Source organism: Notolepis coatsorum (assembly GCF_963971535.1).
Source record: "Notolepis coatsorum genome assembly, chromosome: 4".
In the NCBI taxonomy this organism is placed as follows: domain Eukaryota; kingdom Metazoa; phylum Chordata; class Actinopteri; order Aulopiformes; family Paralepididae; genus Notolepis; species Notolepis coatsorum.
Window position 1 is genome coordinate 71,131,623 of NC_140168.1, and position 140,425 is coordinate 71,272,047.

At 45.1% G+C, this 140,425-nt stretch overlaps 2 protein-coding genes across 3 annotated transcripts in view; one reads left to right on the forward strand and one right to left on the reverse strand.

The window, feature by feature from the left end:
* Positions 1-44,376: 44,376 nt before the first annotated feature.
* On the forward strand, positions 44,377-118,686 carry lrp12 (low density lipoprotein receptor-related protein 12). 2 transcript variants are annotated; one of them, XM_084312891.1, is made up of 11 exons: positions 44,377-45,489; positions 80,887-80,943; positions 81,648-81,786; positions 86,211-86,413; positions 100,410-100,669; positions 101,356-101,505; positions 101,960-102,181; positions 113,547-113,813; positions 113,967-114,169; positions 114,277-114,409; positions 116,566-118,686. In XM_084312891.1, the coding sequence occupies exons 1-11, from the start codon at positions 45,414-45,416 to the stop codon at positions 117,628-117,630; spliced, it is 2,775 nt and encodes a 924-aa protein (XP_084169017.1). In that variant the 5' UTR covers positions 44,377-45,413; the 3' UTR covers positions 117,631-118,686. The 2 variants fall into 2 exon arrangements, with proteins under 2 accessions (XP_084169017.1, XP_084169018.1); XM_084312892.1 differs by having other exon boundaries at positions 81,651-81,786.
* Positions 118,687-134,023: 15,337 nt separating this feature from the next.
* rims2b (regulating synaptic membrane exocytosis 2b) overlaps positions 134,024-140,425 on the reverse strand; it is a gene marked incomplete at both ends in the record, with an annotated part of 270,766 nt that continues 264,364 nt past the window's right edge. Inside the window, 3 exon segments of the mRNA XM_084311974.1 lie at positions 134,024-134,215; positions 138,659-138,798; positions 140,007-140,108. Coding sequence (XP_084168100.1) covers positions 134,024-134,215; positions 138,659-138,798; positions 140,007-140,108 — 434 coding nt within the window.

A 140,425-nucleotide genomic window follows, 5' to 3' on the forward strand; every position in this document is an offset into this window, starting at 1 on the left:
GACCAAGCGTTACTGCAGCCCAAACCTGCTGTGCTCCCTGACCTAGGTGGCCTTCCTTGGAGCTATTTTTACAGGGGATGGAATGACTTTGATTCCTTCTGTAATCCAACTTACCAAGTATTTTCGTCCTGCACCTGTACATTTCCATTGATATTTTACATGTTTTATCTAGATAATATACGACAATATCATTTATAGTATTGCTATCTGTCCATTCTCATTGTCACTTGAGTGCATAAACCGTGCCTTCATAATGGCTTAAAGAAAATAAAAATCCATCGGTTGGTTGTCATTTTATAGCGTCGTGAATATAAGGTATATTGCGCTTTTCGTCTAGGCTTTTCTGCAGGAGGCTGCAAAAAAGGCTAAACGTTGGCGCCGTTATATCAAACGCCATTTCTGCTGTATATATATGAATGAAATAAATCAAACTGCGTAGCATCCGGACTATTACAGAGCATCTATGGATGAAATGGGGGCGGCGGGGAACGCCGATCAGTATTATTGATTAGCAATAGAGTGTGCGTTCCGGTAGCCAATGTCCGTAGTCTATCACGTTAGGTTATAAAACAATGTCCAATCCAGCTGTAATTTGGGGTAATATTATCCTACCGTCAGGCCATGTGATCGTCGGCAGCATTTCCTCACCAGTCATCGGATTCTGGTAGATCGATATGCACATTGGCTAATCATAAATCCCATTATTCCACGCTGAAAAAAACTTTCGGCAAGCTGATCTAAGATGGCAGGGCTTCGTTTGGAATCAACGCTCTATGATCCGCCCACAGGACTGTAAAAGCATTTTTTTTTTAAATCCCATCAATGATACCGCAGTGGAGCGATGGCGCCCCTAAGCAGATTTGGCCGGTACTGCATGTTTCGAAAATCAATTATGTGGAAAGATCCTGCTAGTGGATCGGGTACCTAATAAGCGTTATAAATATGGAATAAAACAATAACAACTCGTCACGAGTATACTCGTGGCTCTGGACCACAACTCATGGAATCGAAACACGTATTTACTCGTGAACGGACGCCATAGTGTTAAAATTATCCGTTTAAAAGCCAGTGCTACAATATTATTTACAATCTTTGCTTGAGCAGTGTCCATTTTTACACCCAATATACAAGTTATAGGTCAAGGATTAATGTCAATTTGGAGAGTAACTGACAGGTCCTCAGCTATGTCCAACCAAAATGTCCTAACAAGCGGGCAGTGCCACAGCAAGTGCATGAGCGTACTCTCTACTCCACACCCATGCCAGCACAATTTGGGTAGGGTGTGATTCATTTTATTCAATGTACAGGGTGTTATATAGTCCCTGTTTAGTATCTTTAATTGTATAATTTTATATCTAACACATTTTGATATTTTAGTACTATTCCTAAGTGCTGCTTCCCATTGTGTTTCAGATATGGGTATACCCATGTCTCGCTCCCATTGGACTTTAGTTTGGGTATTGGTATCAGGGGTGGTTGAACATGATAGTTTATACATTGCAGAGACAATGCCTTTCCTGCCTGTAATTCATTCGGGACGGGCCACGTGGCAAGGTTGTTTTGGCTTTTATTCCATTTTAATAACCTATTCAAGATCGCCGAGCTGCACTGCAGATGTACCCTACTCTTTGAATTCGAAAAAGTGCATTACCGGCCAGATCCTCTTAGGGGCGCTGTATCGATAATGCAGTGTTCCCTGTGGCAGAAGTTGTATTTTTTTTTCTGGATTTCCAATGTAGTTTTCTACTCACCTGAAGCGATCGCTATTGCCTGTTGCACGGAATACGTTTTGGATAGCGGATTTCACGATGCAGTAAAGGAATTTATCATCAGCCAATGGACATATCGATCTACCAGATGGCGATCGATAACTGGGAAATGGTGTGGGGGATCCAACCGGCTCATGGTAAGCTCTTTTTCACATAAATTACATGCTGATCAGAGCTTGTTATGATACTCAACCAGCCGATCAGCGTATGTAGCTACTGAGACGAACACGGTTATTGGTAATCAATAATCAGAAACGACGTCCCCCGCCCCCCCCCCTCCATGCATTCATGCTTGAGGATCGTACCGATCATATGGAGTTTGAGTTTTAACTGTAGCTTCTGTATAACCGAAATGCCATTGGATATAACGTTAGTAGCTATTAGCCCTTTATCCAGCCTTCCAGGAAATATACTAGACCAAATCCCGTATAACGCTTATATTCACGGCGCTATAAAATGAGAACGTATTGATGAAAAAATTATTTCTTTAAGCCATTTTGAAGGGACGGTTTATGGACTCAATTGACAATATAGATTTAGCTCTACAAACAGCCCCACGGAGTCTGTATATGCTGGCCGTCTACAGTGATTTTAGACACATCCAAATGGCCGCCAATGTGTATTAATGTCTCTTCCAAGACTCTGTTTGTTCCTATAGCTATGCCTTTAGACAACAATGATTTAATAACTGATTGTATTTGTAAATAAGATACAAATTGTTATGGTTTGTAACCGACCTCAAACGCAACGGCACAGACAGGAAGTTCAGAGTTAGCCAAAAGCTAGGGCGTATTTATTTACAGAGTCACAAGATGGATGAGGTACAGTAATCAAACAAACGGGGATCTGGCATGTGACGATGTAGCGGCTCTGCAGATACTCCCAGTAGATAGTGGTGAGGAATTGGCATGTGACGTTGTAGCGGCTCTGCAGATACTCCCAGCTTTCACTCACGGTGGAAAACGGAGAGAGAGAGAAATCAGAAACAGCCCAACGAACACACAGAGGCAGAGAGGTGACTGAGTCCAGTATTAATCCCAAGTGACTTGATCTTCGGTGTACCACACACAAGTTAGCTGAGTCCAGTGAAAAACAACACAGTATTCTTCAGTGTTATTCTAACACACAAATTAGCTGAGTCCAGTGCGAAACAAAACGGAATTCTTCAGTGTTATCCTAACACACAAATTAGCTGAGTCCAGTACAAACAAAAACGGTATTTCTTCAGTGTTCACCAAACACACAAAAAACTGATAATCCAAAAAGACTGTTTCCAAAAACTCACCAGAGCGCAACACGTAAAGCGGGCAGATAACGAGGCGCAGCTCCAAACGGGGAACCAGGTTCTCCACAGCGGTTCTCCACAAAAAGGTCCTGGAGAGAAAGAAGACAGGAACAGCGACGGGGAAAGGCAGGTATATGCAGTTGTATTCCAGAACGACCCAACATCGATAGCAAGGAGGTCTGTGTATATAAAGCCTTCAGGGGCGCTAATTACAAACTGTGACAGCTGCGGGATGAGATTGATACTTGCTCCAAAAGCGTGTGGCGGGGAATGCACCAATCAACACGGCACCTTAAAGGAACGGAGCGCGTGGCGGGGAATGCATCAATCAACATAGTACCTTAAAGGAACAGAGCGTGTGGCGGGGAGCGGACCAAACCTCACAGTACCCCCCCCTCCACGGGAGCCACCCGGCAACCAGCCTGACCCGGCTCGCCCGGATGGGCACGATGGAAGTCGCTGATCAGGCCGGGATCCACGATGAGCTGGCGGGAGACCCAGCTCCGTTCTTCCGGACCGTACCCCTCCCAGTCCACCAGGTACTGGAACCCCCGACCCCGCTGTCGAACACCCATCAACCGGCGGACCTGCCACTGGGGGTGACCGTCCACCATCACGGGAGGAGGTGGTTCCGGAGCAGGAGGCATCAGGGGACTGAGAGAGACAGGCTTAACCCGGGACACATGGAAAACGGGGTGAATGTGCATGGACGCAGGAAGCTTAAGACTCACCGCCGCCGGACTGAGTACCTTCAGAACCTCAAAAGGACCGACGAACCGGGGGTTAAGCTTCTTGGCCGAGGACCGAAGTGGAAGGTCCCTTGTGGAAAGCCACACCCTCTGCCCAGGGTGGTACGTCGGCGCAGGAACCCGGCGCCGGTCAGCCCCACGACTGGCGCGCTCCGATGACCGGAGCAGCGCAGTCCTGGTGATCTCCCAGACCCGACGGCACCGGTCGAGGTGGTCCTGTACGGAGGGAACTGCCACCTCCGACTCCTGTGCAGGGAAAAGAGGGGGTTGGTAGCCCAGGGATACCTCAAAGGGTGAGAGGCCGGTGGCGGAACTGACCATGGAGTTGATGGAGTCCTCGACCCTGGGAAGGAAACGGCTCCAAGAAGCGGGTTTCTCGGCAGCCACACACCGAAGAGCAGACTCCACACTCTGGTTCAAAGCCCGCCATACCTGGGAAGTGAACTGGGGCCCCCGGTCCGAGACGACGTCCTGGGGAAAACCATGGAGGCGAAACACGTGGCGTGTCAGGAGGTCCGCCGTCTCGGCCGCCGAGGGAAGCTTGGGAAGGGCCACGAGGTGAACCCCCTTGCTGAACCGATCCACCACGGTCAGTAGGCACGTGTTCCCCTGGGAAGAAGGAAGACCCGTGACGAAGTCCAGCGCCACATGTGACCAAGGACGGCTCGGAATGGGAAGCGGCTGCAATAGCCCGGAGGGTGCCTGGTGGTAGGCCTTGCTGCGGGCGCAGACTGTGCAGGCCAGTACGAACTCCTTGACGTCGTTCCTCATGGTGGGCCACCAGAATCGACGATCCAGGAAGGAGAACGTGCGATGAACGCCCGGGTGGCAGGCGAACCGGCTGGTATGGCCCCACTGGAGGACCCGGGACCGGACTGAGTCGGGGACGAAGAGACGATGAACCGGTACATTGCCTGGAGCGCGATGGAAGCGTAGGGCACGCCTTACCACCCCCTCGATGCCCAAGGTGACTACTCCTACCACCCTGGCCTCTGGAAGGATGGGAGTCGGGTCCTCAGTGGTTGGAGCCCCCTTGGAGTGTAACTGGGACAGGGAGTCGGCCTTCGTGTTGCGGGAACCAGGGCGAAACGTCAGCGAGAAGTCAAACCGACTGAGGAAGCTGGCCCATCTTGCCTGCCGGCCATTGAGGTGCTTGGAAGCACGGATGTACGTCAGGTTCTTGTGGTCCGTCCAAATGGTAAATGGCTCCTCGGCCCCCTCTAGCCAATGACGCCACTCCTCCAAGGCAGCCACAACCGCCAGCAGCTCCCGATTGCCGATGTCATAGTTCCTCTCGGCAGGGAGGAAACGACGCGAGTAGAAGGCGCACGGATGTACCTTCTGGTCTGTTGCCGACCGCTGGGATAAGATAGCTCCCAGTCCAGTATCCGAGGCGTCCACCTCTACGATGAACTGTCTCTTGGGGTCTGGATGGAGCAAGATCGGGGCGGAAGTGAACCTCTTCTTGAGGGAGCGGAACGCAGCACACGCCGCTGGGGACCAGTCGAACGGCAGGGCGGGAGAGGTCAGCCTGGTAAGCGGTTCCGTCACTTGACTGTAGTTCCGGATGAATCTTCGGTAGAAGTTGGCGAACCCGAGGAAGCTCTGTAACTCCTTCCGAGAGGTGGGTTCCGGCCACTCCTCCACGGCCCGGATCTTGCTCGGGTCAGCTCGGGTCAAGCCTCTCTCCACGATGAAGCCCAGGTAATCGACGGAGTCGGAGTGGAATCGGCACTTCTCTGCCTTGACGAAGAGCCGATTGTGGAGGAGGCGCTCCAGCACACGGCGGACATGCTGGATGTGTTCCTCGAGGGTCTTGGAGAAGATGAGGATGTCGTCTAGGTATACTACCACAAACTCCTCCAGCATGTCACGAAGGACGTCGTTCATGAGCGCCTGGAATACCGCCGGAGCGTTGGTGAGGCCGAACGGCATTACCAGGTACTCGTAGTGGCCCGTGGGAGTCTTGAAGGCGGTCTTCCACTCATCGCCCTCTCGGATACGGACTAGATGGTAGGCACTCCGGAGGTCCAGCTTGGTAAAGACGGTAGCCTGGGTGAGAGGCTCGAAGGTGGAGTTCATGAGAGGAAGAGGGTACTTGTTCTTAATGGTGATCTCGTTGAGCTGGCGATAGTCGATGCAGGGTTGAAGGTCTCCGTCCTTCTTCCCAACAAAGAAGAAACCGGCCACCACAGGAGAGGAGGAAGGCCGAATGAGTCCTGCTTCCAAGGACTCAGAGATATATTGATCCATCGCTGCCTTCTCAGGGACGGTCAGACTGTAGAGGCGGCTGCCGGGAAGGGGAGGCCCTGAGCGGAGGTCAATGGCACAGTCGTAAGGCCGGTGAGGCGGAAGGGCCTGAGCCCTGGACTTACTGAAAACCTCCTTGAGGTTGTGGTACTCGGGGGGTATGGTCGAGAGGTCCGGAGGCGGCTCACAAACGGATCTCCGGGGCGAGGGACAGGACGCCGCCTGAAGACACTGGGCATGACAGGAGGAGCTCCACCCCCTGATGGTACCGGAGGACCAGGCGATGTGGGGCTCGTGCAGCGCGAGCCAGGGCCGGCCCAGGACTACTGGGACAAGAGGGGATCTGGTGATAAAAAACTGGAGTCTCTCAACGTGGTTACCAGCAATGGTGAGCAGGACAGGATAGGTGCGTTGAGTGATGTCAGCCAGGCGGTGTTGGTCCAATGCGAATACCTCCAATGGCCTCACGAGGTCCTCAAGTGGAATGTAGGCCCGGGTAGCAAACTCGAAGTCTAGGAAACTCTCGTCAGCCCCCGAGTCAATGAGTGCCTCCACCGTGGCCCGTTGGTCCGCCCAGGCCAGGGTGACGCTCATCAGACGGCTAGGTGGTGCATGGTTCTGGGAACGAGAAAAACGGCTCACCAGGATCTCCCGGGGTCCCGGCGAGCCTGGTCTTTTGGCCGGGTGGGGCAGTTGGCGATACGGTGTCCATCCCGACCACAGTAGAGGCAAAGGCCGGACCTGATTCTCGCCTCCCGTTCAGCTTGGCTAAGATGTGAATGTCCCAGCTGCATGGGTTCCTCCCCGGGCACCGAACGGGAGGGGAAGGGGCCACCAGTCGTGTTGGGAGCAGGGTGGACCGCAGTACCGTCACGAGTACGGGGGGTCTGGAGAACCTCTGGAGGTCCCTGTCGGGTTCTCTCACGTCTTCTCTCCTGGAGGCGTCCATCGATGCGAATGGCGAGGCTGAATAGGTCCTCGAGGGACTCAGGTTCCTCACGGGTCGCGAGCTGGTCCCTGACAGCGTCGTTGAGCCCCCTCATGAAGGTGAGACGAAGCGCTTGATCGTTCCAACCACTCTCCGTTGCCGCCAGTCTGAACTCCAGCACGTAGTCGGTGACCCCGCCACTGCCCTGCCGGAAGGTGCCCAACCGGGCTCCAGGGTCCTGGCCACGGGCTGGGTGGTGGGAAACCCTGCGGAGCTCAGCCACGAAGTCTGGGTAGGAAAAACAGAAATCAGCCCCCATTGCCCAGGAGGCAGTGACCCACTGGGCTGCCCGGCCTGAGAGCAAGTTAGTCATGTAAGCCACTCGGGCTCCCTTTGAAGTGAATCGGCTGGGTTGATGACGAAAAACCAACTCACATTGCATGATGAATGTGGCACAATCCTCGAAGTTACCATCGAACAACCGTGGTTCGGAGAGACGGGGCTGCGGGTGATGCTCCGGCCGAGGCTCCTGAAGTAAGTGGGGTTACAAGCAAGGTGTTAACGGTTTCACTGGAGAATATTAGACTGCTGGCTAGCCAGAGAGCCAAGGGACTCCTGAATAGGCAGGACCTGGTCTCGGAGCTCCTGTACAGCAACCGCAGCCGCACCTAGCTGTAGGCTGTGGTCGTTGGTTAACTCAATCTGGACCGCCAACGCTGTTCTGACCCTCTCTGTGTCGGCTGAGGTCGTCATGGTTGGGTCGTAATGTTATGGTTTGTAACCGACCTCAAACGCAACGGCACAGACAGGAAGTTCAGAGTTAGCCAAAAGCTAGGGCGTATTTATTTACAGAGTCACAAGATGGATGAGGTACAGTAATCAAACAAACGGGGATCTGGCATGTGACGATGTAGCGGCTCTGCAGATACTCCCAGTAGATAGTGGTGAGGAATTGGCATGTGACGTTGTAGCGGCTCTGCAGATACTCCCAGCTTTCACTCACGGTAAAAAACGGAGAGAGAGAAAAATCAGAAACAGCCCAACGAACACACAGAGGCAGAGAGGTGACTGAGTCCAGTATTAATCCCAAGTGACTTGATCTTCGGTGTACCACACACAAGTTAGCTGAGTCCAGTGAAAAACAACACGGTATTCTTCAGTGTTATTCTAACACACAAATTAGCTGAGTCCAGTGCGAAACAAAACGGAATTCTTCAGTGTTATCCTAACACACAAATTAGCTGAGTCCAGTACAAACAAAAACGGTATTTCTTCAGTGTTCACCAAACACACAAAAAACTGATAATCCAAAAAGACTGTTTCCAAAAACTCACCAGAGCGCAACGCGTAAAGCGGGCAGATAACGAGGCGCAGCTCCAAACGGGGAACCAGGTTCTCCACAGCGGTTCTCCACAAAAAGGTCCTGGAGAGAAAGAAGACAGGAACAGCGACGGGGAAAGGCAGGTATATGCAGTTGTATTCCAGAACGACCCAACATCGATAGCAAGGAGGTCTGTGTATATAAAGCCTTCAGGGGCGCTAATTACAAACTGTGACAGCTGCGGGATGAGATTGATACTTGCTCCAAAAGCGTGTGGCGGGGAATGCACCAATCAACACAGCACCTTAAAGGAACGGAGCGCGTGGCGGGGAATGCATCAATCAACATAGTACCTTAAAGGAACGGAGCGTGTGGCGGGGAGCGGACCAAACCTCACACAAATTCTGTGTCTTTCAGCCCAAACTGTGTTTTAAGTTCATTAAAAGGTATCATATTTCCACTTTCGATCACTTGCCCCACCTGTGTTATATTATGTTGTTGCCATACATTATTTTTAAGGGTTTTACCTCCTGCAGAGAGCAACAGGTTTTTCCATAATGGACATGATGGTAAGGAATATCCACTAAAGGTCAGGCGTTTATGTAAGATTTTCACTATTTCACATGAAAATTCTAAAAGCGGATTGTCCAGTCTGGGAGTGATTTTTGGGTTATACCACAACATTGAAAGAGATAGATCTTTGTTATGTTCTTCTATAATTTGTTCTTCAAGCCATTCCCAGCTGCCAATCTGTCTCACACTATTGTAAGCCACTGCAAGGGTCCCCCATTTTCAATTCATCATGACATTTATGACATACACGACATACAGTACTGTTACATTCAGACATTTACGACATACAAGATATACAAATATACAGTACTGTTTAAGATACAGAGATCCTAAAAGAAAATATATACATTCGAGGGGGAAGAAACTGTACATTGGGGCCAGTTTCTGGTGTGAACAGAGGCCAAGCTTAGCAGTCAACTCAATTCTGTCAAGATATGTCAAGAATAGAATAGAATAGAATATAACAGCACAGCACATCACAAAACAGAACATACCATGTAGAAGACACACCATGGCATCAACCAACCACTGTCCTGCTGCCTTGTGGGTAAGTCCGGTAAGACCAAAGGCTATGAGAACCTAGTCCTCAAGACCAGGGGCGGAGCTTCCTACAGGCGATATAGGCGGTTGCCTAGGGCGCCACCCAGAGGGGGGCGCCAAAATATTTTATTTTAATTTTTTTTTCATTAATTCTTTTTTTGCGCCCCCCTCTATATCTGCAACCATTATTTGTACATAAAAATGTAAAGTGTTCACAGTCAGAACATGCTAGAGCGCTGTGCATTGATGGGTATCGGTCAAGTGTTTATAGAATTGAGCGTTGAGGAAAGAAAGACTAACGTTAGAGAACTATGAAGAGGCAAAAGCCATCCGGCCATCCAGTATAAAAAGAGAAGAAAAGAAGAAGACAAAAAACGTGCCAAGGTGAAAGGTATGCAATTTTGTACAACTTCCAAGACCTGCCACACCAAGAGCTGATGAAGCAAGCAGAGGCACTTGTACACACCTTAAACCATGGAGGGCAATCTGATTTGGATGGGAAGGAGATGGCTCAGGAGTTGGAAAATGTTATGTGATTGATGACTTTGCAGCGAGGAAGGCCAGAAGGATTGCACTGTAAATGGAAACCAGTAGGAGCTACAGGCTAACCTTGAAGTGTGATGATAGGGAGTGGAATGTAAATAGTTCTTTAGACAAAGTGAATTTGTAATTTTTATTTATTTGTTTGTTTATTTAGCATATTATATTTTGATTATATATGTGTAACATATTTTACTATACATAATTTTCTTTTAAAGCAAATTTGCACGTTATTTTATTGTTTGTTATTGTTATTATTATTATTGATTGTTAGCTAGTTGTTTGTTTTAATTCTTTAGTGTGTAGTGCCGAGAGATGGGAGTCGGAGAAGGTAGCTCGAGGTAGAGCGAACAGTATTTATTAAGCACAGAAATACAACATGCTACTGCTACGTTGCTTGCAGTCGAATTACCTGTGGTGGCAGGTAGTGCCACCAGGTATAATGTTCGGGCGGAACTCTTGTTCCCAACAATAGTTCCGTGGGTGAATTATGTACAATTAACAATCACTACAGTGTGCACTTTACATTTCTTCTTAATTTTCTTTGAAAGCAAATTTGCACATTATTTTATTGTTTGTTATTGTTATTATTATTGTGTTTCAAGTTTCAAGTTTCTTTAAGTTTCATGTTTCAAGTTTCAAGTTTCTTTAATAGTTGTCATACAGAAGTACAGAATACTTTTATACAAAATGCTTCTTACTGTTACGCTCCAGAGACTGTGCTAGACAAGATAGTATGAAATAAAATAGTATAGCATGTAAAATAGAAGTACAAAAGGTCACAGTGTTCAGTATAGACATATGTACAATGTTCGATGCAGAATAGAAGTAACTGAGTTACCATACATATACAATATTCTATGCAATGTACTAATATACAATACTATATAGTGCAGAGCAGAAATGGGATGAGGTACAATTTAGGTAAAATTTACAGTAAGGTGTACGAGTTGTAGTGCAAATCCTTTACCAATAAATATAAAGTGTAAAGTGTGTTTAGGTGATCTAAAGTGTGTAGAGTGGGTGCTGCAGTGTGTTGTTTGTTTAAGTGAGTGTGTGCGTGTGGGTGTGTGTGCTGTGTGCATTTGATGGTTGTTGCATAGTGTTTATTGTTCGTTGAGCAGCCTGATGGCCTGGGGATAGAAGCTTCTTCTGAGTCTTTCTGTGCTCGCCTTAAGACTCCGGTATCGCTTGCCTGACCGCAGTAGTTCAAAGAGGCAGTTGTTCGGGTGGCTGGAGTCCTTGATGATTCTCTTAGCCTTGCCCCTGCACCGCTTGTTGTAAATGTTTTGGAGGGTGGGAAGCCCCCCTCCAATTGTGCGTTCGGCTGAACGTGTCACTCTTTGTAGTCTGCTACGGTCTTGTGCAGTGCTATTCCCAAACCAGGAGGTGATGTTGCCAGTCAGGATGCTCTCTATTGTACATGAGTAGAAGTTCTTAAGGATCTTCTGACTGACTTGGAACTTCCTTAGGCGCCTGAGGAAGTAGAGGCATTGTCGTGCCTTCTTCACAACACTGTCAATGTGTGTGGTCCATGTCAAGTCCTCGGATATGTGGGCTCCGAGGTACTTGAAACTGTTCACTCTCTCAACCGGTGCCCCGTCGATGCTGAGGGGGCTGTAGTCCTTGACCCCCGACCTCCTGAAGTCCACAATCATCTCTTTTGTTTTGCTGACGTTCAGGGAGAGGCAGTTCTCCTGACACGACTGTGACAGATTCTCTACCTCTTCCAGGTAGGCCCTCTCGTCGTTGGCAGAGATCAGGCCCACCACTACTGTGTCATCAGCAAATTTGATGATTGTGTTGTTGTTCCGCTGTGCCACGCAGTCATGTGTGTACAGGGAGTAGAGGAGGGGGCTCAGGACACAGCCCTGTGGGGCCCCTATGTTGAGCGTGATGGATGAGGAGGTGCAGTTGCCTGCTCTCACCACCTGGGGTCTGCCCGTCAGGAAGTCCAAGACCCACTGGCAGAGGTCATAGTTCAAGCCCAGGTCCCTGAGCTTGGCTATGAGTTTGGAGGGGACTATGGTATTGAATGCTGAGCTGTAGTCGATGAACAGCATTCTCACATAGTTCCCCTGCCTCTTGTCCAGGTGTGATGCTGCTGTGTGCAGCACATGGGCTATGGCGTCCTCCGTGGACCTGTTGGGGCGGTATGCAAATTGCAGGGGGTCCAGGTTGATGGGGAGGGAGGAACAGATGTAGCCCTTCACTAGCTTCTCAAAGCACTTCATGGCTATGGAGGTGAGAGCTACAGAGCGGTAGTCGTTGAGGCAAGCGGGCGTAGATTTTTTGGGTACAGGGATGATGGTTGACTTCTTCAGACAGGTGGGGATGACAGCCTGTTCTAGGGACAGGTTAAAGATGTCAGTGAATACCGGGGCCAGTTGGTCGGCACATACTTTTAGGACGCGGCCGGGGATGCCGTCCGGTCCTGCTGCCTTCCTGATATTCACTTTTTTAAAGGACCGCCTCACCTCATGCTCTGTTACCCTGAACACTGAGTCTCCATCAGCAGACCCCCCCCCCCATTGCCGTGGCTTGTAGGCTGGTGTTGTTATTCACAGCCTCAAACCTTGCATAGAAGGTGTTGAGATCATTTGCTAAGGAGATGTCACTGTTCAGTTTGAGGGGGGTGCCTTTGTAGTCTGTCATTGTTCTGAGGCCCTGCCACATACCTCTAGAGTCAGCCTGTTCAACTTTATCCCTGTAACGCCGTTTTGCCTCTATTACTGCTCTCCTGACGTTGTATCTTGCCGTCTTGTGTTCATCCATGTTGCCTGTCGCCAGCCCGGTGTTGTAGGCTGAGGTGCGCACTTTCAGAGCCTCACCGACGGATTTATCTACCCAGGGCTTTTGATTTGGGTAGATTCTAATTGTGGTAGAGGGGATTGTTTCTTCTACCAGAGTACAGACAAAGTCAAGCACCGTTTCAGTGTATTCGTTAATATTGGCTGTGTTATCACGGAATACATTCCAGTCTGTGCATTCCAGCGCAGCTTGGAGTGTCTCCTCTGACGTCACAGTCCAACGCTTAACCTCTCGTGATACTACCGGCGTTCGCTTGAGACTTTGTTTATACTTTGGCAAAAGAAAGATGGCGGCGTGGTCCGACTTGCCGAAAGGACTAAGAGCCTGTGACTTGTACCCATTCTTAAATTGCGAGTATACATGGTCTAATATGTTCTCGCCTCTGGTGGGACAGGTCACACTGGTTTCCGCTCAGCGTCATTCTGCACTAACCTCACTTCGTGCCCAGCACTGAATAAAAAACTCCACAATGTACCTTTACATACCGACATCCGTCTGGCCACACCCCTATCCGCTTACCTTCATAAGCAGGTGTGTGGTCACCTACTCGCCTCCTTCTTCACTTTCACCACAAGGAAGTGCCTTGGTATATACCCACACTTGACGAGGTTGTTTAGTCGAAGAAAGTTGATACGTGTTTACATTTTTCCTTGCTTTTTTCTTCTCTCATATATTTAAAAATAAAAAAGCTAAGTCATAATGTTTACCTCGGAGGGTCGCGCTCGCAACGTCACCCTTCACCAGCGGTTCTCCATTGCCTCCTCTGTCGTGCGTCTTGGAGCGGGGTTGAGGCCTCTTTCGTGGTCGGCAGCCATGCCCGGTAGGCGTCCGATGGATAGTTTGCCTCTCCAAGGAGCTGGTGCACCAGCGCCGTCTCCTGTGCGATGGCCTGGTTCTGGCTCTGGTTCCTCTGCCTCCGGGGAGTCGTCCGCTGTTGGGCGGCCGGCTCCTCTGGTTGCGGGGGATTTGAGACGCAAACTTTTTGCGTCAGCTCGCTCCCGTCGCAAGATGGTGGCTTGTAGACGCGAACGGCCTGGTTTTGGTGAGTTGCTGGAGCCGGATGAGGATGCGTCTGATTCTCCATGGCCGATGGAAACAGAGGACTACATGGTAGAAGCGGACGGGTTCTTGTTCGAAGCCCCGGTGGAGACATGTCCCCCGCCTGACCAGGTAACACTGGAGGGGGGTGAGATGTCTCCTTGGGATTCCTCGTACGCAGATGTTGCGTTAGAACCTCCGACTCAGCGGCGGGATGCCCTGCTATCAGCCACATCAGAATGTGTCTTGTTAACCAGTAGTCTGCTGCATGTGAGGGACGCGAGCTCGGTGGGGGAAAGTATGAAGGGGGAACTGCATGCTTTGTTCCCCGAGCTCATGGCGGTGGCGGCAGTCGCAAACGGCGTGCCGCTGCCGCAGCCACTGCCTGTTCCTATTCCTGACGATCTCATAGGTCATCTATGGCAACACCGTCCGGTGAGAGGGGTGGACGTTGTCTGTCCATTTTTCCCCTCAATGGAGGCCTACGTCCGTCAGGGACAGGTGGTCTCCCACATCATGGGCCTTACCCCCGCCTACGTGCAAGTCACGAGGGTGGTGGGTTTGGTAGAAGGCATGAAGGAGGGCGTGCCTCGGCTTAATAGGCCGATGGCGGCGCTCCTTTGTCCTGAGGTGGTGTGGGAGCCGTTACGGAAGCCGGTTCCCCAAGGGAAATCGGCGAGGCGGTTGGCTTTCTGGAGTGACCAGTCATTTATCTCCGCGACGCAATCTCTGGCTGCCACTTCTAACATCGCGCAGCTGGCGAGATTCATGTCCAGGATAATGACGGGCGGTACGGAGCTGACTGATTTGCAACATGATCAGCTCGCCCAGTCGGCAGGAGCCATCCTGCATCTGATCCAGCCGCAGGCCATAGCCGCTGGGAAAGTACGTGCCCTGGCCACTCTAGTCCAGCGCCACCTTTGGCTGGAGCAGGCACGTGTGCCGGAGAAGAAGAGGACTCCACTTCTGACGGCACCCCTCTCCGATGCTGGACTTTTCGGGTCGGCACTGCAGCTGATGATCTCAACCTGCAGGGAGATGCAGGAGGAGCGTTCCGTGCTCCAGCCTCATTTCCCCCCGCCCGATGTCGCCGGTGGAGTCAGACGGCAGGCGCGTCGTCGGGGTTCCGCCGCCGTAGCCGCCGCTGCTACCACCACCACTGCTGGACCTTCGGCGAAGAAGGCCAGGAGGAGAGAGGGCGCCTCCGCCACTGCAGCCGGCCCATCTACGCCCGGAGGTGACGGTAGGGATCGTCATGACCAGCCTCCGATCGTTTACCGTCCCTCCGGGGCTCCCCGGGGTGGCAAGTCCCGAGCGGCTCGTGGCAGGCGACGCTGAAAAGAGTTGACTTTTTCCCTCTGTGGTCCCCCCCCTGTTCCCTTCCCGGCCCAAATATGATTTGTTTAGAAAATAAAGAGTCCCTCCTTTCTTGTTACAAACTGTGTGTTTATTCACCAAACATATGATGGGGATACGACGTGTGAATCTTTTGCTAGTATGGGTTTGATAGGAGGGCTAGACGCTACATTCATGTTAGAGCTTAAGCAAGGCCTGCAGCTTACACTCGGTTGAAAAAGTTTTTTTTCTGCCTCGACCTGAATCTTCACATAAAGGTAGAGGTTAGTTGTGTGCTCTGTTGCTTAAACAGTGATATTGAGCCGCAACACTATTGTGTTGGTCTGCAGTAATGCTCGTATGAAAAAGTACCGTGGCTCATGCCGCTCTCTCTCTCTATCAGATTTTCTGTGTCTTACAACATGGATACGGGTGTCGGGTTCAACCACATATATAACTTGGCCTTGTTATAAACCCTGTTCACAGATGTGTCTGTGGCTAGCGTGCATTGAATTAGCTTTGCGCTGTTCATTAGCATATTGGCTACTTAAGGTATCATATGGGGGTACCGGATGCGAGGGGGTACCGGATAAACCCCTCCTTCCCTCTTCTGATTGGTCAGGGGGTTTATTGGACTCTCTTTTCATTCGGTCAGGGCCAAGCTGTTAGGCAGCTTGGCACGGGGGGGGGAGGGTTTCCCTGACTCCGCACCTATCACAGGCGGTTGAGTCCTGGGTTTCCCACCGTCATAGCAAACGTCACTAGGCACGTTTCTATTGGACGACGGCTTCCGTGAGTTTTTTCATACCCGTATGTAGGGTCTGTTATTGTCAAGTTGTCGGGGCAGACCGTAGGAACTTACTGTTCTACTACGCTTGATATACGTGTAACTTGAGTCTGTTGGTCACATGACTCAATGTTACCGTGATCTATGGCTCACGTAGGAAGTCTCTCGGAGGATTCCCGTCTCCTCTCTGTGGTGAGGGTGGCGGGATGTAAGAATGTAAAAAATGTTTACCCTCGGCCGCGTCACGTGGGATTCATGTCAGTCGGTGTTTCTTCCTTTTTGATAAAAAAAAGAGTGAAGAATATGAAGCACGACAAACTTCTTGTCGTTCTCCCAGGCGACTTGAAGGACCAATGTCTGGTGTCTGGTTAGACTATCCATTGATGTGTTTGGGTCTCGACACGTACATAGTGCTGGCTCTGGGTGTTTCTGATAAAAATCATGCAGGAGGCCTTGGTTGCTCGTTATTAAAACAGCGTTTTTATAGGGCAACTGGGATGGGGGATTTTTTCCTCTTCCGAGCGCCTGTTACTGGGTCTCGACGGATTCTCGTTCATATCTGGGGGATGTTAACGGAATAGATCAGAACATAGGTAGAGGTCTCACGCCCTTGGGGTGGGCCACTGAGCGCGGTACAAATGGGACCATCTGGGTGGCTCCCTATTTTCATGTTTTAGATCGACACGCATACCTACCCCCTCTCCTGGAGTGAGCATGTCGGCGTGGTTAGGGCACGGGACTGGTTCTGGTCGCGCTGGTCTAGGTCAGTTAACCCGTTGTCTGCCGGGGACGCAGATCTGCTGTTCTGGTACCCTGAGGGACTTGTGCTTTTTTCGGGGGGAAAAATGTCGGGTCGGCCCGGGTGTCACAGGGTTAGGCATTATGGAGACCCTTTGTTGGGTACATGTTGTACTCTGCACTATCATAAAGGGGTTGGTTCTCCATTCTTTCGCTCCTCTCTCACGCATGGCGAAGAGGGGGCTGTTGGGGTGGTCTTCTGGACCTCCTCTGGTAACCCTGTGTGCTTCCCGAGCTGCCGGGCCCGGTCCGAAGTAATGTTTCATTGAACCGTAGGCCTGGAATAACCCTTTTTGTAAACTGAAACACTTGTACTGCGGTATAGCTGGTGTATACCCGCAGGTGTGTTTTGGAGTTTTTTCTTGAGGGGTTATAGGAACAACCACCGTATGTGGTACCAAGAGGGTGGTTGATTCCCTGGTGTATTGGAGCAGAGTCGACTCCCGGGTTACCCGGTTGAGTGTGCCCCTGCACGTTCATGACGTCTGCCAATCGTGTCAGCCTTCTCTGCCTCGACCCCTCTGGGTGGGTTTTTTTTTATGGAGGCTTTGTCATGGTGCGCAACAATGCCAGCATACGCCCCTTCCGCCGGGGTGCTGTTTTCAGTTGACCCCTTTGGCGCCTGTCTCGTCCGCAGTGCTCCAGGCTCGGATCTACAGCCTGCTGCCTGGTTTCCCCGGTGCGCTGCCTGCTTCCGTTATGGTTAACCTTTTGAGTGCTTCAAAGTTACGGCCATGCTGACTGCCTGTGTTGCAGGGTCAGTGTGCCAGGTGGCGTACTAGTGGGGGGAAGGGCCCGCTCTTGGAGGGGCCCTGTCCGAATACGCTGGCGATGTGGGGGGCGGTGTCACTAAGTGACCGCCTGGTGAGGTCTTGATGCTTGGCGTCATTGGCCTCTCCGGGCCCCCTTTTTCCAGGTATGGTATATTGACTTGAACAAGACTGTTAGATCAACCCTGAAAACTGAAAATATCTGTGATAATAGTTCATTCAAAATAAGGCTTTAATAAGTGAACTGTAGCATGCATTACAGGGACTCTCAGAGTACATTCCGGAGGAACCTTCAGGCAAAACCTCTCTAATGATAAGGTTGTTTACACAGTTGTAGAGGCGCCATGGCCATTGAATCATTACACAAGCCCTATTAAGGGAAGGTTAAAAGGTCTGAAGTCATCAGACCTCCTCGTTGTTGAAACTGGAAGAAGACACCAACAAGGAAGTCAGGGGGGGCTGACCAGCCTCCCCCAGAAGGTCAGCTAAGGAGAAACACCATGTGTGGAAGCAAGGAAACTATGGGGGGAGAAGACGCCAACTCATCAACATACCACGGCCCCCCCCCGGTTGCTGTAGGCACCCACACGACAAGGACATGTTGGGGCAGAGAGCCCCAACAAGAAGACTGCCTGTTTTTAGATACTTGTGATTGGTTGAACTAGTTTAAGAATAGTGAGGTCATTTAATCTATAAGTATTGGATCCGTACAGTTAGTTGGGAGGCCAGCTCATGGGGGTCTGAGTCCTGCGCCTCCATCACCCACCGACCATGGTTCCACTTTGTCGCTACGTAAGTAAACTGTATATATAATCACTGTTGGTGATAACTTAGAGGAAGATGTCTATCTTAGACCAGGTTTACCATGTGGCGGCAAACAAGTACTATTGGTCTATTTCATACATAACATGAATACTATTAATGTGCAAGACTGTCTTGATGTGAGAGCCACCGTGTCTGGGCTATTGTGATTAACCTCATCAATCCTTTTGTACAATCATGTATTATGCTGAATACATTTCCTGTATGTAACTAATGCATTTATCCACTCTTGGCCGCTCTGCAAATAAATGAGTTTGGACCATAGCTCCTGTTGTCTGGCTATACACGGTTATTTCTCATCTGACTAAGTTAGATGAGGACCATGGTTCTATGTCGCTCTCCTTTTTCTTCATCCAGTTAGCAACCTCATTGTGCTGCAATTAACCGTAGATATTCATTTACGAATATACGACACAGGGGATCCAGTCCCTTCAGGGGGTCTGGGTCTTCCTTCGCGCTCCATTGCTACGGCCTTGCCACGGGGTTGAGTTTGCTCTTGACTCCGTGATTTTGGGGGCAGTAACGAGGTTTGTTCCTTCCGTTCGTTCCCTGGTGGCATGCGGGTTGTGCGTGTGCGTAGTCGTGGGGTCAAGCCACGGTCTGCTCACCCTGTGCGTTGAGTTGCTCGAGTTCCTCTTCGCACGGTCGGATCCGTCTCCCTCCCGTCCTCCAATAGGGAGGGTATCCCTCCATTAGGGAGGGTCGGGGGGCTCGGTCCTCTCCGCTCTGATGGTTGTGGGGGGCCTCAGCGGGGTACATTTGTCGAGCTTCTGGCTTCCGCTCAGCTCCTGTTGTGCAGAATGACGCTGAGCGGAAACCAGTATGAAATAGAACGTAAGGTTATGTATATAACCAAGTTCTATGAATACTGGTGACGCTCAGCTTCAGGACGCCACTGCGGCCCTTGACCTCGCCTTGTGGTGAAAGTTTGGGAAGGAGGCGAGTAGGTGACCACACACCTGCTTATGAAGGTAAGCGGATAGGGGTGTGGCCAGACGGATGTCGGTATGTAAAGGTACATTGTGGAGTTTTTTATTCAGTGCTGGGCACGAAGTGAGGTTAGTGTAGAATGACGCTGAGCGCCACCAGGGGGGGGGGCGGGCGCAGTGGTGAACCTTGCCTAGGGCGAGGTTGCCAAATGTGCTAGGTCCGCCCCTGCCTCAGACAGACTGGAGTTCTGGCAGCTTCCTGCAGCTGTGAGGAGACACTGCAAACACCTCAACCTCAGGTCTCCATCTCTGACCACAGTGTAAGCAAGAAAGAAGTGTATTTGTCTATTCATTAGTTATGGGCAATAATATGAAAATTACCTTTATTGTTTTGAGTGTTCCTTTAACATTGGGTCTCTGGTGATTTGTACAGATGTAAAAAGTGATGTTACATTTGTGTTATGTCCTCTTTTGTTTTAAGATGTTAATTTAAATAATTACATCCAATCATTTCAGTTTATTGAAGAAAACCTCATCATAATCATCATCATCATCATCATCATCATCATCATCACCAATATCATCATCATCACCACCAACAACATCATCATCAACATCCACGGATTAAAACCAATCTTCTAAAGGCAAAACACAGGGATCACAACTCACTTCCTTGTCATCTGCTATTGGCTCTCTGAGTTTTACCAGCGGCCTATGGGATTACAGGACAGCATGTAAACAAGCCCTTCCCCCACGCTGTTCAGTCAGATGTAGCTGCAGATGTTTTACTGAGGAATGTTTTTCTCTCTTTCAGTCTTTTTTTTCTTTCTTTTTTTTTTACTCAAAATCCTTATTTTGAAACATATATTCGTGAGAGATAAAAATAATAATAAATAATAATTTAGGACCTACTCAGAGGTCATTAATCGGCATGCATGCGATGCATGTATGTATGCGATTCGTCTCTGCGATTAACCCACCCCGTCGTCCTTCCCCCCCCTTCACTGACGTTTAAAACACCTCGGCGAGGCGCCTCGGTATTTTAAACTCAGTGTCTGTCAATTATTTTGCGACAATGACCTCGTAGCTATACATTATCCCTTACATATAAAAGATAGGTTAAAAGATAACATTAGTTAAAAAATGTATCTAAAATACACCAAAGTGATATATTTCAGTTCAAAATGTTGTGCCTTTATTTCCTGTTTTATTGTGAATCAGAGAGTAATGGGTCACATGCCCAGAGTTAAGTTAATTGCATTATGGGTTGATTGATTGATTGATTAAAAACGTTATTAACAGATTGCAGAATGGGTACAATACAGTACAGCTCAATAGAAACAACTGCTAAGAGGATGAAGACCAGAAAAATACTTTCGTCTTGTTTAGATAAGGGTCCTCCATTTTTAATTCATCATAACATATATGACATACACGACATACAGATAGACAGTACTGCTACATCTATACATTTATGACATACCAGATTTGCAAATACAGTACTGTTTGTGATACAAAAAGAGTCTAGAAAAGAGAGTATATACATTTGACATAGAAACATTGGAGGAGGTTGGGTAGGTGGGGTGGGGGGGGTTGGGTGGGTGGGGGGTTGTATGGGTGGGTGGGTGGGGGACACTGTACAACTGTACAAGCAAAACTGTACATTGGAATATTGACAAAACCATACTTGGTCATTTACTGTACATTGGAGGGGGTTGGGTTAGGACATTTACAGTTTAAGGCGAGACACCCCAGGTGAATAGGCAAATATACTTTTTTTGTTGATTTTGAGATTTTGTTATATTTTGCTTCCTAAACATGTCTTCTATGAAACTAGTGACAATAAAACGTCAATAACACACATTTAGTTGTTTATTTTACTTCATTTTGCCTTATTGCATCCATAAATGTGCACATATTTAATGGGGAAGTGCCTCATTTGCATATATAAACATAATTTCAGAAAACTTGCAATATATTTTTTCTTAGTTTATATGTACATAACAAACTGGGAAAGTTTCATAGTGATATCTATTCAAATATATTTGCCTATTAGGGGGTACTACACTGTACTACACTGTTTGTAGCCTGTGTGTAGTTCTGTTCAGTTCAATAACATCATTATTATTGTTGTGAAGGGCCAGATTAAACCGAATATATATATTTATTTATATATATATATTTAATTGTATTTGTATATTCTCTAATATTCCCTGATATCCCTTGTATATTCCTTGTACAATATGCATTGAATATCCATTCTAGCCTACTGAACATCCCATAATAGTCTCCATTCTACTATTGGTCGAGACCTTGGTGCCAGGCTGCCATACCCCCCAGACCCAGTTCAAACGTACCGCTCAACATGTACGAACAAGTCCTAGTTCCGCGTAGGAATCTGGCTACCGCACCACTAATGGGACTATTTGTTCATAGTGCGTATATATACTGCGCTACTAAAGTAGGACTTCCTTTTCAGTCCAGTTTCCTACCCTCCAATAGAGTGACAGACGTAAAGCCTCCCCGCGACGCCACGTGTGGGAGTAAGGCCAAGTTCGGCCTACCATCGGTATTGAGACATCGTGTATATTAATATTTGAATAGTCATATTTGGCACTATATCGTCAAGTTGGACGTAGTCTATTAAGCTAATAATAGTCTGTTAATATATAGTGCTTCGTACGGTGAGAATACTATCGTAGTCAGTACCCCATCGTTTCGGGCAGAGAACTGGCTGCTTATCCAGGATGATCGACCCCATGTGAGATTGCATCTGAGGAGCCCCAGAGCCGACGAGCGAGTGGACCTGTATACCGGATTATTCTACCGACGACAGCCCGCCTTCCCAGGCACGGATTATGCTTTGTGTACAGTGATTATTCCATGGATAAAGACCCCCGACACTGCCGTGTGTTGGAACCCCCCCCCCTGGAGAGGACGCAAGGTGAGGAGACGCTCTGCAAGACGAGGTCGCTTCACGTCTCTCCCCCGTGGACCGGAGAGAGCCGGCCCACAGAGAGTCCAACTGCTTTCATCTGTGGTCCAAGGATCGCTGGCGCATTGAACTGCACAACTGTGGGTTCACCCAGGATACCCTTGGCCGGACGAGGCAGCCAGATTCTACCCCCCCCCCCCTCCTACTCCTGTTGTCTTACAAGCGACCGGATTACCCCCCTTAGTGTATCCAGTCTTATAATCATTAAAGTATCATTGCTGTTATTCCTTAACTATTCCAGGTCGTATATTTACCGCCTGCGCCCCCAGAGATTGGACATTCTCTATTGATATACCAACGAATACTCTTGCCATAAAAGTGCATACTAATTCCCATTCATAAATGTGATTGATTTGATTAAGTGCTTGCTCTACACACCATCGCTGTGTAGAAATAAAGACCTATTTCTAATTTGTACATTTGTGTTGGATCCGTTTCATCTACGTGACAGTGTTCATCATAATATATTTATGCCGAGTACTGGGTGGCCGAATATTAAGTACAAAGGTAGTGGTAGTAAGTATCATATCTAGTAATACAGTCAGGGAATTGTACCCCTCAGTTAGAATTGGTCCTTCGAGCCGGAGGGTAATTAGTGTAATATTAATATAGTGTTATTAATATTGAAATGGCCTATGATGAACACTCCACGAAACGATCCTCCTAACCAACGCCCGCAGCGCGAACGACGGCTCCCTCAGTACTTAGAGGCTTACGCTGTCAGTCAACAACCTAGTCTTCTACTAACAGTAAACGCGGTAAAACTAGAAAGTAAAAGTATGTCTAACCCCAACGCCCAGACTACCCCGACCATAGAGGCCCCTACGGGTTCTAATGTAACTGACCAAGTTCACGGTGGGGACCAGTGGGAACCAGACATGACTTCACACCCCGCCAGTACTGAAGAAGTAGTCCCCGATGAGTCCCGGGAGGAATACAACGCTACCGAGAGAGAACTCGGCACGGAAGAAGACGGGGAGAGCACCGTGGAGATAGAGCTCCAAGGCTCCGCAAGGAGTACCCCGAGGGAAGGCTCCCCTATACAACCGCCTTCTCCCAGCGAGGCAGAGAGGACCCTACAGCAGGCCTTCCTCATCAGCCTGAACGCCGCTGCTGAACGCGACCGACTGCAGATCCAGCAGCGGAGCGAAGAAGAGCATATACGTCTAGAAATAAGACGCATTCAGAGGGAAGAGAATGTGGCCCGAGACCGAGCAGACAGCCAGCGAGCAGCTGCTGGTGCTCTACGGGACGCAGAGCGCGACAGACAGCAAGCGCAACTAATAGAACAGCTGATCAGACGGACAACATCCTCTCCCTCCGCCAGAGGCTCCAGGAACTCGTCTAGACACACCTCCAGGGCGGCATCCCCTAGCCGAGTAAACAACCCTGAACTTGACCAACAGACGAGGTCTATACCCCCCACAGACCACCTCCCCCCACCGGTCCAAGCGAGACCTAGCAACCGGGAAGGAGCAGCATATCCTGTGGAGAGGCTAAACCAGAGACTACAAGCACTGGATGACCTAACTGAAGACGAAGAGGAAGAGGAGGAGAACCACGCCCGACGACAGCACAGTACTCTACCGGACCAGGAGGTCCGGTACAGCCCAGGCTATACTCCCGCGGAGCTGCGCTACAGACCCCCGACTCTATACACGGGTGAGCACGACGCACGACCCGCACCGAGGAACAGCACCTGGACAAGCGGGCCATGGTACACTGCCGGTACCAGCCCATACCAAGGAGCGGGAGGAGACTCGCCTAGGAGGCCTCTCCCCCAACGCTCGCCGATGTATCCACAGTCAGCGTCATACATTGGCACGCCTATGGTACCCGACTTCACCCAAGAGAACCGGGCCCAGTATACAGAACTCCGCATGTGTCTGGAGACCATGTTGGTGGATGTATTGGATGAACGCCATAAATACGCCATCCTACTGAAGCACTTAAAGGTACCCCGCGCACATAATATAGCGCTCGCCTACGCGACTTCCACCACCCCATACACAGCAGCGCTGGTAGCATTGGACCAGAGGTATGGGCGCATATGGGATTACGTGATCCAGGAGATCCGACACATCGACCGCTTACCCCCAGCAATAGACAATCGAGCACTGGACGACCTGTCCATCAGAGTGCAGTCCCTGGTAGGGATGTTGGGAGCGCAGAGAGAGAAGGGGAGGCATGAACTTTACGCCAACTCAAATGTGGAAAGGATCTTGGAGAAGCTGCCGCCCGCTCGACAGGAGCGTTTTAGGCGGCAGAGAGACCACCGAGACCCGAATGGCCCCGAACCGAACCTCCTCGATCTAGCAGACTTCCTGGCGAGAGAAGTCAGCAGCCTACGGCTAGATACATTCGGACGGAGCACCCCTGGCTCCAGAGAAGGAACCAGACGACTAAATGATGGAAGAAGATCGGTGACTGTGATGCACCAATCGGAGTCAGTACCGAGCAGCAGGAGCCACAGTACCCCCTCCAGAACGGAGAAGTGGAAGATAGTGTGCCCCTACTGTGAGAAAGAACACTGGCTAGCGCAATGTGACTCCTTCCCCAAGCTGAACGCGGAGGAAGCAAGTCAATGGATAAAGTCCAACAAGCGCGGTTTTCGCTGTGCGCGCTCACACATGGCAGCCGAATGCCGCTTAAAGAAAAGGTGCACCAAGTGCGATGGAGCCCATCTGGACATACTTCACGACAGTAACAGACGGCGCCCTTCACCCGCACCATCCAGCAGCAAAGCGAGCGTCATGTACATCGATCCCGCCAGCAGCAGTGGAGCCCGAGTACTCCTAAAAGTAGTGTGTGTGACACTAAGCTACCAGAATAAAGTCCTGGACACTTACGCCGTCCTCGATGACGGGTCAGAGAAGACCCTTCTGCTCGCCTCCGCTGCGGCCCAGCTAGGGCTGCGGGGAAGCGAAACCCAAATGACAATTCGGACAATAAGACGAGATTTGAAGACGATAAAGGGCGAGAATGTCTCATTCTCTATCGCAGCAAGCGGCCAGCCTGAGCGACGGTACCAGATTACAGACGCTTTCACCAGCCAAGAAATAGGACTGTCGCGGTACACATACCCCGTCGCCAAGCTGATGGAGAAATATGCACATCTGCGCAAGTTACCGATCCCGCTCATAGACAATGCTATGCCGACCCTGTTGATAGGCTCCGACCATGCAGACCTCATTGTCCCGATAGACCGGGTTCATACCGGACCCCGAGGCTGTCCTGCAGCAGTCGAGACCCGTTTGGGATGGACTCTCCAAGGCCCGCTCGCCAAATCTCTCAACCGAAGTACAGCCACTAGATGTCTCCACTCCCGAGTCACAGAGGGAGAAACCGCACTCCTGCAACACGTAGAGCGGTTATGGACCTTGGAACAAATGCCCTTTAAGAACGGAAAGAAAGACATTCGCTCTAAAGATGACATTTACGCCATTCACCTCCTCGAGACAGGGACCAAGAGAGTCCCGGTCAACGGCGTGTTGAGATACGCCACGCCACTCCTGCGGCGAGAAGGAATGCCTACTTTCCACGCCAAGACAGACGCCACAGAACGGTACCTGCTGAACACGGAGCGGCGCTTAGCCAAGAACCCCGCCCAAGAGAGTGTATACCGCACTGAGATTGAGAAGCTCATCACAGCGGGACACGTCACAAAGATGGACATTAAAGAGGCTGACCTGACCACTGAATCGTGGTACGTGCCTCACCACAAGGTCCATCACAACGGTAAAGACCGCATAGTATTTAACTGCAGCTACCAGATCGGATCCCAAAATCTGAATAAAGAGTTACTGCCCGGTCCCACACTCGGCCCCTCCCTACTCGGCGTTCTACTCCGCTTCCGCCAGGAAAAGGTGGCCATCAGCGGGGACATTAAAGGAATGTTCCTGCAGGTGAGATTAGTAGAGGAGGACAAGCCCCTGTTACGGTTCCTATGGAGAGAGAAGCCAGGAGATGAGCACCCAGCCATCTACCAATGGGAAGTCCTCCCCTTCGGAACGACGTGCAGCCCCTGCTGTGCTACATTTGCACTACAGAAACATGTAGCAGAGGACCCAGCAGCGGACGAAGAGGTCCGACACAGCGTAAAGAACAGCTTCTACGTAGACAACTGTCTACAAAGCCTTTCAACCCAGGAAGAAGCCGAGGCTCTCCTGATTAAACTCCGCGCCTCATTGATCAAAGGCGGCTTTGATCTCAGGCAGTGGGCCAGCAGCGATCCGCAAGTACTGCGCAGCCTCTCCTCCGAGGACAAGGCAGCCAGCAGCGAGACCTGGATGGCTACAATCCCGGGAGAAGCCCAGGAGATGACCCTGGGATTGGTGTGGCGATTCAAAACAGATTCGCTTCACTACAGACACAAGCCCCTGACTACGGAGCAGGGAAGGCCGGCGGCGGCGCCGACCACCAGACGGAGTGTGTACACAACACTCGCCCGACAATATGACCCGCTAGGATGTATTCTACCGTACACCACCAGGGCAAAAATGATTGTACGAGCATTGTGGGACAAGGACCAGGGCTGGGACGACCCCATTCCCGCACACCTTGCATCCACCTGGAGAGAGTGGGAGATGGAGCTCCACTCACTCCCAGGCGTTAATATGCGCCGAAGCTACTTCCCACCCACGGTGAGGCCAGAGACATGTAAAATGGACTTACACGTCTTCAGTGACGCCTCAGAGGTCGCATACGGATCAGTAGCCTACTTGCGGGCCCAAGAAGAGGGGGGAGAGATCTACACAGCATTTGTCCTCGCCCGCTCGAGAATAGCCCCACGCAAGCAACAATCTATCCCACGCCTAGAGCTCTGCGCAGCCCTAGCCGGAGCGCACCTAGCCACGCTCATCCAACGTGAGCTCACCATACCGGTGTCTAGAACAATCCTGTGGTCAGATTCCACGACAGTACTCGCCTGGATCAAATCGGACTCATGCAAGTACAAAGTCTTCGTGGGAGTCAGAGTCACCGAGATTCAAGACTTAACCGAAGAGTTAACCGGAGAAACAGAGTGGCGCTACGTTGATACAAAACAGAACCCAGCTGACGTCATCACCCGGGGAATGCCCCTAGATGACCTCACCCGTCGCAATGTCTACAGTGACGGCCCAGCATTCCTAAAGCTCCCGGAAGGAGAGTGGCCCACGCCTATCCCGAGGGAAGCCAGTCAGGAGGAGGTTGAGAATAAGAAGCCTGTGTTCTGTGGATTGAGCACTGTTATCTCCGCAGACCCCAACATAGATAATTGCACTACCATAGAGAGTGCACAACAAGGGACAAACTTCAAAGGCGGCGAAAGAGAGCTGAGAGAGAGCTTCCAAGCTATGGGCCCAGAACTTAAGACCCACCTCGCTCCAGCACAGATTGACTTCCAATTCAACCCCCCAAACGCACCCCACTTCGGTGGTACTTGCGAACGGGAAGTGCGTTCCATAAAGACAGCCCTGTACGCAGTACTTGGGGCCCAGACTGTGGCGGAAGAAGTCCTAATGACAGTCCTCACGGAGATTGAGGGAGTATTGAACTCTAAGCCCCTCGGCTACGTCTCCAGCGATGTGGCGGATATCGACCCAGTTACCCCCAACACACTCCTGATGGGGCGGCTAGATCCCGCGTTACCCCAGACAATGTACCGGCCTGAAGAAGCGAACGGCCGACGAATGTGGAGGTACAGCCAAGTATTAGCCGACAAGTTTTGGAGCAGTTTCCTACTGCACTACCTACCGTCTCTACAGACCCGCCAGAAGTGGGTAAAGGAGAGAGACAATTTGACAGAAGGAACGGTCGTCATGATTATTGATCAATCACTGCCCAGAGCTATGTGGCCGGCCGGCCGCGTAAGCAAAGTGATCACCGGTGCCGACGGCAAGGTCCGAGCAGCTGAAGTGCTTGTCCAGGGTCGCACTTACACCCGTCCCGTGGCGAGGCTCATAGAACTGCCCCGACTCCCAGACACAATCGATGATGACCATGACCCTATAACCCTATGACTTTGTGAAGTTGACTGACCCCTACAGCAAACCCTTATGTGTAAATAGACAACGCGATTAATCTGTCTCTGCTTAACTGATTAGGTCTGGGACCAATCAGGGGGTGGCTGTTGTGAAGGGCCAGATTAAACCGAATATATATATTTATTTATATATATATATTTAATTGTATTTGTATATTCTCTAATATTCCCTGATATCCCTTGTATATTCCTTGTACAATATGCATTGAATATCCATTCTAGCCTACTGAACATCCCATAATAGTCTCCATTCTACTATTGGTCGAGACCTTGGTGCCAGGCTGCCATACCCCCCAGACCCAGTTCAAACGTACCGCTCAACATGTACGAACAAGTCCTAGTTCCGCGTAGGAATCTGGCTACCGCACCACTAATGGGACTATTTGTTCATAGTGCGTATATATACTGCGCTACTAAAGTAGGACTTCCTTTTCAGTCCAGTTTCCTACCCTCCAATAGAGTGACAGACGTAAAGCCTCCCCGCGACGCCACGTGTGGGAGTAAGGCCAAGTTCGGCCTACCATCGGTATTGAGACATCGTGTATATTAATATTTGAATAGTCATATTTGGCACTATATCGTCAAGTTGGACGTAGTCTATTAAGCTAATAATAGTCTGTTAATATATAGTGCTTCGTACGGTGAGAATACTATTGTAGTCAGTACCCCATCGTTTCGGGCAGAGAACTGGCTGCTTATCCAGGATGATCGACCCCATGTGAGATTGCATCTGAGGAGCCCCAGAGCCGACGAGCGAGTGGACCTGTATACCGGATTATTCTACCGACGACAGCCCGCCTTCCCAGGCACGGATTATGCTTTGTGTACAGTGATTATTCCATGGATAAAGACCCTCGACACTGCCGTGTGTTGGAACCCCCCCCCCTGGAGAGGACGCAAGGTGAGGAGACGCTCTGCAAGACGAGGTCGCTTCACGTCTCTCCCCCGTGGACCGGAGAGAGCCGGCCCACAGAGAGTCCAACTGCTTTCATCTGTGGTCCAAGGATCGCTGGCGCATTGAACTGCACAACTGTGGGTTCACCCAGGATACCCTTGGCCGGACGAGGCAGCCAGACTCTACCCCCCCCCCCCTCCTACTCCTGTTGTCTTACAAGCGACCGGATTACCCCCCTTAGTGTATCCAGTCTTATAATCATTAAAGTATCATTGCTGTTATTCCTTAACTATTCCAGGTCGTATATTTACCGCCTGCGCCCCCAGAGATTGGACATTCTCTATTGATATACCAACGAATACTCTTGCCATAAAAGTGCATACTAATTCCCATTCATAAATGTGATTGATTTGATTAAGTGCTTGCTCTACACACCATCGCTGTGTAGAAATAAAGACCTATTTCTAATTCATACATTTGTGTTGGATCCGTTTCATCTACGTGACAGTGTTCATCATAATATATTTATGCCGAGTACTGGGTGGCCGAATATTAAGTACAAAGGTAGTGGTAGTAAGTATCATATCTAGTAATACAGTCAGGGAATTGTACCCCTCAGTTACAATTATTATTATTATTATTATTATTATTATTATTATTATTATTATTATTATTCAGTTATCAGGCATGTGTTTAGGTTGTCTATTACTAATGGTTTGATTAGGTATTGTGTTTGTAAATATCTGTTTTAAAGCCAGAAATCTCCACTTCAGTAGCACTCACATACACCAAACCTTCCAGTTCTATTCATATCTATATGTTCTGAAGGTATTTACAGAAGGGTTTGTTGATATCGCATTTATACCCTGATTTATATCACATTTTATTCCTAAAAACATGGCGAAATATGGAATTTTACCATAAAAATTTACTGAATGGAGTATTTTCTGATTTATGGAGTGATAAAAAGAGATATCCAAAATCCCCTCTGTAATAACCTTTGGCTCTAATATGTCAACAAAATAAAACTATAATTTTGAAAATGGCTTTATCCAATGTTCAGATTTCTGTCCTGGAATTATATGCAAATTAGTGCATATTTAAGTAGATCATGCCTCATTTGCATATTTAAACATACAATTTCAGAAAACTTGTAATACAAATAAGTCTTGTCTTAATATAAGTAATCAACTGGAGAAGTTTCATTGTGATATCTATTAGTTAATTTTTTTACCCTATTCACCTGTAGTGTCTCCCCTTAACTTTAAATGGGACTGGAACAAAGTGATATATCTGGGAATAACTATACCTAATAACCTAGACCATCTACATCAGTGTAGTTATGGAAATCTGGAGAATTCTGTAAAGGAAGTGTTAAGGATTGTGTTGGCAATGAACCCAAGCGCAAACAGAGACGAGGGAGAGGTAGATGTGAATTGTCAATATGAGCACTGCTCCTTTAATTCAAGACACTTCGAGCCAGGGTTGAAGTGTAACAAAAAATACTTTAAAGGCAGCAGTAAAACAAAACAAGGAATAGCTCAGCTAAGACTGGCAGAGGGCAAAAATACAAAACAAAGAATAATCTCATAAAGAGAGAGCAAGTCCAAAAATGTACAAAACAAAAAGACACGTCACAAGAAGGTGCTGAAAATACAAAACAAAGAATAATCTCATAAAGAGAGAGCAAGTCAAAAAATTTACAAAACAAAAAGACACGTCACAAGAAGGTGCTGAAAATACAAAAAAAATAATAATCTCATAAAGAGAGAGCAAGTCAAAAAATGTACAAAACAAAAAGACACGTCACAAGACGGTGCAAAAACATTACCAGGTGAGAGCCAGGATACAACAGGAGACAAGACTAATCCAAAAACGGCAGGAACAGACCAAGGGGAACAAGGCAGGAAATGCAATGATGCCACTGGGAGACAAGGGGTACACAGGCATAAATACACAGGCTGATTAACACAAGGGGGTAATTGGTAACAAGACACACCTGAGAAGGAAGGTAGAACTAACACACAGGGGAAATAAACACGGAAGCATACAAAACTAACCACACAAGAAAAGACTGAACACTAGACAGAGTAAACAACCACCAAACAAGGAACTAATAAATAACAATTAACAAGGGAACAAGACTAAAGATAACTCAAGGCTAAAACACATTGGAGACAACACTAAAGCCAAGAATAAAAGTCTGTGCAAAGGTGGGGGCTGTTGAGGAGTAGAGGAAACTATGTGCAAGGGTGGGGGCTGTTGAGGAGTAGAGGAAAGTATGTGCAAGGGTGGGGGCTGTTGAGGAGGGTGGAAAGGGGAGAAAGGTCCAGGGACAGGTGGACCCTCACAGGAAGATCTGAATAGGTGGAAAATTGTACCTCTCACTTTATTTGAAAAAATTTATATTATTAAAATGAACATCTTGCCACGTTTTCTATTTTTATTCCAAAACATACATAACACCTAAATGTTTCAATGTTTGGGAGGGGCTGCTGAGAAAATGTATATGGGATGAAAAGAAGCCTATAGTCAAACTCAAAATCCTGCAACAAAAAAAGAAGGAGGGGGACTTGCATTACCTAATTTAATTAATTATTATTATGCAGCACAGGTCAAACCGATTTTAATATGGATGAAAAACGAGATGAGACCCAAATGGAAGTCAATTGAGTTGAATTTAGTGGAAACACTCAGCACATTGATCTTCTCTAGATATATATATAAAAAAAAAAAGCACAGATCAAAATACGCAATTACTCTATATATAACACATTTAAAATCTGGAGGGAAATATGTAAAATAAATAAAATTAAGGAACAAGAAATTATCTGCTTAAGACAAATAGCATGGGACCCAGATTTTTCTCCAAACAGTATTGATGTTTTTTTTAAGCCATGGGAAGCTAGGGCCTCATACGTTTCTATCAAATGTACAATGAAGGAGTGGATTCTTTTGAAAATGTAGCTAATAAATATGCCTGTCCTAGTAATCACTTCCACCGATACATGCAAGTAAGAAGCTACTTGAGAGAAAAAGTCCAAATTAAAACTCTTGAAGATCTCCACCCCCTTCTGAAATACATGATAAAGACTCAACAAAGCCATAACCTCAAAAACACAACTGGACAAATCTACTGAATACTTCAGGAAAACTAAATTGAAGATTTAAGCTATATTAAAAAATAAATGGGAGATGGAACTGAAAACAAACATACCAGATAAGGAGTGGAATCAAAGCTTTAAAGATATCTTCCATTACATAAAATCACCCTTTGGCAGGAGTATGCTTGGAAAATAAATATGAGGTACTTTAGAACACCATCGAGTATGTCGATGTCCAAATTCACACAAAATAATCCCAGCTGCTGGGGGGAATGTGGGGAGAATAATGCTGACCATACACATATATTCTTCACGTGTGAAAAAAAATAAAATACAAATCTACTGGTCAGATATTTTACACATAATGGAACAGATGTTCGAGAAAGTGGGGCATCTAGAAAAACATGATATACTGTTAGGAACACGCCCCAAACACCTACAAAAAGAAGAATTATACCTTTGTTTTTATTTTGAGAGCTGCAGCACTTAACAAGAGCTTGGAAAAAACTTGAACCCCCGAGAGTAAACAAATGGTTAGAAACTGTAGAGGACATATATAGTATGGAAAAGGTAACCTACAAAATCAATAAGAATAAAAATATGCTGGGAAAAAGATGGGGTCTCTTTAAACTATTAGATGACAGACAGATCAGTCTTTGAGAATAGGATTTAAGTAACATGAAACAGTAATATCTTAATCTACTACTCAATTGTTGGGGAACACCCCTTAAGCCCAACGCACACAGCGGGCGATTTTTGCCAGGCGACTGACTTTTTAAATGAGACAACGCACATGGCAGGAGATTTTCGAGCAACAATCGCGCAGCAACTTCTGTCGCCTGGCTAAATATCGCCTCAATCCTATTTTTTGAGACGACGGCAGGCGACACAGCAAGGACAATGAGGAAATAACATTACTTCTACTGGTGTATCATTTGTAATATAAATGAATTTATCAATACATTCATTGACCAATAACCTACATATTATTACCATGCTACTTATGTTAATTATTAATTAACAGGAACAATTTAAATAAATAATGTTAGTTGGAGAACATAAGGTTTAGTGGCCGCTTGTCATTAACTAATAAATTGACAATGCGCCACGATGCACCTACTAGATGTTTTTATACTCGGGTAACAAAATAAGTTGTGGATGTTGACAGAGTTTAATGTGCAGGCTGCGTGAATACTTTACCCAAGGCAGTTGTCCTTCCGCGTTCGGTTTGCGCGGCCTGATTGGCCTCTCAGCGCCCAATCGCGTTGCGCCTAGCTTTCAGTTCCACAGCCCAAGTTCTCGCCCATTTCCTCGTATTCACGCTAGTGGGCTAGTCGTTAAAATATATATCGTTTTATATATAATCGTACCAACACAGATATTAGGCAGTACACACATTGTCCTGCAATACATGTGAATGCACAGCTACATTCGCCATATATTTCTATCGCTGCTGCGGTCTACAGTGAAATGCAATATTATTATTATTATTGTAAAGATTATCATTACAATCGCAGCCGCCTGGAGAGGCACTGTTACAAGTGTATGAGGGTTGTGTGCAAAGAGCAGCCTCTCAATTTGCACAATGTGCACAAAATAATAATAATTGTAATGATAATCTTTACAATAATAATAATAATAATAATAATAATATTGCATTTCACTGTAGACCGCAGCAGCGATAGAAATATATGGCGAATGTAGCTGTGCATTCACTGTACATGTATTGCAGAAATGTGTGTACTGCCTAATATCTGTGTTGGTACAATTATATATAAAACGATATATATTTTAGCGACTAGCCCACTAGCGTGAATACGAGGAAATGGGCGAGGACTTGGGCTGTGGAACTGAAAGCTAGGCGCAACGCGATTGGGCGCTGAGAGGCCAATCAGGCCGCGCAAACCGAACGCGGAAGGACAACTGCCTTGGGTAAAGTATTCACGCGTTCAGGCTGCAGCTGATGTAGTTTGTAAGGTTTATTGTCCAAAGAAATGATGGTTGAGAACAAAACAGTTTCCGTGAAAAAAAACATTCTCTCTCAGCAGGTGCATAATACTTGTCCAATCGGTGGTGATGAACGTATTGTAGCGATCAGTCATGCAGTAATGTCAGGAAGAATGAGGAGAGGTTGTATTTGTATATGGTGGTTTAATTCCAGCTCAATATGGGTTTTACAGGTTAATACTTCCCTCGTAATGCACAACACAGCTACCTGCTAATTCATCTCGCTTCACGACAACCTAACGTCCGGTCCGTCCTCTCATATCTCCCGGGGGGAAACCACACACCCACCTAGACAGTCGGATCTGGTGTGGGGGGCCAAGCGATTGTCGTTGAGCGACAGACGATCGCATCCCAGGCGATGTCGGTCGCCCGCCATTTGCTTTGGACTTTAGGCCTACACCTACAATGAAAATTCAAGCCTTTTTACTTATTATTTATTTTTTACTTTATTTTCTTTCTATTATTTAATTTTTTATTTATTTATTGTTATTATTATTTTTTTTATATATGTATATGGGGACGAGTAGGGATGGATATTAGATGTATACCATGGATGGATGGATATGTATACCAGTCCAGGATCTTGGTACTCACCCTTTTGTTTGTGTTTTTGTCTCTTGTTTTTGTATGGGTGATGGGTAAAAAAAATATTAAAAAGGTGTCAAGATTTAAAGGGGACATGCATTATAAATGGCTTTTTTTCCTGTGTTTAGCATGGTTTTATAGTAATAGGGGTTAGTATCAATGGGTCTGTGTCTCTAATTACCATATTGACTCATAATTTAAAAAAAATTGGATGGGACAATGCAAAATTAATGAACACTGTGGAGTGTAAAAATTACCGGATTTAGCACGAGGCTAAGTAATTTCCATCCGTTGTCCCCAAACATAAAAACAGGACTCATAGAAACAGTAAGAAATGTACAAATACATAACAGCATGTCACATGTGTTCACATGACTGGTTGGTCTTCAGCAATTTTTTTAAAGGGGACATGCATTATAAATGGCTTTTTTTAGTGTCTAGCATTGTATTATAGTAATAGTAGTTAGTAGGGCTGACCCCTATTAGTCGATTAGTCGACTAATCGGTCGAAAGGAGCCGTAGTCGACTGGCCAACCTCTTAGTCGAATATATATATATATATATAAAAAAAAATTAAAATATACATTTTTTTAAATTTAAAAAAAAAAAATTATCATTCTTTCCAAAAGAAAAGAGGCCTAGAAGCGTGGCTAACGCTAATGGCACGCATACCAGAGGCTAACTGCCTACGAAAACAGGCACAGAGGCACTGAAAGAGGATTTCACCCATCTAATGAACACACTAGACTAGACAAATATCAAGATGGACCAATTGCATGCTTTTGCAGAGGACAAGAAGCCTTCAGTCGACTCCTTCAGATATTAAGCACCCCCCACAGCCCAAATGGAATGATACAAAATTTTCAAAATTTAATAAAATTAAATAAAAATTTAAAATATTATATATATATATATTTTTTTGTCAACCAATAGTCGACTAACGGCACATTTTCGCCAATCATAGTCGACCAACCAAATCCTTAGTCGGGGACAGCCCTAGTAGTTAGTATCAATGTGTCTGTGTCTCTAAATACCATATTGGCGGATTGCTCTCATTCAGGTCCGACCATTTCCTGCTTGATTTAATCAGGTCGTTCTGATTTGACTCGCAACGTGACGTCACGTTGCGAGGATGGAGCGGATAGTGATCGATTGGCTCTGTGGTTGGAGCCAATGCCCGCCCACAACCTAGGCAGCCCACACAGCGATCTCTCTCTCTCTCTCTCTCTCTCTCTCTCTCTCTCTCTCTCTCTCTCTCTCTCTCTCTCTCTCTCTCTCTCTCTCTCTCTCTCTCTCTCTCTCTCTCTCTCTCTCTCTCTCTGTCTCTGTCTGCCACTCGCAGACCGTGTGGATGACTGTCACTCAAAGTGCTTATGGGCGGAGCCAGGCCAACAGCCTGAATACCAAAGTGAGAAAAATGTGGCTTTTGAGTACTTGATTAGAAATATAAAACAATGAATTTTTTAATAAAACCTTACAGAGGTTTTCCATAGACTCACAGGAATTGTGTAAAGTTGCCCAAATAGTGCTAGGAATAGCAATGCATGTCCCCTTTAAGTTGCCCTCTAAAAGAAGCAAGGGTTGGGCTTTCCCTTATGAAAATGGGGAGACTGTTTCATGTTTGACTGCCTTTTATGGACGTTTTGGCCAAACGTGGTCAGTCTATGTTGGACCATGCAGTCACCTCTGGTGTCTGACCTGGTGCAGAGTCCATTGTTTCTTTTTTTGTAGATGAATTCCTGTATAGGAGGGGGAACTAGTCCATGTAGGCATTTGTAGATGAAACAAGAGCTTTTTAAGACTTTGAAATTTTCAAAGCTCAAAAAGCTATATTGTTTAAAAATATTGCAATGGTGGTATGCCAATGGTTTCCTGGCAAATACCTTGATGGCTCTATGATAAAGCTGTTCGATGTGTTTCATGACAGTGACACCAGCAAATGACCAGTTTGTGAAGCAGTATTCAATGTGTGAGAATATCATGCAATGAAGATAAGTTTTTGCAGCATCAACTGTTAAAAAAGGCCGGATTTGTCTAAAATTAACTTAATTAAAATTAATTGTGCATTTCACTTTTTTGACATGTTTCTTAAAGGATAGGTTCGAGTCCAAGATGATGCCGATTGCCGAGGTACTTGAAATGGGAAACCAATTCCAGTTCCTCCCTCCCCAGAAACACATTAGATCTTGTAGTCTCGAGTTGACAAGATCTTCCCTCACTCAACTAAGCTGTTCTGATTTGATGGTTTTGCTGACGTGAATATGGCACTGATTTGCATAACTAACGCCCCCTCTATGGTTGACAGCGACAGCAGAGCGAGTGGAATTATCTTCACTTCCTCAAACAGAGCGAGGCAGACAACGAGTGAGAGCGAGTGAGAGAGAGAGGGAGAGAGATAGAGAGGGAGAGAGAGAATGAGAGAGAGAGTATGTGCTACTGCTGCTTCCCAGCGAGGTCCAGGTTGTGTGTAAATGAGTATGTGCTACTGCTGCTTCCCCGCGAGGTCCAGGTTGTGTGTAAATGAGTATGTGCTACTGCTGCTTCCCCGTGCGAGGTCCAGCCCAGGTTGTGTGTAAATGAGTATGTGCTACTGCTGCTTCCTCACGCGCGGTTTGTTTCCCCGACAGAAGCTCCTCTCTCTCTCTCTCCCTCTCTCTCTCCCTCTCTCCCTCTCTATCTCTCTCTCTCCCTCTCGCTCTGTTTGAGGAAGTGAAGATAATTCCACTCGCTCTGCTGTTGCTGTCAACCATAGAGGGGGTGTTAGTTATGCAAATCAGTGCCATATTCACGTCAGCAAAACCATCAAATCAGAACAGCTTAGTTGAGTGAGGGAAGATCTCGTGAACTCGAGACTAGACTGATGAGTCAATATGGTAATTAGAGACACAGACCCATATATGATACTAACCCCTATTATTATAAAACCATGCTAAACACAGAAAAAAGCCATTTATAATACATGTCCCCTTTTATGCGTATGTACATTTGTGTGTGTATGTACGTATGGATATGTGCAGTTATGTATGTGTATGTGTTATACCTAAATGTAAAGTGACTTTATTTGACACAATAAAGTATTATTATTATTATTTTTTTTTTTTTTTTATAAATATAACGAGATTGGTGTGGTACAGAGTGATTTGAGATCATGCTCTAAAACAAGATTGGTGTGGGCTTAATACAGGGTGATTTGAGATCATGCTCTAAAACAAGATTGGTGTGGGCTTAATACAGAGTGATTTGAGATAAATGCTTTGACTTGGTTATTTGGGGAAATGGGAAGTAGGGAGGGGATACATGCCTGCAACATGTAAACAACAACATTCATTTTGAAGAAAGACTACATGTTGATATGACTCCATCATAGAATAAGTCAATATGAAACTAGACTACATGATATGACTCCATCATAGAATAAGTCAATATGAAACTAGACTAAATGTTGATATGACTCCATCATAGAATAAGTCAATATGAAACTAGACTACATGGGACAACAGTAGCTCAGGAGGTAGAGTGGTCGTCTGGTCATCTGAAGGTCCCTGGTTTGATTCTGGCTCCTCCTGCCAGCGCATCAAAGTATCCTTGAGTAAGACACTTAACCCCTAACTACTCCCGATGAGCAGGTTGGCACCTTGCATGGTTGCCTCTGCCATTTGTGTGTGAATGTGTGAGTGAATGTGAGGCATAAGTTGTGGCACTATTTAAATGCAGTTCATTTGAATAGAATAATGTAGAGTCTGACATGAAGACAGTCAATATGAAACTAGTCTACATGTTGACATGATGACATCATATAATAATAATTTTAATTGTGCAGGAAAGATAATTACCCTGCTGTCTGTAGCTTCAGTCCTGCTGCATGGTTTTGACACTGGTTTCTGTACAGTCCACAAGTATCAGCTTTTATTTTCTAAATTATATTATTGCAGTCTTTTACAGACATCTACGGACCCTGTTCTCCTATCGAAGGACCCAATATGGGCCCCTGACTTTAGGGTTGAGAAACACTGGTTGTCCATGCTCATCCACGACCGGTGGTTTGGGACGTTTGGGATCCGCCCCTTAGGGGAGGGGGGTCCTGTAATGTTAGGCCTGCTCTGCCTCTCCCTGTGTCGTTATGTGTTCTCCTTTTCTCTCTGTTCTTACTCTTCTCTCTCTCTCTCACTCTTCTTCATCTTCATGTTAGTTTAGAGATTGTTTACTTTCTTGTATTATGTTCACTGTAATTAGTCTTGTAGTTTCTTATTTGTTGACCGGTGTTTCTCAACCCTATCGAAGGACCCAATATGGGGCCCTGACTTAGGATTGAGAAACACTAATGCCCAACACCGTAGTCAGTCCTCAATAGCCATGGCCTTCAGTGACCTGTCCTGACCTCTCTATTCAACCAACAGTATAGCTGGACCAGACCAGAGCAACAGTCTGGGACAGGTCCATTAATGACTTCATTCCTAGTCGGGCTCAACAAAGCAGCAGTTTTAGGCTGAGGTTAGACTAGTGTATTCCTGGCGTTTTTTTATACGTTTTTGACGACGTATCATGTCCTATCTACACAGAAACGCGTTTTTTGGCGTTTTTTTGTGGATACGGCTGAAACGCAAAATTGTGTTTGCGTTTGGAGATACGCAAAAAAAACGCCAGGAATACAGCGTGTAGTCAGCACGGAGCAGTTGTTGCGAAAACGCCCATGCGCAGTAGATACCATCTGCGTGCCCTTCCTGTGTACAGTGTGTGTGTTTGGGACAGAGCTCCGTGTCCCAAATAGCTTCAGCTACCATGTGTTGTCAAGTTATTGTTATAAGGACCCCAGTCCAAGCTACAACAGTCTGCATTCCCTTAACAATTGTTTGTATTGAGCCGTATTGTATTGTACCCATATGCAATATGTTAAATAAAGTTTACATCCATTCATTCTGCTAGCATTACCGATTGCATGAACTGGCTAACGTGAGCTATCAGGATTCAGACCCTGTTAGCTCAGAGTTCCTCTTTCAACTTAACAAGCATTAAACAAAATGTCATCTATTCACCTTTGTTTAATACACACAGCGTTGTCTCTAATGTTATCTAACTACTGATAGCTCGCGATATCATCAGTTTCGTGCTGGCTAAGTAGCGTGAGCTAACGTTAGCTTCTAGCCACAATGCTATAGTTATAATGGCATACTCCATTGACGTTAGCATGCAGCTAACAATGCTACCGATCGTTTTTAGACTAAACTATCTGCTCTTGGTGGTCACTTGTGTTGATGTTAGTTTTGTTTCATCAACAAATGACAGGCAGAACACACAGTGAATGTATCCGTTTTGTTTATTGCACTTTTATTAGGCTTTGCTGAAAAAAGAATTGCTGCATTGAGTGAGCAAGCAAGATGGTGGCGCGGCATAGGCGCCTGCCTTATTGACATTTCTTTGCTGGAGCTTCCACCAGGAAGTGTATTGGCACATTCGTTCTGATTGGTTGAAATTGCCTTCATGTTTGCCACCTACTGCCACCTACTGCTTTGGCAGTGTACTACATCAGTGTGCTTGGCTGACAAAAACGAAAAAAAAACGAAAGTGTGACTCAGGCGCACGACGTCGCGGCGATACGCATAAGAAAACAATACGAAGATGATACGAAAGGTGTAACCTCTGCCTTAGACAGTCTCCAAGCTCCATCTCGCCTGGACGACATACAGTAAATTGTTCCACACGCAACTTTGGCCAAAGAATCCCTTCGCTCATTGTGAGGGAGAACTTTAGCAGGAACTTCCCGCCTTTAATATTCATGAATGAGTCTAGGAGCAGATGGAACACGGCCCACCATTAAGTGCATGTGGGGGGGGGGGTTAACAATGACAACAATGGGACACGGGGCTAACGACAATAGCCTTCAACGGTCTGCCATTCCCACTAGAGTTATCTGAAAGGGCCTGAGTTGGCGGCCTGTCTTACTGATAAACATTCACTCAATTCTTAACAGCCAGCTGGGAGCAGGCACACTAACTAATACCATGGTAGACACGGATAGACTATTTCAATACGTTCAAATTATTCAAATTATTATTATTTTTTTTACAGGACCCTCATCTGCACCTTTAAAAACAAAAAACGTATGTTACTTGTCCTTTCAGACAAGTTATGTTTTTGTAGTTTTTTTTTATTGATTTTTGCTACCGGGCAGTCCGGTAGAGCGAGAGAGGGAGGAGGAATGGGAGATAGACCGGAAGACATTCGGCAAGGATCACCGGGTCCGGGAGTCGAGCCCGGGTCGGCCGTGTTGCACCGTAGTGCTGTATGCGGTGCGCCACACGGGCGCCCCCTCATCTGCACCTTTGTTTACACTGTTTATTTTTCTCATATTTTTATATTCAGATTAGATTTTATTGACTATATTTATGTCTTTCTACTATTACCCTGCCCACACCTGTAACCCCCCCCCCCCCCCATGCTGCTATGACACCTGGATTTCTCCAAGGGGATCAATAAAAGAATATCTTATCTTATCTTGTAAACTGTGGATGCAGTCCCTGTCTTTTGCTTTTAGCACAGAATAGACTTTGCACTGCTGTATCTGAATAGTTTACCTTTAACCCAGAGCAACAGACTACCTACTTCTATTCACCTTCAACCCAGTGCAACAGACTACCTACTACTATTCCAGTATCCCTGTTGTAAATCCTCAACGGCCTCCTACTCCTGTTCCCAGCCTCAATATTGTGAAAATCCCCTTTACTCCCGTCTCTTCACTTTGACTTTCATCAGATTAGGCTTCTCTCCGTTCTGCCAGCCATCCTGACAGATGCCCACTCAATCTCTGTTATATAAAATAACACCACATTACATAACGAGGTTGCAATATATAAATATATAACTCTGTATGATAGCATGTACAATAATGCTGCTGTATATACAGTATATTTTACTGTATATATTTATCCATATCTGTCTGTACATACCTGCATATAACCGTTTTTACATCTGTAGATACTATATCTATTATCTGTACATATTCCTTAAGTTACTAGTTATACCACTGGCCAGTATGACTTACTACCATTGTCTTTATAGCTGTATCACTGTACATATTATATATTTACTTTACTGTTACATTTGCATCTGATTAGATGACAAATTAGTGGTCCCCCCACCCCACCCAACCCCCTCTAATGTACAGTTTCTTCCCCTTCAGACTTCTATTTTTTTTATGATGTTCTCTCTTTCTTACACAGTACCGTATATTTGTATGTCTTGTATGTCATAAATGTCTTGATGAATTGAAAATGGAGGACCCTTATGTAAACAAGATGGACGTTTTTTTCTGGTCTTCATCCTCTTAGCAGTTGTTTGTATTGAGCTGTACTGTATTGTTCCCATTCTGCAATCTGTTAATAAAGTTTTCAATCAATCAATCAATCAATCAATCAATCAATCAATCAATCAAGCAATCGTTGTACTGTACTTGTGCAAGTTGTGCTGAATGCTGTATGATTGATTGATTGATTTATTAAAAACTTTATTAACAGATTGCAGAATGGGTACAATACAGTACAGCTCAATACACACAATTGTTAAGGGGATGCAGACCAGAGAAAGACTTAATTTCGTCTTGTTTACATCAGGGTCCCCCATTTTCAATTCATCAGGACATATATGACATACATGACATACAGAGACCGTACTGCTACATCTATACATTTACGACATACCAGATTTGCAAATACAGTACTGTTTGTGATACAAAAAGAGTCCAGAAAAGAGAGTATATACATTTGATGTAAAAACTGTACATTGGAGGAGGTTGGGTAGGTGGGGTGGGGTTAGGTGGGTGGGGGGGGGGGGGGGGCTGTACATTGGAGGTGGTTGGGTGGGTGGGGTGGGGGGGGGATTGGGTAGGAGGGGTGGGTGGGGAACACTGTACACCTGTACAAGCAAAACTGTACATTGGAATATTGACAAAACCGTACTTGGTCATTTACTGTACATTGGAGGGGGTTGGGTTAGGACATTTACAGGGGCCAGTTTCGAATTGCAGTCTCCCGTAGATGTTTTTTGAGAGTGGTTTTGAAAGTGGGTAGTGATTCACATTCCTTTACAGCTGTGGGTAGGGCGTTCCACATATGTGGCATAATTGCGAAACGTGTTTAGTCCCTTGTTTGAGCCGAATCTGGGTTTAACATGATTTGTGGAGCTCCCTCTGGTGTTGTGATCGTGGTATTCACTGACCTTTGGGAAGTATTTTGACATGTACATGGGTACCTTGGTCGTGTAGCGTATCTTGTAGACCAGGCCCATTGCAAGTTGCTGTACTCTGTTGTCTACTCTAAGCCATCCTAGGTTGTCAAAGTGGGCAGGGGTGAGGTGGGTTCTAGCCTAGGAGTAAGGTCAAGCAGTAGTCTGACCAGTTTGTTTTGAGATGTTTGGAATTTTGTTTTTAGCACCTTTGAGGTGCTTTGATGACAATTGAATCTAATCTAATCTAATGTAAAATGGGATATCGTGCTCCAGGCTGCAGACCTTCCCGTTGTCCCGAGTTGGTTACAAACAAAGACAGGGTATTTGCTTGAATGAACTGCTCTTTCTCTATAACGAATGCTGCAAACATAAATAGAATCGTGGCCCGTATGCTTATAGCTTATCCGCAACAGTAAGTTACTTCCGGGGTAGGCCTGATTGGCCCCGACAGGCACGTGACGCGCAACTTTCTCTGCCGCGCGGCACGCTCCGTGGAGCCGAGCGGCAGAGCTTGCGGAATTACGTAACCGTCCAAATACGCCATGACTTTTATTCGGCGCTATAGCTCACCTGGCAGAGCAGGGCCAGCGGTCCTGCGATCCTGCGGTCTGTTGTTGGTGAGTTCGAATCCTATCAAATCTTTTTTTTTTAACGTGATTTTTTTTTAACGTGTATTCTTTCGCCGGTTAAGGTTAGGCATGGTTAAGGTTAAGGTTAAGGTTAGGCATTGTTTCGGAGTTGGTTAAGGTTAGAACGGTTAAGTTTAGGCGCTGTTAAGGAGCTGGTTAAGGTTAGAGTTTGTCTTAGAGAATGGCAATATTCTTTCTATGGTTAAGGTTAGGCATGGTTAAGGTTAAGGTTAAGGTTAGGCATTGTTTAGAACGGTTAAGTTTAGGCGCTGTTAAGGAGCTGGTTAAGGTTAGAGTTTGTGTTAGAGAATGGCAATAGACAGCCTATTTCCGCGCGACAGCTCTCAGCAGCCTCGTTGCGCGTCCTGAGTTTGCCGCGTCACGTGCCTGTCGGGGCCAATCAGGCCTACCCCGGAAGTCACTTACTGTTGCGGAACAGTTACACGCGGCCCGTATGCGTGTCTGCGTGACGTAGTATGACCCTGCCTGCCTGTCGGCTCCACCCACCAACAACACACGCACACACACGCGCACACACACACACAGAGACACACACACAGAGACACACACGCACACACAGACACGCACACACACAGCTGTTAGGCCCGGACTACCACAGAGGCTGCTGCTCGGTTGCCGTTATTCTGGAGGCTGGAGCTCGACAAGGAAAAGGAGTCGGAGAGATGATCATCTGAAAATGGCGATACTGATGATGATGATGATGGAGGACATATTATACGTTAAATAGACTTTAATTACGAGCGTCTTTGACATCCAAATGGGGAACGTTATTTAGCGTAGAGAGCAAAAACGACCGTTCGTTCTGCTGTCAGCTGTTCGTAGACATTTCTTTGTTTTGGGGGACGGCTTGTTATTTTAGCTTAGCACGGTGGGCTAACTAACGTTAGCAGGCTAGCTGCGGGACTCAAGAAGGTGACGACTGGATGACTTGTCTTTTTGATTATTTGTCTCACTGTGTAGCCGATGTTACCTAACGTTATCTAACGTTAATGTGCTTGTTGTTGTATCGCAATTCGTGAATGTAGTGAGATGTTTGCGTTAACGTCGCCGTGTTGTTGCAGTGGGGAGCTAGCTAACGGTGTTAGCCGCCAGGCAGCTGATGTTAGCTTCTAACTGGAGATCAATGCCTTTGTCTTTTCGCCTTTTGCTCCCAATCTCCTGACATGTAACGGTGAGAGACGGAGAAATGTCAATCGATGTGAATCTTATCAATATGATGTGAACGTTAGGTTATGTTGGGTAGCTAGCTAGGTTAGTTGGCGATAGGCTAGAGTAGATAGATAATAACATTGATCCTTTGTTTTAATGTACAGTTACAGCCAGGTTACAAAGCACTGTACATCAGCTCAGGGCATTGGCATGGTGTTGTCATGTTGATTTAAGAAGCCAACTACATCCCTTAATTTGCATTTGATTTCCATCATGCTGATGCTGTCTTTGGGTGCTGCGAATCGATTTCTTATGGGAAAGCTGTCATAGGCTTTGGGACCAGACAGTTATTGTGTTTATGTAGTTGATACTTATGGATGAGCTAGTCAATAACACATCTAGACCCACCAGCTTCAATAGCTGCCAGTGAGCGTTTTGATTATACATTTTGAGGAAAACCTAGACCAATAGGTTTTGGAAGCCAAAGCTTGCACAAGGCGATATATCTAGGGTTTAGTAGGAGCATACAGTTGCTATTATGGCCTACACATTGTTCTCCAATAAGATCCTACCTCCATGGATACCTCTACACATCATCCTCTTATTGGTCACTGGTAAGTAACTTTATTGTTATGTATTTTATTGTACACTGAAGTGTGGATGACCGCATATTAATGCACATTTTAAACACATCTTCGGACTTGGATGTTCTCTCTCTCTTCTGAAATTATTAATCTATATTGTCCAGAATACCTGTAAATGACGTGTCATTTTAAGTCTAAGCAGGTTTTAAACTGATATGGCACTGTGTCTTGTTTTCATGTGGTAGTGGTACATTAGAGAACCCACCCTGTCTGTCTCTACACACTACACTCCCCAAAGCAGACACCTACATGCTCACACATGCTTTACTGTCAGTGTCAGTTAGGCTGGCAAGTACAAAGAGTTCAGGGCCTAAACTACTATTACCGCAGGTTACAGGCGTAATCTGTTATAGAGTGTTATCCCTGGTTATGGGAGAGATTACAGAGATGTGGGAGAGCAGAGTCCTTGCCTTCTGTCTCTATGCCTGACATCGATGATGGATTGTGATGTATCGGAGAGAGAGCTGACAACCGTGGCGTCATTGTCTGGCTGAAAATAAAATGTACAGAGATGTTTGGCAGTTTTGAAGGCAGTGTTTCAGCGGTTGTCTTGGTCAGAGTGTCTGACTATTCTTGGTGCTTCGTTAGTGTGTCCCATGTCTAACCAGTCAGTCAAACTAATACTATACAATTCACTTCAACAATAGCAAGGTACTAGACTACTAGGGCTGCTCAATTTATTATTTTGAAATCAGGACTATTAAATATGATTACTCATTGATTTGAGATCATCATGCATTTATTGAACTTTAACACAATGACTTTAGTTTAAATATAATTTAACTGAAAAATGTGAAATAAATTAAAATAAATAAGTAAGTGGAGAAATAAATACATAAATATCACCACCTATGTTGTAGTGCAATTCACTGCCATAACCTACTGCTTAGGGGTGCACCGATGTATCGGTCGGGTATCGGTGTCGGCCGATAAGTGCCTTGTTGACTGCAATCGGCCTATCGGCCGATAAGCTCGAATGTGCCCATGGCAGTAGCCGATAAATTCAGTCGCATCCTGCACAACGCCGGCCCCGCCCCAGTCCCCCACACACACACACAAGCTACTGCATCAAAGTTACTACTAAATATTCAACATTCTCTTTTGAGACTCCGCTTCAGACTCTTATGATTTGGCACTAAAAGCTAAACATTGACACCGATATGGCTGTCTGCAACATGTCATTAATTGTGTACGCGAGGTGGTCGCTCAGTGACGACGCTAACATGAGCTAGGTTAGCTAGCATTAGCTACCGGGAGATGCAAGACTAACGTTACTGGTGAAAATGTGATTTGCGTTGGAATACTCCTTTGCCAACTTGCTGTACTTTGCTTGCAGGTCTGCAGCCATTATTGCTGGATTATGAATAGCCCCAACTTTAGCCAAGGTAACGTTATGGCTAAACCTTTAACAATAGTTAACGCTAGCTTTCGGTTAGCTGTTCAATGCTATTAATAACACAACTCCCCGTCAACACCCTCTCTCGGGAAGATGGCATTTAAGAAAGTATCTGCTGTTAAAATGACACAAACATTCGTTTTGTGGCATTAAGTTTCAAGTTTCTTTAATAGTTGTCATACAGAAGTACAGAATACTTTTATACAAAATGCTTCTTACTGTTGCGCTCCAGAGAATGTGCAAGACAAGATAAGTATGAAATAAAATAACATAGTAAAATTAGAGTAAAAAAAATGAATAGACGTAGTTACCATACAATATACAATACTGTGCAGTGTACTAATATACAATACTATATAGTGCAAGGCAGAAATGGAGAAATGGAGAAATGGGACGAGGTGCAATTTAGGTACAATTCACAGTAGGTGTACGAGTTGTAGTGCAAATCCTTTATCAATAAATATAAAGTGTAAGTGTGTTTGTGTGATCTAAAGTGTGGAGAGTGGGTGCTGCAGTGTGTTGTTTGTTTGAGTGAGTGTGTGCGTGTGGGTGTGTGTGCTGTGTGCATTTGATGGTTGTTGCATAGTGATTATTGTTCGTTTAGCAGCCTGATGGCCTGGGGATAGAAGCTTCTTCTGAGTCTTTCTGTGCTCGCCTTAAGACTCCGGTATCGCTTGCCTGACCGCAGCAGTTCAAAGAGGCAGTTGTTATATAGTTAGTGTTACACGTTCAATAACAAGCATATTATTTACCCGAAGATAGCAGTAAGCAAGGCATTACTCCGTTAGTCCGTTCATAGCTCAGTTCCATTCCGTTGCTCATTCCGTACCCAACTACCCATTCTGCAATCTGTTAATAAAGTTTTCAACCAGACAAATGTATAGAAAGGCTTTGTTTTATTATAACATTTGTTGCAGTAAAATCATTATGTCTCATTTGGTCATGCTGTGGAGTGCTGGTCGGCGGGCAGCTAACGTAGCTATGTTAAGTTTGTTGTGCTCTCTCAAACAGAACAATGGCGGCATGCCCGAAAGTAGAAAATTAATAAACGCTTGCCGATTGGTGGTAAGGACAGCAGGAGGTGGGTGCTAGCGGTGTGGCGTAATTGGCCGAATCGACTGTCAATCAAAATGGTTATATTGCATTGGCTGAGAGCTCTGGTTGAGAGAACAGTATCCATCTGCAGGCCGCCAGACGATACTGGGAGAGAGATAGTGCTACATGGCATGGTGGAATTAATACCATAAACATATTTCTTGACGTTTCCTTTTTTTAAGTAAGTAAAGAGGCCTACAAATACAAACATACACATACAAATATACAGTAGTTTCATTAAAAAAAAAAATATTACAAAAAAAAATATTAAAAGAAATTACAAATACTATACAAATAATACACAAATATCGGTATCGGCCGATTGTGTTACTTGAACAATCGGTATCGTTATCGGTGGCCAATTTTCATATCGGTGCACCCCTACTGCTAATTAGTAAATAATCATTTTATCTCAATTGTCTTTGTTTTCGCCATCGTCGGAAGGTGAAATTGTAATAGAAATTGAAACCCAATTAATTGCCTGGCCCGCACAGTTAAGATTTAAAAGGAAAAAAAATCATGACACAAAAAACTAAAATAAATCGGCCCCATGAGTCAGAAAATATGGTTAGACAGACGTAGAGGCCAGAGAGCAACAGAAAGACACCCAGAGAGAATCATCTGTGTCTGGATGGCTGGCACTGTTGGCTGCTTTTAACCATGTTCCTTCTGTTAGGTTGTGTTCGCAGAGTTTCCCACCATGCATCATTTACAGGTTATTCGCTGCTTTTACAAAACCATCTGCCACCAGGACAGGCAGGTGTGTGAGAGTGTGTCTAGCATGGCTGTAGTGACACACCAACCTGCACTGATGCATCCTTTCCGAAGGGAGAGACCCAATTCGATCCATGCACTCTAATAATAATAACACTTTATTTGTACAGCACCTTTCATACAAAAATGGCTTCAGAGCAGTGATGTAGACAGGGAACAAAATAAGTACCAGCCAACCGCCAATGGCTGGTAAAAAATCTGCCTGGCTGGTTGTTTTTTAAATCTACCAGCCAAATGGCTGGTAAGTCAAAAAGTTAAGTTTGTTCCCTGAGAGCAGAGCTACACAGCAGTGCGCCTATTTTGCGAGCCGAAATAAGTCTGTGGTTTTTTCTTCTTCTCACAACGGGTCAAATGCATCTAACATGCATTGCATTGTCGCCATTCCTTTATGCCCACATCGCCCGAAATGAACGTTATGTTAGCGTAAGCTAACAAGCTAATCCTGATCAGCGGCAGAGCCATAGAGAACAGCAGACAGTGTGGACTGGGGAAAGGGAAATGTGGGGGGGGAGGGCACTCTCCCTTTCTCTGTGTGTGAGTGCATTTGGAAAGACGATGAAGTCACTAGTCAGGACTCAGGAGAGGAGTATATTGTAGTAAACTGAGGATTACTGAGGATGCACAGATAATGTTGATATTCAAATATAAAAAGGTTTCGAGAGGAGTGGAAGTTTGAAGACAGACTAGACTACAATATGATGCGGGGGTGGTGAGTTGAAACAGTGTGTGTGTGTCCGACCCCACTTCTATGTTTCAATAAATTATTTGCATTTAAAACTATTAACGCTGACTCATTCCTTCAGTCCACTCAAAATTATGCTAATATTCCTTATGTTGTTTATGATATTAATTGAAAATAGCATATGAGAGTATTATATAGTAATAATAACACATGGCGATATACTAAAAAGCTATTTAAAATTTTTGGCTGGTAAAAAATCTGCCTGGCTGGTAGTTTTTAAAATCTACCAGCCAAATGGCTGGTAAGTCAAAAAGTTAATTTTGTTCCCTGGATGTAGACATAAAATAGACATGGGCATGAAATGAACAGATAATTGATATCAAAACCTCCCGGACAATTTGTGATAGATTTATGTCATTCAAATCTATGGAGGAAAAAAAAGATTGTAATAGATTTCTGTTATTAAAATCTATTAAAAATATTGTAATAGATTTCTTATTGATTATGATAGATTTCTGACATTCAAATCTATAAAAGACTATTAGCAGGTTTCTGACAAAATAAAAGCAATGCATGTAGTGCAGACATAGAATAATATAGTATAATAGTATAAATTTAGTATAAAAAAATAGACAGAATAAGAGCAGTGCAATAAAATAAATAATACAATTTGCATAAAATAGACAGAGTAAAATAGTGTGGTGCAATAAAACAGTTCTCATCTACAGTACAACAATGACAGTCTGGATGCAATGAGTCCAAGCAGAAGAAGAACGCGACAGCTTTTCCATTGGGTTTATCTTATTGGGAGGGGAAACCCTTGCGAGCACGGGGAGAAAATGCAAACTCTACAAAGGCCCGGGAGATCAGATACCCCACCTGGGTACCTGGCAATGCGGCAACCTTAGTTCCCAAGCGGGAATCGAACCCAGGACCTTCTAGCTGTGAGGCGACAGTGTTAACCACTACACCACCGTGCCGCCGCCGTAGCAGAGTGTATTAAAGGGCTATGGTGAAGAGGTACATTTTTAGATTGCTTTTGAAAATATTTAGTGATCTAGCCTCCCTAATGGCCATAGGTAGGGTGTTTCATAGCTTTGGTGCATAATTAACGAGGGCTGCGTCCCCGATTTGCTCTATTAATTGAAAAAAGTAATATTCCAGTGTCCTGTCAATTCATTCCCCCCAATAAAGAATCCAGGGAGAAAACGTCACTGATATAAATTGCAGACAAACAAAAAATAATTTCCCCAAGGGGATCAATAAAGGAAATGTATCTTATCTTAAATGCAAGAATGCTGTTAAGTCATGAATCAATATAGACTACAACCTTTTTTCACCCCTGGATCTGGTAGGTCTTATATTAGGTTTTCTAATGCTGATTAGTAACATAAATGGTGTTCTTTTGCTGTAATAATTAATATAACGCCAAATAAAGCTGTCTGGTTGAGAACCCATAAGGTTATGCCTATTTTTTCTTAGGTCCTGCCGCTGCTTACTGAATTATCATCATTGCGCTTTGACTGGTAGCTGAAGTTATGCCTTAAAAAAGCAAGCACATTTTCCTGGGATAGTGTGCTTCAATTCCCAGGACAGCAAATGTCTTCTTTTCGGGGAAAATATTAATCCCTCCCTCGTATGGAATGAATATGCTCTGTGGTTTGATGAGGTAGGCCTGTCAGGTTTTGTAGAATGCTGTCATCGATGGAGAGATTATATCACTGACTGAGGGCTGCTACAACAACAACAACAACAACAGTAAATCATAACAACTTTCAGCTGTCTTTATGATCTCTATGCTCAAATGTATCTGTAACAGGACTGGGCTTTTTAAATTCTGCATCTTCCTGTGAAGGAAGGGTGCACTGCATTTACAACACAAGACAACATGAGAGTAACACGGCATGCAGCACAATAATCACTTTGTCTCAATTATCTTGTTTTCATGATCTTGGGAAGCCCATCCCTATTACACATCCATAATAATACAGCCCTACATTCATGTAGTTAGTAGTACCCTCAAGACTCCTACGCTCTGCATCTTTTGGCTGCCTGAGACCCACTCCTATTTGGGGGTGGGGGGGTCAGCGAAATGAAGCAGGCTATTCTCTGTCCTGGCTCCACGTGGTGGAATGAACTTCCCACCACAGTCGACTAAAACACTTTCCAACCTCTTACCCAGGTGTACCCCTCCTGCTGACTTGCTGTACACAAATTGTACGTCACTTTGGATAGAAGTGTCAGATAAATGAATACATGTGAATGTAGCACATTGCTCAGCCTTCTGGCATCTGCCCATCTTGTCAGATGACCAGTCCGCCTCTCTGCCCGGGACAGTTCAGTCATTATGTTCTTCCTGTGGTTCAGGACAGTTCTGTCATTTAGGGGTGGAACGGTATGCATTCAAACCGTACACCGTTCGGCACAACCTACACGGTTCGGCGTGTGTGGGTGGGTATTGTTCGGTTCAGGGGATGCAAAAAATTTTTTTTTTTCATTTGCCACGGAGAGCTGCAGCAGCAGGCGCTAGTCAGTTCGTAGAAAGTCCGTGGAAATGGCAAGCGCAATATAAATCAATCTTCATTACGACTTTAAAAACATTTGTTATTAACATTACATAGGCCTACATCCAGGGACCGAAACTAGAGAGCGCCACCCGCCATTTGCGCTCAGTTTTTACGTTTGGCGCCTCCCACTGAGACGTCTGAGCGCCGTGTGGCGGCAGGGTACAAAATAGTTACACGCCCAGCGCCACAGGCGTGTAGATTTAATGTTTGGCCGTCATAAATTAAGGCCTGGGCGCCATCTGGCGGCCAACTAAATCCACTGCATGGGTCGGGATTAATATGATGCAGGGATTGCTGGCGTGGTGAGTTGAAACGAAAGTGAAACTGTGTGTGTGTGTGTGAGATGCGCTCTGCTCACGAGATCAAGTTTGTAACATGAGACGCACATGTGATCTGTCTTCATCCGTTCTTTAGCCTACTACAAAAAAAACCTGCAATCGCGTTTTTGATTGTGCTCTGATATTTAATTTTGCATTTGATTTGACCAAATATGTGGAGGCATATTCCCGGAGTAGCTCCCCCGGGTCCCCCCTCAAAATTAAGAAAAACAGGCGACAACATTAACGTTGACGAGTCAGTTGCTACCACCAGCACCACCGATAACACTGCACCTGCTACTAGCGTCGGTGTAGTTAGGAAATTTAACCAGAAATGGTACACATCTGATTCCGGGAAACCACGAGAATGGCTTAAATTTGAGGGGGGGGGGGTAATGTTTTGTATACCATGTCGTAGGGCTGGGCGATATGGAAAAAAATCATATCGCGATAACGATATGATAATTTTATTTTATTTCTCGATATCGATAATTATCGAATTGTTATAAGTATAAATTTTTTTTAATTTTTTTTTTTTTTTTTTTTTTTAACAACAGATGTATGTTTATTTTGCAGCAATTCTTTGTCATTGCCGCCATCTTTAGTGTTACATCCCCTCACACTCCAGTTCTCAGGCTGCAGCTGGTTTAAAAGCTAAAGTAAACCGGCTTCTCTGCTGGCTGTGGCTCCAGAGGAGTTAAACAGTTCTGGCTCTGCTAGTTTATTTTCGATCTTTTGGCGCTTTTTTGGTGGACAAACCACAGCACATGTGCACTGTGACTCGTGACTGGAGTCTAGTTCTGCTAGCACACATAGCCTACTGTGTACAGACGGTTTCAAAATGTATTTTAAATTAGAAAGCAAACAAAATAAATGGACAAGAGAAAAATAAATCAGAATTTGGTCAGTATTGTCATTTGGACAAGCAAAGCCATTACTTTAAGTTGCAGGCAATAAAGACAAGTCTGTCCACTGTCTCTGGTTTTAAAACTGCCCTGTTGCAGGTAAAAAAAAAAAAAAAAAAAAAAAACGATTTTTCGATTTTTTTTTATTTCGATATTAGATATCGATTATTAAAATATATCGCGATATTTATCGTTATCGTTATATCGCCCAGCCCTACCATGTCGTGCCAAAGCAACGGATAAAAGAAAACGAAATTCATTTGTCATCGGGACGTCGGTGATGAAACTGGAAGCCATCAAAAGCCACGAGACGTCACGCTGTCACAGGGACTGCTCTGTTAGATACAAAGCACAGTCTACTCCGCTCCTGTCTGCTCCGACTGTTGACCAAGCTGTCAGAGTCGACTCTGGCTAAAATGCGGATACTATTCCGTAACGCCCACGCTATAGCGAAAAAATCAAGACCATACAGGGACTTCGCCTGGATGTGCGAGTACGTTTATTGTGTTTTTTTTATAACGTTAGTCCAGCATGTTCATATAGGTGTGTCGGCTTTCACTTTCAGCTAATTATGGTTGTAAAGCCTACCCAGTGGAATTGTTTACATAACAATGCATGATATTATATATTATTATATTATTATTCCATACAAGGCTGGATGCATTACAGACTCCGCTAACATCCCTTGTTGCCTTGTAGGTGGCAAGTATGGATTTGTTTATCTTGTTTGAAGTTGTTTTAATATGTTCTTTAATTCTTTTGCTTCCATATTGTAAATAAATTCGCAATAAATTATTTGCATTTAAAACTATTAACGCTGACTCATTCCTTCAGTCCACTCAAAATTAGGCTAATATTTAGGGATGGGTACCTTTCACATTTGAACCGATACCGGTACCGGTACCTGTGAATCGATACCGGTACCCAACGGTACCTTTTTTCGGTACTTTAAAAAAAATAAAAAATAAAAATAAAAAAAATTATTTTTTATAAATTTTTTTTTTTTTTTACTTTTTTTTTTTTTTTTACTTTTTTCTTTTCATGTCAACGTTCACACGCACAATATATGCTTACCTAGGATTTGACTTGATTCAACAACAAAGCAGTCGGAGCAATGACAAGCCGAAAACTGTCGAAATTTAATTTACCTACCTCAGTCGTAAAAAAAAATCCAAACTTCAAATAACTACAATTTCGACAGTTTTCGGCTTGTCATTGCTCCGACTGCTTTGTTGTTGAATCAAGTCAAATCCTAGGTAAGCATATATTGTGCGTGTGAACGTTGACATGAAAAGAGAAAAGTAAAAAAACAAAAAAAAAAGTAAAAACAAAATTAATAAAACATTTTTTTTTTTATTTTTTTTTTATTTTTTTTTCGGTTTCTCACTTGATTCGATACTCGGTAGTACCGACGTGTTTCGGTTCGGTACCTCAAAAGTACCGAATTCGGTACCCATCCCTACTAATATTCCTTATGTTGTTTATGATATTAATTGAAAATTAATATGAGTATTATATAGTAATAATAACACATGGCGATATACTAAAAAGCTATTTATAATTTTTGGCTTGTAAAAAATCTGGATGGCTGGTAGTTTTTAAAATCTACCAGCCAAATGGCTGGTAAGTCAAAAAGTTAAGTTTGTTCCCGGCGGGCAATCAAATAGTCATGTGAAAACCGAAAATCATGATCCAATTCTTTAGCGGAGTTCTCACTCGCTGTCTCAGCACAGACATGAAGCGCGCACCGCGCACTGCTGCTGCTGCTGCTGCTGCTGCTACCCCCTCCCCACCTGTTTCTGTATGCCTGCCAGGGTTTCCGTTAGAATTTTTTTTTGCAGGTCTGAGTGTCCGGTAGATTTCAATCTACCGGACAAATGGGATAAATTCCGGTCAGAGTTTATTGAGCTTAAAAACAATTGATAGGCCTATATAAAGAATGACATCATCAAGGCATTTATAATATTTTAACTTAAAACTAGGCTACTTTTGCGTATATACAGTCATTAATATATTCCAAATAAAATAAGTCCCTCGAGACTTCGTGCTGCTGCCGACTTGAGGTGTCGGTGGGCAGTCTGCCCGACCTTAATAAACAGCAGTCTGTTATAATCACATTTTTATGAGCTAACGAATTCCGTTATATTGGACATTTGTATTAATTATATCAAGCGAAGAACTGAGAAATTTGGCAGAGAGAGACGGCAACATTATCGTGGTTTGCGTGATGTATATCTCCACCTCCCAACGACTTGGTGCTGGTCATAATGTCCTGTGAAAATAATTCCCTCTAAACACAATTTGATTATTTGAATTGTATTAAAATAGGCTAAAATTAAATAGCCTATGCGATGAACGAAACAATCATTACATTTGTCGTTGCTTCACCAAGCAGCCGGTCTAATAATGACATCCTGTTGTCAGCGCGAGCTGGCTGCTGATATATTTACGTGAAGCATGGAGCAGGCAGAGCAGAGCAGCTGTGTTTTTAGGTCCGCAGCAGCGCCCCCACCCAACAGCTGAATTGCCAATGGCTGAATTGGAGTACTGCACCCTGCCAAGCCATGCTTCTCGCAAATATATCAGCAGCCAGCTCGCGCTGACAACAGGATGTCATTATTAGACCGGCTGCTTGATGAAGCAACGACAAATGTAATGATTGTTTCGTTCATCGCATAGGCTATTTAATTTTAGCCTATTTTAATACAATTCAAATAATCTAATTGTGTTTAGAGGGAATTATTTTCACCGGACATTATGACCGGAGAGATTAAATATGTCGGACTTCAACAGATTTTGCCGGTCAAATACCGGTAATTACCGGCTAACGGAAACGCTGATGCCTGCATGTAAACAGAGGCTATTGCCTCCGAGTCACCGTGACGTTAGTTAGCACTGCTGCTGCTGCTCCTACCCCTGTATGCCTGCATGTAAACGGAGGCTATTGCCTCCGAGTCACCGTGACGTTAGTTAGCACTGCTGCTGCTGCTCCTACCCATGTATGCCTGCATGTAAACAGAGGCTATTGCCTCCGAGTCACCGTGACGTTAGTTAGCACTGCTGCTGCTCCTACCCCTGTATGCCTGCATGTAAACAGAGGCTATTGCCTCCGAGTCACCGTGACGTTAGTCTAGTCAGTGTGGGACCTTCGTGAGATAACGTTAGCTACCGTTACAAAATGACCCAGTCAACTATTCACTTAGTTTAATACATGAGGCATTGTGTAACGTTATCCAGCCGGCTAGCTACTGATAGCTCCAGACATCAACAAATCCTCCAGCAATAGTCCAGTGCATAATACCTCCGTTGGCTAGGTAACTAGTCACTACGAAATGTCGCAGTAAACTAAATAGTTCACTGAGGCGTTGTCCCAACGCCATCCAGCAGTAGCTACAGATAGCTCCTGGCATCAATGTCCTACAACAACAACATGCGTATTCGAGTCCCTGGCTTACATCGCATGAGTGAGGGCTGCTGAATAGGGTCCAGCTGTAGCTCAGGAGAATCCTTTTGCATGCTGAATGTAGCGTTTAGGGTCCAGCTGCACCCCCGGAGAATCCTTGCTGGAGCTGGAGGCCACTCGAGTATACACACAGACAGTGGAGCTGGCGATGTCTCTAGGGATGGGAATTGATAGGATTTTATCGATACGATTCCATTATCGATTCTGCTTATCGATTCGATTCTTTATCGATACCCTTATCGATACCTGATCAATTTATAATTTACATAAATAAATTGGAAATGCAACAGAACTACATTTACATTTACATTTAGTCATTTAGCTGACGCTTTTATCCAAAACGACTTACAAGTTCTGTACGACAAGCCATCAGGAAGGGCACAACTCTATCAGCTGAGCAACAATGTTCATCAAAGTGTTGAGTGCTACAGTGTAGGTTAGTTTATTAGGACAAGTGCATGACAGTACGGTTAGTTAGGGTTAGATATATTTTTTTTTATTCAGATAATGGTTGAAGAAGTGCGTCTTTAGTCGACGGCGAAAGATTGGACGTGATTCGGCTGTCCTAACTGGGGTGGGTAGTTCATTCCACCATTGTGGGGCAAGGACTGAGAATAGGCGACTTCTCTTTGATGACCCTCCCGGAGCTTGGATAGGAGTAGGTCTGAGGCGGCCAGAAGATGCAGAGCGTAGGGGTCTAAGCTGGTTAGAATAACAACATTCAACTTGACATTTCTGATTGTCATTTATTGTTGAGCCCCCATGTCAGAAAAATACAAAAACTGTAAAAAAAAAAACATTAACTATAGCCTACACTTAAATAAAATAATGTATTTGAGATTCTCTTAAAATGTATTTATTTTTTTATTCTTAAACTAATTTAATCTATTGAATAACAGGTCGTTATTCCTCTGACTTCTGTCTCACACACGCACACACACACAGAGCTCCCTCCCAGGGCCCCTGTCCTATAAGGTATTGGCTTGTGTTGCTACACGGACACATTTGTATGTTGCACCACCACGGTACTTCCTGGCTTACAGTGTACAGACTTGTAAACAAACACTCCGTCTCTTATTATATGTGAACTAAAGAGTACAAGGTTTACACAACAGCCCCCACCTGCTGTTTTATTGTATTTGTACCTGTACTATCCGCTGTCGGCTGTTTATCTCTCATTGTGAGCTTGATTAAATAGCGTTAGCTCACGTTAGGTAGCGTTAGCTCCGCGGCTAATTTGAGCTCACCCTGAACTAAATCAATGACTAGGTTCTAAAGCATTCAAGTAGTTTTCACTGCACATAGAAGTAGCCAAACAGCGGGAGCATTTCGGGAGCATATTACCAAAACCCAGGCAATTTCGAGCCCTTAAGGAATCAAATAGAGTCTGCCATGGCTACATGCTAACGTTATTGCGCAACTGTAGGAAAAACCTGGCAGAGATAATGGAATCTAAAGTCACGGGAGCCACACGGTTCCAGGCATCGGCCAATTAGGAACCGGTTCCCAACCCTAGATGTCTCGCAGATAACACAATCACAAGTATGATTATATAATATATATATTTTATTAAAAAAAAAATGTATATAAAATAATAATAAAAAGAATGTTTATCAAAAAAAAGTTGGCAGGTAAGAAATATGCTTGGCGGGTAGATTCTTCCCATCTACCCGCCACTGGCCGGTGAGTCAAAAAGTTAATTTCGCTCCCTGCCTACATCTTGCCATAACTAGTGAAGGATTTGGGGTGCTTTTTCAATGTATGTGATGTATAGATTGGGGGGAGTGACCACAGCTAAAACGGTGCCGGGTCAGAGAGGTCGAAGTGCATGCGGACGGTGGAAGCAGGAGACGGTGGTTCAGTAGAGCAGGGTGATTGTTGTGAGGCACACTGCCAGCGAGAGAATGTTTGTTGACATTCCTTGTAAGAACATCTGAGATAAGAGCGAGTGTCTCCCAGAGCAGGAGGGAGAGAGGTTCATCTTAATGAAACGTGAAATATGTGTAAAGGTTATTAACGCAGTTGTCATGACAACACGTCGCATGACAACCAGAAGGCGGGGCCGGCGTTGCGACGACGAACATCTATAAGTCGAACGGTGTTTGCGGGTGTAGGGCAGACTAGAATCTGACCAAGAGCGAGTAGGACTGAGATCAGCATGAGATGTGGAGAATGCCACATCATCATTAGCTTCGGCTAACGCGAGGAGGGTTAGGCTGAAGACCAGGCCTGAACACTATTGGACTGAATAACAAACAGTGTTTGAAATATAGTTGTAACTAATGTGCCTCAACAATATTCCATGCACCGTAATTTTTTTCTTCTCATAATCAGGTATTTTTAATGATAATTTTTACATTATTACACAATTATTGTTATTGTTATTATTAACAATATTATTATGATGGTTGTATCAACCCTAAATCTGAGTTGGGGGGGGGGGGGATGCAATGCAGACAAACAGCTGCATACAGTGCGACCATTTCACTCACATTTGCCCATTCATTTTTGGACACATCACACACCATCGGTGTGTGTACTGTACGTGTGCTCCACCTACAGGCCTAATGGAGAACACCAGGATGTGAATGGAGGGTGAATGTGAGGTATATCGTGTAAATAAGTTTTGATTGATCGCAAGACTACACTGTAAAAAAAATTATAATAATAAGTTACCAGAACTTTAAAATATTGAGTTCAGTTACTGTGCATTAAGGTTTTCAGTTTTCAATCCATAATAAGTTAACAGAAAAATAAGTACACAACCACATTATTTCAACCTAATAAAACTATGTTTATTGTCATTGTTTTAAGAACACAAGTTGACTTGGTAATACTCACATTTTGAGTAAAAAAAATTGCTTTTAACATGTGCAATGTGCAATGAAATAGAAAAATAAATAATAAAATTTGTTGATTAATCCCACTGGTCACAATGGTGACCGTAATAATGTTTTTGTTATAAGGCTCTGCAAATGTTACTGAATGATGTAGCAATGTATTTCCAGCTAAATTGAAATAATAAACAAATAAAGGGTCTCAATTAAATATGTGGTAGTAAAAATAACCTGTGGGAGGATTTCAACAAGATAAATGCGACAACAGTGCAAAATATTTCACTATAATATTTCAAAGCAATTTATTTTTATTTTTTTATGCTGCCCCCTGTGCCTATGAAAATGCCCCCGCGTGCCTATGCAGGCACGCGTGCCTAGGGTTGCCCACCCCTGGAATAGACTCTTCAAGGACAATACAATCTGTTAACATCTGAGCTGGGGTTTCTGTTTAGCAAATAAAACCACGCTTTTCCTTGTAAGGTATTTCACGTTGTCGAAGTGTCGGATTCTTACGGAGGTGGAGAATTATTATGGTTTATGGATTGCACTAACGGGGGAGATAAGGATCTTATCAGCCAGTGTCGGAGAGACGTCAGGACCATTAAAATGACACAACGCAGAGGAATTGGATGGAGAGCCAAAACAGATGAAGACGTGATACTGGCCAGTTTGATCAGGATCTAACACTAGGGATGCACCGAATGGGAAATTCTTGGCCGAAACCGATACCGAAAATAGGAAACAGTTGGCTGAAAGCCGAGAGGAGAGAGACGTCAATGTGAGAAACACAATCCCTCTCGCTCTGAATAATATGCATATTAGATCACTCAGTGATTAACCGCAACGGGCATATAGTAAATAAGGATAAAGTATGTTAAAGACGCATTTATTGGACTCGTTGCGCGCAGAGTTTACATAGAAACAGCGCGACTCCCGAGGAGATGCATTGCTCCCGAGTCCCAAGAGGAGGACGCAGGACTGAAGAGCTCACAGCGCGCAGGTAATGAATCCGCGTTTTCATGACATCATCACAACAACACGCGTTAGGTTACAGGTTGCTTCTGTTTCGGTGATATATTTTTGGTGAAAAAAAACTCTTTCGGCCGAAAGCCAAAAGGCCATTTTTGGCCATTTTCGGCCGAAAACCTTCGGTGGCCGAATTTTCGGTGCATCCCTAGCCATAACGTTAGCACGGTTTGTGACGCTACAAGTATAACGCACGTTGGTAGCCCGCCATCTCCAATACAGCCAGTGATACAGCCAATCATTATCAGACATCAATGAAATGTTACCGTAGCTAGTAGAGGATAAAATGGGAGTCATAGGCGGGGTGTCGAAAGACAATGGCGTTTATTCAACATCCAAGAAGGCTAACATTGTGTTTACTAATTCCAACCGGGACTATTGCCGCTTTCCCACTGCATGGTATCAACTCGATTAGACTCCACTCAACTTCCACTGTAGGTAGAGTCGAGAACGAAGGTACTAGGGCTGCAACGATTAGTCGACATAATCGACAACGTCGATTATAAAAAATCGTCGACGAGAAATTGTTGCGTCAATTAGTAATTAAAAAAAAATTAAAAAAATTAAAAAAAGTTTTATTTAAATTTTTTTTTTTTTTTTTTTTTTTTTTGTGCACTACCTATCTTTGTGAGAGTGGCTTCTCAGGGTTCCAGATAACATCATAACATGATGATCCCATAGCAAATTTTGGACATTGAAAACATTGTTCCCCTGCAGGAGATGATGATCAGACTAGACACACAATACATTACACACGCACTCCTCTCACTCACACACAGCGATCAGAGTAAGACACACACACATACACACTCCTCTCACTCACACACAGCGATCAGAGTAAGACACACACACATTCACACTCCTCTCTCTCACACACAGCGATCAGAGTAAGACACACACACATTCACACTCCTCTCACTCACACACAGCGATCAGAGTAAGACACACACACATACACAAATTACACAGTACACACCTCTCACTCACACAGCGATCAGAGTAAGACACACACAAATTACACAGTACACACACTCCTCTCACTCACACAGCGATCAGAGTAAGACACACACACATACACACACACACGGACTCCTCTCACACACAGCAAACAAAAGTTATTTAAAGTACACTTCCACTTTAATTTGTATTATTTAATTTATTTATCTTGTTATGAGTGATTGCTGTATTGTTCTTCAAATACATTTTCATTTAAAGTGGCTTAAAGATCCAAATTCAAATGTTTCATGAGTCATTATTTTAATTTGCTATGGGATCATCATGTTATGATGTTGTTGTTTGGTCCTGACAAGAGTCAAAGTCTGGGGTGATGGTAGACAAGCAACTCTGAGGTCATGCTCAATGTCCAATCTGTTCCTCTGCTCTGTCTTCAGCTGGATCAGAGCTGAGAAGCCACTTTCACAAAGATAGGTAATAAAAAAAAAAAAAAAAAATCCTTTTTTTTTGTTTTTTTGTTGTTGTTTACATTGGTTTTCGATTAGTCGACTAATCGAAAAAATAATCGGCAGATTAGTCGACTACCAAATTAGTCATTAGTTGCAGCCCTAGAAGGTACCACACGCTAAATGTCCGTGCGGACCCCAAACCCATAGACAGTTCCGTGTGTGAATTACGTTAATCCACCACCGTTTCACAATTGCTGTGTTGCACTCAATATTTAAATAATGTTAGTCTAAATAAATGTAGACAGACAATGTATGTATTTTAAAAATAGAATGAACAGAGTAGTGTTGTTTGAAACAGTAGACCTACAGTAGGGCTGGGCGATATGGAAAAAAATCATATTGCGATAACGATATGATAATTTTATTTTATTTCTCGATATCGATAATTATCGAATTGTTATAAGTATAAAAAAAAATTAAAAAAAAAACATTGTATGTTTATTTTGCAGCAATTCTTTGTCATTGCCGCCATCTTTAGTGTTACATCCCCACTCCAGTTCTCAGGCTGCAGCTGGTTTAAAAGCTAAAGTAAACCGGCTTCTCTGCTGGCTGTGGCTCCAGAGGAGTTAAACAGTTCTGGCTCTGCTAGTTTATTTTCTATCTTTTGGCGCTTTTTTGGTGGACAAACCACCGCACATGTGCACTGTGACTCGTGACTGGAGTCTAGTTCTGCTAGCACACATAGCCTACTGTGTACAGACGGTTTCAAAATGTATTTTAAATTAGAAAGCAAACAAAATAAATGGACAAGAGAAAAAGAAATCTGAATTTGGTCAGTATTGTCATTTGGACAAGCAAAGCCATTACTTTAAGTTGCAGGCAAGAAAGACAAGTCTGTCCACTGTCTCTGGTTTTAAAACTGCCCTGTTGCAGGTAAAAAAAATTAAAAATTAAAAAAAGAAAAAAAAAATTTTTTTCGATTTTTTTATTTATTTCGATATTCGATATCGATTATTAAAATATATCGCGATATTTATCGTTATCGTTATATCGCCCAGCCCTAACCTACAGTGTGTGTTAGTTTGCTTTATGCTGCATTCTATATTGATGGCCTTCTAATTTGTTTGTTTATTTATTTTAAATAACACAGTGACACTTTTCCTTTTGATAAGAAATCCAGCCATATTCCTTTCATTGTATTTCAATTAAATACTGCACTAATTTCAAGCGGAAAACGAATCTTTTCATTAAGAACTGACAATTATTTTGTTTGTTTGCACTAAGTTAATACTTTGACAAATGTAGCCTATATTTTTCAGTCAGTTCGGTCTTTGTGTGCCAAACATTATTTAAGGCAAACCGCTGTAAACTTTTTTTTTTTTAATAAATGAGAAGCATGTTTACATTTTTGGAGTGTACATTTTTTTTTATATCGAACCGAACCGAAAACCCTGATACGAATCGAACCTTTTATTTTGTGAACCGTTCCACCCCTACTGTCATTATGTTCTTCCTGTGGTCCAGGACAGTTCAGTCATTATGTTCTTCCTGTGGTTCAGGACAGTTCAGTCATTATGTTCTTTCTGTGGTCCAGGACAGTTCAGTCATTATGTTCTTCCTGTGGTTCAGGACAGTTCAGTGATTATGTTCTTCCTGTGTGATCCAGGACAGTTCAGTCAGTATTGCATTTTTGGAGTGTATTTTTTATTTATTTTTTACATCGAACCAAACTGAAAACCGTCACCACAAAACCGTGATACAAACCGAACCTTGTATTTTGTGAACCGTTCCACCCCTACTCATTATGTTCTTCCTGTGGTCCAGGACAGTTCAGTCATTATGTTCTTCCTGTGGTCCAGGACAGTTCAGTCATTATGTTCTTCCTGTGGTCAGAAACCAGAGAGAACCCTATCTGAACCCTCCCAACTGGGGCTGCTCCATTGACCGTGAACAGGGCTCTGATTTTATGAGGCCATAAAATGTTGTGTGAGCTCTTATCGATTCTGTTTCAGACCTTCCAACAATGTTAGAATATAAACCTCATTTAGGGTTTTAGAGCTCACAATCATAAACATTTTATGACCCCACAAAGTCATAGCCCCATTAATTTGTCTATGGAGCAGCTCCAGATTGTAAATCCCTGTGACATCACAGATTGGAAGGTTCTCTCTCAGATTTCTAGCTTTAGGACAGTAATGGTGCATGTTCATAAGTACTGACAGGAAGAACACATTGAATTCTTAAAATGGGTCACGACTCACGTCATTCCCGGGACGACAGTGGCTCAGGAGGTAGAGCGGTCGTCTAGTAGTCGGAAGGTTCCCGGTTTGATTCCCGGGCAGCACATCGAAGTGTCCTTGAGCAAGACACTTATCCTAAGCAAAACAGATTTGCTTCACCTGCCGGCCAAATCCTCCCAGCTGACTGACCTTTCCATCACAGTGAACCTTGGTGTTGTCCTTGAACTTCTCCACTCACATCGCCGCAACAACCAGAACCTGCAGATTCCTCCTGAGCAACGTCACAAAGATCCAGCCCCTTCCTGACAAAAGAAGCCACTCAACTCCTTGTCCAAGCAACAGTCATGTCTCGCCTCGACAACTGCAAGGCACTGCTCGCTGGTCTACCTACCACTGCCACCAAGCCTCTTCAACTCATTCAGAATGCAGCCGCCTGCCTGATCTCCAACCTACCAAAGTCAGCCCATGTTACCCCACTTCTTAGGGACCTGCACTGGCTCCCCATCACCGCACAAATCCGCTTAAAGGTCCTCGACCTGGCACATCCCGCGGCGAAGGGAATGGCTCCCGCCTACCTCCGGTCAATGGTCTCTGTTCTACACACCCTCAGCACCCCTCCATTCTACATCTTCTGGCTGCCTCAGACCCATTCCTATCCGAGCTCCGGGAGGGTCATCAAAGAGAAGCCGCCTATTCTCGGTCCTCGCTCCACAATGGTGGAACAAGCTCGGCTCCCCACCACAGTTACGACAGCCGAAACCCGACCAGACCAATCTTTCGCCGTCGACTAAAAACTCACTTCTTCAATCAATATCTGAAATGAAAGAAATATTTTAAAAACTACCCTTCCTACTGTCTTCTATCATGCACTCTTCCTACACTAATATGTATTTACTACTATGCACTCAACACTGCAGCACCCAAGGTTCAGCACTGTTTGATGAACATTGTTACTCGGTTGTAAGAGTTGTACCCTTCCTGCTGACTTGTACAGAACTTGTAAGTCGCTTTGGATAAAAGTGTCAGCTGCTAAATGACAATGTATGTATGAGCAGGTTGGCACCTTGCATGGTTGCCTCTGCCATCAGTGTGTGACTGGGTGAATGTGAGGAACAAAAATTGTAAAGCGCTTTGGATAAAAGTGCTATATAAAATGCACCATTTACCATTCCCCTTTAATATCGGATAGGGACTGGATGTAGTTCTCAGCATGTAGCTCAATCCCTGCCTTCTAGTGGGAGGGACGGAGACATACAGAGCAGCAGGTGTCAACAAAACCACCCGTCCCTCATCCAGGGACAGATGGATGGCCTGGCTGGGGACAACACTCTACAGTATGTTGTTCACTGACTCATCGCTCACACTGGGTGTTGGCACTATTTTTTATTTTTACTTATCCACTGTACTATAATTCTATGACCTGTCTTCTACTACCTGTACCTCCCCTCCCACATGCTGCTATGATGCCTGGCAGCCTGAACCTCCCCAAGGGGATCAATAAAGGAATATCTTATCTTATTTAGCCATTCGCCTCAGTCTCTGAATCGCTTGTGTGCAATTATAGCACAAAGGCTAGTTAGCATTTAGCTTTATTCTCTGAAGGGAGGGGGGTGGATTATGCGGGCTGAAGTGGATAGCTTTGTTGCGTCTCTTAACACTTTGAATGCCACGCCCGAGATTTCTCGGGTTTACCCCCCACGGGTTGAATGCCCACGCCAGAGAATATTCGTTTTATTAGTTTTTTTTTATTAGCGATCTGAAACCATATTGCATCAAGCGACTCTTCCGTTGGAGATCCAGGCACCCCCGGCGCTCAGATGTGAAAAAAGCGCCCCCTATCGTCTCCCAGATGGTAAATCACCCTTTTGGATTGGACTCAATGAAAGTGAATGGGAGAAAGAAATCCTGACTCCACATTTTACGTCTCACTCATGCAGCCGGGGTCTACCAGAGTTCACTCTGGAGCCTTAGAGCAGCGGGGATTATGTGTTTACACTATACTCGGTTGATCAATCAAATGAGCGCTTTTTTCAAATGGCGATCAGGAATTGGAATAATCCATTTGGATACCATCTGATCTCAGGTAAGGAATCTATGTTATCAGTCTAAGGATGATCAGACCCGTTTTCACGGATATATAAGCGTTTATGTGATTATGGTGATAGGCTGTTTGACTGCGCGCCGTCAGGAAATAGGAGAATCGATTTTCAGCGCGCGCCACGAGCGTGCATAAGTACACATATACTATGGATAATCTAGCGTTTATTTGAAAACGATTCATAAATAGGCAGAAAAATGACAACGTTCTAGAATATTCCAGGAAAAGGCGATTATCAGGGAATCTCTTATTTTTTCAGTGAAACCAAGTGCTTTTCAGAATGGTAGGAAACGGAAATGAACCGATAAAAAAACAATATGCTACGACAATGTTGACTGGAAAATGAGTCTTTGATAAGCGACGGGCAGATTAGACACATATCCATAATTTAAAACATACCGGTAGATTAGGCGATATTAATGCTAACATTGAAGTGGATCTGGGCATTCAAGGGACTAATAATGAATTAACCTCTGGCGCTCAAAGTGTTAATGAGTCCGCTAATGTTTAGGGGTGGGAATCATCAGTTTCATCACGATACGATACGATATCGATTCTTTGGACAATGATACGATATTTGCCGATATCACAAAGTCTGCCACGATACGATACGATTCAATTCAGGTGCCTGCGATCGATATGAGGCGATATTATGTGCCCATTTAACACAATCAGTCACATTTAGATCAACTAAAAAAAGGCTACGGAAATATCAATTGATGTATTTATTTTTGAGCTCTTCCAGACATTTAAATGAAAAACAATCTATTGTTTTTAATACAAATAGACTTCCTGTTCACTTTTGTTTTTATATATTGAGCTTTAACACACACACAGACACACACAGACACACACACACACACACACACACAGTCCCCCACAGCCCCCACCCCTCCTCCTTCCAAGTCCCCTCTTCACTCTCCTGTTCTCTCTCACGGTTAGCTGCTTAGCTTTTAAGCAGCCAACGCGACGTTCATTTAGATATTTAACGCGACGTTGGCATAAAGGAATGGCGACGATGCAACGCCTGTTATATGCATTTGACCCGTTGCGGGGAAAAAACTGCACAGACTTATATCGGCTCGCAAAATAGACGCTCTGTAGTGCTTTACAGCAGATGCAAACACTGCTGTAATGTCTACACGGAGTTTCACAATACTGGGCGCCGGCGGATATGACCCGCGGGGATTTTCAAAATAAGAGTATCGCAATATGAATCGATCTTTTTACGTTGCGTCGATCCTATTTGATTATTGATAATAGATCGATATATCGATCTGGATCGATGTATTGTCCCACCCCTACTAATGTTATCTCAGGCCTCAGGGAGAAGGGCCTGGAGATGCGTAACACTGGTGTTTTCCAATCCACATCCACTGTTCTCTCTTGTCAGTGTTGTGTGAAGGAGAGCTGCTGCAAGGCTCTCAGCACGCCATCACACTCAGGCCCCGTTTAGACGGAAACGCTAGCAGGTGAATCCGCAAAAAAAAATTTCGGATGTGCCTTTCGTTTATACGGAAACGGCGTTTTTACGGGGTGAAACCGCAAAAAAGTGAGACTACCTTCCAGGGTGGAATTCCTAGAAACGCAAAAGCTTTGCGCTCTCGTCTAAACTGTTAAAACGTATAAATCTGATAAAACGATGACGAAAGGGTTGTCACGGCTCTGGTCGCGCGTACTGCTTACGTCACAGGTAGCAGGTATGCGCCAGTAGCCGAGACGTAAACAAAGCAAGTATGTCTGACTTATATCAACGGAGATCACCTGAAGGCTACATTGGCAGTACTTTTAACCCTTTCACTGCCACACGACAGAAGGTTAACCCTTTACTATCACACAACCGGCTGTCGTGTGGCAGTGAAAGGGTTAAATACACAAGAATCTGTCCCGCGGCGTGAGTGGACCCACTGTCTGTGAGTGACTCTGCTTTTGTCCAATCACATTCCCCATCCACAGTCTGCGAATCAGAGGCAGAGTAGGGCGGGTCTTCACAGCACGTCATGTGACATGCGCCAATCGTGTGACAGCGGGGCTTCGTCGTTACAGCGTCGTCTGCACGGAGAATTCCACCCCAAAACGCTCGTCTAAACGTAAAATTAAAAGTGAAACCGCAAGATGACTTTTGCGGTTTCTGTTCACAAAACGCTCGTCTAAACGGGGCCTCAATGACATGACAACAATACTGTCACTTACTGATGATATCAGGTGTGGAGTTGGCTCACTGAATTCCATTTCATTTCAAACTATTATTTATACAGGTAAACATCTCATTGAGACACAGTCTCATTTACAAGTTACAAGTTCCAGACAAATACAACACAAGTAACTCAGGGCTACAGGACAACTAAAGGCTCAGAGACTAGATCTACACTGTGAGGACAGCCAAGATATCCTCTTTTGCTGTTAGTCAGCATTAGCACTCACATTGGCTACCAAAAATACAGACGCGGTCCAAAAACAATGGATTGGATATGGGGAAAACTAAAAGTTATAATACATTATGATCCATTGATTGAAGCTGAAATATCATGTACATTGCTTGTAGGGCCTAACAAAAATAATGGTACCTGGGCTTGGGCTATGACCTCTGCCAGTGGGTCTTGGACTTCCTGACTGGCAGACCCCAGGTGGTGAGAGCAGGCAACTGCACCTCCTCATCCATCACCCTCAACATAGGGGCCCCCCAGGGCTGTGTTCTGAGTCCCCTCCTCTACTCCCTGTACACACACGACTGTGTGGCTCAGCGGAGTAGCAATACAATCGTCAAATTTGCTGACGACACAGTGGTGGTGGGCCTGATCTCTGCCAACGACGAGAGGGCCTACCTGGAAGAGGTCAAGGTCCTGGCGGGATGGTGCCAGGAAAACAGCCTCTCCCTGAACGTCAGCAAAACAAAGGAGATGATTGTGGACTTCAGGAGGTCGGGGGTCAAGGACTACAGCCCCCTCAGCATCGACGGGGCACCGGTTGAGAGAGTCAACAGCTTTAAGTACCTCGGAGCCTACATATCCGAGGACTTGACATGGACCACACACATTAACAGTGTTGTGAAGAAGGCACGACAACGCCTCTACTTCCTCAGGCGCCTAAGGAAGTTCCAAGTCAGCCAGAAGATCCTTAAGAACTTCTACTCATGTACAATAGAGAGCATCTTGACCGGCAACATCACCTCCTGGTTTGGGAATAGCACTGCACAAGACCAAAGCAGACTACAAAGAGTGACACGTTCAGCCGAACGCACAATTGGAGGGGGGCTCCCCACCCTCCAGAACATTTACTACAAGCGTTGCAAGGGCAAGGCTAAGAGAATCATTAAAGACTCCAGTCACCCGAACAACTGCCTCTTTGAACTGCTGCGGTCAGGCAAGCGATACAGGAGTCTCAAGGCGAGCACAGAAAGACTCAGAAGAAGCTTCTATCCCCAGGCCATCAGGCTGCTAAACGAACAATGAATGAACACTACACAACAACAACCACCAAACGCACATAGCACACACATCCACACGCACACACTCACTTTAAACAAACACACTGTAGCACCCACTCCACACACTTATAGCACACACCCACTTTAAACAAACACACTGTAGCACCCACTCCCCACACTTTATATTTATGGATGAAGGATTGCACTACAACTCGTACACCTTACTGTAAATTGTACCTAAAATTGTACCTCATCCCATTTCTGCTTTGCACTAGATAGTACTGTACATTAGTACACTGCATAGTATTGTGTATTGTATATTATATGGTAACTCAGAACATTGTACATATGTCTATACCGAACACTGTGACCTCATTTTCTTCTTCTAAATTCATGCTATATTATGTTATTATGTTATTTGATACTATCTTGTCTAGCACAGTCTCTGGAGCGTAACAGTAAGAAGCATTTTGTATGAAAGTATTCTGTACTTCTGTATGACAACTATTAAAGAACTTGAACTTGAACTTGAACTTGGTTTGGTTCCGGTTGCCGACCGACCCTGCCGATTTAGGTGCGACCCAAGTTTTAAAATCTTAATTTTTATTTTTTAATAGTTTCATAAAAACCTTAGTCAAACCTTTAGTATTATGGATATTAAACATGCTGGCAGAGTACATGCATCCATGTTGTCGAACATTTTAATTAAATAAAGAAATTCCCTATCCATAGTCGCCATGGGAGAGATAAAATAAAATAAATGTCCTACCTACTCATGGCCTTAACTGACAACCAACCGGAACCAAACAATTTTTTTATGCCTAGCTACATGGTAAGCAACATGCTGAAATTGAATGTTTGCATGCTGCTGGCCATTCAAAAAGGCTGATAAACATTGCTCTGTGTGTGAAAGAGGTTAACTGACTAAAAAAATCAGCAGTATTGTATAACAGTCAGGTTGTGGACTATGGACATCTTTCTTTAGGGGAGTACTATCTGTGAGCATGATTTCTTAGATGCTATCTTAAGCAAAGGTCACCAATATAAATGGATTATTAACGGTTTAGCAGCCAATTTTAAGAGTTCACTCATCCTGTGCTCCAGGACACAATCTATCAGACCTGGGCATTGTGCGGCCCGCGGGATGATTCTGACCGGCCCGTGAAAGATTACATGATAATTAAAAAAAAAAAAAATCTTTTTTATGATTTCTTTTTCTTCTTCTTTTTAACATTTTTTCTTTTCATGTCAACGTTCACACGCACAATATACGCTTACCTAGGATTTGACTTGATTCAACAACAAAGCAGTCAGGGCAATGGCAAGCCGAAAACTGTCGAGTGTGGTTTTTTTTCCACAACTGAGGTAGGTAGATTACATTTTTTTTATTTGCAATTAATTTCAAGGCAACTAGGCAGCAACAATCTCGAACACATGAAAACCCTGAAAGAAGTCAAACCATCAGCTGATCAACGGCACAGGTACTCATCCATGTTAGGAGCACTGCATGATGAATTTTCAAGGCGTTTTCGAGATTTCAAAAAGGTTGAGGATGAATTTAATTTTTAAAGGGTTTCCTCCATTTACCTGCAGTGTTGATAGTGCACCCACTGATGTTCAGCTTGAACTCATTGACCTGCAGTCTGATTCACTACTGAAAGAGCACTTTAAGTCAGCATCACTGCTAGAGTTCTACTCTGCTCTCAAGGAGGAGAACTTTCCAAACATGAGGAGACATGCTCAGAAGATGTTGGTTCTCTTTGGATCCACCTACATGAACAGACATTCTCAGTCATGACGTTTACCAAGTCCAGGTACAGATCCTCTCTCACTGATGAACATCTGGCAGCTGTGCTTCGCATCTCCACCTCAGACATGCAACCTGACTTTGATGGACTTGTTAAAGCCAACAGAGACTGGATTTATCACACTGAATAAAAAAAAATAAAGAACTGAAGAACACTAAAATGTGGAAATATAACAAGTGAAATGGGACACTTTTTTTTTTTTTTTTTGTGCACAGTTCTGAAAACATTAAATGTTTAATATAGGCATGTAAAGTAAAAAAGGCTACAAAACTGGGACACTTTTCTTTACACAGTTCAGTGACATGTCTTGTTTATTTTGGCTATAAGATGATGTGATGTCTTTAGAAAGCTAAGAAAATCCTTGTTTCAATAGTATATGAAACTCAAAATAATAACTTTATTTGTATAGCACTTTTTCATACATGCCCTTTGTTATTAATGTTTCACATTTTGTTTATCATTTTGGAAATAAATTCAATTTGAATAAATGATATTTTTGAAAGCTAACTTCACCTTTAACACTTTCAGTGCCAGGCCGTGTTTTCCTTTTTACCCCGTTGATGCCACGGTCCACGGCCCATGTAACGTTAATATCGCCTAATCTATGTTTTAAATTATGCTATGTGTCTAATCTGCCCATCGCTTATCAAAGAATCATTTTCCAGTCAACATTGGCAAAGCAGATTGTGTTTATCGCTTCATTTCCTTTTTATAGCATTTTGAAAACCACGTTTTGAAGAAAAAACAACACATTCCCTGATAATCGCCTTTACTGGAATATTCCAGAACGTTATCATTTGTCGGTCTATTTATGAATCGTTTTCAAATAAACGCTAGATGGTCGATAGTATGTGTACGTACGCTCGTGCCGTGCGCTGATAATCGCTGCTATTATTTCCACATGGCTTTTACAGTGAAACAGCCATATCACATATAGTGGAAACGCTTATATCTCGATGAAAACGAGTCTGATTATCCTAACACTAATAACATAGATTCCTTACCTGACATCAGATGGTATCCAAATGGTATATTCCAATTCCTGATCACCATTCGAAAAAAATCGATAAGTATATTGATCCAACGTGTTGTGTACAGTGTATAACCCATGCTCGCCGCGGCTCAGAGGCTCCAGAATGAACTCTGGTAACTCCGGCTGCATCAGTGGACTGGAAAATGTGGACTGGAATATTTTTTTCCCCCCATCCATTTTCATTGAGTCCATTCCAAAAGGGTGATTTACCATCTGGGAGACGATAGGGGGCGCTTTTTTCACATCTGATCGCCGGCGGCCCCTGGATCTCCAACGGTAGGCTCGGGTGATGCAATATGATTTCAGATTGCTAATAAAAAAAATCAGAGAAAAGCCGTGACGTGGCTTTCAACGTCACAGTCGTAAACCCGAGATTAGCCGTGAGTGGCGCTCAAAGTGTTAATTGCCAAATAATAACATACACGCTTACCAGTTGCTCATTCGGCTCCCCGGGAAAAATAATTGTCCACCCCTGATCTATATCTTACTATATGTTCTTCCTGTGCTCCTGTACAGGTAGCAGTTCAGTCAGTATGTTCTTCCTGTGTCCCAGGACAGTTCAGTCAGTATGTTCTTCCTGTACTCCAGGACAGTTCAGTCAGTATGTTCTTCCTGTACTCCAGGACAGTTCAGTCAGTATGTTCTTCCTGTGTCCCAGGACAGTTCAGTCAGTATGTTCTTCCTGTACTCCAGGACAGTTCAGTCAGTATGTTCTTCCAGTGTCCCAGGACAGTTCAGTCAGTATGTTCTTCCTGTACTCCAGGACAGTTCAGTCAGTATGTTCTTCCTGTACTCCAGGACAGTTCAGTCAGTATGTTCTTCCTGTACTCCAGGGCAGTTCAGTCAGTATGTTCTTCCTGTACTCCAGGGCAGTTCAGTCAGTATGTTCTTCCTGTGCCCTCGGATGAGGTTTACATAGCATTGCTAGAGGGTCTGAACCAGAATTAAAACCTAATTTATGCATTTAGAGCTCACAGTACAGGCAAAGGATGATTTTGTGTCACTCTGTACTGACACCAGCAGCAAGGCAATGCCTGCACACCCAGGCTATTCTAAACTTTAATATCAACGCCGTTGTCTCTGGGTGCACACTGACAGCCATTGGGCCTAAAAAAAATAATGGTTTGTTTCCGTTGCCGACCGACCCTGCCGATTTAGGTGCGACCCAATATATTTTATGAGTTTTTAAAAAGAATTATAAAAAATAAAAATAAAAAATTTTCTTTTAATAAAGTTTCATAGAAATCTTAGTCAAACCTTTAGTATTATGGATATTAAACATGCTGGCAGAGTACATGCATCCATGTTGTTGTGAACATTTTAATTAAATAAAGAAATTCCCTATCCATAGTCGTTGTGGGAAAGAATAAAATAAAAAATAAAATAAAATAAATTCCCTACCTACCCATGGCCTTAACTGACAACCAACAGGAAACAAACAATATTTTTTGTTATGCCTTGCCTTGGTAACACACATAAATCATTCATCTAATCGCAGTGCCACAAATTCATTGCGGCCTGAGAGACGAGTAAGTCAAATTTACTTTATTGATGACCGTTTTTGCCGGCAAGCTATTTGTTTATCTGTCACTGTGCCTCTTTCAGACCCAGTGGAGTAAACGGCTTGTTTTCTGTAACGTTCCATGAGGTCTGATCGATGTTGTTATCAGCACATAACATTGTTGTGGAGTCAGTATCTGTGGCTGGGGGACATTTTGTGGACCAAATTAACCAACCATCAGAGACGGTCATATCATATAGAGCGGCTGGTCGCAGCTATAAAAACTAACGACAACAAGGCATTAGGATCTTGATTTATGGGATGGATTACCGTGGCAGCGATTGAAGCTTGCGAGCATTGGGGTCAGTCAGCCCTACATATGAGTTCCAGAGGTTTCCTAGCATGGCTGAGACACGTTCTGTTCTAACATGCTAACAGATCTGAGAGACACGTTCTGTTCTAACATACTAACAGATCTGAGAGACACGCTCTGTTCTAACATACTAACAGATCTGAGAGACGTTCTGTTCTAACATACTAACAGGGCTGAGAGACACGTTATGTTCTAACATACTAACAGGCCTGAGAGACGTTCTGTTCTAACATGCTAACAGGCCTGAGAGACACGTTCTGTTCTAACATACTAACAGGCCTGAGAGACGTTCTGTTCTAACATGCTAACAGGCCTGAGAGACACGTTCTGTTCTAACATACTAACAGGCCTGAGAGACACGTTCTGTTTTAACATGCTAACAGGCCTGAGAGACACGTTCTGTTCTAACATACTAACAGGCCTGAGAGACACGTTCTGTTTTAACATGCTAACAGGCCTGAGAGACACGTTCTGTTCTAACATGCTAGCAGGGCTGAGAGACACGTTCTGTTATATGATACTATAACAGGCCTGAGAGACACATTCTGTTCTAACATGCTAGCAGGGCTGAGAGACACATTCTGTTATACGATACTATAACAGACCTGAGAGACACGTTCTGTTATACATACTAACAGGCCTGAGAGACCGGTTCTGTTCTAACATGCTAACAGGTAGGGGTGGGAATCGCCAGAGACCTCACGATACGATACTTGCATCATGATACGATAGTATCGCGATACTAAATATATCGCGATACGCTGAGTATTTAAAAAAAAAAAATTTATTACCTTTTTTCAACTGCAAAGTAAAACTTTGTCAACATGTTTTATCTAATAAAATAAAGTTCATTCTGTTCATCTCACTTCAATAATTTTTTTGCAGTACATGGGATTTTCTCAAGCAGACAGATGTAAACACTGTAATCTGTGTTGCATGTACCTGACAAACTGAACTGTTTGTATTACAGTCATATTGAATGCACATGTGTGTGTGTGGACTACTGTATTATTACAGGTATTGAAATGAACAATGCAACTTCCTTATACAATTTTCTTTTTAATATATATCTTTTTATAATAATAATAATAATAATGGCTTGGATTTATATAGCGCTCTTCATGACACCCAGAGCGCTTCACAGAGTCCATTATTCGTTCATACACAGTCATACCGGTGGTGGTAAGCTACAATTGCATACAGTATCGCCACGCAAAGTATCGCGATACTACTACGTATCGATTTTTTTCCCACCCCTACTAACAGGCCTGAGAGACACGTTCTGTTCTAACATGCTAGCAGGGCTGAGAGACATGTTCTGTTCTAACATGCTAGCAGGGCTGGGTCCTCTCACACTACCACTACAGAGTTTTCTAACATGACCTATCTTGCTCCTTTCTGTCACGTGAAGCACACACCCTTTTAACATGCCTGTTGTTCCCCCTTCTCTCTCTTTACCTCTCTCTACCTTTCTCTTTCTCTCTCTACCTTTCTCTCTCTCTGAGCTAACATGATATTTTTTGCAAACTCTCTTACAAATCTCTCATACAACACAAATATACACAACACAAACACACACAATATTCTAATATGTTATATCTTGCTCATTCTCTCTCACATGAAACGCACCAACACAGGCAGAGGGAGTGTAGTTAATATGAATCAGGGCTTTCCTCAGGATTTGCTGAGTCACAACCAGGGGGTGGTCCGAAGGGGGCTGTATGGGAGGCAAAACTATTTGCAATAAAGAAAGCCATTTGCTGTCATTTCCCGAAACTTAAAAACAAAAACAAAAAATGAGCAGCAGAACTGTGGACACATGTGGGACCATTCAGGGACGATAAGAAACCATGGACAGACCCATTCCTATCCGAGCTCCGGGAGGGTCATCAAAGAGAAGCCGCCTATTCTCGGTCCTCGGTTTAAAAAACGAATTTAAATTGGGTGATTTGATTAAAAAACGTTATACATTATTATTTATACATGGTGGCAGTTCAGTTTGCCAGCAGTAGATCACGTTAACCCTTTCACTGCCGCACTACCAAGCGGTTAACCCTTTCACTGCGACAATACACAGAAGGTTAACCCTTTCACTGCCACACAACAGCAGGTTAACCCTTTCACTGCCACACCACAGAAGGTTAACCCTTTACTATCACACTACCGACGGTTACTGTCGGTAGTGTGATAGTAAAGGGTTAACCTTCTGTAGTGTGTCAGTGAAAGGGTTAATGGCCCGAAACCGGCTGTAACCGGCTACAGCCGCTAGATTCATGCAGGCTACTACCGTTAGCAACATAAGGTTGCAGTGTCTCCGGGTGCATAACATTATGTTTGTCTATTGGGCGGCTAGGTGGCGTAGTGGGCAAGGCGCTCGCCACGAATGACGGAGACGCTGGGCTTGCCTGTTCGAGCCCAGCGCTCCACATTGCTTTCAGTTTAGCTGGCCGTCCGTACTAATACACATTGGCCGTATTAGGAGGTGGGAAACTGATGGGTGGGGATCGGGCGTTGTGGACAGCGACTCCTACAGGTCGATTGGTGCGCCTGCGCAGTAGAATCAGCAAGTGTCGGGGGCAGCGTGAGCCTCCCACGCGTTACTCCTCGCCACTGAGAGATCGAGCTGCGCAGGTGAAAAGATGCGACTGCTGTTACCTCAAGTACCGGAGGGGACTTGTGCTATGTATGACTTAGTCCACATTGCAGCCGGCTTGTGGGAGGCAAGAAACAGCGTTCGTGACAGGGGAGGGTTGAATTGGATGATACGAAATTGGGATGGGAGAAAATATAGAAAATGGGAGAAAAAGTGGATAAAAAAAAAATTATGTTTGTCTGTTGCTTCCGTCCACCGACATGAGGTAGGGAGAACGTTATAGATATAGGCCCTAGTGGATTTGTGGGTCTGAATCAGTCAGTAAGCATATTACCGTTTGAGAGTGAATTGTAGTGTAGGACACACAAACAGACTCACTCACTCACTCACTCACTCACTCACTCACTCACTCACTCACTCACTCACTCACTCGTGCTCTGATTGGAGAGAGGGAGAGAGAAATATAGAGAGACGTTTGGGTGTGTCCAGTAGGGCTGCAACTAACAATAAGTTATTGATTATTTTATCGATTAGTCGATTCATTTAAACTATTAACCCTTTCTCCGCCGATGACGTGTTAAGACCTCATTCTCCGACATGCGTAATCTGCCAATGACGTTTTACAGTGTCTTTGAGATCAATATTTCATATTTTCGTCATGGTATTCACATTTCACCCACGGAGTCTTTGCTGGTGTTGTAGGACTCCGCTCAACTCTCAAACGCTTCAATACCGCCACCTGGTGGCCGATCGGCGAGTTGCCAAAACCGGAAGTCACCGGAAGTGCTTAGTCCGTCCCCTATTCTGTCCGGCCACTCGCGGGACTCTATCCAGACACCGTGCATATCGATCCGTTACCATAACTCAATAAACAACATGATTGGACGTGTATTAGTATTATACAAACCGGAACTGGATCACCTAGATTAGGGCTGGGCGATATGGCCTAAATATGATATCACGATATTTTCTGACCTTTCGGCGATACACGATACACATCACAATGTTTTTCTTTTTTACCCCAAACAATTCATTATGAGGCTTACCAAGACAGTATTTGAGTTTGCAAGCTAACATTAAAGACAAAATAAAATACCCATGCATTTAGCATTTTTATATTAGATTTAGATTATTAGATTATATATTGCATATGAGATATTATATGATTTAGATATGAAATATGATGAATTGAAAATGGGGGACCCTGATGTAAACAAGATTAAAGTCTTTCTCTGGTCTGCATCCCCTTAACAATTGTATGTATTGAGCTGTACTGTACCCATTCTGCAATATGTTAAAGTTTTAAATCAATCAATCAATAAATAAATAAATAGCATTTTAGCATTTTTATGAAACTACTGTATATATGTATGTCTCTAAATGTTTTGATGAATAAAAAATGGAGGACCCTTATGTAAAAAAGCCGAAAGTCTTTTTCTGGTCTTCATCCTCCTGTACTGTATTGTACCCATTCTGCAACCTTTTAATACAGTTTTCATTCATTCATTCTGACGGAAACATAATCATTTTGATTGACAGTCGAGTCTGCCAATGACGTCACACCGCTTGCACCCGCCCTGCTGTTCTTAGCACCAATCGGCAAGCGTTATTACAGATTGACGCGACACAATCCTCTTGGGCAAAACATCACGATATCCACGATACGTTGAAAAAGTGTATCGTTAATGAACTGTACCCGATATTTATATAATATCGTCATATCGCCCAGCCCTAACCTAGATCAACATCCCATAATGGCGATCTTTTTGCTCCACGCTCATCACCCAACGGTAAGAGGAGACTGGGGTGAGTTTCAGCGTTTTCTTTACCATTTTCGATACAAACTGCTCTGATCTATATATCACCCATACTACATAAATTATTTAACGTCGGCCATTGAATTATAAACTACCCCCCCCCTCCGGTCAACCGCAGATGAAGAGTCATAATGTCTACGACCGTGTACAGTTGACATTTTTTATCTGGCGTCGATAGGTATCAAACTGCATTTGATGATCTAATATATGCATTTATGGCTATAACTCACGTTCTATGAAATACTGCAGAAAACGATAAAAACATATTTATACTCTAGACCGTATTTTTGTATGAATCAGCGTTTCCGTTAGCCGGTAATTACCGGTATTTGACCGGCAAAATCTGTTGAAGTCCGACATATTTAATCTCTCCGGTCTTAATGTCCGGTGAAAATAATTCCCTCTAAGCACAATTTGATTATTTGAATTGTATTAAAATAGGCTAAAATTAAATAGCCTATGCGATGGATGAACGAAACAATCATTACATTTGTTTCATCGTTGCTTCACCAAGCAGGTATAATAATGTTGTCAGCGAGAGCTTAGTGCTGGGTTTTGCGAGTGCATGTGTAGCTGCAGAGCCGGAGCAGCAGCGGCACAGTGCAGTACTCCAATTCAGCCATTGGCAATTCAGCTGTTGGGTGGGGGGGCGCTGTTGAGCGGTCCCCAGATAGAGCCAAAAAACAGCTGAATCTGCTGCTCTGCAGCGCCATACTCTTTGCAAATAAGTCGTTGCGAGGTGGAGAGAGTCATCACGCAAACCCACGATAATGTTGCCGTCTCTCTCTGCCAAATTTCTCAGTTCTTCGCTTGATATAATTAATACAAATGTCCAATATAACGGAATTCGTTAGCTCATAAAAATGTGATTATAACAGACTGCTGTTTATTAATGTTGGGCGACTGCCCACAGACACCTATTTGATTTAAAGTCGGCAGCAGCACGGAGTCTCTGGACTTATTTTATTTGGAATATAATGATTGTATACGCAAAAGTAGCCTAGTTTTAAGTTAAAATATTATAAATCTACATGCCTTGAGGATGTCAATTATTTTTAAGCTCAATAAACTCTGACCGGAATTTCTCTCATTTGACCGGTAGATTTAAATCTACCGGACCCTGAGACCGGCAACAATTTTTTCTAACGGAAACCCTGGTATGAATGTGTGAATGAAAAAGTTAAACGTTCCTACATTCTGAACGATAGATAATTGATGTTGAATGGGTAATGTCAATTTAGCAATACAATTTAAAAAGTTATAGCCCTGCAAATAAGGTGAACATCTCCATAGACAAATAGAGCTGGCAGAGAGGCTACAAGGATGGATATAAGCTCCGGCAATGAATGGGTTAATTTACCAGAAAAAACAACTACAATTGATTAAATTTGCAATTGAAGATTTAAAAATTATTTACATATTTTTCAAGTGCAGTACTACTATTCTTAGGTCACATGGGTAGTTGCCTCTCTGACACCACCTACTGAATACCCAGAGTAGGACATGAGCCATGAAGTTTATTTATGTCTGTAAATGCTCTGTAGTGTGGAAGCCTACTGTACATGAGTAGGCTGAGTAACCTACATGCCAGGCATTACTGCTTTTAATTTTTTGACACAATACATCATGGCTCCTTTATTATCTTGAAATAATGTAACACCCACCAGTTACTATGACATTGTTTATCATTACATACAAGTTATCTATGCCTGTAGCTAAATGCTGAAAAATGATAAGTGTACCTCTACCTCTATGTGTTATATGTATTATATACCTCGATTGCCTTTCGAGTTTAAATAAAGGTTTGAAATTAAATGATTAAATATGTGTGCCAAGTGTTTAGAGTTCTTGGGTGGGTGTGAGATTATGTGCTAAATAAATATGTTTTTTGGTGAAGTGTCCCTTTTGTAAGCCTGCTGTGCTGTATCATCTAATCCTAAATACACATGTCACACTGCACCGTGCGTCACGCTAGTAGGGATGTGTCTCCAATGTGATATTTCTCTCCTCAGGAAACTCTCGGGCCTCTCAGCGGAATGACAACGTCTACGTATCGGGGATCTCTAATGGTGAGTTATAGTATCATCCTATACCTATAGAATAGACTTTTAATTGTCATTGCACACAAGTATACAACGACATGTGGAGTGAAGCTCAAACTATGAGTATTTACAGCCAAATCGTGTTGTGTAGGTTCATAGTCTCCGATGGAGGTAATTTACAGGCCTTTCCCCAGGATTTTCAAACAGTTGGTGCTGAGTCACAATAGGGGGTGGTCTGGAGGGGGGGCTGTGTCCGTCCGTGACGCAAAAAATGATTACAATAAATAATAATAATAATAATAATAATTATTATTACAATAAAGAAAGCCATTTACTGTAATTTCCTGCAACTTGTAAACATAATTTCAATAAAATGGCAAACACAAAGTTCCAAATAAGTTATTTATTTAAGTACAGTGCAATAATGCGTCTGTTTCTAAGACGGCCCCAAGCTTTCAAATATATACATGATGGTAATGATACCGTCGTCGGGGCGTCCGATGCTCAAGAGGTTAACAAATGGGGCTAGATGGTGCAGAGTCACATACTGTATATGTGTGTGTGGTGTTAACTATAATGTGTTTATTTGTTTATTTATGGATCCCCATTAGTCTACACCCATGGGTGAAAGACTATTCTTCCTGGGGTCCTAAATGTGTGTGTGTGTGTGTGTGTGTGTGTGCGTGTTTGTGCGTGCGTGTGTGTGTGTGTGTGTGTGTCTGTGTCTCCAGCAGCATGTGGCGAGGTGGCAGAGCTGTTACGGGCGTCCAGTGGTGTCATCACCAGTCCTGGCTGGCCGTTCCAGTATCCCTCCAAAGTCAACTGTAGCTGGAACATCAGAGCTAGGCCTGGAGAGATCATTACCATCAGGTAACACACACTCTCTCTCTCTCTCTCTCTCTCTCTCTCTCTCTCTCTCTCTCTCTATCTCTATCTCTATCTCTATCTCTATCTCTATATATATATATATATATATTAGGGCTGTCAGTTTATCGCGTTAATTAGATTAATTAATTACACAGCAAATAATCGCGTTATGAAAATTAACTCAAAATTAATTAAATTTTTTTTTTTTTTTTTTATAATATTTTTTTTGTATCTCATTCATTCCATAAGCATGTAGAATACACATTTACAGATTTTTTTTTAATATGGTCCATTTGCATGTTCTTGGTATCTGATTCTAGGGACATCTATGAATCTCAGGGAATGTATTCCCAGTGTCAGATATACTGTGGGCTAGATCCACAAAGAATGGATTGCACGGTGCAAGTTGCACCCTTACTTACAATTCATTATGAATTGAAAATGGGGGACCCTGATGTAAACAAGACGAAAGTCTTTCTCTGGTCTGCATCCCCTTAACAATTGTGTGTATTGAGCCGTACTGTATTGTACCCATTCTGCAATCTGTTAATAACATTTTCATTCAATCAATCAATCTGCGCGGTGATTGATTGAATGAACATTTTATTTTGAGTAAATTGTAATGAACCAAATGAGAATATCAATATTTTTTTTTTATCTTTGACTGTGAATAACACCATGCTCAAATTGACCAGACCTGAAAAATCGAAGCAAATTAATAGATGGAAGATGATTAAACAGAAGGTTTTGTAGATACATTACTGAATTCTGCCATCCGGACACATGCAATTTGAAATATGATTATAGAATATAGAATATGAGGCATAAAATGGTAATGCGATTAAAATGCGATTAATTAGATTAATTAATTACAAATCCTGTAATTAATTAGATTAATTTCTTTAATCGCCTGACAGCACTAATATATATATATATAGCCTGCATTGTTAGAGACCTGTTCTGGCTATGTTCCACGCTGTGTCCATGGTAACAGGATGAGAAGCTGTGTGGCTGGGACAGAAATGATTTTGTGCCACAAACACAGAAAGAGCAGGAAGGATGTGTGACCATATATGGTGGTTTCATCAGTCTGCAGCTAAGGGAATTGGTGATGTCACCTCCACTACCTCTACACTGTAGTGCTGGCTTCACATTTACCTCTACACCGTAGTGCTGGCTTCACATTTACCTCCACTACCTCTACACTGTAGTGTTGGCTTCACATTCACCTCCTCTACCTCTACACCGTAGTGCTGGCTTCACATTTACCTCCACTACCTCTACACCGTAGTGCTGGCTTCACATTTACCTCCACTACCTCTACACCGTAGTGCTGGCTTCACATTCACCTCCACTACCTCTACACCGTAGTGCTGGCTTCACATTTACCTCCACTACCTCTACACCGTAGTGCTGGCTTCACATTCACCTCCACTACCTCTACACCGTAGTGCTGGCTTCACATTTACCTCCACTACCTCTACACCGTAGTGCTGGCTTCACATTTACCTCCACTACCTCTACACCGTAGTGCTGGCTTCACATTTACCTCCACTACCTCTACACCGTAGTGCTGGCTTCACATTTACCTCTACTACCTCTACACCGTAGTGCTGGCTTCACATTTACCTCCACTACCTCTACACCGTAGTGCTGGCTTCACATTTACCTCCACTACCTCTACACCGTAGTGCTGGCTTCACATTTACCTCCACTACCTCTACACCATAGTGCTGGCTTCACATTCACCTCCACTACCTCTACACCGTAGTGCTGGCTTCACATTTACCTCCACTACCTCTACACCGTAGTGCTGGCTTCACATTCACCTCCACTACCTCTACACCGTAGTGCTGGCTTCACATTTACCTCCACTACCTCTACACCGTAGTGCTGGCTTCACATTTACCTCCACTACCTCTACACCGTAGTGCTGGCTTCACATTCACCTCCACTACCTCTACACCGTAGTGCTGGCTTCACATTTACCTCCACTACCTCTACACTGTAGTGCAGGCTTCACATTTACCTCCACTACCTCTACACTGTAGTGCTGGCTTCACATTTACCTCCACTACCTCTACACCGTAGTGTTGGCTTCACATTTACCTCCACTACCTCTACTAGGGATGGGAATCGAAAACCGGTTCCCAACGGCCGATGCCTGGAACCGTGTGGCTACCGTGACTTTCGATTCCCTTATCGCTGCCAGGTTTTTCCTACAGTTGCGCAATAACGTTAGCATGTAGCCATGGCAGACTCTATTTGATTCATTAAGGGCTCGAAATTGCCTGGGTTTTGGTAATATGCTCCCGAAATGCTCCCGCTGTTTGGCTACTTCTATGTGCAGTGAAAACTACTTGAATGCTTTAGAACCTAGTCATTGATTTAGTTCAGGGTGAGCTAAAATTAGCCGCGGAGCTAACGCTAGCTAACGTGAGCTAACGCTACTTAATCAAGCTCTCAGAGAGAGATAAACAGCTGACAGCGGATAGTACAGGTACAAATACAATAAAACAGCGGGTGGGGGCTGTTGTGTAAACCTTGTACTCTTTAGTTCACATATAATAAGAGACGGAGTGTTTGTTTACTAGTCTGTACTCTGTAAGACAGGAAGTACCGTGGTGCAACATACAAATGTGTCCGTGTAGCAACACAAGCCAATACCTTACAGGACAGGGGCCCGGGTGGGGGTGTGTGTGTGTGTGTGTGTCAGAAGTCAGAGGAATAACGACCAATTATTATTATGTTATTCAATAGATTAAATTAGTTTAAGAATAAAAAAAAAATACATTTTAAGAGAATCTCAAATACATTATTTTATTTAAGTGTAGGCTATAGTTAATGTTTTATTTTTTACAGTTTTTGTATTTTTCTGACATGGTAAATGGCTGCTTTTTTATATAGCGCTTTTATCCAAAGCGCTTTACAATTTGTTTCTTACATTTTACCCAATCACTCACACATTCACACAACGACGGCGGAGGCAGCCATGCAAGGTGCCAACCTGCTCATCGGGAGCAGTTAGGGGTTAAGTGTCTTGCTCAAGGACACATCGACACGGAGGAGCGGGAATCGAACCGGGAACCTCCGGATTGCCAGACGACTGCTCTACCTCCCGAGCCACTGTCGCCCCTGACATGGGGGCTCAACAATAAATGACAATCAGAAATGTCAAGTTGCATGTTGTTATTCTAACCAGCTTAGTTCTGTTGCATTTCCAATTTATTTATTTAAATTATAAATTGATCAGGTATCGATAAGGGAATCGATAAAGAATCGAATCGATAAGCAGAATCGATAATGGAATAGTATCGATAAAATCCTATCAATTCCCATCCCTAACCTCTACACTGTAGTGCTGGCTTCACATTTACCTCCACTACCTCTACACCGTAGTGCTGGCTTCACATTTACCTCCACTACCTCTACACCATAGTGCTGGCTTCACATTTACCTCCACTACCTCTACACTGTAGTGCTGGCTTCACATTTACCTCCACTACCTCTACACCAGTGGTGCCCAACCAGTCGATCGCGATCGACAGGTAGATCGCGGGCTGATTTCAAGTAGATCTTGATTAAAAACATTTGATTATAATTTTTATTTTTATTTTTATTTTTTGCTGCAAAATCAACTCTGCATCTCCTTGTTAACTACAACAAGCAATGCTGTTTGTTATTTAAGATGAGGTCGGACTCGGCACTGACAGATTTGTGTTCATTATGCTGCTTTTATAAAGCCTTAAATGACGGCTTACAATATACAATTTTGGCTGGTAGCTCTCGGCTAGGTGGTAAATTAAAAAGTAGATCTTGGTTCAAAAAAGGTTAGGCACCCCTGCTCTACACCATAGGACTGGCTTCACATTCACCTCCACTACCTCTACACCGTAGTGCTGGCTTCACATTTACCTCCACTACCTCTACACCGTAGTGCTGGCTTCACATTCACCTCCACTACCTCTACACCGTAGTGCTGGCTTCACATTTACCTCCACTACCTCTACACCGTATTGCTGGCTTCACATTTACCTCCACTACCTCTACACCGTAGTGCTGGCTTCACATTTACCTCCACTAGTGCTGGCTTCACATTTACCTCCACTACCTCTACAGTATACTGTAGCTCTTCAACCCTTAGCTTTTGGCTGTGCTTGGCCCACTTGATTCCCCTATTCAGTAGGCCTGCATGTCACCAGATCTAAAAGCGGTGTCACTTGCCTTTAGTAGTGACACAGAACCAAGCATTTCACTGTACACTACTATTTTATTGTGATATTTAATAAACAAAATTGAAACTAGTGTACGGACCTCTCTGTTCAGTAAATACAAAAACTCGTATTTACCTGTTTTCTAGTCTTTGTATCATCTTGTATAATTTTGACACATCCAAATACATAATTTTTTTCATTCCTCTCCTGTAGTTTTCAGGACTTTGATCTCCAGAGCTCCCATCGGTGTGGCGTAGACTGGATCTCAATTGGCAGCTATAAGAACCTTGACGGCTACAGAGCATGTGGCTCCTCGGTCCCGGCCCCCTACATCTCCTCCCAAGACCACGTCTGGATCAAGTTCCACTCTGATGACAGCCTGACGGGGAAGGGCTTCAGACTGGCTTATATCACTGGTGAGCAACAGGTTCATACTATGGCTAGACCAATATGTGATTAAGATATTTAGGAGCTCTACTATAGCACCAAACCCTACCTGCCCAAACCCCTACCGTAGAACCTAACTCTCTCCGCCCAAACCCCTACCATAGAACCTAACTCTCTACGCCCAAACCCCTACTGTAGAACCTAACTCTCCACCCAAACCCCTACTGTAGAACCTAACTCTCTCCGCCCAACCCCCTACCGTAGAACCTAACTGTCTCCGCCCAAACCCCTACCATAGAACCTAACTCTCTCCGCCCAAACCCCTACTGTAGAACCTAACCCTACCTGCCCAAACCCCTACCGTTGAACCTAACTCTCTCCGCCCAAACCCCTACCATAGAACCTAACTCTCTCCGCCCAAACCCCTACTGTAGAACCTAACTCTCCGCCCAAACCCCTACCGTAGAACCTAACTCCGCCCAAACCCCTACCGTAGAACCTAACTCTCCCCGCCCAAACCCCTACTGTAGAACCTAACTCTCCCGCCCAAACCCCTACCGTAGAACCTAACTCCCCGCTCAAACTCCTACCGTAGAACCTAACTCTCCGCCCAAACCCCTACCATAGAACCTAACTCTCTCCGCCCAAACCCCTACTGTAGAACCTAACTCTCCCCGCCCAAACCCCTACCGTAGAACCTAACTCCGCCCAAACCCCTACCGTAGAACCTAACTCTCTCCGCCCAAACCCCTGCCGTAGAACCTAACTCCCCGCCCAAACCCCTACCGTAGAACCTAACTCTCTCCGCCCAAACCCCTACCGTATAACCTAACTCCCCGCCCAAACCCCTACCGTAGAACCTAACTCTCTCCGCCCAAACCCCTACCGTAGAACCTAACTCTCCGCCCAAACCCCTACCGTAGAACCTGACTCTCTCCGCCCAAACCCCTACCGTAGAACCTAACTCTCCGCCCAAACCCCTGCCGTAGAACCTAAACCTCCCCGCCCAAACCCCTACCGTAGAACCTAACTCTCCGCCCAAACCCCTGCCGTAGAACCTGACTCTCCGCCCAAACCCCTGCCGTAGAACCTAAACCTCCCCACCCAAAGCCCTCCATATGAGAGTGAGATAAAGAGGGAAATGCATGGCTCAAGGCAAATGGGCCAATCGCAGGGCTCGCTGTGCTGCATCGCCCAAACACGCAGTTATATTTCGTGCCTGCAGGCTCTGCCGACCAGCCTTTTTATGTTTGAGTATGAATTCATATGTGCACATGAATGTGTGTTACATAATAGGTAGACTATGGCTGCCATTACTCAGCCTGCCTAGGGTATTTATAGAGCAGCTAGCTAACAGAGAGGGAGAGAGGAAGGGATGAGGACAGACAGAGAGAGAGAGAGAAGAAGAAGGATCATATACTGTGGTGTTAGGCTGGTGTGATGTGGGACTTCCTGCCTGACTTATTAACATGACAAAATATCCAGTCCAAGGTTTAGAATAGAATAGAAATACTTTATTCATCCAGAGGGAAATTTGGCAAGTACTTATGATTTAAGTATTGAGAAAGTGATCTAAATTATTAGTATATGGGTTCACCATCTGAAGATGAACTGACTGTCAGCTTTTAGGGCCTGGCTACATTGATCCATCTGTCTACGTCTGTTGTTTTAGATTCCAATGAGGAGATCAGTTTGTTTTCAATGATGTTTCAACGAGGAGTGTCTGTCTGTTGGACAGGGCTGATGATGAGTCCGTCTCCGACAGGTTTGTGTCCGTTTTGATGGACGGAAAAGTTTGGAGAGACTGAACTTTTGCAACTGACTGACACGCCACCATACGTTAGCAAAGCTGATGTTTCTACGAACGCAAGGTTACGTTAATTTCTAAACAAACCAACAGACTGTACTACCTTCTTTCTGTTTTATCTCTGCTTTGCGATGGATCTGTGCAACCGGGCCCTTATCTACAGGCTTCTATTGGCCTCCATGTTAAATCGGGTTAAACCAATGGTTCCGGTAAAAGACCAAGCTGGGCTCGTCGTCTCAACGCTTGGATACATGGAACACAGACACGGCGCGACACAGAGGAGCGGCTGAACGCAGCGGGCAAATTGTTTGTGTGCAAGCTGTATTATTGAGGCGCTACAGGGATAGGCTTTCCAATGGTAGTGGGGCGGCGTGGCTCAGGGGTAGAGCGGGTCGTCCAATGATCGAAGGGTTGGTGGTTCGAAACCCGCTCAAGCCCATGTCCATCCCACTGCCGTTGTGTCCTTGGGCAAGACACTTAACCTACTTGCCTCGTATGAATGTGTATGCATGTGAATGAATGTTGGTGGTGGTGGTCGGAGGGGCCGTAGGCGATGATTATTCGCCACGCTTCCGTGAGTCTGCCTCAGGGCAGCTCTGGCTGCAATTGTAGCTTACCACCACCGGTATGACTGTTGTTGTGAAGGATCAGATTAAACCGAATATGTATATCTATTTATATATATATATTTAATTGTATTTGTATATCGTTTGATATCCCCTGTATATTCCTTGTACAATATGCACTGAATATCCCTTTAGTCTACTAAACAGCCCATAATAGTTTCATTCTACCATTGGACGAGAACCTGGCGCCAGGTTGCCATACCCCTAGGTCCAAGTTCAATCGTGCCGCCTAACATGTCGTGGCAAGCCCCGGTTCCGCGCAGGAATATGTCGGGCGAAATACGAATGGTACTATTTGTTCATAGCGCATATATATATGGCGCAAGTAAAGTAGAACTTTTCTTTTTAGTCCAGTTCTTTACCCTCCAACAGAGTGACAGACGCAAAGCCTCCCCACAACGCACGTGTGGTGTAGTAAGGCCTACTTGGCCCAGAATAGGCATTGAGATATCGTGTAGATTAATAGTTGAATAGTCATAGTTTGGCACTATACCGTCGAGTTGGACGTATTCTATTAAGCTAATAATAGTCTATTTATGTATGGTGCATCGTTCGGTTAGAGTTCTAAAGTTATCAGTACCCCCATCGTTCCTGACGTTATCTGGACGCTTAACCAGGCTGGGCAGACCCCTAGTGGTGCTTGCATCCGAGGAGCTCCGGGCCAAGAGCGACTGGACCTGTATATTGGATTACTCTACCCGGACGACGGCGAGCCTTCCACGGCTTGGATTATGCTTTGGGTGCTTTGATTATTCCATGGATAAAGGCCAACACTGCGGAGTGTTGGAACTACCCCCCGGAGAGGACTCCAGGTGAGACGGCGCTCTACACCAGTGAGGTCGCCTCACGTCTCTCCGTTGTGGACCGGCAGCTACCGTCCACAGAGGGTCCAGCTGTATTCGTCTGCGGACCGAGGTTCTGTGGGCACCGTGTCCAAGACTTTGGATTCTCCCAAGACACCGTCGGTCAGATGGGATACCGCCAGCGGCTTCTCTAACCCCCCCCTCCTACTGTCTTACAACCAGCGGGACACCCCCCCCCCCTTAGTGTATCCAGCTATAATCATCTAAGTACCATCGCTATCGTTTCCTAAATATTCCAGGTTGTATACTTACTCCCTGCGTAACCAGAGATTGGACATTCAATGTTGATTTACCTACGAATACTCATTTGCCATAAAAGTGCATATTTCATATTTCAAATCATAAATGTAATTAAGTGATCGTTGTATACACCCTTTGCTGTATTAAACCTTCGATTTGGTACATTTGTGTGGATTCGTTTCATCAGGTGGGAAAGTGTTCATCATACTTATATCTTGTACTGGATGGCCAGAAGTTAAAGTACATGAGGTAGTGGTATTAAATATCATATCTAACAATACAGTCAGGGAATTGTACCCCTCAGTTACAATTGGTCCTTCGAGCCGGAGGGTAACTAGTGTAATATTAATATAGTGTTATTAATATCGAAATGGCCTATGATGAACACTCCACGAAACGATCCTCCTAACCTAGAACGCCCGCGGCGCAGACGACAGACACCTCAGTACTTAGAGGCTTACACTGTCAGTCAACTACCTAGCCTTCGACAAACGGTAAACGCGGTAAAAGTAGAAAGTAAAATTATGTCTGACCTTAACGACCAGGTTTCCCCGACCACAGAGGCCCTAGTAGGTCCTAATGTAACTGACCAAGCTCACGGTGGGGACCAGGAGGGAATTGACATGCCTTTACCCCCCGCCACTACCCAAGAAGTAGTCCCCGACCAGCCCCGGGAGGAAGACAACCCTACAGAGAGAGAACTCGGAAGAAGAGGAGGAGAGCGCCGAGGAACTAGAGCTCCAGGACTCCCCAACGAGTACCCCCAGGAGCGGCTCACGCAGGAGCGGCTCGCCTCCACAACCGCCTTCCCCCAGCGAAGCGGAGAGGATACTACAACAGGCGTTCCTCGTCAGCCTGACAGCCTCTACCGAACGCGATCGGCTCCAGGGTGAACGCGATCGACTTCAGATACAGCAACGGAGCGAAGAAGAGCACATACGCCTGGAAATGAGGCGCCTTCAGACGGAAGAGAATATGGCAAGAGACCGAGCAGACACCCAGCGTGCCGCTGCCGGTGCCCAAAGAGACGCAGAGCGTGACAGACTACAAGCGCAACTAATAGAGCAGCTGATCAAAAGGACAACACCCTCTCCCTCCGCTAGGGGTTCAAGGAACTCGTCGAGACAACAGTCAAGGGCAGCGTCTCCTCAACGAGCAAGCGACCCTGAACTTGACCAACAGACCGAGCCTATACCCCCCGCAGACCCCCTTCACAGACCGGTCCAAGCGAGACCCAGCTACAAGGAAGGAACGGCATACACTGCGGAGAAGCTAAATAAACGATTACAGGATCTGGAAGATCTGATAGAGGAAGAAGAGGGAGAAGAGGAGAACCAAGCCCGACGACAGCACAGTACTCCACCGGACCAGGAGGTCCCATACAGTCCAGGCTATACCCCCGCGGCGCTGCGCTACAGACCCCCGACTCTATTCACGGGTGAGCACGACGCACGACCAGCCCCGAGGAACAGCACCTGGACCAGCGGGCCATGGTACCCTGTCAGTACCAGCCCACAGCGAGGCGCAAGAGGGGACTCGCCCAGGAGGTCTCTCCCCCAACGCTCGCCGATGTATCAGCCATCCACGGCGTCATACAATGCCACACCGTCATTCCCAGACTTCGCCTATGAGAGTCGAGCACAGTACACGGAGCTCCGGATGTGCTTAGAGACAATGATGGTGGATGTCGCTGATGAACGCCACAAGTATGCAATATTACTGAAGCACCTGAAAGTACCGCGAGCGCACAATATAGCGCTAGCCTATGCTACCTCTTCGACCCCATACACAGCGGCCCTTGCAGCGCTGGATCAGAGATATGGACGTATATGGGATTACGTAATCCAAGAGATAAGGCATATTGATCGCCTACCCCCAGCCACAGACAATCGCTCGCTAGACGACCTGTCAATCAAAGTGCAGTCCCTGGTAGGGATGCTGGGAGCGCAACGGGAGAAGGGCATGCATGAGCTATACGCCAACTCTAACGTCGAGAGGATTTTGGAGAAGCTGCCACCCGCAAGACAGGAGCGCTTTAGGCGGCAGAGGGATTACCGGGATCCCAACGGCCCTGAGCCATCCCTCCTTGATCTAGCCGACTTCCTGGCGAGAGAAGTCAGCAGCTTACGACTGGATACCTTCGGGCGGAGCACGCCAAGCTCCAGAGAGGGACCCAGGAGAATAAATGATGGAAGAAGATCGGTGACTGTCATGCACCAATCAGAGTCAGTACCGAGCAGTAAGAGTCACAGCACCCCCTCGAGAAAAGAGAAGTGGAAGATAGCGTGTCCCTACTGTGAGAAAGAACACTGGCTGTCACAATGTGACCTATTCACAAAGATGAATGCAGAAGAAGTGAGTCAATGGATAAAGTCCAACCGGCGCTGTTATCGATGTGCGCGGCCCCACATGGCAGCCGAATGCCGCCTAAAGAAAAGGTGCAGCCGGTGCGATGGAGCCCATCTAGATATACTACACGAAAGTAACGGAAGACGGCCTATACCTGCACCACGAAGCGGCACCAAGGCAAGTGTCATGTACATTGACCCCGCCAGCAGCAGCGGAGCCCAAGTGCTCTTAAAGGTAGTCCGTGTGACATTGAGCTACCAAGATAAAGTCATGGACACTTACGCCGTCCTTGATGACGGGTCAGAGAAGACCCTTCTGCTCGCCTCCGCTGCGACCCAGTTGGGACTGCGGGGGAGCAAGAACGAAATGACGATTCGGACAATAAGAAGAGATTTAAAGACGATAAAGGGCGAGAATGTCTCCTTCACCATCGCAGCCAACGGGCAGCCAGAGCGACGGTACAAGATCACAAATGCTTTCACCAGCCAAGAAATAGGACTATCGCAGTACACCTACCCTGTCACCAAGTTGATGGATAAATATGTGCACCTGCGCCAATTACCTATCCCGCTCATAGACGGCGCTACCCCGACCCTGCTGATAGGCTCCGACCATGCAGAACTCATAGTCCCGATTGACCGGGTCCATACAGGCCCCCGAGGCTGTCCTGCAGCAGTCGAGACCCGCCTAGGGTGGACCCTACAAGGCCCCCTCGCTAAATCTCTCAACCGAACAGCAGCCACTAGCTGCTTCCACTCCAGAACGACAGAAGAAGACACCACTCTCCTGCAGCATGTCGAGAGGCTATGGACCCTAGAGACAATGCCCTTTAAGAACGAAAAGAAAGATATTCGCTCTAAAGAAGACATTTACGCCATCAACCTACTCGAGCAGGGGACAAAGAGAGTCACAGTCGGCGGAGTGATGAGATACGCAACTCCACTCCTGAGGCGAGAGGGAATGCCCACCTTTCACGCAAAGAAAGACGCCACGGAGCGCTATCTATTGAACACGGAGCGGCGCCTAGCCAAAGACCCCGCTCAAGAGAGTGTGTACCGCGCTGAGATTGAGAAGCTAATCACAACGGGACACGTAACAAAGATTGACATTAAAGAGGCCGATCAGACGACCGAATCATGGTACGTGCCGCATCACAAGGTCCATCACAACGGCAAGGATCGCATTGTGTTTAACTGCAGCTACCAGATCGGATCCCAAAATCTGAATAAAGAGCTCTTGCCCGGCCCCACACTCGGCCCCTCCCTACTAGGCGTGCTACTGCGCTTCCGCCAGGACAAGGTGGCGATCAGCGGGGATATCAAAGGGATGTTCTTGCAGGTGAGACTAGTAGAGGAGGACAAGCCTCTGCTACGGTTCCTATGGAGAGAGAGGATCGGAGATGAGAACCCATCCATCTACCAGTGGGAAGTACTCCCCTTCGGAACCACATGCAGCCCGTGCTGTGTTACATTTGCACTACAGAAACACGTCACAGAGGACCCAGCAGCAGATGAAGAGGTCCAACACAGTGTGAAGAACAGTTTCTACGTGGACAACTGTTTACAAAGCGTTTCGACTCAAGAAGAAGCCGAGGCTCTCCTAATCAAGTTACGCGCCTCCCTGATCAAAGGCGGCGTTGATCTCAGGCAGTGGGCCAGCAGTGACCCGCACGTATTGCGCAGCCTCTCCTCCGCGGACAAGGCTGCCAGCAGCGAGACCTGGATGGCGACAATCCCAGGAGAAGCCCAAGAAATGACACTAGGACTAGTCTGGCGCTTCAAAACAGACTCGCTCCACTATAGACACAAACCCTTGGCTCCAGAGCAGGGAAGGTCGGCGGCGATACCGACCACCAGACGGAGTGTGTACAGAACACTCGCCAGACAATATGACCCGTTGGGATGTATTCTACCTTACACCACCAGGGCAAAGATGATTGTACGAGCACTATGGGACAAGGACCAGGGCTGGGACGACCCAATACCAGCACACCTTGCCTCAACATGGAGAGAGTGGGAGACGGAACTCCGCTCACTCCCAGGTGTCAATATACGCCGCAGCTACTTCCCATCCACAGTGAGGCCAGAGACATGCGAGATTGATCTACACGTCTTCAGCGACGCCTCCGAAGTAGCCTACGGATCGGTGGCCTACCTGCGTGCCCAAGAGAGGGGAGGAAAGATACACACTGCTTTCATCCTGGCCCGCTCAAGAATAGCCCCACGTAAGCAACAATCTATCCCACGTCTAGAGCTCTGCGCAGCCCTCGCAGGAGCGCATCTAGCCACGTTAATCCAACGTGAACTCACCATTCCGGTGCATAGAACAATCTTGTGGTCAGATTCCACGACAGTACTCACATGGATCAAGTCTGATTCATGCAGATACAAAGTCTTCGTGGGAGTCAGAGTCATCGAGATTCAAGAGTTAACAGAAGAAGCAAGCTGGCGGTATTTGGACACCAAACACAACCCAGCTGACGTCATCACCCGGGGAATGTCTCTGGATGACCTAACCCGTCGCAACATCTACAGTGACGGACCAGCATTCCTCAAGCTCCCGGAAGGAGATTGGCCTACGCCCACCCCGAGGGAAGCAAGTAACGAGGAGGCTGAGAACAAGAAACCTATGTTCTGTGGACTGAGCACAATCGCCTCCACAGACCCCAACATAGATGACTGCATTACCCTAGAGAGTGCGCAGCAAAGAACATTCCTGCGGCACCACCCAGAGATTCAGTCCACCACTGACATGTCAGCAGCTGACTACGAAGAAGCAGAACTTCTTCTACTACAACGAGCCCAGAGAGACTCGTTCCCCGATGAGCTAGACTGTCTACAGGGAGGAAACCCCGTCCCATCAGACAGCAGACTGATTCACCTGGCACCAGAGAGTGACGCCCATAATCTCATCAGAGTGGGTGGTCGCCTGCGGAGAGCCCCCGATCTACCAGATGACATTAAGTACCCGATCGTCTTGAACAGCCGACACAAGGTCACAGAGCTGATCATAAAGAAATACGACGAGGATGTACACCACGCAGGAGCAGAGAGAGTCTTCGCAGAGATCAGACGTCGTTATTGGATATTGCAAGGGAGAGAAGCAGTACGGCGCTTCCAGCGAACCTGTCTAGACTGCCGTAAGTGGCGCGCGCAGCCCAGCATACCACGGATGGCTGACTTACCCCCCTGTCGCCTCCGAATCAGCGACAAGCCATTCCACTCCACAGGCATGGACTGCTTTGGCCCGTTGTATATAAAGAGAGGAAGAGGCACCGAGAAGCGGTGGGGTATTGTATTCAAATGCATGACCACCAGAGCGATACATATCGAGCTCCTTCCGACCATGAGCACAGACTCATTCCTTATGGCCTTCCGGAGATTCACATCACGGAAAGGAAAACCGTCTACATTGTTGTCTGATCACGGGACCAACTTCAAAGGCGGAGAAAGAGAGCTGAGAGAGAGCTTCCAAGCTATGGGCCCAGAACTTAAGACCCACCTCGCTCCATCCCAGATTGACTTCCAGTTTAATCCCCCGAACGCACCCCACTTCGGTGGAACCTGGGAACGAGAAGTACGTTCTATAAAGACAGCCCTGTACGCCGTACTCGGAGCCCAGACTGTGGCGGAGGAAGTCCTAATGACAGTCCTCACGGAGATCGAGGGAGTATTGAACTCAAAGCCCCTCGGTTACGTCTCCAGTGATGTAGCAGATGTCGACCCAGTCACCCCCAACACACTCCTAATGGGGCGGCTGGACCCCGCGCTACCCCAGACAATGTACAGGCCTGAAGAAGCGAACGGCCGAAGAATGTGGAGGTACAGCCAAGTACTAGCTGACAAGTTTTGGAGCAGCTTCCTACTTCACTACCTACCGTCTCTACAGACCCGCCAGAAGTGGGTAAAAGAGAGAGACAATTTGACAGAAGGAACAGTCGTCATGATTATTGACCAGTCACTACCCAGAGCTATGTGGCCGGCTGGCCGCGTAAGCAAAGTGATCACCGGTGCCGATGGCAAGGTCCGAGCAGCTGAAGTACTCGTCCAAGGGCGCACTTACACACGTCCCGTGGCGAGGCTCATAGAACTGCCCCGACTCCCAGATACTATCGATGATGACCATGACCCCATGACTTTGTGAGTTGACTGACCCTTACAGCGGACCTTGAGTGGTAGACAGTGCGGTTAATCTGTCTCTGCTTAGCTAATTAGGTGGGACTAATTAGGGGGCGGCTGTTGTGAAGGATCAGATTAAACCGAATATGTATATCTATTTATATATATATATTTAATTGTATTTGTATATCGTTTGATATCCCCTGTATATTCCTTGTACAATATGCACTGAATATCCCTTTAGTCTACTAAACAGCCCATAGTAGTTTCATTCTACCATTGGACGAGAACCTGGCGCCAGGTTGCCATACCCCTAGGTCCAAGTTCAATCGTGCCGCCTAACATGTCGTGGCAAGCCCCGGTTCCGCGCAGGAATATGTCGGGCGAAATACGAATGGTACTATTTGTTCATAGCGCATATATATATGGCGCAAGTAAAGTAGAACTTTTCTTTTTAGTCCAGTTCTTTACCCTCCAACAGAGTGACAGACGCAAAGCCTCCCCACGACGCACGTGTGGTGTAGTAAGGCCTACTTGGCCCAGAATAGGCATTGAGATATCGTGTAGATTAATAGTTGAATAGTCATAGTTTGGCACTATACCGTCGAGTTGGACGTATTCTATTAAGCTAATAATAGTCTATTTATGTATGGTGCATCGTTCGGTTAGAGTTCTAAACTTATCAGTACCCCCATCGTTCCTGACGTTATCTGGACGCTTAACCAGGCTGGGCAGACCCCTAGTGGTGCTTGCATCCGAGGAGCTCCGGGCCAAGAGCGACTGGACCTGTATATTGGATTACTCTACCCGGACGACGGCGAGCCTTCCACGGCTTGGATTATGCTTTGGGTGCTTTGATTATTCCATGGATAAAGGCCAACACTGCGGAGTGTTGGAACTACCCCCCGGAGAGGACTCCAGGTGAGACGGCGCTCTACACCAGTGAGGTCGCCTCACGTCTCTCCGTTGTGGACCGGCAGCTACCGTCCACAGAGGGTCCAGCTGTATTCGTCTGCGGACCGAGGTTCTGTGGGCACCGTGTCCAAGACTTTGGATTCTCCCAAGACACCGTCGGCCAGATGGGATACCGCCAGCGGCTTCTCTAACCCCCCCCTCCTACTGTCTTACAACCAGCGGGACACCCCCCCCCCCCCCCTTAGTGTATCCAGCTATAATCATCTAAGTACCATCGCTATCGTTTCCTAAATATTCCAGGTTGTATACTTACTCCCTGCGTAACCAGAGATTGGACATTCAATGTTGATTTACCTACGAATACTCATTTGCCATAAAAGTGCATATTTCATATTTCAAATCATAAATGTAATTAAGTGATCGTTGTATACACCCTTTGCTGTATTAAACCTTCGATTTGGTACATTTGTGTGGATTCGTTTCATCAGGTGGGAAAGTGTTCATCATACTTATATCTTGTACTGGATGGCCAGAAGTTAAAGTACATGAGGTAGTGGTATTAAATATCATATCTAACAATACAGTCAGGGAATTGTACCCCTCAGTTACAACTGTGTATGAACGAATAATGGACTCTGTAAGCGCTCTGGGGTCACTGGGATGTCACGAAGAGCGCTATATAAATCCAATCCATTATTAATGGTGATTTCATCATTTCGATTTATGTCGGAGCTTATCTAATTTGAATGTTTCAATGTCCTAACAATATGCTATCTTTTGTGTTTGTATCCATCTTCAAAGCTTGTTTAGAGTGTATAAAGAGACTTGGCTCCATATGATGTGAAAAGATGATGGTATGCATGATGTGTTGCTTTTCATTACCTCTGGTGCAGCATATTCATTTAAACCCATTTAAATACTGTTTTCAAAACATTTCTATGTAGTTTTAAGGTTGTCGCGTCAGAGGGGAAAGAATATACCACTGTAAAACTGCAGGAAGCCTGGGCAGTTGTGCTGCTGTCATGACTGGTGTAGCTGCTGTCTTGACTGGTGTAGCTGCTGTCATAACTGGTGTAGCTGCTGTCATGATATGATACATTTATTTATATTGTGCCCCCAAACAATAGTTATATCAGCCCAGGAAAGAAGAAAACAAAAAGACAGGAAATGATAGGAAAAATACATGCAGTCCGTCCAAGCAGACAGAACAGATGGACATAAATACACTTGTATAGCTGCTGTGATGACCGGTGTAGCTGCTTTCATAACCGGTGTAGCTGCTTTCATAACCGGTGTAGCTGCTTTCATAACCGGTGTAGCTGCTGTCATAACTGGTGTAGCTGCTTTCATAACCGGTGTAGCTGCTGTCATAACCGGTGTAGCTGCTTTCATAACCGGTGTAGCTTCTGTCATAACCAGTGTAGCTGCTTTCATAACCGGTGTAGCTGCTGTCATAACTGGTGTAGCTGCTGTCATAACCGGTGTAGCTGCTGTCATAACCGGTGTAGCTGCTGTCATAACTGGTGTAGCTGCTGTCATAATTGGTGTAGCTGCTTTCATAACCGGTGTAGCTGCTTTCATAACCGGTGTAGCTGCTGTCATAACCGGTGTAGCTGCTTTCATAACCGGTGTAGCTGCTGTCATAACTGGTGTAGCTGCTTTCATAACCGGTGTAGCTGCTGTCATAACTGGTGTAGCTGCTGTCATAACTGGTGTAGCTGCTTTCATAACCGGTGTAGCTGCTGTCATAACTGGTGTAGCTGCTTTCATAACCGGTGTAGCTGCTGTCATAACTGGTGTAGCTGCTTTCATAACCGGTGTAGCTGCTGTCATAATTGGTGTAGCTGCTGTCATAACCGGTGTAGCTGCTTTCATAACTGGTGTAGCTGCTGTCATAACTGGTGTAGCTGCTTTCATAACCGGTGTAGCTGCTGTCATAACTGGTGTAGCTGCTGTCATAATTGGTGTAGCTGCTTTCATAACCGGTGTAGCTGCTTTCATAACCGGTGTAGCTGCTGTCATAACCGGTGTAGCTGCTTTCATAACCGGTGTAGCTGCTGTCATAACCGGTGTAGCTGCTTTCATAACCGGTGTAGCTGCTGTCATAACTGGTGTAGCTGCTGTCATAACTGGTGTAGCTGCTGTCATAACTGGTGTAGCTGCTTTCATAACCGGTGTAGCTGCTGTCATAACTGGTGTAGCTGCTTTCATAACCGGTGTAGCTGCTGTCATAACTGGTGTAGCTGCTTTCATAACCGGTGTAGCTGCTGTCATAATTGGTGTAGCTGCTGTCATAACCGGTGTAGCTGCTTTCATAACTGGTGTAGCTGCTGTCATAACTGGTGTAGCTGCTTTCATAACTGGTGTAGCTGCTGTCATAACTGGTGTAGCTGCTGTCATAACTGGTGTAGCTGCTGTCATAACTGGTGTAGCTGCTGTCATAACCGGTGTAGCTACTGTCATAACTGGTGTAGCTGCTGTCATAACCGGTGTAGCTGCTGTCATAACTGGTGTAGCTGCTGTCATAACCGTGTAGCTGCTTTCATAACCGGTGTAGCTGCTGTCATAACTGGTGTAGCTGCTGTCATAACTGGTGTAGCTGCTGTCATTGATTGTAATGAACTTCTGTCTGTGTGCAGGTCAGCCAGAGGAGTCCAGGTGTGTGTAACTAAGCCTTCTGTCTGTGTGCAGGTCAGCCAGAGGAGTCCAGCTGTGTGTAACTAAGCCTTCTGTCTGTGTGCAGGTCAGCCAGAGGAGTCCAGCTGTGTGTAACTAAGCCTTCTGTCTGTGTGCAGGTCAGCCAGAGGAGTCCAGCTGTGTGTAACTAAGCCTTCTGTCTGTGTGCAGGTCAGCCAGAGGAGTCCAGCTGTGTGTAACTAAGCCTTCTGTCTGTGTGCAGGTCAGCCAGAGGAGTCCAGCTGTGTGTAACTAAGCCTTCTGTCTGTGTGCAGGTCAGCCAGAGGAGTCCAGCTGTGTGTAACTAAGCCTTCTGTCTGTGTGCAGGTCAGCCAGAGGAGTCCAGCTGTGTGTAACTAAGCCTTCTGTCTGTGTGCAGGTCAGCCAGAGGAGTCCAGCTGTGTGTAACTAAGCCTTCTGTCTGTGTGCAGGTCAGCCAGAGGAGTCCAGCTGTGAGCCGGACCAGTTCCACTGCTCCAACGGGAAGTGTGTCCCAGAGCTGTGGAAGTGTAACGGCATGGACGAGTGTGGAGACAACTCTGACGAGGAGCTGTGCATGCAGACCAACCCATCGGCCACCTTCTCCTTCCAGCCCTGTGCCTATAACCAGTTCCCCTGCCTGTCCCGGTACACCCGTGTCTACACCTGCCTCCCTGAGTCGCTCAAATGTGACGGCAGCATCGACTGCCAGGTACTCACCGAACGCACATATTACGCCCATCATAGCCCATTAGTCCATTATTAATAGAACCAGGACTGCCCATCATAGCCCATTAGTCCATTATTAATAGAACCAGGACTGCCCATCATAGCCCATTAGACCATTATTAATAGAACCAGGACTGCCCATCATAGACCATTAGACCATTATTAATAGAACCAGGACTGCCCATCATAGACCATTAGACCATTATTAATAGAACCAGTACTGCCCATCATAGACCATTAGACCATTATTAATAGAACCAGGACTGCCCATCATAGACCATTAGACCATTATTAATAGAACCAGGACTGCCCATCATAGCCCATTAGACCATTATTAATAGAACCAGGACTGCCCATCATAGACCATTATTAATAGAACCAGGACTGCCCATCATAGCCCATTAGTCCATTATTAATAGAACCAGGACTGCCCATCATAGCCCATTAGTCTATTATTAATAGAACCAGGACTGCCCATCATAGACCATTATTAATGGAACCAGGGCTGCCCCTCATAGTTGATTAGTCCATTATTAATATAAATCGTCTGGTCATGCCCTGTAATATATATGTATATATATATATATATATATAATGTATATATAGACTATATAAAGTCACATAATATGTCTGAACTCTGTTCCTATGCAATGTGCTTGTCTTCTACAGGACCTGGGGGATGAGATCGACTGTGATGTTCCAACCTGTGGAGAATGGCTGAGGAACTTCTATGGCTCCTTCAGCTCCCCAAACTACCCCGACTTCTACCCCCCCGGCAGTAACTGTACCTGGCTGATAGATACTGGAGACCATAGGAAGGTAACTACAGCTCTGACCCTTAAAGGAACACAGCAACATTTTCGGAAATTAGCTCACCGTCTTCTCCAGAGAGAGAGACAAGACGATAGATACCAGTTTCCTCTCTGTGTGTTCAGTAGAAAGCTATCTGGCTGCATGTTAGCCTAGCTTAGCACAATGAATGGAAGCGGTCATGAGCGGTTAGCCTAGGCATTGTCCAACTAACACCTCTCCCGAAGGCTAACCGGTCATGTCCGCTTCCATTCATTGTGCTAAGCTAGGCTAACATGCAGCCAGATAGCTTTCTACTGAATGCACAGAGAGGAAACTGGTATCTATTTTCTTGTCTCTCTCTGGAGAAGACGGTGAGCTCCCCAAATGTTGGCGTGTTCCTTCAACCCCTAAACCTGTTATTTTCTACCACTAATGGCGAGGATCTAACCCTTGGTGCTCAACACTCTGTCCTCTCTACCAGGTGATTCTGCGCTTCACAGACTTCAAGCTGGATGGGACGGGGTATGGGGACTATGTGAAGGTGTACGACGGTCTAGAGGAGAACCCCCGCCGCCTGCTCCGGGTCCTGACGGCCTTCGATTCCAGAGCGCCGGTCGCCGTGGTGTCGTCCTCAGGACAGCTCCGAGTCCACTTCTACGCCGACAAGATCAACGCTGCTCGAGGCTTCAATGTTACATACCAGGTTAGACTAATCATAATCACAATACATTTTATTTATATAGCACATTTACAACAGTTGTGACTGTACCAAAGTGCTTCACAGATAAAACATAGAGCAAAGAAGAAATACATATACAATACACGTATACTAAATATAAAAGTGCAAGAAGTGCAAATACAAATAAGTGCAAGGGTTCAGATAGAAATAAAAACAAAATAAGAATAAATAAGGCATAAAAGGACTAAAAGTAACGACCTAGGAGGCAGGCTCAGCTCTGGTCAAAGGCCAGGGAGAATAGATGAGTCTTAAGCTGGGTCTTAAAGACCTCAAGGATCTTGGCTGACCTGATGTGGAAGGGGAGGCTATTCCACAGTTTAGGGGTGGCTATGGAAAAAGCTCTGTCCCCTTTGGTTTTTAGCCTAGACCTGACTAATGTGTGTGTGTGATTTAAGGTCAGTGTATATAGTCTCTGTATTGATGTGCTGTGTGTTGTTCAGGTTATATACCACCATTGTGAGTCATTGCTCTGCTAACGTGAAATATCTTGTGATTAGGTAAATGCAGACCATTCTATCAACCCAGGGAAATTACAGCTACCATTGTGACTGCAGCAAATATACCTCCTGAAGCTAATGCTAAGCTAGCAATGAAGGAACTTTATGGGCAGGGCTCTACGCTAACCTTTTCCCCAAGGAGCACATGTGCTCCTAAATGAGAAAATGTAGGAGCACACAAAGCACAAAGTGTGTGCATGTGCATACTAACGGGTGACACATCTGTGCAATAGCACATACCACCAAAATCACACATTGGCCCATGCCTACTAGACGCAAGGGATATAGGTTGTCCAGCTGCTTTTGTATGTTGTAGTGTTGTCACGATACCAACATTTTGACTTCGATACCGAAGTCAAATACCGATACCGAAGTCGATACCGAAAGGTAATGGAATATATTATTAGATGACCGAACATGGAAAATTATTTATACAATTCTTTAATTAATTATAATTTAAATTAATATTTTGACGCTGAAACGTAAATAATAAAATGATTCTGTTAGAGCTGCTGAGCTATATACTATAGCTAATGTCCATCAATATCTTCCTTTTGAATGAAATGGGTTCAATAATCGAATCAGGATTGTTAGCAGGCAGAGAGAGGGGGGGGACAATACTCAGCCCCCCTTCCCTCACTATTGGATGCCTCTGAGCGTTCCCAGGATAGCTTAGTTAGCGTTAGCAGCTAACATTAGTTAAGGTTTTTAGCGCAACGTGGGCATTCCAGAATGGCGAGGATGCAAAGCATGTTAGACCATTGGACCCATTGCTTGTGGAGTTTATAATACACATAGAAACAGCGTGAAGGCCTCTGCATGCTACAGAAACTTCAGAGCAACTGCAACACAACATCGGCGCGATTTCAGCGCGGTTGTTTTAGAGGGTCTTGTAGACTGTGTTGCTTGGACGTTGCGTACATGTCCCCCAAATCTAACCTAAACAACCGTTGCGTTGATATTGCGTAGCAGTGATTGGTTGGTTAGCGAATGGGGGCGGGGCTGTCATAGAATAATATTAGTCCCGCAGAGAATAACATCCTCCATTGTTGTAGCCAGCGTTGACGCTAAATAATTAGCGTCATATAGATCGCCTTTTTCTGAAAACCCAAGCACATATTGTTCCATAGCATACGCCTTCAGTTGATCATGACAAATCCTCTCTTACCTTGACGATTAAAAAGCCTCCATAATTTAGTAAATAAAGCTGTAGCCAGCCAGCTAGCATTGGGTCTATTCAAAATGCTATCCACATTAGCTACATAGCTAACCAAGTAAATACAATGGTATCCGTCCTGAGGTAACGTTAAATACAACGTTTGCTAGTCGAAATGACTGGACACACACAGGGACAAGTTAAACATCAATCAATTAATTTATTCCAATAGGTAGTTTGAGCTGCATGTGAGCCGAGGTCCTCTCCATTGGAAACTAATGATGTTACGGTAACGTTAGCTCGAAAAGCACAGAAAGTTAAGCTGCTAGCAACAGACACTATAACACTTCCGGTCGGGGGTTTTCAAAATAAAAGAGCGACGTCTAAAATTACCGGAAATACGTTTATTTTGTACATTATCTAACGTTAACACGAACCTAAACTAACTTTAGTTAAACTAACTTTGCGCGTCGATGTTGCAGAAGCATAAAGGCAGAGTGTCTAAAACACTGTTGCTTTGTCGATGTTGTGTTGCAGTTGCTTTGAAGTTTCTGTAACATGCAGAGGCCTTGACTCGCGAGAGATGTTGTCACAGAGCTGTCAAACGCAGAGCTGAAGAGCTAGATGCCATTGCTTCTAGAATTGAAGGTCCGCTCTGCTCTGACAATTGTGCATTGACACGCCCACTACGCAAAGCTATTACTCGCACAGTGTGCTCCTAAATGCTTTTTCCAGTTCGCACATATCTATTTTTAGGGGCAAATGCGAGTGAAATTGTCGCACTGTAGAGCCATGTTTATGGGGACATAAGCAAACAACAGAATGCACACCCAGAGGCAGCCTTTATTGTTGCAGGAGATTTTAATCACTCTAACCTAAAGTCTGTTGTCCCCAAATTTAACCAGCATGTCTCTTGAGGAGACGAGACATTAGACCATTTTTACATTGCATTGTTCAGGTCATAGTTTCTGTATTGACATGCTGTGTGTTCAGGTTATATAGTTTCTGTATTGACATGCTGTGTGTTCAGGTTATATCGTTTCTGTATCGACATGCTGTGTGTTCAGGTTATATAGTTTCTGTATTGACATGCTGTGTGTTCAGGTTATATAGTTTCTGTATCGACATGCTGTGTGTTCAGGTTCTATAGTTTCTGTATCGACATGCTGTGTGTTCAGGTTATATAGTTTCTGTATTGACATGCTGTGTGTTCAGGTTATATAGTTTCTGTATCGACATGCTGTGTGTTGTGAAGGATCAGATTAAACCCAAAGAGAAGCAGATCTCACCAAGCGCGAAGCCGAGCGCGACAAGTTACAAGCGCAGCTAATGGAGCAGCTGATCCTCAAGGCAACACCCTCTCCCTCCGCCAGGGGTTCAAGGAACTCGTCGAGACAACAGTCAAGGGCAGCGTCTCCTAACCGAGCAAGCGACCCTGAACTTGACCAACAGACCAAGCCTATACCCCCCGCAGACCCCCTTCCCAGACCGGTCCAAGCGAGACCCAGCTACAAGGAAGGAGCGGCATACACTGCGGAGAAGCTAAATAAACGACTACAGGATCTAGAGGACCTGATAGAAGAAGAAGAGGGAGAGGAGGAGAACCAAGCCCGACGACAGCACAGTACTCCACCGGACCAGGAGGTCCAGTACAGCCCAGGCTATACCCCCGTGGCGCTGCGCTACAGACCCCCGACTCTATTCACGGGTGAGCATGACGCACGACCAGCCCCGAGGTATAGCACCTGGACCAGCGGGCCATGGTACCCTGTCGGTACCAGCCCACAGAGAGGCGCAAGAGGAGACTCGCCTAGGAGGTCTCTCCCCCAACGCTCGCCGATGTATCAGCCATCCACGGCGTCATACATTGCCACGCCGACGTTCCCAGACTTCACCTATGAGAATCGAGCACAGTACACGGAGCTCCGGATGTGCTTAGAGACAATGATGGTGGATGTCGCTGATGAACGCCACAAGTATGCAATATTACTGAAGCACCTGAAAGTACCGCGAGCGCACAATATAGCGCTAGCCTATGCCACCTCTACGACCCCATACACCGCGGCTCTAGCAGCGCTGGACCAGAGATATGGACGTATATGGGATTACGTAATCCAAGAGATAAGGCATATTGATCGCCTACCCCCAGCAACAGACAATCGCTCATTAGACGACCTGTCGATAAAAGTGCAGTCCCTGGTAGGGATGCTGGGAGCGCAACGAGAAAAGGGTATGCACGAGCTATACGCCAACTCTAACGTCGAGAGGATTTTAGAGAAGCTGCCACCCGCAAGACAAGAGCGTTTTAGGCGGCAGAGAGACCACCGTGATCCTAACGGTCCCGAACCATCCCTCCTCGATCTAGCCGACTTCCTGGCGAGAGAAGTCAGCAGCTTACGACTGGATACGTTCGTGCGGAGCACGCCAAGCTCCAGAGAGGGACCCAGGAGAATAAACGATGGAAGAAGATCGGTGACTGTCATGCACCAATCAGAGTCAGTACCGAGCAGTAAGAGCCACAGTACCCCCTCGAGAAAAGAGAAGTGGAAGATGGTGTGCCCCTACTGCGAGAAGGAACACTGGCTGTCACAATGTGACCTGTTCACAAAGATGAATGCAGAAGAAGTGAGTCAATGGATAAAGTCCAACAGGCGCTGTTACCGATGTGCGCGCAGTCACATGGCAGCCGAATGCCGCCTAAAGAAAAGGTGCAGTCGGTGTGACGGAGCCCATCTAGATGTACTACACGACAGTAACAGAAGAAGGCCTGCACCTGCACCATCGAGCAGCACCAAAGCAAGTGTCATGTACATTGACCCCGCCAGCAGCAGTGGCGCCCAAGTGCTCTTAAAGGTAGTCCGCGTGACATTGAGCTACCAAGATAAAGTCATGGACACTTACGCCGTCCTTGATGACGGGTCAGAGAAGACCCTTCTGCTCGCGTCCGCTGCGGCCCAGCTGGGACTGCGGGGGAGCGAGAACCAAATGACGATTCGGACAATAAGAAGAGATTTAAAGACGATAAAGGGCGAGAATGTCTCCTTCACTATCGCAGCAAGCGGGCAGCCAGAGCGACAGTATAGGATTACAAATGCTTTCACCAGCCAAGAAATAGGACTATCGCAGTACACCTACCCCATCGCCAAGCTGATGGATAAATATGTGCACCTGCGTCAACTACCTATCCCGCTCATCGACGGCGCCACCCCGACCCTGCTGATAGGCTCCGACCATGCAGACCTCATCGTCCCGATTGACCGGGTCCATACAGGACCCCGAGGCTGTCCTGCAGCAGTCGAGACCCGCCTAGGGTGGACACTACAAGGCCCCCTCGCTAAATCTCTCAACCGAACAGCAGCCACTAGCTGCCTCCACTCCAGAACGACAGAAGAAGACACCACTCTCCTGCAGCATGTCGAGAGGCTATGGACACTAGAGACAATGCCCTTTAAGAACGAAAAGAAAGACATTCGTTCTAAAGAAGACATTTACGCCATCAACCTACTCGAGCAAGGGACAAAGAGAGTCACAGTCGGCGGAGTGATGAGATACGCAACTCCACTCCTGAGGCGAGAGGGAATGCCCACCTTTCACGCAAAGAAAGACGCCACGGAGCGGTATCTATTGAACACAGAGCGGCGCCTAGCCAAAGACCCCGCTCAAGAGAGTGTGTACCGCGCTGAGATTGAGAAGCTAATCACAGCGGGACATGTGACAAAGATTGACATTAAAGAGGCCGATCAGACGACCGAATCATGGTACGTGCCGCACCACCAGGTCCACCACAACGGCAAGGATCGCATTGTGTTTAACTGCAGCTACCAGATCGGATCCCAAAATCTGAATAAAGAGCTCTTGCCCGGCCCCACACTCGGCCCCTCTCTACTAGGCGTGCTACTACGCTTCCGCCAGGACAAGGTGGCTATCAGCGGGGATATCAAAGGGATGTTCCTGCAGGTGAGACTAGTGGAGGAGGACAAGCCCCTGTTGCGGTTCCTATGGAGAGAGAGGATCGGAGATGAGAACCCAGCCATCTACCAGTGGGAAGTCCTCCCCTTCGGAACCACATGCAGCCCGTGCTGTGCTACATTTGCACTACAGAAACACGTCGCAGAGGACCCAGCAGCAGATGAAGAGGTCCGACACAGTGTGAAGAACAGTTTCTACGTGGACAACTGTTTACAAAGCGTTTCGACTCAAGAAGAAGCCGAGGCTCTCCTAATCAAGCTACGCGCCTCCCTGATCAAAGGCGGCTTTGATCTCAGGCAGTGGGCCAGCAGTGACCCGCACGTATTGCGCAGCCTCTCCCCCGCGGACAAGGCTGCCAGCAGCGAGACCTGGATGGCGACCATCCCAGGAGAAGCCCAAGAAATGACACTAGGACTAGTCTGGCACTTCAAAACAGACTCGCTCCACTATAGACACAAACCCCTGACCACGGAGCAGGGAAGGTCGACGGCGATACCGACCACCAGACGGAGTGTGTACAGAACACTCGCCAGACAATATGACCCGTTGGGATGTATTCTACCTTACACCACCAGGGCAAAGATGATTGTACGAGCACTATGGGACAAGGACCAGGGCTGGGACGACCCAATACCCGCACACCTTGCCTCCACATGGAGAGAGTGGGAGACGGAACTCCGCTCACTCCCAGGCGTCAATATACGCCGCAGCTACTTCCCACCCACAGTGAGGCCAGAGACATGCAAGATGGATCTACACGTCTTCAGTGACGCCTCCGAAGTAGCCTATGGATCGGTGGCCTACTTGCGTGCCCAAGAGAAGGGAGGAGAGATACACACTGCTTTCATCCTGGCTCGCTCAAGAATAGCCCCACGAAAGCAACAATCTATCCCGCGTCTAGAGCTCTGCGCAGCCCTAGCAGGAGCGCATCTAGCCACGTTAATCCAACGTGAACTCACCATTCCGGTGCACAGAACAATCTTGTGGTCAGATTCCACGACAGTACTCACATGGATCAAGTCTGATTCATGCAGATACAAGGTCTTCGTGGGAGTCAGAGTCACCGAGATTCAAGAGTTAACAGAAGCAGCGAGCTGGCGGTATGTGGACACCAAACACAACCCAGCTGACGTCATCACCCGGGGAATGTCCCTAGATGACCTCACCCGTCGCAACATCTACAGTGACGGACCAGAATTCCTCAAGCTCCCGGAGGAAGAGTGGCCTACGCCCACCCCACGGGAAGCAAGTAAAGAGGAGGCTGAGAACAAGAAACCTATGTTCTGTGGACTGAGCACAGTCGCCTCCACAGACCCCAACATAGATGACTGCATTACCCTACAGAGTGCACAGCTAAAGACATTCCTGTGGCACCACCCAGAGATTCAGTCCACCACTGACATTTCAGCAGCTGACTACGAAGAAGCAGAACTTCTTCTACTACAACGAGCCCAGAGAGACTCGTTCCCCGATGAGCTAGACTGTCTACAGGGAGGAAAGCCCGTCCCATCAGACAGCAGACTGCTCCACCTGGCACCCGAGAGCGACGCCCATAATCTCATCAGAGTGGGTGGTCGTCTGCGGAGAGCCCCCGATCTACCGGATGACGTTAAGTACCCGATAGTCTTGAACAGCCGACACAAGGTCACAGAGCTGATCATAAAGAAATACGACGAGGATGTACACCACGCAGGAGCAGAGAGAGTCTTCGCGGAGATCAGACGTCGCTATTGGATACTTCAAGGAAGAGAAGCGGTGCGACGCTTCCAACGAACCTGTCTAGACTGCCGAAAGTGGCGCGCGCAGCCCAGCATACCCCGGATGGCTGACCTACCTCCCTGTCGCCTCCGACTCGGCGACAAGCCATTCCACTCAACAGGCATGGACTGTTTTGGCCCGTTGTATATAAAGAAAGGAAGAGGAACCGAGAAGCGGTGGGGTATTGTATTCAAATGCATGACCACCAGAGCGATACATATCGAACTCCTTTCAACCATGAGCACAGACTCATTCCTTATGGCCTTCCGAAGATTCACATCACGGAAAGGAAAACCGTCTACATTGTTGTCTGATCACGGGACAAACTTCAAAGGCGGAGAAAGAGAGCTGAGAGAGAGCTTCCAAGCTATGGGCCCAGAACTTAAGACCCACCTCGCTCTATCCCAGATTGACTTCCAGTTTAATCCCCCGAACGCACCCCACTTCGGTGGAACCTGGGAAAGAGAAGTACGTTCTATAAAGACAGCCCTGTACGCCGTGCTTGGGGCCCAGACTGTGGCGGAAGAAGTCCTAATGACAGTCCTCACGGAGATCGAGGGAGTATTGAACTCCAAGCCCCTCGGCTACGTCTCCAGTGATGTAGCAGATGTCGACCCAGTCACCCCCAACACACTCTTGATGGGGCGGCTAGACCCCGCGCTACCCCAGACAATGTACAGGCCTGAAGAAGCGAACGGCCGAAGAATGTGGAGGTACAGTCAAGTACTAGCTGACAAGTTTTGGAACAGCTTTCTACTCCACTACCTACCGTCTCTACAGACCCGCCAGAAGTGGGTAAAAGAGAGAGACAATTTGACAGAAGGAACAGTCGTCATGATTATCGACCAGTCACTACCCAGAGCTATGTGGCCGGCTGGCCGCGTAAGCAAAGTGACCACCGGTGCCGATGGCAAGGTCCGAGCAGCTGAAGTGCTCGTCCAAGGGCGAACTTACACACGACCCGTGGCGAGGCTAATAGAACTGCCCAGACTCCTAGACACTATCGATGACGACCATGACCCCATGACTTTGTGAGTTGACTGACCCTTACAGCGGACCTTGAGTGGTAGACAGTGCGGTTAATCTGTCTCTGCTTAGCTAATTAGGTGGGACTAATTAGGGGGCGGCTGTTGTGAAGGATCAGATTAAACCGAATATATATATTTATTTATGGATATATATTGCATAGTATTTGTATATCGTTTGATATCCCCTGTATATTCCTTGTACAATATACACTGAATATCCCTTTAGTCTACTAACAGCCCATAATAGTTTCATTCTACCATTGGACGAGAACCTGGCGCCAGCAGCCAAGCCCCTTGGTTCAAGTTCAATCGTGCCGACGAACATGTCGTTACAAGCCCGGTTCCGCGTAGGAATACGTCTGGCGAAATACGAATGGTATTATTTGTTCACAGCGCATATATATATGGCGCAAGTAAAGTAGAACTTTCTTTTAGTCCATTAGTCCTTTACCCTCCAACCTAGTAACAGACGTGAAGCCTCACCCACGACGCACGTGTGGTGCAGTATGGCCTACTTGGCCTCAGAATAGGCATTGAGACATCGTGTGGATTAATAGTTGAATTGTCATAGTTTGGCACTATACCGTCGAGTGGGACGTATTTCTATTAAGTTAATAATAGTCTATTATGTATGGTGCATCGTTCGGTTAGAGTTATAAAGTGAGCAGTACCCCCATCGTTCCTGACGTTATCTGGAGTCTTAACCAGGCTGGGCAGACCACGTGTGGTGCTTGCATCCGAGGAGCTCCGGGCCAGGACGAGTGGACCTGTACATTGGATTACTTCACCCGGACGACGGCGAGCCCTCCACGGCTTGGATTATCTACATGCTTTGGGTGCTTTGATTATGCCATGGATAACGGCCAACACTGCTGAGTGTTGGAACTACCCCCCCGAGAGGAGTCCAGGTGAGACGGCGCTCTACCCCGAGTGAGGTCGCCTCACGTCTCTTCGTTGTGGACCGGCAGCGACCGTCTACAAGAGGGCCCAGCTGTATTCATCTGCGGACCGAGGTTCTGTGGGCACCGTGTTCAGCACTCTGAATTCTCCCAAGAAATCGTCGGCCAGATGGGATATCGCCAGCGGCTCTCCTAACCCCCCCCCCCTACTGACTTACAACCAGCGGGACCCCCCCCCCTTTAGTGTATCCAGCTATAATCATTTAAGTACCATCGCTATAGTTCCCTAAAGAACCAGGTTGTATACTTGCTCCCTGCGTAACCAGAGATTGGACATTCAATGTTGATTTACCTACGAATACTCATTTGCCTTACAAGTGCATTCAAATCATAAATGTCATTAAGTGAACGTTGTATATACCCTTTGCTATATAAAATATTCGATTTATACATTTGTGTGGACTTCGTTTCATCAGGTGGGAAAGTGTTCATCATATCTATATCTTGTACTGGATGGCCAGAAGTTAAAGTACATAAAGCAGGTAGTGGTTTAATGATACCATACTTATCAATACAGTCAGGGAATTGTACCCCTCAGTTACACTGTGTGTTCAGGTTATATAGTTTCTGTTAGGGATGCTGTGTGTTCAGGTTATATAGTTTCTGTTAGGGATGCCCCGATCACGTTTTTTGCCACCGATACCGATCACAGATCGTCTATGAGCCATATCGGCCGATACCGATCGTTTTTGGTTTTATTAAAAAAATGAATAATAATTTTTTTTTTATAATATATATTATATAATTCTACTTGTAGTTGTATTATCTGCGAGATATCGCCACCACGCAACAAGTTAAAATGCTCACTATCTGCAAACAGCTCCACTGTCTGTGTGTATACTCTGCTTTGGTCAAATCACATTCGGCATGCCCTCAGCTAGCCCCTTTCGTGACTGCGATGCAAGCCAGGGGCTCTAATACGCATTGAATCAATGTTATAAGACATTGATATCAGGAGCTATCTGTAGCTACTGCTAGCCGGCTAGATAACGTTAAGACAACTGGGGCATTTCGTGTAAACAGTGAGCTAACGTGAGCTAACGATAGCTACCTAGCTAACGGAGGTATCATGCACTACTAGTACTAGACTATTGCTGGAGCATTTGTTGATATCAGGAGCTATCAGTAGCTAGCCGGCTAGATAACGTTAAGACAACGCCTCAGTGAACTATTTAGTTTACTGGAACATTTCATATAAACAGTGGGCTAACGTGAGCTAACGATAGCTACCTTGCTAACGGAGGTATCATGCACTCGACTATTGCTGGAGCATTTGTTGATATCAGGAGCTATCAGTAGCTAGCCAGCTAGATACCATTAGACAATGCCTCATGTATTAAACTAAAAGTGAATAGTTGACTGGGTCATTTAGTTTAAACAGTAACGTTAGCTAGGTAGCTAACGTTAGCTCACAGAGGTTGCATGCACTAGAGCAGACTATTGCCAGAGCCTCTGTTGACACGGGTCTGGGAGGGGCAGGGGAGGAGGGGGAGGGGCAGTGCGCTGCAGCTCTGTGTGCCTGAGAGAGAAGTCAGCGAGTGAGAACTCCGCTATGAATTGGATCATGTTTTTCGATCGGTTTTCACGATCGGCGAAAATAAAGCATTATCGGAATTCACCGATCTCATATTTATACTGAATATCGGCCGATACCGATCGCTGGCCGATCGATCGGGGCATCCCTAGTTTCTGTATCGACATGCTGTGTGTTCAGGTTATATCGTTTCTGTATTGACATTCAGATTCAGATTCCTTTGTTATTCGTCACATCATTCAGTACCTTACAGCAAAGAAAGTTTAATTAAATTTGTTGTGGTTCCTCGACCATAACAGCATTCAATAATATAAATACAATAAAATTAGCATAGAATAAGAATAAAATATGACAAAAATAAAGATGACTATATACAGTTCTAGAAAGTGTGCAGTGCAGATACCGATAATATGCTGTGTGTCCTGCAGGTGGATGGTTTCTGTTTGCCGTGGGAGATCCCCTGCGGTGGTAACTGGGGCTGTTACACCGAGCAGCAGCGCTGCGACGGCTACTGGCACTGTCCCAACGGCAGAGACGAGGCCAACTGCTCCGCCTGCCAGGAGGACGAGTTCCCTTGCTCCAGGAACGGAGCCTGCTACCCACGCTCCGACCGCTGCAACTACCAGAACCGCTGTCCCAACGGCTCGGATGAGAAGAACTGCTTCTTCTGTCAGCCAGGAAACTTCCACTGCAAGGTAAATCTGAACAATCCCATTGACCTGCTGCATGGATCTCTGTCCGCAATGGAACGAGGTCCTAATTCATGGAAAGTAAGAAAGCGACATGGTGAACTGCTCTCCTCTGATTGGTTGTAACCAGGGTGCATGGCTTCTCTCTTTCCCCTGCAGAACAACCACTGTGTGTTCGAGTCGTGGGTGTGTGACGCCCAGGACGACTGCGGCGACGGCAGCGACGAGGAGAGCTGTCCCGTCATTGTTCCGACCCGCGTCATCACCGCTGCCGTCATCGGCAGCCTGATCTGTGGTCTCCTGTTGGTCATCGCTCTGGGCTGCACCTGTAAACTCTACTCACTACGCATGTTTGAACGCAGGTAAATGCAACGTTAATGCTAACCCAGCCTGGCTGCTAGTAAACGGTACACAAAGAATAAATCTTGAGATGACACTTTAATCTGAGTGTTGTGATTGGTCACTCTAGGTCGTTTGAGACCCAGCTGTCCCGTGTGGAGGCGGAGCTTCTGAGGAGAGAGGCCCCGCCCTCTTATGGTCAACTGATCGCTCAGGGTCTCATCCCCCCTGTAGAAGACTTCCCCGTCTGCTCAGGAAACCAGGTACAGACTCTTAACCTTAACCCTTAACCTTGGTACGTACGAGGTACAGACTCTTAACCTGAACCATTAACCTGAACCCTTAACCTAGGTGCCAGGTAAAGACTCTTAAACTGAAACCCTTAACCCTGGTACGAGGTACAGACTCTTACTCTTAACCTCAACCTGAACCCTTACCCTAGGTGCCAGGTACAGACTCTTAAACTGAAACCCTTAACCTTGGTACGAGGTACAGACTCTTACTCTTAACCTCAACCTGAACCCTTAACCTAGGTGCCAGGTACAGACTCTTAAACTGAAACCCTTAACCTAGGTGCCAGGTACAGACTTTAACCTTAACCCGAACCCTTAAGCTAGGTACCAGGTACAGGCTCTTAACCTTAACCTAGGTAACCAGTACAGACTCGTAAAGCTACGATGTGTATGATATATACACGCACACTAAGCAAAATATACACGCACACTACAAAATATATACACATACACTACACAAATATATACTACACAAAATGTATACACATACTACAAAATATATACACTACACAAAATATATACATGCACATACAAGACTGACAAGAGCATGCTCTCTCTCTCCCACAATATGTCAGAACAGAGCATGCTCACTGTCTCTTCCTCTTCTTTCTTCTCTCTCTCCCTGTCTGCTCAGGGAAGCAGGTCAGTCTAGGGGAGAGGAATTCCTCTTCTTGTCATCTTCTTCCTCTCCGTGTGTGTTGTGTTTCTCTCTGTGTGTGTCTTCCTTCCTCAGTCTTTCTGCCCTTGTCTCAAGTGATTGTCACCTTCCTTCAGTTTGGAACTCTCCCTCAGTCTCAATAACATGTCAGACTGTCAAATCCATACAAAGACTAACCCTAAATTACACAGACTGTCAAATCCATACAAAGACTAACCCTAAATTACACAGACTGTCAAATCCATACAAAGACTAACCCTAAATTACACAGACTGTCAAGTCCATACAAAGACTAAATAACATGTCGGACTGTCAAGTCCATACAAAGACTAAATAACATGTCGGACTGTCAAGTCCATACAAAGACTAAATAACATGTCGGACTGTCAAGTCCATACAAAGACTAACCCTAAATAACACGTCATACTGTCTAATCCATACAAAGACTAACCCTAAATAACGTCATACTGTCTAATCATACAAAGACTAAATAACATGTCACAGACTGTCAAGTCCATACAAAGACTAACCCTAAATAACACGTCATACTGTCTAATCCATACAAAGACTAAATAACATGTCGGACTGTCAAGTCCATACAAAGACTAACCCTAAATAACACGTCAAGACTTTCGGAGGCAAAAGCCATCTTCCATAATATGTCTCCTTTAAAAGACAAATGTCAGTGTTAAGATCTGCTATGTTCATCCTATTCCTTGGTTTTAACAATGGTGTATTATGTATCTGAAGTAGCCTTGGTCGATGTGACCATGTTATCGTTTACTTATCCTGCACGGGCCCCCCGCTAACGGAACAATATTCAATTACACACCTTTTGTGAATCTTGCACTATAGTCAATCTCTCTTTCATGTTCTCTCTTGCTTTCTTCATGTTTCACTGCATTGTTGTCAAAAAAGGTAACATGATGTGAGCCTACATCCTGGCCCTGTATATAACATTACCACATGTAGCCTAACTTAGCGGAGAAACTTTGGAAAGATGTCAGCGCTCTTTAGCTAAAATAATGCCAATGCGCCTAACGTGACAGTCAATGGTGGAGAGACTGTATGAGGGCAGTTACTAACCTTGGGTAGATTGGGAAATAAATGGTTTCTAGCCTTTGTAGGTGAAGTATTTACCTACCTCATCAACCAGGAAATGCCCAAGAGAAGGTTGTATGTATTGCAGTTGAAATCTTGTAATCCACACACAAACCAAAAAAAGATTTGTTTACAGCGACTCCTTGCTGCCCTCTAGTGGTCAGATCTTTTTGCAGCTTTAAGATAGTCTGTTATAAGATTAGTAATAATTCATATTATAGATATAGTCTATATATATACGTACATCTATATAATATAGTATATATGTTGTATACATACTGTATGAGGTGCCTAATCAACATTATTTTGTGTGTATCTTCCTCTCTGTCCTCTCGCTCTCTGTCCCTCTCTCTCTCTCCCTCTCTAGGCATCAGTCTTAGAGAATCTTCGTCTGGCTGTCCGCTCTCAGCTGGGTTTCACCTCCCTGCGCCTCCCCTCCTCCAGTCGGCATGGCAACCTGTGGCGACGCCTCTTCAACTTCTCACGCTCGCGTCGCTCGGGCTCTTTGGCGCTGGTGTCAGCCGACCCAGAGGACGGCAGCAGCACTGGCAGCACCGGGAGCTCTGGGAGCTCTGGCTCCAGTCAGAGGGACTTGTCGGAGCGTTCCGGAGCCCTCCGCGGGCTGCTGCCGCTGGACTCCGATGACACGGACACAGAGAGCGACCGGGTGGGGGCCGTGGGGGGTCCGGTCGCCCCGCTACCTCAGAAAACACCCCCCGCCAGCGCTGTGGAGGCCATCGTATCCATGACGACTACCGCAGTGACTTCAGCGGCCACCACACCCGCGGCTCCCACCCCGGGCAGAGACAGAGAGCGGGACAGGGAGAGGTCCAGGGACCACAGGCCCAGGGACAGACCCTCCTCCAGGACCAGCCACAGCAGCTCCAGCCCAGCAGTGGTGGCCTGCAGCCCGGCCACAGAGAGGCCCGTCAGCCCCTCAGACCTCCAGGGACCTCCACAGACGCCCAGGGGCCAGCTGGGCTCTGCTCTGACCCGCTTGGCCCGCGGCTTGCGCTGGGGCTGGGTCCGACACCTCGGCCGGGGGAACAACTCGGGGATCGACGCTGGCCAGACGCAGCACCAGAACCACAGCCCTCTGAGACAGCTAGAGCACCGAGAAGGAGGGGGAGGCGAGAGGGGGAGCAGGGAGGATGAAGACGACGTAGAACTCCTCATCCCAGTCTCAGACACAGACTCCACCTCCTCCTCTTCCTCATTGGCCAATGAGAGCTGTCGGCCGCTGCTGGAGGTCCGACCCTCCTCAACAACAGGCCATGGCCACCGCCATCACCATGGTAATGGTTGCCACGGAGGCAGAGATGGTCCGTGTGAACACTGTGGGATGGTTCATACCGCCCAGATCCCAGACGCTTGTCTAGAGGCCACAGGAAAAACAGAGAGTAGCGACGATGAGCTGCTACTGCTTTGCTAGTAGTCTAGTCATCTGGACTAGAACTTATCTACCAGAGTCTAGAACCTTTCATTTGGACTAGAACCTCTACCAGAGTCTAGAACCTTTCATTTGGACTAGAACCTCTCTACCAGAGTCTAGAACCTTTCATTTGGACTAGAACCTCTACCAGAGTCTAGAACCTTTCATTTGGACTAGAACCTCTACCAGAGTCTAGAACCTTTCATCTGGACTAGAACCTTTCTACCAGAGTCTAGAACCTTTCATTTGGACTAGAACCTCTCTACCAGAACCTCTGGACTCTCTGTGACTGCTCTGTTAAGTACTCTGGGAAGTCGGACTCTTCAGAGTGGGTGGCGTTTCACTTTTGCCGTCCCTGAATGAATTGGACTGAATGGCTTGATGTCGAGAAGGATTCATAGTGTCTCACTGGAGACTGGGCTCTGATGCATAACTGGAAAACAATGATTATTCTGCAAAAACACAGATGTTAGGAGTGGTGCTTCGATCTGCTCCGTGACCCACATGGGATAGACCAACCGTTTTTCCACTCCATAGAGAAGTGACTCTACACAGGGTTTTGATGTCATATCCTGTCGGTACAACCACAGTTACAGTCCCCCCGTGACTCCACTGGTACGTCCTTTATTACTGTCCCCCTGCTCAGCAAGGGAACTGAAAAACGAAAACATTTGTCTACCACGGCCGTGTGGACAGCTAGCAACTGACTAGTGGATACTACTGTGTAGGTCCGACCTTAAATACTGCCCTGCCCTTGGTATGACCATCCAGAAACACTGTTCCCCTTGTTGGTACGACTGTAAACAGTGCACCCTCCCGTTCGGTACAGCTGAGACATTTTACTTCCTTTAATTTAGAATACGGTCCCTGATCTTGACCTATATAGTTGATTGGTACGACTGGGAACATTTTACGCCTTGGTACAAATATGATGAACTTGTTTGTGCGTGTGTGAAATTTAAATGGGTCCCCCTTGGTAGTTTTCCTTCTAGTGCCCTGTCTCCTCTCAGTGGGATAGGCTGTTTGAAGACATCTGTGATATTTTGCACCCTGTCCTGTTATAACGTAATAATAAATCATAATGTTTGAATTGTGGGGGGCGGGGGGGGGGGGTCACGGAGGAAGAGACAGGTTTTTTATATTATAAAACCTTTGGAATCTCACCTGTCCCTCTATAGTCAGAGAAGGTCTAAAAGGCAGAAGGAGTTCAGTAGCAAATACATCCCTGCTTGTGACCTCACACCACAGATAAAGGTAGAATATCTCTCCATCCTTGCAGTTCCTGCCTTTTTTCAACCAATGTGTCCCACGTACATTCTATCCTGGCGCAGTAGGGATACCTTTAAAACATTTCAAACCATGTGACATGAAAACACTCCCTTTTTAAACCAGTTGTACTGCCGCTACGTTCCACTGAAAATCAAACTGAAACCAGTACTAAAAGGAACACCTTTTATCATCAGTAGGGGTACTGATCTAGGATCAAACTGCTCAGGTCACATGACCATATATACACCCCCCTCACCATGACTGGTCTCAGATCAGCCGTCCTACTTTGAGATACTTGATGATAAATAGGCAGCAGGTCTCTAGGTTTAACATTTCAGATGATTCCAATCCAGGTGTCTAAACCTGGAACCTTCTCATCTGATGTCCAGCACTTGTTTTAAATTCCATCAGTGGAAAATGGATGTGAAACTGCAATTCCTTTACTAGTGATGGATGGATGATCCTCTCAATACCCTCTCATTTCAAAGGTTTTCCCGTTTTTGAATTTCAAACACACTTGAATTTATTGATTTGAAAGTGGGTTGAAAACCCCTCTTGTATCCACATGTAACTGACATCTCTGCAGGCTTCCTCTTACTGTTCAAACAGAACCAGTTGGATTATTCTGAGAGAGAGAGAGAGAGAGAGAAGTTGTACATACTAATGACGGTACAACGTAAGAACCAGAACTGTGACGTTTTCATGTTTCTACATGGCTGGTGTGGCCCAAGGCCTCGGACTGGTAATGGTGGATTCTAACATGTGTCTATTATGTGGCGTTCAGACTGTAGCAGGAGATGGTAGGCAGCCAACTGGATATCATTATTTTCCAATGAGAAATGGTGGCAAAATCTGCTGACGTCAACCTTGGCGGTAACATCAGAACGTGCCGTGGTAAAAGTTTACATATTTCAACGTTTTCTGCTACAGATTTTCAAAACTGGACGTTGAGCCGGTCGAAATGAGGCTCTTCTTTTGCTTTGTACAACAAAGTAAGAGCTTTTCTCTGATATATACAGGAATCGGTTTATCATCGCCAACAACAACTTCCCAACAAGTGTTAAAGGAATGTGCTAACATTTTGGGAAATACACGTATCTGTCATCTTCCCTGCAGAAGATTGACGGAAAAGAAGATTGATATCAGTTTCGTCTCTTGTGTGTCCCATAGCCCCAGAGAGAGTGCATGCTAGCCTAGCTTAGCAAACGCCTGGAAGCAGTAGGGAGCAGCTAGCTTAGCTCCGTCAAAAGTGAAGTAATGCAACTTCCAACAACTCCAAAACTGACACACAGACCGATGGAATGGATATGGAGCTTCTCGTCTCGACTCTGGGGAAGATGGCAAATGACTGAGTGTGTTCAAATTCCATATCTTTTAGTAAAAAAAAAAGAAAATACAGGACTAGACTGAAGAGAATATGACCAGACATTTAAATTTACAAAAAGGAAAACGTTATTTTTTTTCTTTTTCTGCAAGATTCTTTGATGTCTTTAATTGAGAAAGTGGTTTGTAATCTCAATCATCTGTGTCCAGTGACGCCAGTCTTAATGGTCTATGTCTGTACTGGTCAGTCGGTTCTCTGTAGAGCAGATGATACTACCTCAGATGAAGAACCATATAACTCTTAGTTTTCGTTTTCAAACTTTATTAAAGGTGCCATAGATACAAATATTATGTAATCGTAAAATTAAAAGAAATAATAATAATAAAACATCCGCAGAGCTTTTAGAAAGTATTGCTTTTCCCCAAAAAAGATTGATTAATTAATTAATTTATAAAAGAAATGTGGGGTCCAAAATGAATGTTATTTACATGTGCATGTCTATAGCCCCTTTAACTAAAGATGGTAAGTTAAGAGTGCCATCTTCATTCAGAGGTACTTTCTGGTGATAATGTCACATTCACACTCCCAAGAGATTTGAAATGACGTTAACTTACTACTGATAATGCAAATGTTTCTATGGTTCTTGGTCTGAAGGTCACAATGAGTCCGGACTGAGGAGAAGGATTACATGGTTGTATCTCTGTCAGAGCTGTCCTGAGACACTAGTCTTGTTATTTTTATTTCTCTATTAAATTGTACCTTTATTAATCCCCTTTGGGGGAAATTCGTCCACTGCATTTGACCCGTTTTAACTATTTAGGAGCAGTGGGCAGCCACACAGCGCTGCGTGCACGGACCAACTCCAGTTGTAATGTCGGCACCTTATTCAAGAGCAATGGCAGAAAACCTAGCATGCATGTCTTTTGGTGTGGGAGAAAACCAGAGTACCCACGCAAACACGGGGAGAAAACACAAACTCCACACAGAAAGACCCCCTGCTGGTCAAATCCCTTGCTGCGAGGCAACAGTGCTACACTGCGCCGCTCTCCCTGCTACCAGGCTCTTGTTCTGTAGATCAGTGATGTCACATCCTTCTGGGAGTGTGTTATTTATGACAAAGACAAAGCCATTGAGAAGTAACTAAAGAGTATTCCTGGAAAAAACGAATCCGTTCCGTTTTAACCACCGTATCCGCTGGCCTTATTTATTTGTTTTTGTTCCAGTTTTGGTACAGACATGACCCTGTGTGAGTGTATATTTATTATAACTATTATTATTAATATTAATTTCATTTTCAGTAGCTGTTACCTGAGATGCATGTAAAGTTGTCTTGTGCTTTTCTTTTGTTAAGTGATGGTGTTGAATAAAGTATATAAACTTACCTGTTTACTGCACTAAAGATTGAAAAATAAAGAGCTCATTCTGCTATACTGGCTGTGTTTGGTATTTGTTGTGTTTACTGTAAAGGTTGGTTAGATCCAGGTCACAGTATGGGTGATACTATGATTAAAGGTTGGTTAGATCCAGGTCACAGTATGGGTGATACTATGATTAAATGTTGGTTAGATCCAGGTCACAGTATGGGTGATACTATGATTAAATGTTGGTTAGATCCAGGTCACAGTATGGGTGATACTATTCAAGATTGTTTATTGTCAAGTTAAACACAGTTTGCCGTACAATGCAAATCTTACTTTGCTAGTCCGCCCTTCACACAAAATCACAATACTTAAATTATTATTATATATTTTTTTACAATTTAAATACAAGCGAGTGCTAAAAAACAAGGTAAAAATAGATATTTCTTTAAAAGGGTATAAGATAGGCACAGTGAGTAACATTGCACGTTCCGATTCACAGTGTTTACAATATAAAATATGGAGGTGACAATGGGTCACAGCAGCAGTAAAAAGTCTCTTTAGTGATTCATAGTTCGGGGGAAGGGTGACAGTGCCCCTGAGGGGGCTTTCACACTAGCCATTCGGGGTCGAATCATAGCGCGATCGCACCAAAATAGGGTGTGATCGTCCCTGATGAGAACGCTCCCCCGTCACCGAGGACGCTGATTCGCTCCAAACCTGGACCGTTGGAATAGGTGGTCTCGGGTGCGAACCAGCATCCCCGACGACGGAGCAGGGGACGTGGTGTGCAAAAGCCTCGAATGCTTATTAGTGTGTGTGCCTTTAAACGTTTGCATGTTTCAACCATGCATTTCCAGTTTTATATAAAGAAAACAAATTTAAAAACGTATTCAATTTATTTTTACAATTTTTTTTACAAGACCTCTTACAATAGTGGGGGTCGCGGCTCTCTGACACCATTATTTCGGGGGTTGCGGCCTGAAAACTTTGGGAACCCCTGGTCTAACTAACTAATTTAACGCACTGTCGAACCAAGAAGACACAACACGTATTATGGGAGAAATACGCGACAGGCTGACGGCATCGGCGTATTTAGACCACTATCACTGGGGCACGTGCCCCAGTTGTGCCCCAGTGATCAATCAATGTCCCCATAAAAGAAAAAAAAGTTAGCGCTGTCGTGCTGGTGGTAGCGCGCAGATCTCGCGGTGTTACCAGGGCTACTAGATCCTGTAGCGGTAGTGTTCAGATGACGTTGTTGCGGGAATGTGGAAGTGCGCGCAGATGCGTTATTTTTTTCCGTAGCTGCATTTTGCGGAGACGCTCTCTGATTGGCCACTTCATGTGACATATGTGCGCCCAATCGTGTGACGCCTGTTTTTCGCCTGTTAAGCTTAGGCACTCTTTCGAAGTTGGTTACGGTTAGAGTTTGTCTTAGAGCAGGGCGATAGAACACCAGCCCTGATTCCAAACCTTAACCAACTTCGAAAGAGTCGCCTAAGCTTAACCAGTGATAAACTAGGCGTTAGGTAGTTTGCAGGCTGTTAGACCCGGAAATGGGCTAAGACACAGCTCGTCACGCGATTGGGCGCACATGTCAGTGGCCAATCAGAGAGCGTCTCCGCAAAATGCGGCTACGGAAAAAAATAACGCAGCGCAGACCGCCTATTGCTTATTAACAGCGGAGCAGTGCTGCCGTTGCTTCCGCGTTTTCCCTGATTGGCTGCGACACGCCCCGCGGCAGGCGCGGCAACCGCAGAGCGGAGCGGCAGAGCTTGCGGCATTATGTAACCGCCCTAATCCGCCATGATTTTCATTCGAAGCTCAGCTCACCTGGCAGCGCAGCGGTCCTGCGGTCCGTTGTTGACAAGTTCGAATCCCATCAATTTTTTTTTTAACGTGTATTTTCTTTTTTTTTTACGTGTATTCTTTCGCCAGTTAAGGTTAGGCATGGTTAAGGTTAAGGTTAGGCATTGTTTCGGAGTTGGTTAAGGTTAGAACGGTTAAGTTTAGGCGCTGTTAAGGAGCTGGTTAAGGTTAGAGTTTGCCTTAGAGAATGGCAATATTCTTTCTATGGTTAAGGTTAGGCATTGTTTCGGAGTTGGTTAAGGTTAGAACGGTTAAGTTTAGGCGCTGTTAAGGAGCTGGTTAAGGTTAGAGTTTGTCTTAGAGAATGGCAATATTCTTTCTATGGTTAAGGTTAAGGTTAGGCATGGTTAAGGTTAAGGTTAGGCATTGTTTCGGAGTTGGTTAAGGTTAGAACGGTTAAGTTTAGGCGCTGTTAAGGAGCTGGTTAAGGTTAGCGTTTGTCTTAGAGAATGGCAATAGACAGCCTATTTCCGCATTGCCGCTCTCTCGCGCTGCCGCGGTCACATGGTCAAATTGTCACATTCTTGCACTCCTCCGCTGTTAAAAAGCAACACGCGTGCAGACCAGATGGATCGGATGTTGTTGTGAACCGGTTGAGAACGAACAAACTTTCTTCGGGAGCTTCTGTGAATATAGCGGGGTTGGTGTAGAAGTCCTAGTTGTTTGATGACAGAGATGCACGTTGGAATTGTGCAGTTGTTCAGTTTATGCAGTTGTGGGGCGAAATATTGTAGCATGTCAGTGGATCAAGCACAAAGCCCAACTGTACTGGTGAAGCCGGGAGGCTATCCGAGAAAAATAGCAACCCAGCCGTGGTGCTGGATGGACGGGAGTATCCGGGTGATGTCTCGCTGACGGCGGGAGCTTGAGCAGATGTGCCGGTGTTGGAGGAGATGGAAGCAGGTAGGTACAGACAACCACCAGTTCAATGGAGTCCGACTTGGTAGCTAAAAAAAAGTTGAAAAAAACTCGATACAAATATGCATAGGGTTAAGCTGAGATAAACAGTAAGGTAGCTAAGAGAACCACAACTGTAAACAGCATGCATAAAAGCTCAATAGTATAATACTACAGTTAGTTTCAAGTAAACATGATAAATATGAAGCAAAAAGGTTCACTGTGTACCTTCACTGTCTGCCCCACCTTGTTTCATTCATACTGTTTTACATTTTTTATCACACAAAACAAATAGCACTTGTATTTATAAATGTGATCTAGCTGAGATAAATGGCTAATATTAACTGTTGAATGCCGATGGGTTGTCTCTATCTATCTCAGGTCACTTACTCGAGATATAACCCTGTGGCCGGCGGCCGCCCGATATCCCCCAGCGAGGTGCTAAACTCGCTAAGTTCTTGGGTCAATTACTATTTCTATCACGCTTACTTCATAGTCACTAGTTAGTTATATCCAGTTGATATGAAATATAAGCATAGAAGAGTTGTTAACCTCTTCTTTGTTTGTAATAAACCGAATGTATGTCTGGGAGAACTCTTTTGCCTATAATAATAATAATAATATTATTATCATTATCATCATTATTATCATCATTTTACGAAAGGCCGGTAATGCTAATCATTTGTAAGCCTGATGATATTACTACTCTTTTAATAAGTATTATTACTGCTAATAGTGTAATATTAGCGTACTAACACTAACAATCATTTGCAAGCCCCATAGCCCCTCAGTTCGACAGGTCCATCAATCCGTGGCCACCGATCGTCCGGCCCTGCAGTGGCGAGACTCTCAGTTTCCCACAAACCCAATGGAGCCCGTCGAACACAGTGGCTACCGGCGCTTGCAAACAACAAACAGTGAAACTAAGCATTACTACTGTCAATAGTATACATATATATTATATCCTTTATATAACTTTAGCTGAAAAGCAGTTACCAGCAATTGATTCAATCTGCATGGCTTCCAGAATATAGCTATACCGTTTTACCTCAGATGAGAGCAGGGCGAGGCCAGCGTCGTGACACATTGCGATAGAAAGCAGTCCACGAACTCAATAGGTATTATAACAAAGTTGTTTTAATTAGAAAAAGCAAGTTACAAAGAGACTGCATTGGAAATGTCCAATTCAGTAAAAGTAAGTATAAAACAAAGCATCTCTCTCTTAGCATAGCAAAAACTCTCTTTGTCATTTAAAAGATTTAGAGCAGGGGTGGCCAACCCGCGGCTCGCGAGCCGCATGCGGCTCTTTGCCCGTCAATGTGCGGCTCTTCCATCCATAATTTTTTTTTTTTTTTTTTTTTACTTTTTTATAGGGTGAGACCTATAAACACATGAAGGGTGCCGTGACTGAAAAAAAAGGTTGAGAAACGCTGGTATATGGTGTGGCTCTTTGTGGTACCACAGTAATTTTTGTGGCTCTTAGTCTCTGACTGGTTGGCCACCCCTGATTTAGAGCATCTAAAAAAACAGAGTCTTGTCATAGGGACGCCACAGATTCTGTTCCATACAACGCTCAACAGTATCTGACGCTATAAGAATGGTGTCTGAAGTCTAAAAATGAAAATCTGCTCGACGAGACTGGAGCTGTCACTTATATACACAGGTCCGTAGCGTCATATAGTAGGCACAGTAAAACACTCCTCCTTCCAACTTGTATTTTTGCCATTGGCTCCTGTCTACTCCACCAGCCAATCAACACACAATTCAGCAAGGATGAACTCTCCTCCCCTTCTAGTTGTTACAGTAACTGGGGAAGTAACAGATTACTTCTTTTGGGAAAAACCCCATTACGTCACTAAACATGTATGCATGTCTGCAATGATCCAAATTCTACAGAAAGCAGATATAGCATATATATACATGTACAATTCAATACTCATATACTTAAACACTGATTGATATGCCCACACATCATATATGTATTTTGTAGTTTAAAGTGTATAATAGTTCTCTGCCTCATAGCTGCAAGGGTTAACTCTGCAGGCAGCGATGCTCTGTCAAGGTCACATTCCTGGCTTCACAGAACTGTAAGCGAAAAGGCCCCTTCCATTCTCCAGGACTACACAAGATATTGTAGTTTGCACAAGTTACTGTTTTAGAGTCTATAGTTAATAGTTCTTACAGTTTTACACAAGTGGGAGGAAGAATACACAGACATTCTTCATAATCACTGACGCTTAAGTCATCTCTTAACATATGCTTAGATTTAAAACAGATATATACAATAAACATATGCTTAATCCTTTACATCCTACAAGTGACAGAGAGAACAGGATGTCATAATAAAAAGTGTCACTAGTTGCTTGTGGCACTTCAACACCGCCTCTCTCATCCTGGTCGGTTACTTTCCACTGTCTTAATAGCGTCTGTACGGGGGGACGAGATGGCAATTGCGGGGTCACAATGGCTGTGACTCTCAACATTAACCATACTGTTTATGCTGTCTATATTGGTTGTAATTGAGATAACAGTTAACATATGTTAAAGGGGAACTATTTTACTATTTCTTTCACTATTTGGGCACTTTTACATAATTCCTGTGAGTTTATGGAACACCTCTGTAATTATAATTTTTTTTAATTCATTGTTTTGTATTTCTAATCAAGTCCTCAAAAACAGCATTTTTCTACCTCAAGATCTCAAGCCGTTTTGAGGCTGGGCTCCTAAACCACTGTGTGGCCTGGTGGCATCTGCCACATTATCATGCAGCTGAGTCTCTCTGACATCACAAATCATCACATTTTCAGATGACTCAGTTCAGTGAGGGTGAATATTGTGAGAGGAGAATTGGAAGAATGCGCCAATATGAGAATTAGAGACATAGATCATATTAATATAAGTCCACATAGCTAGGAAACAATGCTAAACACTGAAAAAGGCCATTTATAAGATAGTTCCCCTTTAAGTATTAAGTATTTTTACATAAATGGTTATGGCTTTATTGTTTTAAAATCCCAATAATGTTGTGGGTTCACCAGACACACACATATTGGGTGAGTAACCAAAACGCGTACACCACACAAGTATGAATATTACTTGTATGACATGTATCAGCATGTACACATCAAATTAAAACTAATAAAGAACTGGCTAAAAATCATATAGTTACTACATCCGCCCATTTTCGCCCAAAAAACGTCCAAAACCGGCACCAAAAAAAACGTGGCCGAGCTTCGCTCGCCCGCTTGGCATCCCTGGGTGCCCCCCTGTGCCCCAGTAGAGTGCTTGGTCTAGATACGCCCCTGGCTGACGGACTTGTACACGGTGATGTCAGATATCAACCACTCCCTAAGACCATTGCTGCAATTCTGCCTGGGCAGCGCAAAATACTAATAAAGACCGTTGACCACTGTTTGGCGTTGGTGTCAATGTCATTAATCATGCTGGAATGATTTGTAGAGGCATACAATCTATTTTGTTGTCGGACTATATAAATTATATATAATAGCATAGCCTACATATGCAACAGTAACTTGCGCACATATAACGCATGGCACAGACACGGAGCCCTGCGAAGCCTGCATACAGTAAACTAACTTGATCGTTAATCTAACTGTTGTCCAAAAGTCAACCAACGAACTAGATTCTTGTACCGGATCTCCTCTCTGGTAAACAAGAATACCCTGAAGACTCTGGCAGGAGCACTCATTCAAGGGTACTACGACTATGCTTGCACCTCATGGTACCAAAGCACCTCAAAGGCACTAAAAAACAAATTACAAACATCTCAAAACAAACTAGTCAGACTACTGCTTGACCTGACTCCTAGAACCCACCTCACCCCTGCCCACTTTGACAACCTAGGATGGCTTAGAGTAGACGACAGAGTACAGCAACTTGCAATGGGCCTGGTCTACAAGATACACTACACGACCAAGGTACCCATGTACATGTCAAAATACTTCCCAAAGGTCAGTGAATACCACGATCACAACACCAGAGGGAGCTCCACAAATCATGTTAAACCCAGATTCGGCTCAAACAAGGGACTAAACACGTTTCGCAATTATGCCACATCAATGTGGAACGCCCTACCCAAAGCTGTAAAGGAATGTGAATCACTACCCACTTTCAAAAACACCTACGGGAGACTACAATTCGAAACTGGCCCCTACAAATGTCCTAACCCAGTTGTACAGTAAATTACCAAGTATGGCTTTGTCAGTATTCCAATGTACAGTGTACAGTGTGTGTCCCCCCCACCTCCAATGTACAGCCCCCCACCCACCCACCCAACCCCACCCCACCTACCCAACCTCCTCCAATGTACAGTTTCTACGTCAAATGTATATACACTCTTTTTCTGGACACTTTTTGTATCACAAACAGTACTGTATTTGCAAATCTGGTATGTCATAAATGTATAGATGTAGCAGTACTGTCTATCTTTATGGCGTGTGTGTCATATATGTTATGATGAATTGAAAATGGGGGATCCTGATGTAAACAAGACGAAAGTCTTTCTCTGGTCTGCATCCCCTTAACAATTGTATGTATTGAGCTGTACTTTACTGTACCCATTCTGCAATCTGTTAATAAACTTTTCAATCAATCAGTCCTTGTATCTTTACGCTTATGAAAACATTAAATAATATTTATAGGCTATAGGCCCTCGTTTTGCCTTAATAGCCTATTCTCAAATGGCTATCCGCTGTGGGCTATATCTCCTTGCTGACGGACCAGTATACCTTATATCATATCATATTCCTATGTCTCGAAGTAATCGTGGGGCTCTGGGAAAGAAAGGTTGGGAAAGAAAGGATATAGCCTATCCTTTATAATGTTATAGGCTATTTTATTTACAGTATAGTCTATTTATGATTTGTTTCCATAGCCGGTCTCAGTTATGCTGTGGCTGAGACGGGTCGGGATTAATGAAGCTGCTATAGGAGACTGCTTCTCGGCTACGAATTAAAGCCACGATTGAAAATAATGTACTTCCTTTCTTGACAATAGCTAGATAACAATAATACGAGAGCATACAAGAACAATGAATCTCACTGCCATGTAGCCTACGCCACAGTGTAGCCTGCCTATGTGATCAATAAAAACTTGAACTTGAATTCCATCACGTCTGTGCTCCACGGTGACTCTTTCTTGTGTGCGAGTGTGCCCGGTGTAGATGCGCTCCTGTTGGGGTTGATCAGAGGAGTCATCCATGGCTTCAGTAGATAGCCCTGATCCCCTGCATTTAAGTGCTATTTTAATTACAGATACCCCAGTAATAACATTACAATTTAATTAAATAAAATTAGGCCTGGGCCGTCCTCCCGGCCACCGGCAATAACTTATCAGCCAAATGCAACGATAAACCATGATGCATTCATTCGGAAAAACCTATTCCAAATGCTATTTATAGGGTTTGACAATAATTACACTAATGTCGCTATTTTACAATGAACTATAATTAGAATTATGGGTCATAGCGAACACGTCACTGTTGAAACTAATGCACGAAAGCTTGCAGTTTCCTTATTCTACCGCTTGGTGCCATGTACACACGGTCTGAGCTGTGCGTAGATATACGCACAATCTCAAGCACACGTTCAAATTGATAAGTCCCACACTTTGCTTAGAAATGATCATACGCACGGGTTACGCACATATCTGTGCGTACGCACCATTGATAAATGAGGGCCCAGGAGTATCTGCGTGATGTCACAGGAAGTGATGCCAAGCAGACGTTTCTCCCAATCAAAGGCTGGTTTAGTTCAATTTAAAAAAAAAAAAGGGGCTTACTCTTAGCAACCCAACAGCTTTATTCCGAGTTTCTAATCTCAGAATATATTTACTGTCCAATTGACTTAATATTTTTGTTATTCGATTCAAGATTTATATTTTCGAATTTAGGTTAACCAGAGGAACACAAACATACAATTTTTGACTAGTTTCCTCTTTATGGCAGACGAGAATCACAGTTTTTGTCATTAAGACCACCCACATTTTCCTAATAATAATGTTTTAACTTGAATCTATAACTCTTCTAAACAGTTATTAATCATACCATTGTAAGTACCGGCAATTTAGTTTAAAAAGTGCTTAATTTCAAAACCCCGTGATTCTGAACCATTTCATTTTTAATATCATTGCATTCAGTATAATTAGCACATCATAAGAGTATAGAAAAACACATTTTAATGTGTACCGATTACTATAATACTGAAAACTTTTGTCCTTCCTTCAGCAGCTGTTGGCAACAGCTTTTTTTCACAAGGGAAGTCAGCAGATAACATGTAAATTGATCTTGTGTTAACCACAGTCCAAGCCTTTTCAAACACACACACACACACTGCTCTTTCTTGGTCCTTATGGCAAATCTGGTTTCAAGTAAATTTGATTGTCTAACTATTAATCACTAATTGTTAAAAACTAGGAATATGAAAGCATTCATATTCCACACTTACCATACAAATACTGCGGTGATTCATGTGTATTTTTTTTTGCCTTGCTTAGTGTGCACATTGTTAGAGTCTATAGCTGTGAAGACCATCGTCTGTATAGAATTACTGTCAGTTAATTTAGCAAAACAATTTAATTAAAAACTGTATGTGTGTGTGTGTGGGGGGGGGGGGGGGGGGTTGTACAAGGTATTCACAACCAGACAAAAGTAGTAAATTAATTTTATTTTTATTTTCTCAAAACAAGAAACAATTAAAAATTCATATTTTGTGGCAATGTCCCATGTTCAGTTCTCCGTGTGACTTCCTTCCTGTTTCCAGAGAGCTCAAAGGTCAGAGGTTAAAGTCCATTGGATGGTGACCTCCGACATGGGATCCATTTTTATTACATTTTCTCTTTTTCTTTAGAATAGTAAAATAAAATATACTTGCATTCTTACATTTATTCCCTAGTCAACCGCAGATAAATATAAAATATTTTATTTATTTTCATTTATTTATTCTGTCTCCACTTTTGATTGGATCATATTTTTTTTACCAGTTGGTGGAATGTCTCGTTTCTTTCTCATCTTTTCTTTATTATTATTTATTTGGCCAATCACAACGCAGCCTGGGACGTTGACTCTGCATTGTTGGGGGAGGGGGTTGCCATCGGTTACCGAGTGGAGGATTTTACATGCACTGTACAGGAAACTGCAAAAAACTCCACACCGTTTTTGTCATCTTGAGGTCATTATCAAAACATGCTTCTCACAGACAAACAGCAGAGGGCGCTCTAGGAGGCAGGTGAGCTGCCTGAGACTTCACATCATGCTTCTGTTTTGTTTTGGTCAAATCATCATCATCATCATCATCATCATCATCATCATCATCATCATCATCATCATCATCACCATCATCATCACCATGTCATCCAACTGAAGCAGCCATGCAGATCAGTAGCTAGTTTTGAATCCAATAACTCTGTGTTTAGTTTCCCACAAACATCTTATTGTCTTCCCACACATCAAACTACAGTAAAACCCATAGTATTCCTTTGTTTTTGTACACAGCGTACCAATTTACCATACAAATACTGCATTGATTCAGCATAGTACTTCTATAGTGGAAACGTATGGTGAATTGCTATAGTATTCCTGTATTTTATTCACACAAAACACAATTACAATTACCATCGTATTTCCATAATGATTGACTATAGCACTTCTATGGTAACTGGTGAAGGAATACTACATCTTTACTGTAGTTCATGTTAGTATGGGTCTGTTGGTATGAAGCGACCAGTATTGACAGTGTTTTGTGCTGCTTGTGTAAAAACACGGCCTCTGAGCTTAGAGGATAACGGGCCGTTCCAGACTCACACAACCTAGTGGCTGTTGGCAGATTTTGGAAGTCGAACCTGGAACACATTCAAAAGATGAGCCCAATGATGCGTCATCAATATGAGCCAGGACCGTAGCTTATTAACCTTGCACAACGGCTGGCTTCGTGAGATCACAAGAGCACATTATCACACCAGAATCCATCTGGTCAGGCTTCCCAGTTATGCGCTTGTGCCTGAACCACAGCGGTTCCGACCAATCAGCGTCCTTTGAGGAACGACGGGCAAAGATACTCTACCAAGTTATTTCTTTTAAAAAGTGCCGGCTCTATTCCAAAGGCCAACTTCCCCTGACTTCAACTGACTTATTTAACTGAAACTCTCCAAAGATGCTTTTGGGAAACTTCTAGCAACATAAAAGACAAAAACAAGTTCTGTCACTGAAACCTGGAGGCCAATGGTTCCTAAAACAGTTCCTACAGTTCCACCTACCGGTATGTCCTCCACACAACAGTTCCTTAAGGTGTCCTCCTCAGCAACAGAACTTTTTCTGTATATATCTTAATATTTACTGACAAACAGAAGAGAGGGGAGGGGGGGGGGTTGATCCTCTGTGGCCCAGTTCTGATATTCGCAGTGCTGTTTGAAGTGGGAGAGAGAGAGCTTGTACAATGTAACGTCTCTGTTTTCAACATAACATCTTTACCACCAAGGGTTAAAAGACAGCACCAGTGTTTCCCAGGGTAGCAGACTGTTGCTTTAACCATCAACATGGTAGACCTACAGCCTGAGCCCTGATGCAAACGGCCACGTTTCAGTGGTAGAGACGTCTAAACTTGCCACTTTGTACTGTGCGATGATCGAGCACAAAATAAATCTCTCTCTCTCATCTGTCCGGATGTTTTCTTTAGTTAGGAATGAACTCAGACAGTTTCTCACCACAGAACAGACGGTTCCGGACGTCTGGTTTTATCGTTCAGACTTCTCTCCCCGTTGAAGACCATGCACTATTGAATTTCATCTTTAGGAAATAATAGAAATCTTTGAAAATTCTATCTTTGTTTTTGCTTAATTTTTTTAGATGCCATTTTCAAGGAAAATTATCTTTTTATTCACATTTCATTTAGTTTTCTTCTCTAAATGTCGTTAGTCCATGCAAAAAAAAGGAACAAACTAAATAAATAAATGAATCAGACATGTTCCAGTGTGTCTCCCTCCAGCCTATCGGAGGACAGTTTGGTTTTGTTGTCATTGTTGCTGCTGCTATGGTTTCTGGTCTCACCTCATCCGGTGGCCATGCCTCTAGTGATCACATGACTCCCAAGGAGCTGATCTCATTGGCTGACTAGGCTGGGGCTCCAGTGGGGACTACAGCTCTCAGGTCTGGCCACGCCCACAAACAAACCCCCAATCAGAAGAAAGGAAATGGGAACCTCAGTAGATGCCGTCCTTCTCTCCTTCTCCTCTCTTGTTCCCTCGTTCCAACCACGGCTTTGAACAAGGTGTTGTAACCCTCTCTCTCGCTCTCTTTCTCTCTTCTCCTGTGGCCAGTCCTTTCCGTCCCAGCATCCTTTGCCAGGCGGCCCCTCCCTCGAGGGTGGGAGGGGGCCATTTCCGGTGTGTGTGCAAGGGTGGGCGGAGCTTAATTCCCAAACTCCGCCTACTTCCTCCTCAGAACACATGGTGACATCATTATGACATCATCACAAAGCATGCAGCAGCAGAGGAGGATTGTGGGACTTTTTTTTTTAGGCTGCGCCCCCCTCCCTGCCCTGACCGGCGACAACATGCCCCTCTACGGAACCTTCACACTGGTTGCTATGGCAACACTCCCCCTAGAAACCTCCTCTCTGGTTGCTATGATGCTATCTGTCCCTCCTCCTGATTGGTGGTGCTACGATTTGCCTCCTCCCTCTGTTTCCTTATTAGTCAAGGAGGCCAAGGCAGGGTCTACCAATGAGGTGGGGGGAAACAGTTTGAACCAGCCTATCACCATGTTGGATAGGTCTAAATCGTCCAATAGTATCTGGGCGGCACCCATGAAGGATTTATGGTCCATACGTCCATAATCACCCCAGACAATGATCTGAAGAGAGACAAGACGGAGAATTACACTGAGATCACTTCCACCTAAAGACAAAGACAAGACTCACTAGTTAGTGGAGAAACAGTGAGTTACCTGTAGGACCTTGTGTGTATGTATTAGTTGTGTATAGTGCAGTATAGTCGCGACCCAAAGTGGGGTCGTGGGTAGGTGACAGCGCATTGGCAAGTAAAACAATTTATTAAAATAAAATCTATTTAATGTTCTGGCAACATATTTTGGTTAAATATATGCCTCATTTTATAAATGTGTATTGATAACATAGTGCTGTAATTAAATGTTCTAATAAATATGCATGATCAAGTTCAACAACGTCTGCTTTTATTTTGATATTCCTTCATTCGCGATACATTAAGTGTGGGGTCGCAAAAAAAATCCTAAATAATGGGGTCGTGGTATCAAAAAGTTTGAGAAACCCTGGTATAGTGTATTAGTTGTGTAGAGTGCATTAGTTGTGTAGAGTGTATTATTTGTTCTGGTTGCGGCGGCGCGATAGTTAGATAACCTAAGTGGGGAATAACCAGGAGATCACTGTGACAGAGAGTAATTCAGTCTAAACAGTCATAAATCTTTAATTCAACTTCAGCCCTGATCATAACCTTTTTTTTGTAATGTCAGATAAAAAATGAAATACTCCCACTTTTCTGAAAAGAGTTGGTGTTAAATCTGACATTACAAAAAATCCATCAAAATCTGTGTTGCTGCTAATCATTGACACATGCCTAGCCTGTAATAATCCCCCCCAGAAAAATGTACTTTGCATTTGATATATTGAAAATATTTTACTTTTGTGTGTGTTTTTTTAACAATAATTTGTGATGCCATCACACAAACTGGCATTTAAAGGGTAAAAATTCAAAAATGTATTGAATATGTGTTTTCTTTTCTTTTTTACAATAATTTGTGATGCCCATCACAAACACTGGCATTTAAAGGGTAACATTTAAAAAAGTCCTGCACCAGAATGCAGGAAATTAAGTTTTTGCAACAAAATAATTGTGTGTGTGTGTGTGTGTGACACTGGTGGCAGCAGGTCGCAGCTGAATGCTGGAGCGCACCATTCTTAACACCTGAGCAAACACCCGTCGTAACTGCCGCCGTTAACGTAGTAATGTGCAACATGTACTTGTGGAGATTGTTCTGGACTATGTGTCTGGTCTCGGCGATCAAAGTTGCCTACAAGCGAGCGCTCCAAAGTGGGAGAATCTATCAACAACAATGGATTCCCCATGACCCGACGCCAATCCACCTGTCGGGCCTGGAGCTGCCGCCCCACACGGACTTCTCTGACGCGGCCCAGCCCTTGGATGAGCAGCGGTGGTCTGAATTTCAAGCTCGCGAGAGAGCCTTCAGGAAAAGCCTAGATTCGGAACACCGTGACGAGAAACACCACTACGTTTCATCGGGAGACCCTGGAGTTTGGATCCGACTATTTACCCTCCTGAACGGAGTATTCTTCAGGAATGGAGCTTTTACAGCGGTAAATCACTGGGGACGCCCACTCGGATACCCTCTTCTGAAATACGTCGCTCGGGTTCTGAAAAAGTTCCCGGTGAAAGAATCACTTCCAGACGCACTAACACCCGCACTAGTCACCACTTGGATTGAATCACAATTGCGATTTATCCGAGAGACAGTGCAGCCGTCATTAACATCAGCGGGAGGCGACCAACGGAGGAGGAAGGTGAGCCGAAACAAGCTGTCCTACCTCTGGCAACACAAACGGTCTAAAGCCATTCAGATTGTGTTAAACAACAGTGAATATCCCAGCCCCCCTCCGTGCCCCAGTAACTGCGAGCAAGTGCAGTCTTATTATCAGCAGAAATGTCAGGGAGAAATGCGCATTGGCGACCCTCTCCCGTTACCACCATGGCATCACACACTACCCCCCACGGAGCCAGTCTGTTCCCCAAACACGCGCATTTTACGCAGGAGGAGGTGGAGACAGTGCTGCGCGCTCTCCCTAACAATAAATCGAGTGGCATGGACGGTGTCACTTATGAGTCACTCAAAGCCACGCAGCCAGGTATCCTAACATCAATCTTTAATGCCTGCCTGGAGAACAAAAGAGTGCCTGAGTCATGGAAGGGTGCTCTCGTCCACAGAATTCCCAAAAAGGACAATATCCCGGACAACCCATCAACCTGGAGAGACATTTCACTTCTTCCTACCATCTACAAGGTATTTATGAAATGTATCCTTGACCGCATCTTGCCCTGGCTCGTGGATGAAAATATACTGTCTCCCAAACAAAAGGCCTATATCAACAGGCAGGGCATGAATGAGCATGTGTTCTGTCTCAAAACAGGCATTGATGATTTCAAACACGAGTCCAGTACATTTTATTCAGTGTTTCTGGATTTCCGTGATGCTTTTGGAACCCTAGCACACAATGTCATGCTGACAGCCCTTGAGGAAATACATCTACCCCAGGTTTTCATTGACATTGTTAGGGATGTTTAGCCGCGCCCCCGGATTCGGGGTGTGGTCTGACTGGCCAGACCTGAATGACCTATGCGGCTGGTCCAACGTGGCCCTGGAGTGGGTGGGGCCGGACTCAGACGCTGTTAACGTTTCTGAGGAGATCATCTCTGACCCTACCATCTCTGTGAAGGCCACCATTGACATCTGTGGAACGTGGCATGAACTGCCACTTACCAATGCCCGTGGCCATCTCATGTCGGCACAACAACAACGCCAACGTCAACACTGGACTGAGCTTAAACTGCAAGGGAAGCTTGCTTGTCTCCCTGCCGCTGACCACTCTGTCTCGCACGCAGTTTTTAAAAATGTAGCTATTGATGAGAGCATCATCATTTTTACTTTAAAAGGCTAGGCTACAGGTTTTACCATCAATGCTCAACCTTTCCATCTGGTTCCCTGGCAGTCATAGCCCACACTGCATACACCATGGTCACGAACAGACAACAGAAACCATGTCTCACATACTCAATGGCTGTCATGCATACAAAGGGCTCTACATTTGTAGGCATGATAGGATTGTGAACCTGATTGCAGACAGTGTCAGTTCCACACTCGGGTCACCTGCAACATATAAGCTGTATAAACACACCAGTGTGAAGCCATATATGCTCAATCTGTGTAGGGACAATTCACTGTTCTCTGACATTTCAGCAAACACCCCCGATGTTGTTATTGTTAATGAGAATAACAGAGAGGTTCTCATCCTGGAAGTTGGTTGCACGTTTGACTACAGTCTAGAGGAAGCATTTACAACCAAAATGTTAAAATATCAATTGTTAGACCATACCATTTCACAACTCGGCTACAACTGTAAACTTTTAGTCTTCATATTTGGAAGCCTGGGTCATGTCCATAAGTTGGGTGTTAGAGGCCTTCAGTTGGCCGGTCTTCCGAAGAGAAGAGCCAAACAATTAGCTAAATATTGCTCAGTGTTAGCAATTATTGGCAGCCGGGCAATTTGGAGAAGACGCTGCTATCTGTACCCATGAGCTGTGTGTTGATTGTCAGGTTCATCATCCGTGTGAGTCTGTAACTTTGATTGCCACTGTGGCACGATTGTATCCGAATAATCCCACAATGTACAAGCGCACTGTTAATATTTGTGTCCTTTAAACCTTGTTTTTATGTGGACATAAATAAAATATTCTAAATGTGTGTGTGTGTGTGTGTGTGGTGTGTGTGTGTGTGTGTGTGTGTGTGTGTGTGTGTGTGTGTGTGTGTGTGTGTGGGTGTGTGGGTGTGTGAGAGAGAGAGAATGATGGACAATTGCTTGCTGTGTGAGAGAGAGAGATAGAGATAGAGAGAGAATTAAGTACATTTGCTGAAATACAGTTGTTCTTAATTTTCGCTATGTGAGAATGTTAGTTATTATGTTCTCAATGCCCCTTGCATTGTATGAGTTGTGTGGAAGCGTTTGCTAGTTCTAGTGCTATCCCTTTGTACATTGTGGCTGTGTCTGACAAAAGTTAACAATAAATAATGGTATTAGGAATACATTTGCCTCCTGCGTGAACTGTGCATAGCTGAATAGACTGTATTTTAACGCCGGTCATATGGTGGTACTTGGAGAGCCAGCTACATTCTCAGGTGGTACTTGGTGTAAAAAGTTTGAGAACCACTGGTGTAGAGTGTATTAGTTGTGTAGATTATTAGTTGTGTAGAGTGTGTATTAGCGGTGTACTAGTTGTGTATAGTGTATTAGTTGTGTAGAGTGTGCATTAGCTGTGTATTAGTTGTGTAGAGTGTATTAGTTGTGTAGAGTGTGCATTAGCTGTGTATTAGTTGTGTAGAGTGTGTATTAGCTGTGTACTAGTTGTGTATAGTGTATTAGTTGTGTAGAGTGTGTATTAGCTGTGTACTAGTTGTGTAGAGTGTATTAGTTGTGTAGAGTGTGTATTAGCTGTGTATTAGTTGTGTAGAGTGTGTATATTAGCTGTGTACCTGTAAGACTTTGCCCTCAGGGTTCTCTTCAAACTGTAGCTGCTGCTGGTACAGCGGGTCCAGCGTCTTCCTGGCAAGACGGGTCCTTCTCTTCAAGACACACTTCCCATTGTCCATCAGATACACCTTAACATAGGGTGCTAGAGGGACAGACAGACACACAGACAGACAGACAGACAGACAGACAGACAGACAGACAGACAGACAGACAGACAGACAGACAGACAGACAGACAGACAGACAGACAGACAGACAGATTGATTATCCATCAGATACACATTAACATAGGGTGCTAGAGGGACAGACAGACAGACACACAGACAGACAGACACACAGACAGACAGACAGACAGACAGACAGACAGACAGACAGACAGACAGACAGACAGACAGACAGACAGACAGACAGACAGACAGACAGACATGGGTGTGATGGATGGTTGTGGTTTAGTGGTAGTTTGGTGTGATGGTTGTGGTTGATTGGTACTGTAGTTTGGTGTGATGGGTGGTTATGGTTTAGTGGTCGTTTGGTGTGATGGTTGTGTGGTTTAGTGGTAGTTTGGTGTGATGGGTGGTTGTGGTTTAGTGGTAGTTTGGTGTGATGGTTGTGGTTTAGTGGTAGTTTGGTGTGATGGGTGGTTGTGGTTTAGTGGTAGTTTGGTGTGATGGTTGTGGTTTAGTGGTAGTTTGGTGTGATGGTTGTGGTTTAGTGGTAGTTTGGTGTGATGGGTGGTTGTGGTTTAGTGGTAGTTTGGTGTGATGGTTGTGGTTTAGTGGTAGTTTGGTGTGATGGTTGTGGTTTAGTGGTAGTTTGGTGTGATGGGTGGTTGTGGTTTAGTGGTAGTTTGGTGTGATGGTTGTGGTTTAGTGGTAGTTTGGTGTGATGGGTGGTTGTGGTTTAGTGGTAGTTTGGTGTGATGGTTGTGGTTTAGTGGTAGTTTGGTGTGATGGTTGTGGTTTAGTGGTAGTTTGGTGTGATGGGTGGTTGTGGTTTAGTGGTAGTTTGGTGTGATGGTTGTGGTTTAGTGGTAGTTTGGTGTGATGGTTGTGGTTTAGTGGTAGTTTGGAGTGATGGGTGGTTGTGGTTTAATGGTAGTTTGGAGTGATGGGTGGTTGTGGTTTAATGGTAGTTTGGTGTGATGGATGGTTGTGGTTTAATGGTAGTTTGGTGTGATGGATGGTTGTGGTTTAGGATGGTAGTTTGGTGTGATGGTTATGGTTTAGGGTGGTAGTTTGGTGTGATGGTTATGGTTTAGGGTGGTCGTTTGGTGTGATGGTTATGGTTTAGGGTGGTAGTTTGGTGTGATGGTTATGGTTTAGGGTGGTAGTTTGGTGTGGTAGTTTCTTACCTGGAGTGTTCTTGTTGCCTTGTTTACCCACAAGCCCCCGAGCTCTGATCACCTCCACGTCCAGACGCTCCTTCCTGAACACCATGCCAATCTGGATGTCACCTGACAGGAAGTCACACAAGTAACAGAGTTAACTTATCTATATACTATCAAGCTCATTTATTACTATTCTTATAATTATTATAAATATTCTTCTTAGTATTATTATGTATTTTTTTTTCTTTTTTTCTCAATGGTTTCAAGGTTTATCTGTCTAAAACAAACTATAATAATACTGATTGATTGATATAAAGAATACAGAGAGACATATTAGAGACATATTTCTGGTAATACCAGCTACCTTTCAATAACCATATGCATGTGGATTAGGTGCCTTGCTCAGGGCCACATGGGTAGTATTGGGCACAATTCTGGATTTG

Bases quoted from the DNA above. Each gene is read 5' to 3' on its own strand.
- lrp12 (XM_084312891.1), top strand. From the start codon at position 45,414: ATGGCCTACACATTGTTCTCCAATAAGATCCTACCTCCATGGATACCT. The intron at 45,490-80,886 runs GTAAGTAACTTT...TTCTCTCCTCAG, and splicing joins CATCCTCTTATTGGTCACTG to GAAACTCTCGGGCCTCTCAG. The intron at 113,814-113,966 runs GTAAATCTGAAC...TTTCCCCTGCAG, and splicing joins CAGGAAACTTCCACTGCAAG to AACAACCACTGTGTGTTCGA.